The 144,179-nt window shown below is 40.2% G+C and overlaps 1 protein-coding gene across 2 annotated transcripts; it reads left to right on the top strand.

Annotated features, from left to right (window-relative positions):
- Window positions 1-69,073: 69,073 nt before the first annotated feature.
- Window positions 69,074-115,227, top strand: DKK2 (dickkopf WNT signaling pathway inhibitor 2). 2 transcript variants are annotated; one of them, XM_014940482.1, is made up of 5 exons: window positions 69,074-69,168; window positions 70,639-70,847; window positions 111,740-111,890; window positions 112,514-112,663; window positions 113,264-115,227. In XM_014940482.1, the coding sequence occupies exons 1-5, from the start codon at window positions 69,162-69,164 to the stop codon at window positions 113,512-113,514; spliced, it is 768 nt and encodes a 255-aa protein (XP_014795968.1). In that variant the 5' UTR covers window positions 69,074-69,161; the 3' UTR covers window positions 113,515-115,227. The 2 variants fall into 2 exon arrangements, with proteins under 2 accessions (XP_014795968.1, XP_014795959.1); XM_014940473.1 differs by lacking the exon at window positions 69,074-69,168 and having other exon boundaries at window positions 70,103-70,847.
- The last annotated feature ends 28,952 nt before the right edge of the window (window positions 115,228-144,179 follow it).

Below are 144,179 nucleotides of genomic sequence, written 5' to 3'. Positions count from 1 at the left end.
TCCTTTTGGAATCTGTTCCTCAGTATTTTTTGCTTAAAGCATATATAAATGTTCCCCTGTTCTGTACAATGGAGGAAGATGCTGAAAAGGTACAATAGGTCCATTTACCCTAAGTCTTTCAAGAGTTTTGTCAAGAAAAGGGTGGTCCATTTTTTGTAGTAAATAATATGTGCAAATGTTGCCCTTTCTCACTTCACAGTCTGTTTAAGTTTAAGACTTAGATTTTAATGAATTTGTTCCTTGGTTTTGGGGTTTTTTTTTTGAAATTGCTGAGAGAACATTTCATGCAAAAGCTTTTGGCTTGCAAGTTGCTTGCAAATAATTTATTTAAGTTGGCATTCACTGTTCATTATTTATGAATTAGTGTTAATTCATGCCCACATGGATAAAGCTTCCATAAACTTTGGGAGGGAAATCAATGGCATTTCCCAAGGGTGTGCAGGCATTTTGGGGCTGAACTTTCCCACATACGAGTATTTATGATTTTGATAACTTTGCAGAATCTGTGTGTAGCTAGTGTATTCTGGTTGACTTCATGGAGGTATGAGACTTCTTAATTCTTTAAAAATCTCTTTCAAATTTGTTTTTGGTGATGCTGACCAGGGCTTCACCACATTCCTTGCAGATCAGGGATATCTTGTGGAAGTTAGTTGTTAAGATGGAAGTAGCTTATGACAATGGGCTGGGAAAGCCACGGGTTTTTTTCTTCCTATCTGCAGGCAGGAGGTTTGAAGTAGTGGAAAATTAATAAAGGCAGAACAAAGAAGCCAGATGTTGTAAGAGGGACTAGAGGAGATTCAAAAAAGACTTCCAGCAAGAGGAGACAAGATACAGGCATGCTTATATGATGGGAGGTGGTTTTGTTGACCAAGGTCAAAGACAGTCAGCTAAGCTGTGCTGAAACAGCTTTCTCTGAGAGCAAATCCCAGTGTTTTAGACGTTTTCACATCCTCTAGGGACTTTATCAAAAATACTGCAGCACAGTAAGTAAAGACAAATGGAGTTTAAATCCTCTGTGAAGCCAGTTTGTACGTCTGGCATGCAACACCTTCCAAAGTGCTAAATGGCCCAGAGGAAAAGAATTCAGATTCTCCCACAGGCATAGGGTTCTGGAAGGAAGTTCGCTAAAATTATGAGGTTATCTCAAGGACCTTCCTCGGATGAGATCTCAGAAGAGAGTCCATGCCACAGAAATGTTTGTCATTTAATAAGGACTAGAGTTTTGCCTACAGCTTAGTTTTGCCATACTGCTTAACATCACAAATATATTTCTAGATCTTCCACTTGCTCCTACATCTTTCCTAATGCAAATCACTTATGGTGGAGAATGTTACTTTGTATGTGTACTGTGCCCACAGGAGTTAGAGGAAGGCTGCAGTGTGGGAGCCTGTCAAAGCCTAGGTACTCTTGCAGCCTTATTTATTTTTTTTAAGGAATTCAAATATCGGCTTCCATTGTAATTGCTACTGTTCATACATGCAACGTGGTCATATTGAGCTATTTATATTATGACTAAATCGTCATAATTTTGTGAGCCTGTGAGCTTCACATTCCTTAAGATAGGAGAGATTCAGGCTATGATTTTCCCAGAGGTACTGAACTTCCTTTGGCTTTCTGTACTTTTCTTTAACAGTTGTTAATACCTAGTCAAATGATTTATTCAGTTTCTCTGCAGGCAACTTCTGGTCAGCCTCCCTTACTGCATGTCTTTTATGGGCCTTCTTGTAGACTAACGAAAATGTATGTATGACCAATTTTTGACCTGTGTTAGTCTCTTTGGGAGCTGTATGCAACCTGGTGATCTGTCTAACATCATGTAGGTTGTAGCATTGTCAATTCTACATTACTTTTTATAGAAAAAAGCTCACATTCAGAACAGAGATCAGCACAGTATGAATAAGATCTTCCACCTCCAGCCCAAGGTGACAACAGGGCTAGAACTGTGGAAGAGACTGTTTTTAAACTATTATCTGCTTAAGGAGATTTAAACCGATTCATTACTGAACAGAGTATGAATTTTAGATAATTCTTTAGGGATGACAATGTAGTTTTGGAATTGCAACCAGGTAACATCTACTCTAGACCCTGCACATCTTGCAGGGCACTTTACTTGGATGTATTAAACTAATCCTATCAGAGTAACCCACTTTTTACCAGGTGGATAAAATTTGCTTATATAATTAATTTGTGACTGAATAATTTGTTTTTCTAGAAATCTCCAAAATAAGCTAGCTTCAGAAAATTCTGAGATTAACCTAGTAAAAATTTTCAAATGAATAACAGCTGTTAGAATGCTTCTAGAAGACAATATAATGGCATGTCTTTACCATCTCTCAGATGTAATCACTGCTGTATTTTGCAAGTGAATGAATTGGGGCTATATGATCCCCTGTTAAAGCTGTAGTATCCATGGGACTTCTGTGGATTTAAACAGATTGTAATGTGAAAACAATTTTTGCCAGCTGATATTAATGTACTGAACTGTGGGAATTAATGTATTAAACTGTGTGAATGCTCTACTTTTTACATGGGAGAGAATTGGTTTTTAATCAATGAATGATCTTCTTATACACCTTGCAGAAGATGCAAGTGTTTATTCAGGCATTTATTAGGGCTTTGATACGAAAAATAAAAGATACTTTTAAGAACTGTTCACCTTTTTATACCACTTTGGGTATATTTACTGTGTGATACTGTCCAATACATCCTGACACTAATCTTATGTCTTTAACTATTTAATACTCTAACCACGTTAAAAAGGTCTCTGTAACTTAAAATGGAAAAATAATTCAGTTCAGCAATAATATTTTGAAATCTTCTCTTACAAAAGTCTTATTTAGGTGTGGATAAGATTTTCTAGTTTAACTGCTTTGTCCTATTACTTTATTATTTTCTTCAAGTAGTGTTTTTCCCTTTGTGATGTCCTGAGGGTATTGAGGGAACACAAGATACCCCAAGGGCAAATGAGCAGCAGAAACTGACAGTTCAGTTCAGTTCAAGCAGCTGGGAAAACCAGATTTTTTAGAAAAAGAGCAGTTTCTTTCCTCTCTTGTAAGAAAATCTTGAGGAGTTTGGGTGTTTTTAAAGGAGCAAGGGACTATGCACTCTTGAGAAGAGCTCCAAATCAGTATAGTTTTTATGTTTTTTTGATTGCTAGTATGTTTATCAGCCTTCCAGTGACCAGCCCCTCCCTTTTTTGGTCTCATGTCCCTGGAGGTCCCTGGTAACATACTGTCTACTGTGCATTGTATTATGGGGTCAGATGCAGAATGCTTCTGTGACATGCCATAGAAATGTGAATTGTTTAAAATACTAATTGCTAATCTGTGGGGAAAGGGGTGAGGAGAAAACGCAAGGTTAGTACTTTTGTGCTTTTTCAAAATGATTATGAACAAGAAGGCTATAGTTCAAGAGCATTCAGTAGATGTAGAACATAAGCTTGAGATGTTTCAATGCAAAGACTGTTGCTTATTCATACATGCACAATGAAGGTATTCAGCAAAATTGGTTTTGAAAATGTACAGTTATTATCTTGTTTTCTTTCTCTGATGAGTTAGAGAGTGGCTATGAAAATAGAGAATTGAGTCTGTGTTACACAAGGATTTTCTGTGTTTAGAAATTACTGTGGTGCCAGTGAGAGCGAGCCCTGGAAGGTTTCTCTGTAGCATTTAGCGTTTAACAAGCCCCACCTCTTCCAGGCTTCCTCTGGAAACCTCTGCTGTGAGAGGAATACAAATCATTTAGGCTTCAGCTCCTTTCAAATGCTCATCTGCTGACTCTGGAGTTCTCAAATAGCAAAGTTGAAAAAAATACCTGTGAAACTCTCAAGTGAAGGGTAGGGACATCACATTCTTAAAATGATAAGAAGAGAAGCATGAAGCATTTACACAGTCAATAGGAACAGCAGCAATTGTATTAACAAGAGTAAAATATGTGAGGAATTGAATAGTTTTGCTTTATGACAAGGGATAAAGGCAACAAAAATCTGAGCTTATCATTTACCGACATAGCAGTCTTGAGACGTGTCTCCAAACTGCTTGTCCAGCTTGTTGGTTTGGTCTAACATGCTGCTCCTGACTAAGCAGCTGTAAGAATGTGTATTAGTTCGTTTGGTAATTTGTGTATGGAATGTGGTATGAATTTGTTCTCAGCCCATTTTGTGCTAGGTCTTTGAGTCCACCAAGAAAGTCAACCTTCAGATAGCTATTACTCTGAGTAACAAGGTAGGGTTGTTCTGAACTGAGAGGGGTATACACTGAGCACTAGTTAATTCCTGAAGACACTCAATCACTAATATCATAATTAATGAACGAAGCTTTGAAATTATTGCTAATTTTTGGAAGTTAATAGGAGATTGAGTTCCCAACATGTAATTTTAAAGATGAAGAGTGTTAGAGGACTTCTTTTCTGTTAACCTGTTGCCTGCAGTTAACCAAATGACTACTTCTAAACTTGTGGACTAGCATCCTGGCAGTAAAAATCACATCTACCATTCCTGTTGGGCCAATGACAGGTCTACCAGTTTGTGCTTATTAAACAATTCACTACTATGACATGTGTAGTGTTAACAAGCTTATTTTAATATACAATTATTAATCAGTAACATGAGACATAAACCGTCACTAAAACTGTTACCATGTTTTACTGAGGACAACATTAACTTACACAGGAAATAGAGGGGCTTATTAAAATGGTATTTTTTTTTTAATTAAAACTGCTGTATCTTAAATATAGAAAATTTATTTTCTTCTCTCCCATGCCTAAGAATTAATGCCCGTGCTTGGGGCCTTGAATAACTAAATTTGATTTTTTATCTTTCTTGTTAATTCTTGCAGCAACAAAATTATGGGGAAATCACATTCCTTAGTCTTTTCTTAATTGCAAAGGAATAATAATAAAAACTGCAGGACCAGTTTTTAAAATACCTTTATGTGAAATATTCATCTTTTGGTTTGGGATCTGTAGCTGGTAGGTTCTATATTAAACTGGTGGCTTGAACTTATTCTTGCCTAGAAATTTGTGGATAGACACTGACTTAAATTCAGTCAGTGCCCTCAGCTATCATAAAAAATGGTATGAGTTCAGATACAATCTCTACATATTTTGTGTATAAGCATCTTTAAATCATGTTTGAATATGTGATAAAAGAAGGGAAATGAGAGGAGAATATGGAAACAAACCATCACTTCTCTAATTCTCAGGGCCCTTGAGTCTTAGGTAAAAGTGAAAAGGAACAAAGATTCACCGTAGAGAATCTGATTAAAAGGTCTGGTTTAGATTGCTGTGTAAGCAGGAAATGATGAATCTTGGCAGAATCTCAATTGTGAAACAAAGCAGTGAAGAAAGCTGATGGCTTTGGATAGACAGGAGAAAAAGAAGAGCCAGAAAGTAGGAAATTGCAGGCATATTTCATTTTGGCAGAGCCTGAGAAATTGGTTGTCATTACCACCATTGTATGAACAGTTACTTAGTATCCGTTCTGAAGAAAAACAGGAGAGGGTTAATTCTCTAACCAATAGGCTGAAAATAAAACCAGTTACTTGGGGATTGAGTGTTAGCATAAAATATAGTTAGACCGCTTGTCCTCTCTCTGAAGAAACATAGTTTTAAGGGGAAAATCACACACTTATTAGAAGTAAAGGGCTCAGCATGCCCATTGGGGTTACAGTAGACAAGTTTAGCAGTTGATAGGCCTAATCCAAGTTAATCAGCATCCTTACCACTGAAGGGACACTCAGAATGAAATATAAGCTTTTAAATGTATTAATGGTTAATTAATTTATCTCGTTCTCTCTGCTTTTAAGAAAAAATGAGGTGTGTAGGCAGACTGTTCTTTTGATTATTATATAATGTTGCATTGCTGTAGAATAAGGAAATTCTAGAATTTCTCAAAATAAAAGAAGTCAGTGACTCCCCATAACTTCAAGCGAGCTCCTGTGCTTGTCAAGACCAAAGGAAGAACTGCAAATAGTGGGAGATGGCAGAGTTCTAATACTCTAAGAATATTTATTTTCTGTTCTCATATTATGACGTATGAAGATTCAAACTATTTATATTCAAAATCAGCTGATGAGTAATGTTGCAAATCTGGTATTAGAACAACAAGCTCCTTGCGCAAAGACCTGATGCAAAGTGAGGCAAACTTGAAATGTACCTGAAAATATAGCTGTGAAATAGTCATTCTTCATCTTGATGACCATCTTGATGACATTTGCTACTGATAAAAGCTCTACTTCCACATGCTGTGTTTTGGAATGCAATCTTGTCTGAAGTGTTTCTTTTAATCTATACTGGATGAAAGTGGCTTGATTTTATTGGTAATTTCACACCCCTTGTGCAAAAACGCAACAATTTTAGTGCTTGTTTGACAATTTTGAACTAAAATATCCTTACTTTATATAGGAGAGAGTGTTTTCCGTGAAATATCTTATATCCAGGAGCTATGATTTCCTTCCTGCTTGCCAGGGATGATATTTGTTGACATTTGCACTTCGCCAAAACCACAATCTTTCACCTTTCTGTGAAATACTAGGATGAATGGTTCTAGTGCATTATGCAGGAGTGCTGGCTGGGATAAATCTCTGAAATATATGGGGCCTCCTTTTATGTTTTCTTGATGAACTGTATTTGTAGCTTTAGATTAGCACTGTATTAAATAGTTTCTGCAGTCTTGGAAAATGCAATTACAGTTTTTGAAACTGCAGTCAGAGTAGAGCAATTACAGCAAGGTTTTAAAAGAGTGATAAATACAACAAAAATTGGTATTCTTATGAATACTGTGTTGGAATTTTCCTAGTAAATCATAAACATGGCGTGTGTGCGCACTGGAAATTAAACTTAAAATATATGCTGGAAGTTAGAAAGCAGAGGAGTTGGGATTTTTGATGCATGAGAGATAAACACTGAATGAGCCTGAATGGAAAGTCCCATCTTCATCATCAGCCTCTCACATGTTAAATACTCATCCATTACCCTAGATGCAAGTGCTCTTTAGATCTGTAGAGTAGACTTGAACAAACTCCTAACATCCTTTCTGCTTTCCTTTGAGGCAGTGGAAAGAAAATGTATGAAGGAGAAAGTAAGTAGTGTTGTGTCAATGTTTGGTGTCTAAATGTCTAAAGGAGTTGGGACTTCCTGAGCTGAGTCTAAAATGCACTTGGTGTCTGGTCAGCTAACACACCCAGCGCCTACCCCCAAAGCCAAACCAACCCCTGTAATCCTAATGCTGTCTTCCAACCTTGGGCTTGTTTGTAAAAATATTTTGGTCAAATCATCTTTTTGCTAGAAAACCTCTACCTTTCAAAAATGCAGAGGACAAACATGTAAAGCTTTCCACCTAAAGGACATGAGTTTGTGGCTTATCCAGTCAAACCCCAGCTTTCATAGGAAACTGGTGTATTACTGTACTGCCTGGAGCAGTCTTTGGTTGTGTCAGCATGACAAATGATCAAAATATTTTCAGCAAGGGAATTGCCAATCTTTCATTCTTCCTTGTTTATATTTTAGGAGAAATTTCATGCTGAAAACTGAGAAACTTACTGCTTTTGTACCAGCCTTTTCTCCCATCCCTGCACTGGCCAGTGTGACCCCCCTAAAGGGACAAGTTCCCTCTGCCTAGTCCAAAGCTGTCTTTGTGGCTAATCAAAAGCCTTCGTATCTCTCTCTCTCTCCCCACCCAAAGTTCACACACAACAGGAATGTTTCCTGTAGTCACGTGAGTCTGGCAAGCTTTAATGAGGCATTTAACTTTTTTCTTCTTCTGAATTGTTTCTGCCTGTTTCTGTACAGTAACTGTGATTTGCTAAAATGAAGGGAGGTTATAATCCTTGGCAAGTTTTCTCCTCTCATTATTTGAAATCTGTGAATTGGTGTCATTTAATAGGAGTTTTAGAGGGGCGAGCCTTGAACATGGTGATACTTTGGAGCAATTGATCACTGTATTCCCACTATTGTCTTAATGGTGTTGCCTTGAGCTCTGTTACAACAGAATCCAACTGGCTTTTTCAAAAAAAAAAAAAAAAAGTTCTTAAATTCAAATGAAACCATGCCAGCTCTTTACAAGTCTCTCAAGGGTTTTATGGCTTTATGTAGAACCCTTAAACTGTGTCTTTGAGAAGCAGCTGCGTTTACCACACTTAGAAATCATTTCTATAATTTCCCTACCCATGCCAAGCTAAAATAAAACACCTCTGGTGCTCCTTCTGAAACTTTCCACTCCGGATAAGGCCAATAAGTATTTCTGGAAATGTTTCTTAGAAAGGTTGGTATAATTAGGCTTGCTTTCTTTTTTCCCCTCTGTTTATTTGTTTGGCAAAAGACCATTTTTCTACATTGATCTGAAAGGGCAATATTCCATCTGGCCTCGGACTCGGCATTCACCCTTTTCATCAGTCTGGTCTTGAGAAACTGTCTTGTAGTGAATGTGAAAAATGAGCCTAATTCATCTCTCTGCTTATAAATAGCTACTTTCCAAGTACTGAGTTATACTGCATGTACTTGTATAGCAGGTACTTGCTTCAGACATAGATTTATTACCAGCTCTTCTTTTGCAAACTCTTGTTTGCTGGTTATGCTTGGTATTAGGGTAGCTGAGTCTTCCATGTGGTGGCAGGAGCATGGATCTTGATGCAAGTTCAGCTACTGTCAAAGGAGAGTCCTTTTAGTGCCACTTCTGCTCTGGCTGAAGTAAAAAGGGAAAGTGAGTGTGCTCCAGCCAATACAAGAGGGCATATATTAAATCAAGGTTTCCCACAAAGTGACTCTCAGAGCTTGAATCTTCAGAAAGCATAGGATTTGGGTAATGGCAATGAATCCGTGTGTTGCTTGGCAGTAGCCAGGAAACACTGTGACTCAAAAAGTCAAAACCTACCTTCTGGGCTGCTCTTGCTCTGTGATTTCTGTACCTTGGCCAGAACTGACTTTTGTGCAAGCTGTTCTATATCAGAAGATAAAACATGTCATGGTCCTAGCTGGGTTTCCCTAAGGTGATATGGCAGTATTATATATTATTAGTATAAATGGATGATAGCAGATCTTTCTTTCACCCCAAAATCGGGTGAAAAAAATAGACAAACTGGCAACTAGACTTTGCTTAATTCTAGTGACCTGGGTCACATTGGTCTTCTGCATGCCTGGGAAGTTTCTGTATTCTCTACATTTTCATTGAGCACTTGTATTTTGCACTGTTCTATATAAGACTTTTGTTTTCTTCTATGGCCTTCTCAGAATATCTTTTAAAGAGAAAGGATTAAATGAGTGGGATAGCAAGGGAAGTAGTGTTACAGCAACGTTGCTGAAAGGGTAGATTGGTGCCTGCTAGGAGAAGTCAGTGCGTTTCTCCCCTGGCTTGGATTTATCTACTCCAACATTGCTTCTGTTGCCTTTAATTTGGAAATGTGACTGGCTAGCCAATTCTTTCCTCCACACCTAGACAAAGAGATGGAAACAAAGAAAGGAAAAGCTAGTGAGAAAAGTGAAGGCAGAACAGTAGAGGAAATGCCATTGAAATAGTAAAGGGCTTTGCACCAAACTTGAAAGTTGCCTGAACTCAAGTTTCCAGGAAAAAGGTTCTCCTGAAATGGCATTTTGGATAGTAAATGAGAATGACTTGCCTTATTTCAGTTTTTCTGGAAAAATATATGGAAAGAGGTTGTCAGTCATATTTTTGATCCAAGTAACTGCTTTTCCATATACATTTAATTCCAACAATTTGAAATAGTCTCACTTGGTAGGAGCTGCAAAGGAAATTCAGCTTTGATTTCTTCAAGCTGATAGAGGTGTCTAATGTTAGTTGCCCAAGTCTGAATATTTTGGATTAAAGATTTGATCTGTGACATCTGAGATTGAATCCCAGTTTTTTGGCAGACATTAGAAAATTCTCGAACTAAAATACTCAAGTGTATTCTACTTGCCCCAAGCAACGCAGAGCCTCTTAAGCAACCACATCAAACTCACTGATTTTTCTGTCCCTCTCTGTGACTTCAAGAATTCCTCACTGTCATTTCTCCCTCTTGTCATTTGCACCATTTCCTCCTCTCTTCCCTTTCTCCAGTTTCTCAATCATGATCTGCTCGTGTTCACCAGCACGCGTTGCAATGGGTGCAGTGAGCAGGAGATGTGGGATTGACCAGTTGCGCGACACTGGAGAGTGGAAACGACTGGGGGGACTTGATGGTTCAGTTTTCTTGTCTTTGCAGAACTAAGTGATAATATAATGAAGAATGCAAGTCACTCATGTAAGCATTTGGGCTGGCTTTTCTGAAGTCACCCTGCCACTAGTTACCAATAAGTGCTTACAAAGCTGAATTCCAGCTCTAAGAACTAAGTGATAATATAATGAAGAATGCAAGTCACTCATGTAAGCATTTGGGCTGGCTTTTCTGAAGTCACCCTGCCACTAGTTAGCAGTAAGTGCTTACAAAGCTGAATTCCACCTCTGTTTTTCCAGTTCTGTCTGTTTCCCCTGTATAGTAACATGTCCTTCTTATGCATTAGTCTTACCCAGTATATACTGAGAGAGAATTAATAATACCATGACTTACCTGTATTCTTTGAAGTGGCATAATTAAAAAAAAATAAACAAGCAATGGCTCTGATTTTTGTTAGCATCTGTATGGTTGAAGTCACGCTAAAGATTTGATAACACCTATAAATCTTATTGAGCTAAGTCTCTTTGACTTATTTACCTTTGTAGTTGTGGCTTTGTTCTTTTCTTTGGTGAGCTACTTTCTATATCATGCACTCCCTCGTCTTGGCACATGAATCCATTCAAAGAAGATACTCTGTATTATGACTACAGCAGCTGCTCTGCAGATACCTATTTGTCCTGGCCAAAGTGAAATCACCAGTTGTGAGTGAGTAGCATCAAATCTGGTTGTTTTATAGACAACATGAAGCCCTTTCATATTCAGTGGTCATACGAATGATTGATAGACCTCATTATTTTTAAAGAACTATTGCACTGTAATGTTTCCAGATGTTCTCCAATAGAAGCTTGTGTTATTACTATAGTGAAGTATCAATCAGTAAATAACCCATGTCACTCGTTGCCCTTCTATGCAATCACAGTGTTCTGATCTTGCGGTTTGGCTTCATTTACAAAGGAATCGTCAATTCAAATAGATTATTGTTCCGTATGTTACACTGCAGACCAGCAGAGGGACAGTTTGAGTGCATGATATGCAAAAAATGTTTCTAATGCATCAGCAGAGGACATTAGACTATTACTCAGCTTTTGCTCCACAGTCACACCAGAAGGCACTCTGCTGTCAAGGGCTCTTCCTTTCTTGAAGTGACTGTAGCACTTGTAACTAGAGGATGCAAGTTTGTTTGCAGAAGCCTTTATTTACTAAAGCTGACTTCAATACTATGATACTAATTGTAATATGATAGCCAGACAGTTCTAATGTAAATAAGGAAAAAGCATAGATGCGTTGATGCTCAGTATAGAGCATCAGTGGCTTGGAGGGGTTTTGCTGTTTGTGAGCCCTCCCAAACTAATATGGACTTTTAGGTTGCAATTAATTGAAATAAAGTCATCTAAAACTGTTGCTTTGCAAATTTTTGTTAAAGAGCATATAAAAACCTCACAATTCAAGATATGTTGTAGTAAAAATTCAGTCTGTGGTATAAATCAAAATGCCACTTGCATTTTCCAGTTTAAAGCCTAGAAAGAGAAAAATATACTAAATGTGCTATGGTGAAAAATCAGATTCATTTTACTGGTCACATAGTTCAGATGGAACTGGCTCATGAACTTGCAGCCTTTGGAAAATTCTACCTGCAGAAATTGTGTGCAGGAGAGGGATTTGCACGGGTTCACAAAGCTTACCTGTGGAGATGTTTGCAGGCTTCATCTGTGCTGATGGTTCAGTGCCAGTTCCAATAGTTACCATCTTCTACACGGTGCAGTAAGGCACAAATAACCATTGCTGGCAATATTATTATTATCTCTGATAGGATACTTTGAAGTCTTTGTTTACCAAGTCTACAGTCTTGGCTGTGTCTGGGATTTGCTCAGGTTTCAGTTACTCTTGTTACTCTTACAGGGTAACCAAGGAAGTCCATTCAGTGTCTCTGGTGTTATGATGTGAGTAGCAAGTATTGATTTGTCATGAGGCAAAGAATTTTGCCAGAAACTTTGCATTTGTTCTGAATCTGGATTATGGGTTGGGCTGCTTTACCACCACTATTGGATATGGACAACCCCAAGTAAATAGTATTTGACAGCTATTAAGACCTGCTCTAAAGAGATGTTTTGAGTGTATAGATTCTAATGTTACTGTTGACAGTCTCTAAACCAAGGACTCTGTAGCTGCAATTGCTAATCTGGATGAAATTAATGGAAATTTTTGTGTAGAACAACAGCAAAGCCCCTTTTTAAACAACAGGTTTTTTGCATGTTAGTGTTTGGGGTTTTTTTAAGTTGCATATTTTTATTTTCATACTTAATAGGCTTAGCAACTTGGTTTGTGTATATTTTTCTTTAACATTGCTAGTATAACTTTAGTTGCTAGCTGAGTTTCTGACTGGAAACAGCCTTTTTGATAATTTTCCTTTTTAATGCAGTTTTTGTCAAATTTCCAAGTGTCTGAAATGAATACAGGTAATTTCAGTATTTACATGGGCTTTTGGAAGGTCCACTTTCAATATTAATCAGTCTTCCTTTATAATAAATATTTCTGTACTTGGGAGGATGCTGACAAGCAGAATGACATACTCAATCTCGTATCCAGGTGCAGCGGATACGGATTGCAACCGTAATGAATAAACTCGGATGGGTTTCAGTACGAAGGCCAAGGAATATATACCTGTAGTGGAGGATGACATACCCTAAATCCATTTAAAGACTGGGGAAAGGAGAACATTTAGTCTTCCAGAATTGTGGTCTCTACCTTATTTCTCCCAAGACTTATTATTTTTCTATAAAAACAGAGTTACAGTTGACTCTGGGCCATTGATGGTATCAGTTGCAGGTTCCTGTATGTGCTAAGCCTTCTTGACTGATAAGATGTTATCTCGATTCATTCAGTGGACAAAATGACTCTCCTGTCTTATCTGTCCTTCACCAATCTTTATCAGCTTATCATTGCAGTTGGCTATCAAATGTAGCATGTGTTACATGGATTTTTCACAGAGGTATGAGAGTTGTTGTTGCATGTGCTGGAGATGGGGAATTAATGTGGGAGTGCTTGGGTATTTGGACCATGGTAAAGTACGGATGTATGAAATCTGGGTTTTTCTTCATTGCTTTTTACTGTTTCCCTGAAAGGAGCTCAACTTCTTGGGTGTAGGGAGACAACTGGGACAAGAACAACATGCCTTGAAACATTCATAACTGAAATGGTTGAGGTGACCTTACCTACAAAACATCTGTCTGCATCATAAAAACACTACAACATCTGGAGCGCTGCCTGTGCTTTAGGAAAATTGAAAGATGTTACGAAGGCTGAACTCAGTAAGAAGAATTTTCATTAACAATAATCCCTGAACAAATATTTGTATATGAGCACAAACTACATGAAACTCCATATAAACGTTCCTTTTCATTAAACCTTTTCCTTTTTATATTTCCTTTGAAGTTTCTTAATAGGTTTAGAACTTGGTCCCTCTGAGCCAAGTAGGGGCAAATGCTTTCATTTACACTGATTTACTAATATTACTTTGAACAAAACTGATGCATTTGTTTCTTTGCAAGAAGCATTTTCCTATGGTACTTCACTACTTCCAGTATGGCTGGACGCCAAAAATTAAAGATGTGTGTGTGTACACACACACAAACAGCCCAATTAGCTATGCAAACATGTCAGAACCTCACAATACTTTAACTTGACAAAACCACTGTGGGCTCTTTCTAAGAATTAATATCGATTTATAAAGTAATTTTGTTTTACCTAAGTTGATTCATGTTTCTGCAAGGAATCTCTGTTGTAGCATTATCAGCCTTCGTTTGCCTCTTGTGAAGTCTTTCTCTGTTTGTTGAATTTGCTCTGTGGTTGTTTTTCAGAAAGCAAAGAATTTTAACCTTCCTGCTGTTAGAACCTCACTGGTTCTGTCCCTGGTTTTCTTAACTACCTTTCCTTTTCTATATTAGCTTTTGTATTCCCATCTTGTCACAATCTCTTTGGTCCTTGGCAGTGGCAATATCTTTTCTTTCAGGCATGCTGACCTCTCCCATTCCCTTTGAAGCACTTATGATCATATCCAAGAGCTGCATTCCAGCTGTGGCGCCTTCTGAGGTACTGAATATATTAAGATAAAAAGAAATAAGCTCAGCTATATTAATAAGAAGCTTAAATGTTTATGCAGGCATAAGCTTTGAGAAATTAGATACCCAAAAATAAGGCTTTAATAGGAATGATGAGGTAACTAAACTGAAAATCCAAAGAATTATGCTGGTTTTTAGCATGTTCTGGCCCAGTCAGTGGTTGTATAACATTTATTACTACCATAACTATTTTGATATCTATGTGAAGGACACTTTTCTTAGAGAACTTTACAAGAAAATATTGCAGATTCTTTAGAAGTGCTTTGTCTTATTTTTCAAGTTTGGGGAAGTTATTGTAACTGGCATCTATTCTCATACCTCATTTTTGTTATGCTTCGATAGAAAAACCTATGTGGGGGTAACTTTTTGTGTAGTCATAAAATAAATGCAAAGGGAACTCTTTTTTTTTCCCAATATGGGCATTACAAAGACTGTACTCTGCTCAGAATCATATCTGGCTGCAAAATTGAGATAGGTAGGAAGGAGACCAAGGAGTGAAAATGAGGAATCCAATTTTAGTGTGCCCTGTATATAATATATAATTGGTAAGCATTATAGAGGATCAAACTGATCCAGAATAATTTTGCTAGTTGAAGAGTGTTTGGAGAGGGTAACTTTGCCCTGGTGGGTTTCATTTCCAGGCAGAATAGGTGAAATCAAAGATCACAAGTTCTTTGGGCCTGTTATTACTGACTCTGAGTCCTACTTGTGTGTTCAGAGAGAGATGAAGAGTGAGACAGATGGAAAACTGCTTGTGGCCCCATTTTTTCTGCAGCATCCTGCATGGCTAATGGAAGTCTCACAAACACTCTTCTTCCAGCACATGGTAGCACTCTTTCTAAGAGCCACACTCTAAACAGTTATTTCTTTCTACAGCATAGATAAACAGGGTAAACAATGAGGAGCACTTCTGCTCTATGGCTGACTTTATCTTCTTTGGCCAACTGAGAAGATACCATCCTTAAGCACGTTTGCTGTATCTTACTAAATCAAAGAAGGTGTTTTTTTAACTGCCAACAGATGAAAGCTATATATGTCTAAAACTTTAGTTTGGGGATAGTCTTGTTTGAAGCCAACACAATCAACTCATATCCTTAAAGTTATGTAGGTTTAAGTGCCACAGTGAACTGAAAACTTTCACTATTTCTAAAAACATTTAGTTGGAACAGTTTTCAAATTGCTGGTGTTTAATTTCTGTATTTAAAATTGGAACTGTTGTATTTTTATCATGGCAGGAATGAACAAAAACCAGAAATAAAGACACTTCTGAAATTAGTTCAAAGATGAGAACTCTCCCCTGAGAGGGGACCTCATCAATGCTTATAAATATCTAAAAGGCAAGAGGATGGGGTCAGGCTCTTCTCAGTGGTGCATGGGTACAGGACAAGGGGCAACAGACACAAAATGGAACACAGGAAGTTCCATCTCAACTTGAGGAAAAACTTTCCTTTGAGGGTGGCAGAGCACTGGAAGAGGCTGCCCAGAAAGGGTGTGGAGTCTCCTTCTCTGGAGATATTCAAAACCTGCCTGGACACGTTTCTGTCCAGCCTGCTCTGGGTGGACCTTCTTTGGCAGGGGGGTTGGACTAGATGATCTCCAGAGGTCCCTTTCAACGCCTACCATTTTGTGATTCTGTGATATGCAAAGTAGTGGGACTTCCCAACAATGTATTCCAACTCTATTTTACTTGAGGGGAGATGATTTTCACTGTAGATACTCAGAAAAAGAAAACCATATCTGTTCATAGGTACCTAATTAGATTTTATTTTTCCCAAAATGATTTTTCTGGGAGGTCAGGAAGCAAGAGGGTTATTAAGAACACTTGATTCTATAGAAGGACCATAAATATACAAGCAATAGGTGAAGACTCTTTTTGTGTATAGGCCAGTGTATACGTATGTGTCACGTTAGCTTCAGGTAAACCCTGTTTTGAGGATATGAGCAAGGTAAATGGTCTGAACATTTATGTGAATTTTCACATAAATGGAGCACGAACAAACAGATGAGGGAAGTGGAGAACATTAAACTTAATGAGAAATAGGTTTGCATATCACAAAACAAGTTTATATGATTTGTGTCTGAGGGATGTATAAGTAACTTGGGTTTTTATTCTCTTTTGACCACAAAGGATTTTTTTTTAATGTGCTATGCAAGAATGAAGACCTTAGACTTCAGATGTTGCCTTCTTTATTTCATTAATGTTAATACAGGAAATCAAAAAAGATCACAAAAACACTATGTCTCATTATCAGGATGTTTCTTTTGATTCTGAACATGCCAGCAAAGAATGCTTGATCCAGCAACATCAAAAGATGAAACCATTTGTGCTTAGTTGGTTTGCCTTAGATATTTTTTTCTTCAAGACAGAAGGTTTAGCTTTTTTTCTGAAACTCCAAAGTATGAGACTGCAAGTGTACATCTCTTATTGCATCTGTATTTTATGGGAATATCTTACTCGGAGCACAACAGATGGATTCATTTTAACCAAGGCTCAGAATCTTCAAATGTTATAGTATTAATATGTGGATACATAGGCCTATACTTTTATTACTGAGAGGCAGAGGCTGTTGATTTTAGTGCTTCTACACTGAGGAAAAATAGCCAACAGCAGAAGCATTAATTTTTTTATGTTGATTTTTTTTTTAATAGCAAGAATGACTACATAAGAAATAGTTGCTGAATCAATTATTGACTATTTTTACATAGTTACAGCATTACAAATTTTATGCAAGTTACCTTACAGGTCCCTTCAAATTGTTTTGGTGATTCTGGCTGTGCAGAAGTTGTCAAAAATTCCCTGTTGGGTTTCAGCCAATGCGTAGAAGAAAATGTTATAAAACAGAAGAAAATGTTATAAATAACACATTTTAAATTACAGCAATGCCTATGTTTTACTTCAGACCAGAAGCCAATGGCTGTGTTTCAAGTTTTCAGAGAGCAGTCTTGATAGTACTGTAGATGAAATATACTCTTTTTTTGCATAGATGGCATAACAGACATGAGAAGTTCCATTGTACGGATTTAATTGATGGCTTGCAGTGAATTTGTACCTTAGAAATGAGCTGATACAGTTTGGTAAGTTTAACTGTCCACGCTGTATTAAAAGATGCACTGTGGGCTAAGTATGGCAAATACACAGGCAGTAGAGTCTTCCTGCTAAAATCCATGTTTTATCACACTGTAATAATATCTAAACGATTGGAATTTTTGTTTGCGTAGTTTTGACCCTTGATAAAGTTTAAAACTCATCTGACAGGATTAATGGAGCTAATTTCAAGCCAGTGACAGCTAAAAGGTATATGGAGACACCTGAGAGCCAGTTAAGCATGATGAAGTGTTGTGTTGCTTATCTTGCCAGTTTGGAAGGTATATATTTCGCCTCTTGAAAGTTTTCCCATAATATTCCACATCTGATGACAAATCCAAGGTGACAGTTGGAAGGCTCTTTCTATTGTTTCACGATTTCCAGTGTGCTTGGAGTGCATCAAGGTTGTAATGAATTCCAGAAAACCAAGAGAATTTCCATCATGCACAGTATCAAAATGTGGATCTGTACTCAACCAGAAATGCAATAACGGAGTAGTCTATGGGGCTGGAGAGCATGGGGGATTCATAATAGGGTATGGACGCTCTTGTTCACCTTTCAAAATTTAGACCAGGTGAGCAGCAGCTAATAGATTTTCCTGTTAGTCAGCTCCTGGGTGGCCTTTATGAGAAAAGAGTTGCAACGAGCAAACACCCAGGTTGAGGGATGGAGGATTCAGGTGATCTCAGAAACATGCTGCGTGCTCTTCTGTAGGTGGACGGGGGGTCACAGGTGGTTTTGTAGGAACTGGAACTACTGTACTACACTCCTCTCTGCCAGAAGTGGGGGTGTGAGGAAGCAGCCGACCTTCTTGTCTCTCATACAGCAAGTACAGGGCTGGCTCCAGGTGCAGACAAGGCAAGCCAGAGGGATGGCTTCCAGCAACTCCAGTGTGTCTTATTTGCCTATGCCATGCCCATGGGAGCCCTGAGGGTGATGCCAGAGCACGCAGGAGGCAGCTAGAAATAGGGTATGGAGGGAGCAACAGCTCCTTGGTGCAGCAGTTGGGTACAGCTTCCATCTCTCACCTTTCAGTGGAAGCAGGACCTGCTGTCTCAGCTCTCCAAATGGTCTTTCTCCCAAATTCCCCCTGTGTCTCCAATGCCCCTCCCTTTTTTGCTTTTCTCACGGGTGCTTCCTGTACTGATCATTTACTTTACCTCTAAATAAATACCATTTCCAAATATCAAAGTGAAATGCCTCTCAGGCTCTGAAATAATGTTTATGCTGTCTCATGGTTGTTTAGATTTCCTCCTGAGAAGAAGGTAGGCCAGCATTTTAATACAGCAGCACTATAGAGTGAAATTAAAAATATTCTTTAGTCAATTATTTGATAATGTTAAAAATTTGGGCTGCCATTTTTACACATCAGGCATGTGTATTAGTTTTCCCAATTCTTTTGTGAAGTAGATGAAGATTTTTACCTTAGTACATGGTTTATATCCTTTAGGATGTGTACTTGCAGTCTTTCTGTTCAGGCAGTGACAAACGAATGGCTTTCAAGCCATTTTTAATTCCTCTAATGAAAAATATCTACAGAAACTGTGTGAATTACTCTAAGCAAAGTCTGAAATATTAATGCTTTAACATATGCTACAGGCTGAAAACTGAGGTAAATTTGCTACACTGTGAATTTGAAGCATGGGACTGACTCCAGGAGGATCAGTATATAGGGAAATGCTACCAACTAAGTATTTTACTAGGGACTTGGGACTTGAAAGCAATATGGTCTTGTTATCATACTGTGGTGATATGATTTAGTTGTTAATAGAACTTCTTTTTTCTGGGATTGTCCTACTCTGACTTAACTATACTTTTCTGAAATCAGCTCGGTTGCAGGGAATTTGGGAACCTTTGCAAGGAGCTTGCATGTGGACACCCTAAGACAAAAAAAAGCCCCAAAGTTCATGCTTTTTTCAATGATCTTGGATTACTCTGTGATTCTACATGAAACTGTATTAAACTCACATGATTAGGTAGCTTGGACGTTCAACTACACAAGGTCTGATATGTTGGCATTTTGAATTTATCAGGGTTAAACTGTCAATTGAAACTTTTTGAGGGGGCTGAGGGAAGGTGTGTGTATATGTGTGAAGTAATAAAGTCACTTCTGCAAAGAAATGACCAAAGAAAACCTTCGCCTGAGTCTGCAGGCTGTCTTGCACACTTCTGATTACTAGAAGTTGAACAGATCTCAATATAAATTTTAAGATAGATATAGTTACCAATTAGATTTTTTTGTTTATACGCTGTGCTTTTTCTTTTCTTTTTATTTTTTTTCACCTGAAATATCTTGTTAAGAAACAGTAAACATAAGTTGGGGTCACAAACTTGTTATATTTTGGCAGTGGATAGCACTGTGAGAGCAAATTTGAAGGAAAGTGTTAAGCTTTAAAGGTCTGCAGTTTGACAGGCTGTTATCTTTTATCCTTCCAGCACAAATCTTTATGCTGATTTCTCTTGTATCCCTCCATTCCCTGGGGGAACTCGGGTTCATTCACATGTTACTGGACAAGAGACAAAGAAGATCTGTTCAACACATGTAGAGCAGATGCTCAGGGGAGGAGGGGGGAATTTTCCAGTGCAGTTACTGTAATATCCATTGCTGCCGTATTGCTCCCTGCGTAAGCACTGCTGGCCTCTGCGGAGCTAGGCTTGGGGATTTTCCCATCTTGGAGACAGCCCACCCAGAGAGCTGCCCTCGCAGACATTTGCATATCAAAAATACTCTGGTAGGGTGTCACCTGCTTGCACACTGAGAGAGCACTTTTTAAGAAGGAAGGGTGAAATAGATTGAAATGCTGAGTGGCTTGCTTCTCGAAGACACACCATAGCAATGGTGATCAACAAGCAGGCAACCCCTTTTCATGCTGTGTGGTTGAGCAAGTTATGAATAGGAGGAGGTATTATTAGTCATCTACTCATTTGAGGTGTGTAGGTCTATAATACAGAGGTATAGAATGTAGGCAGATAGAGTTAAAAATATAGCTATTAAAGTAATAGAGTAACCTCTTAGGGAAGTACTTGATCCTGGTGAGCATGGAAAGGCACTGTGATTGATGCAGCAACAGAGGAAAGGCAAATGGTCTTTGTGATTTGCCTGGCGGCTTTTGTTCAGATACTTAAAAGACTTTTCTGCCAGAGTGGTCAAACACAGGTTGGATTGGTTGTGGTGGCTTCAGTCCTTGGAATAACAGCAGTGAACAAGCAAGGCATGGAGAAGTTACTCTGAGGCACTAAACATCAGCCAGTTATGCTGCATTTTTATTCTGTTGGTTTCAACAGCATGGGAGCACAGCAAAAAGGGATGCAGGACAGAATTTGCCCATCTTAATTAATATCCATAATGTTAGATTCCAGCCTAGCTAAAGCAGCACATACACATTCTACTACAGCTCACCAGAGGATCAAAAATGAAGTAAAAATGAAAATATAATCTACTGCTATACATCACTGCTCCCCAGGCTCTGCAGTTGCTTGTTCTGTTGATCAGATACAATCATATATTAGTTTTCCCAATTCTTTTGTGAAGTAGATGAAGATTTTTACCTTAGTACATGGTTTATATCCTTTAGGATGTGTACTTGCAGTCTTTCTGTTCAGGCAGTGACAAACGAATGGCTTTCAAGCCATTTTTAATTCCTCTAATGAAAAATATCTACAGAAACTGTGTGAATTACTCTAAGCAAAGTCTGAAATATTAATGCTTTAACATATGCTACAGGCTGAAAACTGAGGTAAATTTGCTACACTGTGAATTTGAAGCATGGGACTGACTCCAGGAGGATCAGTATATAGGGAAATGCTACCAACTAAGTATTTTACTAGGGACTTGGGACTTGAAAGCAATATGGTCTTGTTATCATACTGTGGTGATATGATTTAGTTGTTAATAGAACTTCTTTTTTCTGGGATTGTCCTACTCTGACTTAACTATACTTTTCTGAAATCAGCTCGGTTGCAGGGAATTTGGGAACCTTTGCAAGGAGCTTGCATGTGGACACCCTAAGACAAAAAAAAGCCCCAAAGTTCATGCTTTTTTCAATGATCTTGGATTACTCTGTGATTCTACATGAAACTGTATTAAACTCACATGATTAGGTAGCTTGGACGTTCAACTACACAAGGTCTGATATGTTGGCATTTTGAATTTATCAGGGTTAAACTGTCAATTGAAACTTTTTGAGGGGGCTGAGGGAAGGTGTGTGTATATGTGTGAAGTAATAAAGTCACTTCTGCAAAGAAATGACCAAAGAAAACCTTCGCCTGAGTCTGCAGGCTGTCTTGCACACTTCTGATTACTAGAAGTTGAACAGATCTCAATATAAATTTTAAGATAGATATAGTTACCAATTAGATTTTTTTGTTTATACGCTGTGCTTTTTCTTTTCTTTTTATTTTTTTTCACCTGAAATATCTTGTTAAGAAACAGTAAACATAAGTTGGGGTCACAAACTTGTTATATTTTGGCAGTGGATAGCACTGTGAGAGCAAATTTGAAGGAAAGTGTTAAGCTTTAAAGGTCTGCAGTTTGACAGGCTGTTATCTTTTATCCTTCCAGCACAAATCTTTATGCTGATTTCTCTTGTATCCCTCCATTCCCTGGGGGAACTCGGGTTCATTCACATGTTACTGGACAAGAGACAAAGAAGATCTGTTCAACACATGTAGAGCAGATGCTCAGGGGAGGAGGGGGGAATTTTCCAGTGCAGTTACTGTAATATCCATTGCTGCCGTATTGCTCCCTGCGTAAGCACTGCTGGCCTCGGCGGAGCTAGGCTTGGGGATTTTCCCATCTTGGAGACAGCCCACCCAGAGAGCTGCCCTCGCAGACATTTGCATATCAAAAATACTCTGGTAGGGTGTCACCTGCTTGCACACTGAGAGAGCACTTTTTAAGAAGGAAGGGTGAAATAGATTGAAATGCTGAGTGGCTTGCTTCTCGAAGACACACCATAGCAATGGTGATCAACGAGCAGGCAACCCCTTTTCATGCTGTGTGGTTGAGCAAGTTATGAATAGGAGGAGGTATTATTAGTCATCTACTCATTTGAGGTGTGTAGGTCTATAATACAGAGGTATAGAATGTAGGCAGATAGAGTTAAAAATATAGCTATTAAAGTAATAGAGTAACCTCTTAGGGAAGTACTTGATCCTGGTGAGCATGGAAAGGCGCTGTGATTGATGCAGCAACAGAGGAAAGGCAAATGGTCTTTGTGATTTGCCTGGCGGCTTTTGTTCAGATACTTAAAAGACTTTTCTGCCAGAGTGGGCAAACACAGGTTGGATTGGTTGTGGTGGCTTCAGTCCTTGGAATAACAGCAGTGAACATGCAAGGCATGGACAAGTTACTCTGAGGCACTAAACATCAGCCAGTTATGCTGCATTTTTATTCTGTTGTTTTCAACAGCACGTGGGAGCACAGGAAAAAGGGATGCAGGACAGAATTTGCCCATCTTAATTAATATCCATAATGTTAGATTCCAGCCTAGCTAAAGCAGCACATACACATTCTACTACAGCTCACCAGAGGATCAAAAATGAAGTAAAAATGAAAATATAATCTACTGCTATACATCACTGCTCCCCAGGCTCTGCAGTTGCTTGTTCTGTTGATCAGATACAATCATACTTAAAAACAGCCATACACTAGGCTGCTACAAAGTTGTATGACTACTGAGTGGTTTTATCACAGTGCAATATGGCTTGGTTACTGCTTGCATAAATCAAACTTTGGGACCCTCGATTAGAATGGGTAATTAGGGACTTGGAAAGCACCTTTTCAGGTAGGACAAATATTTAAGGTAGGGAAATATTTACAGACAAAATTCCCAGGACAGAGAGATGTTTCCCCAAACATAGAAAATAAAGAGGGGAAAAAAAAACAAAAACCCTAAACCCCGGAAATGTCATTGTGACATATAGCAACTGGGCAAAACTAGGCAGTATGAAACCTTACCACCCAGCCTGGAAAATGGTCCAACCTGCTTCTCCTCTCTGAGGGAAGCTGTGCAGAGCTTTATTTCCGTATGTGTGCAAATATATATATAATAGGTTAATGAGTCTGTTTTGTGATGGAACGATCTGCTCAGTAGTGTGCTTTGGCTCCCCTGGATCATTTGGGTTCAGGAGTGTTCTGAGACAATTGAGACGTACACTAAGGCAGGTGAAGCATCGCCTTGAGTTTATTAGTTGCAGCATGTGATTTTGTTTAGGTGTTTAAGACTGGAAAAAAATGCATTCAGATTACTTTCCAGGTAGGCAATGTCTTCATACTCAGAGAGAATCTTAGCAATGAAACAATTTCTTGTTTCTCCCTCAGTAGTCTTGCCCTTCTACAGTAGTTTGCTATGCAATGTTGACCAAGGGGAATAAATGACATGTGCTCGATAGTTATAGTCGGATCTCTCTGAGATATCCCAGAAGACAATGTTGGATTCTTGCTCTTTTCTTATTTGGTACCTGGTTCTGTCTTGGTACAAGCAGTTACTACTGAAGGTGATGATTTCTGCAAAGTAGGTACAATCTGGCCATCTCTTTCCAGCAGGCTGGAATGGTATTTGTTGGGATATGCTTTGAGGTGGAATATCATCCCCTTGTGTTGGATTATTTATTGCAGCTTCCTATCTGATGTACTGGAGCACCAAAGTGCTCTCAGTTCAGAATGAAAGTTGAGGATGGGTGTTTTGCAAACACAGCAAGCTGGCAGTGCTGTCAAATTTCAGGTTAAAATTGTAGCTCTAGTATGTACAGTTTTTTTACTTTTATGTGGAAATAAATATAACACGACCTGTAACAAGTGAGGCCATTTGGTGTCATCAATAATAGTGGAAAGTTTTCAAGAAACGGGATATATTCTTTTTTTTTTTGTTCAAGTGACTGAGGGCATTTGAACATGTGATGCTGAATGGAACTTCAAAATATTTTACCTATTTCATACGAAATGTTTTTAAAACTGCTAGGCTCAGGACAGATGAGTTGTAGTTCATTAAGATTTTGTGATGCACCTCATAAATGTGAATTCCCTTTACACAAATACAGTGATCAAACAACAAACCAGAATCTGCTTTGAGTGCTAAGCATCTTTAATAACGTTGGTAATTCTAACTTGCTTTAGGTGAATTTTTTTACCTTCTTTATTACTGAACTTGCCAATAGTTAAATTAGGTTTTTTATGACCTTTCCTAAAAAGTTTACAAAAATGAGATTGTAAATGGAGCTGATAACAAGCAAAAACACCCCCCCAACAGCCCACACCAGGAAAAAAGCTGTAATGTAAATATCGCCTCAAAGTTTAGTAAAATTAAATGGTGGGAAACTCTAATTTTGTAGAACATAAAGGATCTTTATGGCATGGAAATGTGTACATGTCTGAGTTTCGGGTTTTCTGGAACATATTTTCATAAAATCAATAACGTGGTCAAGTTGCTTTACTCTTATGGTTCCCTGGGGCTATTGCAATTTTATAGAGATTAGTCCACTGGACGTCCCAAGTTTCTTATTTTTATTATTCACACTTTACACTGTAGTTTAGACTAAACTACCTCTTGCCAGTTTTAGAAGACATTCACTTTATTATCTTGCTACTTCCTTATGTTATTACTCTACTAGATATCATGGTGAGTTTAATTTTTGAGAACAATAACCTGCAAATACAGGGTTTTCTTTTTATTAGTCTGGCCTCCTGTTTAAGCACATGTTCAGTTGATGCCTTTATTTTTTTTTAAACACGGTGGAATCACAGTGGTTATTAGCTGTACAGTCTGCTTTCAAAATGAAAGTTGCTTTAGATACAGAACCTGCCTTTGAATCCTTGGACTGGCTAGTAAAGCAGTTGCCTAGTTTTAATCACATCAGCTTATTTCAGCCAACTCTCTTGGTGCTTAGAGTTCCTGTGTTTAAGCATCTCGGTTGGGATTCCAGGATCAACTTAATAAGGTCCAGAATGGTCTTGCAATTAAGTACCATCTAGTTTTGGTTAGAAGGGATCATTTGGACCTTCTGCTATGGTGCTCCTAGTTTGTCTAATGCAATGAACATGGGCAAGTCACACAGCTGTGGTTCATATAGAAGGATGCTGCATTGCCAATACTTTTACAGGATGGTTTTTGAACTTCTTGTTAGTCTAAGCCTCTCTCCCTTTTCCTGTGCTCCTGGGGTTGGATATTAATATATATTAAAATTTCGGAATTACTTTAAAAGTTATTTTTGAGTGTGATGGGAATACATATGCCTTAGAGGAAACTTGGTATTCTCATGCCTTTGGTATTACTACTTTGTCTGTCTTGCCTAAAAAAAAAAAAAAAGGAAGGAAAAAAGGTTCATCTGGCCCTGAAATTCCAGATGCCTGAGATTAAAAGAAAGGACTGGGTTATCCCATAATCTGTACTGGCACTATAGCTGCTAAGTAATTTAATGTGAATGCTGTGGAAATGATGATGTATGCCATCAATTGCTGTGAACACAGCTGTGTTTCATCAATCTCTTTTTCCCATAATGAGACAGAGAACTATCAATGACTTTTACACATTTGATGTCAGCATTTGGGTAGGTCTGAGGTTTAATTATTTTATGGAGTTTTGTTTCAGTCATCTTGGGCCCTCTCATTTCTTATTGTTTTTATTCGGTAGCAAGTGAGGCATCGTTATTTTAATAGCTAACAAAGAGAAATCTTAAATGAAAAAAATCTGCTTTGTTCATGGGAACTGAGATAGAAAGCAACAATATCCCACTTTTAGACTGACTTTGCTGGTCTGTCATTTATCAGATGACAGTTAAATCAGCCCCCTTCCTGACTGACAAGATATTCCAAGTCTGGGGTGCTCAGCCACTGCACCCTTCCAGAGGAGTATTTGCTTGGCTGTGGATTGCCACTTCTTTAAGTTTTGTCCTCTCTCTGCTCCTTCTCTTGTCCTAAGAGATATTTCTTTATTTCTGTCTCTTTTTGCCTCACACCATATTAAATTAATTTCCAGTAATAACTTTCTTTTCCCCAATCAAAATTCTCCTAATCCTCACCTCAAGCTGCGGGGAGAAGTTCCCTCAACCTTCAGCTCACTGACAGATAATAGTCCCAGTGGCTGGGCTCTCATGGTGCTGTGTTAGACTGATGGAAAAAACTGAAATGAGGTGGTTCTGGGGTGGCTATATTGTGGGTTTCAAAGTCACAGAGCCAAAAATGGGGTTTGATTTATTGTTACTTAATTTGCTCATGACATGGGGCAAAAAGCCTTGATCCAAATCATTGTAAGGCAGGGGATGCTGTATTACGCTGTTCCCCTGTTACTGCTTTTATGTAAGAGCTGCTGCCAGGTTGTAGTTACATATGCGCTGTGCTATGAAGTCTTCTAGCAGAACTCTTGTTATCTAGATCAGGCAGTGATTTATCTTTCCTGGATGATTTAAAGCATTTTATATACTTGTATATATTGCCTTATTATAGACTATCTCTGTTTATATTGATCAACTTCTCATACATAAGGAAATAAAACTATCACAGGCTTCTCATAACACCTTTGCAATGCATATCATGAATATAACGTAATTTCAGCTCAAGTCAAACATTCCCCTCTTGTGTTTTATTTACATCTACCTATCAGAGGCAATAGTAGGTATGTTCATTTACACTACATCATATTTTGGTTTCATATTAGACTGCATTAAAAATGTGGGGTTTCCACAGATAAGAGAAAAAGCGCAAACTGTGTGCATAAATTTGTTCTCAGTTTAATATTAAAGATCCCTATCTGTAGCTGTCTTTTCAGGGAAAAAATTGTAATACTCAGGCTACATTTAGACATATTTAACAAGTGCAAGTGGAAAAAAAAATAGTTCTGCTATCTTGGTGAGAATTTTTAATGCTAATTCTGCTGCTTACAGCAGAATGACAGTTTCTGCCTCTGTTTTCTTGTCACTTCTACCTTAATCTCTCTCCATCTTAGTCCAGAAGTGCCTAGTTTTGTCCACTACTTAAGAGAAGTGTGCTATTCATGCACATTAGGCCAGATATCAGGCGGTATTGTTTAGTACATCCTAGTGCAAACCTTATGTACAGTACTGGTGGGATGATACAACATGTACAAACAGTTCATTTTTGAATCTAGTCAGGAACTATGTAAGTAAACATCATAATACTTGTGACTGGAAAGCTCATCATGTTTAGCAGTTGTGATAGCACATTGGTGAGGTATGAGGTCAGAGGTGGATTTTTTAGTAATAGCATCACAGTTTGTAGAATGAATTATAGACTTGAAAAAAGGCTAAAAAGGCAATAAACATTAAGTGTCCTAGTATGTTTTTGGTTTAGTACCTTTTTTTTTTTCGGTTGAGTATTGCTGGGCTTCATTCCAAATACTAGGTAGAATTTTACCAAGCTCTTTGTAAATATGTGCCTCAAAAATAATTACTTCTGCTTGTCTTTTGCTAGAGCATAGATATATGTCTCCCCAAGTAAGCCCAGAAAGAGACATAGAAATCTCTGTAATATACTAGGATTTGACTTGCAAGGAGAAGTGAGTTATTAAAAGAAATAGAAGAAAAATGAAAGAAAACCTATGCCTTTAATGAACAGAATAAAGGAGAAAAGAGAACGTTGATTTAATCTATTGATTTGCTGTGAAGTAAAAGAACAGATGTTTTTAGTTAGGTCCCTGGATAAAATTCAGTAGGCGCCACTAATACTTATGGACTGGTGACTTCTGATAAGATTGAAAATTGATGTCTGTTCTATTGTTACCAAATGTATATGGCAGGTCACGCTGCTGTAGGTGACTCATTTCAGAGTACTTTAATACAGAAACTATATCTCGTTTTCCTAGTCTGAGACAAAAACAAGAAATGTTTTGCCAACAATTTTCAGCTCCAAAGACATGTCAGCCATGAAGAGTTTAATGCTTATGGTAGGCAGTGGAACACATAGAGCTCCTTTGTTGTAGATCTGCATCCCTTTGGTTGCCTAGAAAAAGGATAGATTGTCTTTATTTGCCTTATTTCTATTTGTCAGTCATCTCTCGGAATGTCTAATGCAATTATTATCTACAGAGGTGCTCAGGGAGATGTGATTAAACTGTAGAGGTGTTGGAAGCAAGTCATTTCAACATTGGCCCAGTTTGTCTGACTGCCTCTCCTTTGACAGATCCAAACATTAAACAGACCACATTTAATGGAAGTTCAAAGGCTTCCCCAAAAGGTTCAGAAGGCTCTGTGATCAGGAGAGAAAAAAAAAGTTTTTTGCTTGCCGCCTTGGAAAGCATTTGAAGCAACATAATTCTGGAATTCAGATTATCCCTTGGTGCTTTTTGAGAGGCCTGAGCAGAGTTTGCTGAGGTCAGTGTAGGGGCTCCCAGGTGTCTCATCAGCTTTCAGGCAAGCAGAGCAGAAAATCCATGCAAAATGCCCCATGAATGCAAACAAAGCACACACGTGATGCTTGTGTTTATACATGTACACTTGCCTATATATACATGCACATATATATATATATGGCAAAGTATTTAAATTCTTGCTTTGAATGTGAAATCCACCTCAGATGGTGCACTACTAGGCAGACTTTTTCTATGAGGTGACTGGGGTCTTTTCTTCCCACTGTTCTTACAAGGAAGACTAGAAGGCCTTCCTTCTCACCATTCCTGAGATTTTTGGTATGGGGTTTTATGTATTTAAATACGTGCACATACCCACCATATTCACTGTCTTGCCTTCCCACTCTTGCTGTACCTCCTGGAAGGTGCTATAAACTGCATAGGGAAGTATTTAAAATAACAAAAATACAAGTTTCAAAGTGGCGTTTTCTTGATGAAGGAACTTCTAAACTATGCTCTTGCATTTGTTTAGATTTGCAGTAGCTCTTTTTTTTTTGCAGGAGCAGGTCATTTCCTACAGTGTGCACTGTCCTAAAAGGGCAGAGAATTCATTGTGGCACAGAGTCATCATTACAACTGTGGGACTCACCTGCAAGATGTGGGCTATAAAATGTGGTAGTTGGACTCCAGCCTGTGGCAGATTAGTTCCTACTTACGGGTAAAATTTGTGGAGAAACCAGAAAACCTATAAAAGGCTCTAAGGCTCTTAATGAGAGACTTATGCAGCATAAAATGACGTACTCCTTTAAAGACTTGAAGAAAGCAAGAAGGAATTTGAGAAAGAGCATGGCATAGTTCTGATGTGATGTCTTAGGTATGAGCTAGTCAATATTGTTTATAAATCTCCCTTTTCTGATGCATCAGGTCAAAAATTGTATTGACCTCCAGAACATTGCTTACTACTTAAAATGAGTCTCAAATATAACCCAGCTGATGTGTAATAGCCATTACAGACTTGGAATGAAGTCAGAAAAATGGAAACATAATTTAACTTTCCAAGTTTCTTTTACTTTCAAAGTATTTTAAATGTCTGATTATAAGAGATTCTGTAAAGAGTAGTTGACTCTCAGCTGTTAAGCAGATCCAAATCTCTAAAGAGGTTTTCCTGAGAGGAGGGAAAAAAGGTCAGCTAGAACTGGGCAATGTTCTCTATCCTTCTTGAGAACGCTATCGGATTTTTAGCTGCTATATGATCAACTTTACTTAGAGAGACATGTGTAACCTCCTCCAGATTCTAACCATGGTCTTGTGTCAGTATTACACGTAATCCCGTGCTCAAATTTAAGCCGTTCAGTTGTCCTGTTGAAGTCACTGAAATTAGCAAATGGAGAAGGAATTACTGGCATGGTCAATTTGATACCAAGTACTCATAAATTTTGAAGGCCAAAAGTTATTAAAATCATCTAGTCAGGCTCTTTGCACAATTCAGGCTGTAGATCATTAGCATTATGTAGATCATAAACCCACATTTTCTACAGTGCTTCAGGAGCTGTCTGGGACAGCATATATATTTTTGAAGGATATCCAATCTTGAATTAAAGGCTTCAAGTGATGGACAGTCAATGATAGCTGTTTATTGGCTGGTTGAATGGTTAACCTTCCCTCAGAAAAAATACACTTCTGATTTCTAATCTGAATTTTTACAGATTCGGCCACTGGATATTGCATTTTATCTGGTTGGTTTCAATAGCCTTTATCAGTCTCCTCCTTTTCTTTTCAGATAGGCATGTAAGGACATCAGTCTACTCCTTTCTAATCTTCCTTTTGAAGAAAGCAAATGAACTGAATTTCAGTGAGACCTTGAATCATTCTTGCACTTGTTTTGTCTGCCCCTTCCCATTTTGTTACGCTCCAAATGTGTTTGTTCACTCTTCAAAATGGGGAGCAGTGTGCCTTCTCTGGAGACAAAACTTTCTGATGAGCAGCAATGCGTGACACTCAGAAGCATGAGCAGCTTGGTTCAGATAAGGTCATGAAACTCCAGACTCATAAAAAAACCTCATACCAAACTCCTCGTGCTATTTCAAATATGCAGTATCTGTCTAGACGCTGCACAAGAAAAGCTCCCTGATGTTGCAGCAGAGATGCAATAGAAGATACTGAAGCAGACAGCAACATATATGGGAATGACAATAGTTGCACACTCAAACCCTGTACTTCTTTTTAACAAAGAAAGTAGACCCTGTTGTGCAAGGTTTAAGTCCTGTTGACATCTGTGTTCACTGAAAGCATTTGAGGCCACGTAACATCTTGCAAGGCTGGGCCCTATGCTGACAGAAGATTGAAACAGAAATGAAGAGTAGTTTTAAGCGCGAGCTAGGAATTCATTGAAAAGGCTCATACTAATCTGTAACCACTTGTTTACAGCCTAAATCTGTTTACAGCCTAAATAGCTTTATACTGATGGTATGAAGTCAGTCAAATGACTTGGCTTTGGTCTAAAACCAATCTAGGACAAATTGAAGCGTCATCCAAATTCCAGCATCCAGTTTTCCACATGCAGATGCTCCGTGCTTTCTCCTGGAGTTCAGGTCAGCCATTCATATCAGATTTGTGCTAGAAACTTCCTGAACTGACTCACGTTTCCTGCCAGGAATACAAACATTATCATGGGGGGCTTGCAAGGCTGTTGATATAGCTGATGGTCACAGTCAGAGGTTTGATCATGTTTCCACTGGGTATCAATTCATGCAGATGCTACGATAGTTAATGAAATAATTGTATTTATGTTTCCTGCTATACCTCTAGGAAGGCAGAGCTGTGATTCGCCTTGCTGCCACCAGATGCCAGTGTTTACTGTACACAAGTACTGGTGCACCCAGGCCAGCAGTGTGGCAGTAAAACATCCAGGTTCTCACAGGAGCTTCATGATGTTAAAAAGTTGGTTCCTCTTGTTTCGGATGAGGGTTTGGACCTACTGTGGTGTTCAAGCTGAGATCTTCTGATAATACATGGGGTAACACTAGCTTTCCTCTGATGTGTTGAAAGCAGGTAGCATCCTGCTGTCCTTCTGCAGAGTGGAAAAATTTGAGAGCTACACCCTTGTCAAATGAAGTCAGTGAAGGCCACTGGTAACCTTAGGATCCTGGCTGCTTCCCCACTGCAGGAAAAGGTTTAGAGAGAATCAGAGAAGGTGTCTGGCATGCTCATCCCTTGACTGATAGGCCAAAGTAAGGTAATCCAGACCCAATGAGAGACATGCAGGAGCTGTAAGAGAGCTTTGTAGTCCTAGGAGTGCCAAAATTCAAACAAACTCACTGGCTTGAGTTTAGTGGAATGAAGACACTATTTGGGAAATTAAGGGTTAGTGGTAGGTACAGCCTGTAGGTGGCTGGGGCTCTCTAGGTAAAAGTGTTTGCTTTCTTTGAGTGAATTAAAATTGTAAATATGGTGTCCAAATAAGTATTTATATGGGAAAAAAAGGTGTAAAGGTAGCAAATGTCAATTACCTTTAGCCTGTACACTTGAAAGGTGTTGTGTTTTGTCCACAAGGAGTGTATGTGGCTGAGTTTGCACCGTTCTGCTTCCTCACGCCAGTTTGAGAACATGTACATTGAATTTCAACATATGACGTGGAGCCAACAGGTGAAGTTTAGACTTTCACATCTCCTTTACTTTTTCCATTCATACTATTGTTTCAGCAAAATCCTTGCTCTAGGAATCTTTTTAAATAGTAAAATGTAATTTATGATGACTTGTACTTCTAATCAAGAAAGAATGAGCACCAGTACTCAACCATAGAAGTGGTTAACTTCCTGTTTGTTTTAGAAAAATATGTTAATTCCTGTTTTTCATTGTGACCTAGGAAAAATCTATTTGCATTGAAATTCACATTTTAATTGTAGTAACTTGTGGGCATGCATTTTTCTGAAAGGTTTTCATCCATCTTTTTAACCCTTGACCCATTCCTGTATTTTTGGTAGGCAATCACTGTCTTTTTGATTGAGATCATTACTGAAAATAGTATAGATTTAACAAATCAGAGTATAGTTGTATTGTTGCAACACAAAACAGACAAAGAAGGGATTTTCTTCTTTATTCTCCTTGAAGACTAAAAATATGAAATATGCAAAGTCCCAGCTCAGGGTAGGTGCCTCTGCAGCAAGTTACTCGTGTCAGCAGGAAAAAAAAAGGAGACAGTTATGGTGATAAAATATTCATAGAAAGCACACGGGCTATGTGTAGAAGAGCCAGTTTTATTCAATTCCTTTCCCATAAGTAATCCAGGTTGGTATAAAATGCTATATGGTATTTCATGTTGTGATACTTCAAAGCTTTTCATGTAGGAGTGATATAGGATGGAAATCGTAGCTTGGCGCAGTAGCTGTAGCCGAGTGGGGGCATTATCATGGAGGAATTTTATACAGGCAATTTCCTGACACTCACTACCCTTCAGACTAAATGTCCACAGGGCCAAGCTTTCAAAAGCAGCTCAAAATTCTTATTCATTGATTTATAGGTCTGGCTTAAGGGCGTATTGAATATTTGTCTTGCAGTCTTTTTCTGAAAGCAAAGGAGACCTAATTTCAAAACCCAAAGACGCTTTCCAAATATATAGAATTAATTGTAATTAGCCACAAAATCCTATGCAGAGAACATCCTTAAATATGCTTTGTTTGCTAATGTGAACCAGCAGAATGTTTGGTTTAAGCTGCTTCATCCATGTAATGAAAAGTAATGAGTAAAAGGGAGAGCTGACTATTCTGATACATTTCTTGTCATTGATTGTGATGGATTAAAACAGGGAATTACTGGCTCTCCCTGAGTATCACCCTCTCAGGAGCCATTAATTTGCCCTGGTCTTTGAGCTCTTAGTAAACAAGATAATACGTTCCTTTCTAACATGCACTTTAAATTAGTTACAGCTCACACTTGGAAGAGGAATATTTGCAACTGAACTTTTTTGTTTTCTCATTTCTTTTACTGATTTGTGAGGCTTTGATTGAAGACTTCCATCTTTTGCTTTTTTTCTTTAGCAACGGTAATTAACATTTGTACGTGATTAATGCAGTGGTCAATCCAAAGGAGGGTGGTAAGTAGAATAAGTAGATTAATGCCTTTTCACAGAGGCCAGGTATTCCGCAAGAAAAATCACCATATGAACAAGAATTTGAACCGATTTTCATCCTGCAAATTTCTACAGGATGTCTTCTGCAGGCAGTCAGGGCATGGGGAAGGGGCTTTTCATGCAAGGGTGAAGGCCCTTGCTAGGGTCAGTCCGTGTTGATACGCATTGCTAGCAACAGACTCTGTCCTCCTGGGCTGAAGCCACTGATCCAAGTCACTGTTTCTATGCTCTCCTGTTGCTACTGCACAGAGCTTTGAAGTATCACAACTCAAAATACCCCGAAGCTTTTCCGTGCCAGCCCAGATTACTTACGGGAAAGGGATCAAATAAAAAGAATCTAGATACTGCACTTAGCAGCACTGACATCATCACTGGTCCCCTTTCAATTCCTCTGTCAGCTTTGATTCTCCTCCTTTGCTTTATTATTTGGAAATAGTATTAAATGCTGATGAGGCAGCATAGATTTCAAGTCATCAAAGCCCCGTCAGTCACTCGTAGGCAATCAAACCTTTCTTTTTGATACCTGACATGAACTGCTCACGATACGATGCCTGACCCCGGCCTGGAAGTTATTTCCGTACTGCTGCATTCCTGCTCTGTGGAGTTGGCCAAGTTGCAGTATCTTTTATTCCTGTCTCATAATTGGATCGTGAACTGGGTTTTTGCAGCTGTAGGACACTGTGTGTGCCTGAACAGAATCTTACTATTGGCATGTTCTTGTTCAAAGCGAAGGGCGTCATGGCTTTGAGTTTCCAAATTTAAATCTCAGAGAAGCTGAGGTATAAGAGGTTCAGCGATTTGGAACTCCTCCAGGTTCTCACCTGCGATCCGTGCTTTATCAAAGTAGCATTTTTTGCACAGTAGAGGGATATCTGGTGATTACAGGAATTTTAAGAAAAAACATTATGGAAGGCGACAAATATCCTTTGTATCCTTATCCATAATAAGCATGCAGCTGTCTGGTAGAGCAAGTTGTTTGCTAGATCGATTTCCATTCACACAAGTTTGTGATAGGGTTAGTGGGTGGCAACTTGGGTAATATTCGCTGAAAACATTTCACAGAAATTTATTACACTACCTCCCATATATTCCGCTGCCTTCACTTCAAGCATACTTTGAGCTGGACAAGAATATTTTTTAAGACCTGAGATGAAAATTGATGAAAAAAACAACAGGATAAAAAGAAGATGCTCTAGCCCTTTTGTAAAATTTTGATCTAATGGCAGATACCAAGTTAATAAATGATAGGGTTTTAATTGTGAAACTAGGTCTTTGGATTATTGCTGCCCCATTTTCTGAACCAGTAGCACTATTTCTTGGAAATAAACAGTAGGAAAAAATAGTTGTTATGTTTCTTAAATCATGCCACACCTGATTTGCTGATCTGTATGCAGCATTGGAAGAATATAGGAGAGTAATCTAGTCCAGGTACATTCACATTATATCTTCCATTCAATTTAAGATGTCAACATTTTGCTTAGCTTTTCCCTGCTCACCTAATTGTATTTTTGATTGTGAAGCACATTCTTCCTTACATTTATAAAACTGGCTTTGATTAGTGATTTCTTTAATGACTGTTTTACTACCTCCTGTGCCAGTCTCTTAGCAGGAAAGCAAGAAAACCTCAACAAATATGCTATATAAAGCCCTTTATTAAGAAACAAGATGCTTTTATTCAGAAATATCTGTCCCAGGGGAGATTTTAATCAAGACAACAAAAACCATGAAGAGAAATTGATTTTGGGAACTAAGTGCCAATTTTATCTGCAACCAGTTTTGAAAGCTTTGGGAATATGTTGCCTCAGAAATCACCCCATTCCTTCAGTGGGGTCACTGTGTTTGTTACGTATGTCTTAAAAGACCAAAAGCCATTTTGGATGTGGAGCGCAGGAGTGCAGAGATCATCACACCCGTCAGCACCAGGTTCTTGTTTTATGTTACAGCTATGTAATGTTTAAATAAAAATAAATTAAGTGTTAAGTAGAAAGTCTTCCTGCCTTAGTGCAAACAGCAACATACTCCTGGCATGACAATATAGCAGTTGTTTGCTCTGTGCTGGAGATGATCTCATAGTTGGTTTAATCAAAAAGGGACATACTCCTTTAGAGGGCCATAGCTATGGAAATTGAATCTTTTATCGTTTTGCCAAGAACTTTCTTTGTTGTCCTTTGGGTCACATTGCAAAGCTCATTTTGTTGCGCCAGGGGTTTCCAAGTGAGAAATCACAGAAAATTTTGATTGCGGAGCCTCAGAAGGCTTTTCTCATGCAGGCTGGGATACATTAAAGAAATGAGCGGACTAATGTCCTATCATACGTGCCTACTTTCTCTATTGGCTGTCTGTGCCTTTACCCCCTGCCCTTTCTCCACTGTCTTTTAACATTTACTCAAAATTCATAAAATGGAACAAGCAGCAGTGCTGTTTCCTATAGTGTATGTCGGAATATATACTAGGGTATATTTTGATATGGAATATCTCTGGAGTATGTTTTGATGGATGAGATGAATATTGTATTTATGTGCTTTAGATATATTGCCTTTCTTTAAAGAGTTAACAAGCACTCAGTATACTTTATTATTTTTTTTTTAATATTGGTAAACCACCAAGGAATCCTCAAAGTCAAAAGCTTGCTTGTAAAGATCTCTAGTTCCTTTACCCGTGTGCTTGTAACTCGCAAATACTGTGAGTTTTTAGAACAACTCCTGTTAATGAGCAGGCTTTTCCAAGCAGTTATGAATGGAATATTGAAACATGAAAGATACACTGTAGTTGCTTCAATTTTGCATCAGTGCAACATTTTATAATGTTTTTTTATACTGCACTTTTCAAGTCATTTTTTCCTAAGTTTTCTAAGAAACAGATTACATTCTATTAAGAAAAGGCTGTTACTGCCTCTTGTAGATGAAAAGGGAAAGATGCCTGAGGTGTCTGATGTGGGAACCTCTATTATACTGTGTTATCTGGAAATATGAATGCAAAGCCAGTGTGATCCAACAGTTCACTACTAAAGAAACTAGAGAGAGAGGAAAAGAAGAATCCTTCTGACCACTGTCAGATGCAGTCTAGGGACATAACATTTGCAGGAATTAAAAACATCCACAGGTGTTGAAGAAAATCCCCTTATTTGAGTCCAAATCCTATTTGTATTGTGTTCAATAGCAAAACTCCAACAGATTTTGAAGGTACCATATCAGAGCCTTATTTCATAGCTGGTGGGGAGGAATCGTCTTCCTTAAACCAGTTTTTACATGTTTCTGTGTATGACCTCAAACCTTCCTACATGACTTTGTAGAACAGCAAAATACGGCCTTTATTGTGCAAATGGCAATGTAAGGCAACACACTGTAAAAGTAATCTGTATGAAATGTTTTATTTTGCTATGATATGCAGTTCATTTCAGTTTGGTGTTACAAGAGTCACATAGCAATTCAGCAGATTTATGACTTCAGTGAAAACTGCGATGACATACCCTTGCACTACTTAGCTCTCACTGCAACATCTGGGCCTGCGTCCAATGCTTGATAACCAACTCATCCACAAGGTGATACAAAACCCATTTTGATTGACTGCAAGAGCACATTCTTCTGTCAATTAGTATAAGTTAAAGTTCCATAGGTGCTTGATCCAGCCAGACACTTAGGCGTGCTGTTATCTCTGAGTGTGCAGCCTGGACAAGCCCCCACACTCGCTTGCAGTCCCATAGACATCCATGGGATTCAGCACTGGTGCACATCTCTGAAGCTTATTGGTGCTTCCAGGAGGTGTAAATTACAAACAGCCATTCAAACAGACCATGCTCAATTCCAGTTTCATGAGCCACACCTCATCTTTATTCCCTGTGAATATATTTCTTCCTCTGTGTTGCCTGTATCTCGTGATAGCAATGGACCATATTTCACTTTGAGAGAATTGAGAGTATAGTTGCATCTCTTGGGCATACTTTCCCCCCCGAAATACATGCTAGGAATGTATTAATATCTCTTTGATAGGCCAGAGGAATGTGGGATGTTCATACTGACAAGACATTTGGAGCCAAGTGGGGAGGGCAAGTGAGGAGAGAGGCTGGGCAGATGGAAACCCTCTGCCTGCAGGAGGTAGGAGTGGTGGAATTTGCTGTGCCATGCTTCTCTGTTTTGCTAGTAGCATCCCTGCACCATGTTATATCATCTGTTCCAAACCCTTCACCAGCACCACTCTCTTTCTTGTGACCTTGGGGCAATCCTGGGTGAAATGTAACTGGAACTGGATGATACGGTTTCTTCCTGAACTTGCAAAACATAAAAACAAGCAAGCAAGAAAGTGAACACACATATGTTTTATCCCTGTTTTATTCATATTATTTTAGCTATTATTTATGCTTTCACATTTGTGTTTCTCTAATTCTGCTTGAAACCCCATGGGTTGTTGCAAGTTCTTCCTAATCAAAAATATGATATATTTTTCTGGCAATTCTTTTTAGGCTCCTTACATTGGGTGATCTATCTGTGGGTAGACTTTATCAGCTGTGTGTTCTTTCATGTACCTTCTGTTTCTGCTAAATTAGAAAAAAAAAACACATTAATATGCATTTTGTACTCCTTAGTCACAACTCCATGTGGCTGCTGGTTTTTTGGTTTTTTTTTTAAACGTGGATTATTTCTCAATGTTGTCAGTATTGTTATGAAAGATAATTGTTGTCTTCATTGTCTTTGTAGGCCTTTTCCACTTGGAGCATTTATTTAATTCCCTGGATAGTGTTATAATTCAAACCATTATTAAAAATACTGGAAATGCCTCGCCGAGGACAGGCTCCTTGGGAATGTCTGTATATATACACATATGTGTGTGTGTATATATGTATATACACACACACATATATATAATTTGTATTTCCAGTTAGTGAACCATTAATAAGAACTCCTTGAATAAAGTGTTTCATCTAGTCTGTGTCTTCCTTAGTGGCTTATGAAAATGTCAAAGAAGATAGTATTAAAAGACTTGCTCTACTCTTTGAGTGTGACATTTATTACATCTCTACTATCTACTAGGCGTGTATCCTGTTACAGGAGAGCAGACTGGTTTGATGTGACTTGTACTTATCTTTTTGTGTAATTTAATTTATTTCTGTAAAATATTAACCTTTCCATTTGGTAGCATTACACTCTTCCTTTCTCCAGTTCATGTTAAGCCTTCTGCTTAAAACCTCCCATCTCTCAGTATTTGTTTTAGCTCTCAGCGCCTGCTTCTCAGTCTTGTTCAAGTAATAGTCTTTCTATCGTATTTCTGGGTTGTGGGAGATTTTTGTTTGGTTTTTGGTAGGGATTGACTTTGCCTCATATTAATATGTTGAAAGCATTTATTACTTGCAGAGTTATACTAGAATATGAGTTTCAGCTCTTTGTGAGGAGACCTCAATGCACTATGTCTTCATCTTTTCTCTAGACATGTGATATTTGATCTTGATGGAGAGCATCCATGTTATTTTTTAAAGTCTTTATCAGTAATAATAAGTAATAATTCAAAGCCTGAAGTTGTTGCTAACGCAGACAGGATCTCACCAGTGTCCTTGGGAATTTTGCCTTCAAAACTGAACCAGCAATTAATGTCAGGATTTCTGTCTTACGACAGTAGCTGAATGGCCACTTGGGAAGAGTGTTATTCAGGTTGTCAGCCCCAAGTTTCTCTCCCCGCCCAACTCAGAGAGCTGTCTGCAATTACGGCTCCTTAAAGGGCTTGGCCAACTGTGGGATGCTGAACACTCAAAAATCCCATTAATTTGAGAGGGAATTGTCGCTCTTGGCCTTTCTCTGGACTAGGCTGTATATGCTTCTAGCTAGATTGCTCCAGAGACCTGGCAAAGAGTCTGGGGGGCATTTTCCTAGGCTGTTACACAATGTTTTGCTCACAAATATGCAGAATATTCCCAAAGGACTAAATGTTGTTGGTAATATGACACACCCTCCCACCCACCCCCAAAGAATAATGTCTATTAAACCCTTTTAAATTTGTTATGGTATTATAGATCCTGAATAGTGCATATTCACAAAACTGTTGTGAAGCCACTGTCCTATCCCATTTCTCCCTAAGAGGCCTTTGATGCTCTTGGTCCTATTCCGTGGCTCACCAGTGTTATTCAAGTCATTATTTAGGCTTTGCAAAACCTGCCCTCAGGCTCACAACTTCTTTGAACATGCCTCAGCTTTTCCAGTCTTGGAGTCCTTTCTTCATACTCTGTACCATGGAAGACTGTTGTGAAACACATTTTCTGCATTCTTGCCCCTTCAAGGGCTTCCATATTGAAATGTTCTCTAAACAGCTTTGTTTGAGTATAAAGCTCAAAACTTCTGAAAGCTCTGAATTTATAGACTCAAGGGGAAAACCAAGGAGGACCTTAAAGGGGATCATCCTCTACAGAGTTTTTGAAACAGCAGGCTCCTTGGATGGTTTAGCAAAAAAATAGATTTTTCAGTTAAACAGTTGTTTTAAATGAAGTGTATGTCTCTTGTGACAATTGCAGTAATTCATTGAAAAACAGTATGTTTCCAGTGGCTTCTTATTTTAGTATTTAGAGAAATATATTTGAAGATATTTTTGAGGAAAATTGACATTCTGCACAGCTTCTGCTTTTTTGATCAGCCCTAGTATTGAGATCCATGTAAGAGTGAGAAAAGGAGAGTGGCATTTTAGAGATAAAAAAACTAATTGGGGAGCTGAAACTTTTTTTTTCTTTTTTTTTTTCTTTTTTTTTAGTGGGAAAGGAGGTGAGGCAATGGATGGTTAGGAAGAAGAGCTTTCAGTTTGACTTATTTCAGCCACAGAAGGCTGAAACTTGAGGGAGCCGTCTTCAGCTGGAATGCTTGTTAAAAAGACTAGAGTTTAGCTTAATTGCAAGAAAGACTTGAGTACTGCATTAGCTCTTCAGTGGTAAAGTACATTTCCTGTTTATCCTTTGTGTTTATTTTCTCTTCCAAGTTTCCCTCCTTCACAAAACAAAACAAAATACAGTGGGTGAAAGCAGAATTTACCTTTAAAATCTGATTTGATGGAAGGATCTTCTGAATGAAAAATGTTGAGGCTCTGGGTCCCTTTCTCTCTACATATTTAGCGGTACAGGATGCATGAGTATAAATGCTGGGCAGCTGGGAGCTGTTTGTTTTTGGAGAACTGGAAGCTCTTTGAAAACTGCAGGAGTAGATATGTTTCTGAAGTTTTATTTCATTGTTTAGCTTTCTGTCATCCAGAAGTGCAGTGTTTACTTAAACGTTATACAAGCTCAGTGTTGTAAATTAACAAGTACTGTTGTAAATTAGGAGTCTTGGCTTTAAACTGTTGGACTTAATGTTATAATTGAAAACAGCTCTACAAATGCTCAGCTGTCGAGTCCTAACTTTATAGAAATACCTTAGTTTCAGAATGTGATATTCCCAGGCAGTTCTGAGAGCGTGTTGAGCTAAACCTGAGGTGTATATTTGCATTTTTGTGATCAAATGAAACCCGTCACGTAAATCTGAGAAATCCATGCAATCCAGGATTTGATGCTAGCAATGCATGCCCTCTTCTTGGGGTGTAGCTCCTATATAAGGTCTCGTCATTAAACATGTGCAGTCCCAAGAACTAGATTTTAAAATACATGGTATAATTAAGACTGCTTTTTCTTTCTGAAGAAGAATTTGCCCCATTGGCATGCGTATTTCATGTCCTATTTTTCCAGTATGCTGCAAGAAAACACAGTCACAATTAGCCATGGAAGCTCAGAGCAAGATACAGGAAAATGTTGGGAGTAAGGTAGTTCTATGACTGCCCTAAATGAAAGTTAAGCTGTCCCAAAGAGAGGTCTTTTGCAGATGAGATATGATGGAGTAGAAGAAACACAAGCAAGTCAGGACACTAACATTGTTTCAAAGAGTACAATTGCAAGCAGAATCAAATAGGTAAGAAAAGGCAAAACAAACATAAAACTAAAAAAAAAATCTGGGAGGATCTTAATAGGTAGGAGAGACTTCAATGTACACTATTCATATGATGATCTCTGTTCTCACTTCCCTTTACAAAAGGAAGTATACATTTTATCCATATCTGGTGAAGGTATTTATTTAAGAGGGTAGCGGAGCACGCACAATGGGAGTGGAAATGATTGAGCAGATTGACAGACATTTATAATATGGAGCTTCTTACTGCAGAGTAGGCTAGGTGTTTTCTGTAAAAAAAAAAATAAAAGGAGATTTCAAGTAAGAGATATAAGTTAGAGGTTGCTTTAAATAATATTGCCTCAGTGTTGGTTTTCCATGCTGAAGTCATCAACAAAGAAGTAGAAAAAAAATGAACCAGTTAAAAAGGCAAACCCCCTCTCCTAAAAGGTCACTGGAGTAGGTAAAAGGTGTTCAGTGGTGGATGCTGCCAGGAAGAAGGAGCTCCTGTAGACGTTAGATTTGGTGAGGGTTAATAGTCAACAGTTAATAACATTTTAATTCATCACTTCAGTGAATGGAATTCAAGTTTTCCTTTGTCAGTTCTCCAGTCTACAGCTGAGAGTAATCGTCTCATCTCAGGCATTAAGCATGAGGCATCACTCTATACCCAAGATATTTCAAAAAGTAAACAAATGTGTTCCTTGTTTCCCTCCCCATTATGCTACAGTGTTAGATTTTGAGGTTACTGAGTTTGGGGAGGGATGGTAGGAAGGGAACATGCTGTGTGTTTCTTTTTTTGGTTAAAGAGATGGCTCATGCATTTTACCTCCAATTCCTGAAGAGCTCAGTTCCCACAGTTGCGTACATCCTGTCATAAACTGGGGATAAGCTCTGGGTAAAATTGCTATTATTGCCAGTGTTGCAATTTCACAAATCATGAGATATATCTAGCCCTGTACATCTCAGAGAGGTTTGCCATGATTTGGAAGTGAACTGCATTCAAAATCTGGAAGAAGGTAACGAAGGGAGAGCAATGGGAGAAAAGAATGGAAGAAACAACACGGGGATGATAAATTCTTTTTCTCCCCTCTCCCCAGTGTTCTCCAGTCAGTGTCTGGTCCTGCATGGGATTTATCACTATCCTGGAGTACAGAGTTCAGGTGGTATGCTAAATTACACAAGGCTTGGCTGCTGTACCGTGCTGTCTGTCCTGAAATGCAAATATTTTTACTTTTTCAGAATAATGAAGACACGTCCATACTAAGCATTAGTAGATAAGAGAAACCAAGTGACATATATTAGCAAGCTTTGATTTCAAGTTTGGCAAACTAGGAGTGCTTTTGTATGTTGCAAATACGCACAACAATTAATTTTTGGTTTCTTTTATGATATTTGAAATTACAGGGGCAGTTTGGATGCAGGTTTTCTGTTTGTACATTACAACCCAACCGGTTTACCTACATGCATGGTAGAACACGCCATATGGTGTCACTTCTGGTTTTCCTCCTCCCTGTTAGGAAAGATGGCATGTTCCCCAGCTGCCTCCTGCTTTCCTCTCTACAAGAGCACTCAGCTCCCATCGTATACCTTGGAGCAGGACGTGGCTGAGGCCAAAACCACCAAGGGTGATTATGCAGCTTGGAATTTCCCCATGGCTATTGTGTCCCTCTCCTAAGTACAGCAGAAGTGTTTTTCTCTGCAACTGCTGATTTTAAATGGGGAGCTCTGCTGCTGTAAACTCAGCTTTGTGACATTGAAACGATGCACCATGATTTGATTGCTGAGCAACTTCTCACTGCTTTGGCTGTTGCTAAGAGTTTTTAGTGTCACATGTACTCAGGAGACTAAGATGACCTGTGTGAGCTGCTGTACACTATCCTTCAGTTTTCCATGGTAAATGAAGTGCTTGTTAAACCACAAGTGCCTCTGTTAGAATGAAGTTACATGAGCAGTTATGAGGCAGTATTTACGTGACTTCTTAATGTGAATGAATCTGTTGGTGACTTTATTCCGATACCAAATAAAAACCTCTCAAGTGTTAGTCTTCACATAGAAACAGACCTTTTTTCCATTAGTTTGTAGGGCCTTCAGTGTTAGATTCTTGCAAGTAAGAAGGCAAAAGCATTTTAAAGAAGATTAGAAGAAACCTGCACTTTTTCCAGGCTCTGTTTAAGTAGGCTTCTTAATAAGAGAAATGACATAATTCTTGGCCTCATTAGAGGGAAGTCTAGTCAAGTAATTCTATTTTAGTAGCCAAGTATAAAAATAAAGAAGAGGTTAATGATGCTCAGTATTTAAATAAGGTGCTTATTGTTGGTGAAATTGCATCTTTGCTACAGCAGGCTCCAAAATTGTTCATAATGCTAACCTGGCTTCTAACTAGCACTTGGGTATGGTCAGTTCTGGTGCCAGTCTAACACATCTTAAGAAATGCATGTAAACCTTTTTCCTGCCTTGATTTTTTTTTTTCCCTGTAATGGATTAAATGTAGTATTAGTCTATACATGAAGCTGTGACTCAGATCTGATATAGCAAAGCATGTAAATAGGTGTAATCAGAGTTGCTACCAGGGTGAGGATCCATCAGTGACCACAACCTCTTGATGTTAGAGCTGTGAATTTTTTTATCTTTCAACGTATCATGAGTGATTCCTAAGCAGTGCTAAGCATCAGACCTTCACAGCAGTCCCAGCTCTGCTTTCAGTGATATTCATGGGACTTAATTTATCAATGGGAAACAAGTATTAATCTTGCTGAGAGCCCATGACTGCAGACAACCTTCCCTGTGCCATCCATTGCTGGCCCACAGAACTGCCAGTGCTGCTGTCCTGTGGCATGGCAAATGAGATCACTGACCTGCTCTGGGTTAAAATAACTGTTTAGGCTTTCATTTATATAAGATTATTTTTGTAAACCTTCGTCTGTATTTATGTTTGTGCGGGATTAATTCCTTCCTCTGGTTTTCCACACGGTTATGTGGATAGCTGAACCAGCTCAGCTGAGAGGTAGCATGGGAAGAAGGGACCAAAAGGAAAGAGTTGCCTAAGGTGGCCCTTGATGCTAACAAATGTAAGGCTGAAACTGGAGCTTGGGTGTATTCGTCTATAGCATGTTGGCTTTGGTGGCAAATCCCATTTCCTTGTTTCTGCTTTGTCCCACTGCCATTCAGCGACTTTCCCTATCTCATGTGCAATCTGAGCTTATGACATTGCTACTGTACTTGTAGACTTAAAAGTAGAGCACGTAAAACTTATAAAATAGGTCTACATTCTCATGAGTTTTTATATGTAAGTTCCCTGTCTTAGATGAACTCTTCTAAATATTGGAATTCAACAGAAAAAAATACTAGAGCTTCCTGGATATCACGTGTCTACTGGTCGGTCATCTTTCTAGCTCTATTTATTTTACATATCAATGATTTTATGTAAGGAACTAGAAAACAAATGTGTTGTCTGCACTAAGGAGAGCAGCAGAACATACCTGAGCTGTAAGAAGTGGTCTAGCCCTTGCTGTGTGGTGCTCCTCAGGAACTGATTTACCCTGCACTGCCCAAGATATTTGCACTCTTCTTACTACAACCTATGCTTAGCTTGTAGTACAGGACTAAAGATTGACCTTAGCCATTTCCTCTCTTTGTCAGGCCTTGTTTATGGCTCAGAAGCAGCACGTGGAGGCTGGAGGAGCTTACATTTCTTCATGCTTGTATTAGCCGTTGGCTCTAGATCAAGAAATACGTGAGCGACATTTATTAAATATGATAAATTGCAGACCTGTAAGTTCACATTGCTTGCACTGACATTTTTCCATTTAAACTCTTAATTCTCCCTCTTGTGACCTCAAAGTAGCTATTTATCACAATCTGCTCACATTTGAACATTTCTGATATAACAGGCAGAGATTTGTGAATGTTCAGGGCCTAGATGATCTCCAACCAGGTCAGCAGATGCCAGTCTCCCAGATCCTTGAATGTTAACTTTAGGGCCTATTTTTACAAAAGGGACCATTCAGTGAAAGCTGACTCTATTTTCAGGTTACAGCCTGGGATTTGTGCCTTTACTGGGCAGCGTAGCAAGCAGAGGATGTGGAAACTCCCACTGAATAAGCCAGAGTGAAGGACAAGGGAGGGCTCCCCTTCAGCACGCAGGATGCCAATCCAGCACAGTCAGTTCTCTCTCCCGTGTCTATTTTATAATAACCTGAACCGTATTACGCCTGCTGATTTGTTAAATTTGCATTCAAATTTGAGTCAAAACCTGAAACTGTGGCCAGCCTAAAGTCATCTGGATTTTTGCCTTTGACTTCAAAGAGCCACACTTTTTATCCAGGCCTACAATTGCATGAGTGATTTGAAGGAGCACTTTTTCAGCTCCTCTGCGGAGACGGGTCTATTTGATGTACAGCTCTTTGCCATGGCAGCAGAATCTTTTCTCGATGAGATTTCTGTGCTCCTCTTGCTTATTCTTTCTCCTGAAGTCATAAATCTCTGTTTAGGGCACCAAAATCCTCCTCCACAACAGATGGTATTGATGTGATTTGAAGGAGCACTTTTTCAGCTCCTCTGCGGAGACGGGTCTATTTGATGTACAGCTCTTTGCCATGGCAGCAGAATCTTTTCTCGATGAGATTTCTGTGCTCCTCTTGCTTATTCTTTCTCCTGAAGTCATAAATCTCTGTTTAGGGCACCAAAATCCACCTCCACAACAGATGGTATTGATTTTAAAGGTGCTCCAGGTAAAAAAAAAAAGTCAGTGGAAGTAATGTAATTCCTTTTGGCAGGCATTTTCCCCTGCATATTAAAAAAAGAGAAGTGTATCTTTTCTCTCTGTCATGGTTGCTTGTTAGAAGAAAAAGCTTGCAAGAAATCTCACCCTCATCCCCAGAGCTGTGACCAGAGACACTTGCCGTCACCACTCCATCCTGCAGTGCAAAAGCCCCTCTGGGGAATCTAGGAGAGGTAGGAGAACTGCAGGAAAACGTAGCAGGAGAGGGATGCAGGGCTCCCATAAGGAATGATAGGGTAGATCCCTTTTAATATAAGTTTTAAAAGTCACTTGCAGTAACTTTTCGAACAGTGTGAGCTTTCTGCAATCTCTGTAGCTGAGATACCTCACTGTGCAAATAGGCAGGATGTGTAACAACTTTTTTTCTTCCTTCCTCCACTCTCCAAATTGTTCTGGAGGCCCTGGCTGTTCTCTTAGCTCAAATAATGTTTGACAGTTCACTAATAAGACAAAAGACAACCTTCTTTTTTTTGGTCTTTTTTAATCCAGATAATTTAATACAATAAAGAAGCAGAGACATCAAAGCAAAGAAACTATATACATCGTACAAAGTATTGGGAATCTGTTCTCTTTTCAGAATTTTGACATGTGCTATGTAGTGTGGTCACAGCTATTAAGAAAATACAGACATCTTTCCATGCAGTCCTCTTGCTATTTAAAACAATCATGTGAAATCTGTTTTGATGCTGCACAGAGACACATGCTGCTTTATTACTGACTTTCAGTGAAGGTGGGTAGAATATGTTGGCCTTGTACTTCATTAGAACAAAAGCAGGGCAGTTAATTCTGAATGAGTGACATAGATTAGATTTATGACAGAGTGCAAGCTTTGTGTATGTAGACTGCTTTCTTCTTCTGTCTTCAGAGCTCTGCTTAGCTTCTCTTGAAGCATGTTTGATTATCATTTATTGCCTGGGAGGGTGTTTTCAGAGTCTTTCCTTTCCTACACCGTAAGAATTAAGTAGGATTGCTGTTGAGACCTAATATGGACATGCACAGCATCTGCCCTTATGATCTCTCTTATCTAGAGGGCAGCGTGTGAGCCTGTGTCAGCATCATCTCTAAACAGCACAACATTTCCTGAAAGAGTTGATGGAGGAGATAAAGGTTCTAACATTCCTCTTAATTTTTCAGAAAATATCTCTTTTATGGACCAGGTGACGGTCCATAAGATGCTCCAAACCTTCTCTACCTTCAAGCAGGTAGAATACATACAGACTTGACTGCAGGGGGCAACATAGTTTAGCCATCTCAGGAGGAGAGGATGAGCTCTAAGTTATGTCTTCTATTGGGACTCTAAATATAATCATCTTATTGCTCTCCTCCAATGTGTTTATGTCAGAGCTGTGGAAGGACCTTTTTGAAGGCATGGTGAGCTGCAGGGGCTTGGTAGCTCTGAAACCTACATGCACAATTCTTTAAGTTGGGGCATGGACAAAATACCAATGTCATATAGAGAAAAGTATCTAGCCTGGTTGTTTTTGAAAGTTAAGTCCAAGTTATCTTAGTTAACAAGAAGATTATGCTTACTGGGCTCAGATTATTTTGATAATTGTCATCCCTAAAAGTGTTTTAGAATGGTGGGGAGATGGTGCTAGCAGATTACTAAACATTAAATTAACGAGATAGGCTGGGGTACAAGGTTTTGGATGGTGGAGAGATGATTGGTAGTTGCAGTGCTGTTTTATTTAGCAGTTTATAAATGAATTATTTTGCCATATTGTGTTGCCTGATCGCAGGTTTAGGTGAGATTATTGTCCTGAGTATTTTTTGGGAAGAATATTTTCACAAAGAGTTAATAAGCAGAAAGCAACAAATTCCAAAGCTCTACTGCTTGCTTAGGTGGGATGATGAAATAGCAAGACTGATTTTAAAAATAAACACATATTTGTAAAAGGATGTGTGCACATACCAGATCAATGATCTCTTCACAAGATTTCCAAGCACACTGAGTTATCTTAGGATCACGAACTTTCTAGTTTGGTAGGGATATCTGGGAGATGGGGAAATTCAGCAGACCAGTCTCAATACAGAAGAGGTGGTCTTCATTCCTCCCAAGTATAAATGTAGTTGTACCTTCCCTGACACATTCTGATCTCTTTTTCTGGGTGAAAGCTTTGGAAATAAACATTTATCCATTGCGAAGGTTTCTAATGTGAATAGTAAAACTTTGTGGGTATTTTCCTTTGGTTGTGACCCATGATTTGCTACACCAAGAAAGGAAACCATATTTGGTAAGAATCAGGCTTTGTTGCTAACAAGTAGATTTTATTCATATAAATAATGTATTTTATTGCTGTAAATTATTGGCTAAAGAGCCAGGCTAGACATTGGCCAAAGAGATTGGCATCCACCAATGACAAAACTATGAACTAGGCCAAGGGGATAAAAGCAAAGGAATGGGGTTGTTTTCATCTTGAATCTTGAAATGGATTCCTGAGATTGTTTAGTGCTCTTTTAGCCACTGAAGTTCCCACTGGAGTCTGATTTGTCTTGATCTGGTCCAGTCCAGGCATTGTTACTTAATCTTTTACATATTCCAAGATGTCATTTGGATTACTATCCAGAGTCTTTTATGTTATCAGCCATAATTTCCTCTGGAATAACTACTTTGCTGCATCCAGATAACCGTCTTCATATGAAGATCTTTTTTTTTTTTTCTTGCCTAATATGGACAAATTCCAACTACTATTCCAGTTGGGATGATGAGGTTTTCAGACAGCAGCAGTAACTTCTAGGTAAACTCCTACGTAGAGGAGATAAACTTACATTAAAAACCTATTTATAATCTGTAGCTATTCCCTATGGAAAGGGATTTTAGGACTGATATGTCTCTTTAGGTAGGTGAGCCCGTAAAACCAGGCCGAAATATATTTAGGCCACCAGCTAAGTGCACAGCTGAATCTAGCATAGCTGAAGAACAGCATGGAAATGTATGGGTCAAGTTATTGGCTGGAAAATATGCCAAAGCCTAACGAATGGAAAATACATTTGCTATGCTGCTTTTTGGGTTTAAAGCTGATCATATGGCAAAGCAGTGAGTGACAGTCACTTGTACTTGGGTACAACAGTTCCTCATTTGTCACCAAAAAATTCAATTAACACTTCAAAAAGGCACTTGATACTTTTCAGATGAGACTGACAATCCAAATGCAATATTTAATCTGGAAGTCAGCAGCTGATTTTCCTAATGTATTATGTCATTTTCTGAGCATACCTGCAGAAACAGGATGAATACTAAGCTTCTCTCTATTTTTTGTTGTTGTTGTTGCTTTCAGAATAATTATAGTGCAATTTTCATTAATTATGGAGAATGATAATCATTATCATAGAACAGGAATCACGTTCCATGCATCTGTAACTTGTACAAAGTGAATAGGATGCTTCATTATTACCATTGGCAATAGCCACAGCAACTATTATTCTTTTCATATGAACCAGGCTTTGTTAGTATCAGGCCAAATACTATGTATTATGACAGAGTAAGTCTCTTTAAGGATGTGGGTAATCATGAGCAAAAAGAAACTGTGGCAAGTTTTGAGTAATCTTGTGTTTGAATCCAATCCTGTAAAGCTTTAAGCATGTGTTAAATTTTAGTGGTGTGAATGGTGAAGCTGTTGATTGAGACCTGAATTATCTAGCCAGAACGAGAGCGTGGCTTTAAAGCGGGCATAGAAGGCACATATGGCACATATTTGATGAGAGCCTATAACCTATTTGATTTAGCCTGAAGAGGAAGGCTTAATATCCACCAGCCAGGCATTAACATGGTATAAACCTGCTGCAAGGGCCATTTCCTCAGCACTGGCATGGCTCCATTTCCAAATGGCTACTGCCTAAAGCTGGACAGATGATCCAGTCCAAAAAGGTATGATACAGAAGATCCTTGCCCAGGGCCTCGTGCTAGGAGATGTTTGGAGACATACCTCGTTCTGCTTGACTCAGTGAGGTGTAGGTAGGGAGCACTTATTTCCAAAACACAGAAAAGCACATCCAAGCCATAAAGGTGCTGTGTGTTTTGGTACAATTATTACAGCTCCTGAATCAATAACACCCCGTGCATTTATTTCTCAGGTTAGGATTTTTTTTTCCCCACAAGTAATATGAAAACTTTGATGCAAACATTCTTGATACACTGAGCCTTTGATGCTTAGCTGAAGCAACAGGACTTCCTGTAGTTTCAAAATCTAGCTTTGCTTTAAACGTTGCTTGCTGGACTAATTATTTGTGTCCCCTAATCCATTTCATTTTATTTCCTGCCTTAAAAATAGGGACGCACAAAGTACTGCGTGATCCAGAAGGCTTGAGCTCAGAACACGTTGAATACCTATATAACAGAAAAATAGTACGTGGCAGTGTAAAGAAGCATCTCTTAATTGAGATGACGATTCTCCACCTAGCAAGATGTAGTTGCTGTGGAGCTCACTAGAGGGCATGTGACTGTACTTTATAATCCCCAAAATATTCTGATTTAAGGGCTGGGGGGGAAGAAAAGGTATAGATCAGGTATAGCTGCATTGCAGATAGAAAATGCTAGAATTGCAACCAACATATTTCAATTGGTCATTTGAGTACGTTGTTTGGAAACAAAGTTTAGATTAGTCTTGTATTGTGCATATAGTGCCTTTTCTTTACCAGGGCACCGAGGCAGAGGTATACTCTGCAATTTACTCTGAATTCATTTTGTCCACTTCTTTGTTCCTACAGTTTTTTCTTATTGTTTCTCTGGGGGAGGAGAAGGGGGGTGAAGTAGATACCATACTGATCCCTTCTTATGGAAGCTGCCAGAATAAGCAACTCAGATATTCACTATAAATATTTCAGAATATCTAGCATTTCTATTTGTAACCACTTAATCTTGTACACATGTTATAGGAAATCAATTTTTAAAAACAATTATTTTAGATTTAAGTTTTCTGTAGGTAATAGAACCTAGAGGACCTGGTTATTTTTAATATATAAACTATTCCCCTACCTTGGAACTTTAAAATATAGAGGCATTTGGGTCAGTTGTTTTCATCTGCTGTATAAACAACCCCTAAATCTCCTGAATTTCCTAAGTATTTCCAGTTGCTTTCAATTTTGGGGTTAAAAAAAGGCATAATCCAAATAAGTCTAGCAAAACTGCTTTCCTCCTCATTTTTCTGTCGTGTCTCTTATTATGCCTGACTGCAAAGCCATTTATGGTATTTACAAGTGTAACAACTTTGTATTTGCTGAAGGGAGAGGACACAGGTATAGTCCTGATTAGTTAAGAATAGACAATGAATGAAATATAGCAGAAGATGTTGCTTTTGGGAGTCCTGGGCCAAATTCTGGACTTCACTTGGGTTTTGTTTTAGTTCAGACTCTTACTGGTACAAACAGAACTTGGTTGAGCATTAGCCCGTGTTTTTCCAAAGCATCCCTCTTCATCCTCTCCTAGCTCAAAGAGCTACATCTAAAAGAGAGCAAAAAAGAAAAAAAAAAAAAAAAGGCAGAAATTCTCTTGCACTTGGCAGCGAAGAGGCCTGCAGAGGGACTCTGTAACTTCATTGTTTGCTGAGGTTGTTTGTTGCATCTCCCATCCATGGCTAAAGAGGCAAGAAGTGAAATGTTTGTGTGGTCCGTGAGTGGCCGCTGAAATCTGCCAGCTCCTCTCTGGCATGCAACTCAGTTGAAAAGCATCTGCTAGATTTTTCTCCCTGACCATGTCACCAGTCGTGTCCCCTCTCAGTTTTTCATTTGTGTGCTCTGGGTGCCAGTGTCTGGTCAGCATCCAGCCCCACCTGAGATTCCACAGCCCCGTGTTTTTCCAAAGCATCCCTCTTCATCATCTCCTAGCTCAAAGAGCTACATCTAAAGGAGAGCAAAAAAAAAAAAAAAAAAAAAAAGGCAGAAATTCTCTTGCACTTGGCAGCGAAGAGGCCTGCAGAGGGACTCTGTAACTTCATTGTTTGCTGAGGTTGTTTGTTGCATCTCCCATCCATGGCTAAAGAGGCAAGAAGTGAAATGTTTGTGTGGTCCGTGAGTGGCCGCTGAAATCTGCCAGCTCCTCTCTGGCATGCAACTCAGTTGAAAAGCATCTGCTAGATTTTTCTCCCTGACCATGTCACCAGTCGTGTCCCCTCTCAGTTTTTCATTTGTGTGCTCTGGGTGCCAGTGTCTGGTCAGCATCCAGCCCCACCTGAGATTCCACAGCCCTTCACCTCGCCTCCCACCCCTGACGTGTGCACTCTTACTTCTCTGAGCTTGCTCCTCTGTTCAGCTACAGGGTCACCCCGGATCTGCTTTCGCACCACTCACATGGCTTTTCTCTCCTGCACTTTTATAATTCCCTTTGTGAACGGAGAACTATATGTTTTATGGGGCGAAACCCATACTGCATCTGTGCAGAGAATGTTAAAAACAGAGGGGAGATAAAAAGCGGCACTATGGACATGTAATAGCTAAAAATTAGAATAAGTTATCCTCCTTAATGATTCCTTGAAGTTCTCTTTAGCAACAGTGCCTATAAAAAGCCTCTGAAAGATGATATGCCCGAGGCAGAGAGGGGACTAGATAATACAACGGCTTTAATTACAGCGCAAAAAGATGTAAACCATGAGTATATGCAAACTAAACGTCAGTGGCTTATGCTCCTCCCATACCCTTCATAGGTCATTTTGGGCTGGAACCCGTGGAGATGCCTGCACTGCAGGCTGCAGTCCAGTGTGCAGAGATGGCTCTGGAACGGGGAACATGAGGGTCAGGTGGGGCAGCTGGTCAGCCCAGGGCAAACCACAAACCCACTTGAAGAGCAGGGCCGATTAACCTGCTGTCTTCTGTGGCCAGCACCCAGCCAACTGGCTTAAAAATAGCTCTTGTAGCTTGATATGACACTGCTCTGTGTTTGCTTAGCTCCATCCACTGCCCGGAGAAGGGATGTGAAGCCGGCCGCTGCTGCCAGGTGACATGGCAACGGGAAATAAAACTCTGCTCTGGGAGATGGGGACAGTTGTCGCAAGAAATCATTTGTCATGTTACACAAGTCCCTGGGTACATTCTCTCTCATCTGCACTAAGAGGGAAAACAGCTGGGGTTAAGCTGATGCACTTCAAAATTGTATTTTAAGTAAAATTAATGAGGGGCTGATCAGCCATCCCTCTAAATTACCTTACACTTTGACTCAATAAACAAACTCAATTCTGTCCAGCCATAATTAGAAGGAAAAAAAAAACAAAAAACCCGGCAGCTGGCTCTACTGAAGAAAAACAAACTCAATGTATCAAACTAGCAAGAAACATTTTTTTTCAATTTTGTTTCCCTTATTTAAGAAGGGGCTCATTCTGCATCTGCCATGAAGATTTGGATGCTGGGTTGAGATCACACTGAAAGTCAGGGTGGCCTACATCAGAAAAGTTGCATTTCACAGAACATTTGCTATTGATATGTTGGGAAAGTGTCAGACTTGCGGGAGGACTGGAGAGTATTTGCATGATACATTAATAAGAAACAGTTTAGTATACTAGATTACTAAAGCATGGTTAATTTTGAAGCCAAAGCCCACACATTCTTAACTTTGTTTCCCAGCTGAAGAGCCAATATACTCATGTATTGTACAGGAACCGGAGCGTTATTCTTTGAAAGCAAACCCAGCGTTCAGAAAATCCAAAATTGAGCTAACAGCACGGCATATAGGCGTCACACAGGATGTTATTTTAAGCTGTAATGTAGAAATGTCAGTACACTTGATATCTTTATTTGCAGCACGTGTGTTTTGAAGAAAGCAGGTTACATACGTTCTTGTTTTACAAGTTCTGTGAAACCGAGATAGTTTCATTTGTCTTGGGAAGCTCGGTATCTGTCAGGCTGATAGGAGGGCTGTTCAACAATTCTGAGGGGTTTTAAAAGATGCAGGGACATACGCTCTTCTTCAGTTTTGAGAGGGAGCTCCTTTTTTTGAGACTGCTCTCCTCATCCCAGGAGCATTTGAAAAAACAAGTTAATTTCTGAATTGCAGACTTTAACTTGGTTTAGCTCAGTTTGCCGTACAACATCCCTAGCTACTGGGAAATGTATGTTCTCTAGAGCTAATTTTAAACACAGTATTGACAAAGTAGTCCTATTTCCTAAGATCGTATGAAGGATTAGAACCCGAGTAGATTAAGTGTATTCTCTGTTTAATCAATGCAATTAAAAAATAATACAACCTCTAAGTCTAAACCAGGTGTGGCACCCGTGTTGCAGCAGAGCGGAAAAGCTGCTGTAATTGGCTTGTCATCTGTGAATTCAGTGTTTAGGAACTGAGCAGCAATTTTTATAATATTAAAGTCAGAGTGAGAGAGAGTGTGTGTGTGAGTTTTTAATTGTCTTGATCTTTTTTGGGGGGGAGGGAATTTTCTGTCTTTGATAATCAATGCATGGCACAGGCAGTGGCTTTCACTGAGGCAGCAGAGCTCCACCTCCCAGCCACTTGCCTTACAGTTTATTTCATTGTTGCTTCAGTGAGAAACTCTTGAGCTGTAGGTGGTGTTCTCTGAAAAGTGCCCTAGGTTCTCACTCCTCCTTTTTATTTATTTTTTTTTTCTTTGGGTTTTTTTTTCTGTTTTTCTTTCTGAAAAGTACCTAACTGGTAGTGAACATCTGCATTGCTTTGATGATGTAATGGATAATGTAGGTTGTGTGTGGTACTGTGCAATTTGGGGAGGGGTTATTTCCACAAAGATACTCCCTGGTTCTGCCCCCGTGATACCTAGCTGATGATCATCTGTAAACCAGTGTGGACATAGATAAAAGATGTGTAGTTAGACAATATGTATGTTAAACAAAAACAAACCACAAACAAAATCCACGTATTGTAACAGTAAACCCATATTAATTTCCCTTTTCATAGAATGGCTTATGTTGGAAGGGACCTTAAAGATCCATCTAGTTCAATCCTCCTGCCATGGGGGTTGATTACTTATAGAATCCCTGTAAAGAATCTTCCTTCACTCAGAGTTTTAGACAAAATGTTATGGTTTTATCACAATAGTATACTTGCGATGCATGGAGACATGAATGTAAAAGATTTTTTTCAGTAAATTTTTACAGAATTTAAAAATTAATTCCAGAATTGATGCTTTGCTTTAATAAGAAGCCATATGTAGAAGTTAGCACTTCATTTTCCTTTGTTCTTCATTCTCCCCTATTTCAGTATTGCAGACTGTTTACTGTTATTTTGTGAAAAATTCAAGACCATGAAAGATTAAGGTTTGGTATGTATCAGTAACAACTTATTTTCATTTGGTATGTAAAATTGGGAAGATTGCATGGCCCAGACATAAAGTTTGGGGTAGAAGTGAGGCATTCTTTGCACATTGGCAATTAGAGCCAACTCTAGGCCAACAAACAGAAGTAAAAAAATTGAGATTTTAAAATGCAAATTAAATGTCCAAAATTGATCAGACTGGTGAAAGAAAAAAGAGTCAATGGTAGTAAGTTTCAGGTTTGAAACCTTGGGTTAAAACCTATTGAAAAAATAACCATTAAGCATTCTTAGATTATTATCTGATTTACTTCTTCCTGTTGACTCTCTTAGTACTTGTTCCCTTTCCCTATTACTTTTTGCTCCCTTCCTCATAATTTGAATTCCACTGTTTTAATAAATTAATCATTCATTCTCTCACTACTGGTACTTGATATAATTTTGAGGTGGCTGGTAGCACCTTTGGTTGCAGTCAAGTACTTCTGTGGGCAATATGAGTGATTTTAGTAATGTCTATGTGAGGATGCACGTTAATATTTTGGACTACGAACTAATGCTTCAAACCTCCAGGGAAGCCTAAAAGATCTAGTCTGGGCTGAAAGAATCAGAAACATGAAATGAAAATCATTATAAAACCTAACATTTCCATGTTTCCATTAATTCATTATGTTTTGCTTTGAAAAAGCAGGCAATCAAATTCAAAGATCAAAGTCCGCATAGCTTTCTCCACACAAACTAACATTTCATCTAGATTATACATGTAAATAAAGTTGCAGCTTGTTCCTAAGACATAAAAAGCAAAGGTCAGATGATGGAAATAAAGGGAAAAACATGTAAGTCTGTCTGTTCTGCATTTCTTGGCAGTCAATACATTCAGTATTCTGGTACTTGTTATGCAGAAAAATAGAGCTGCCTATTGTGGATAACAGCAAAAAAGGGCAAAGGACCAGTTCTGTTCCTCTTGTAACTCCATCCGTGTCAATGGACTTAAACCAGGAATTAATTTGGTAGGGGTCTTCAAGTCATCACTTGAGGTTGAAGTGCTAACTTCTTCACAGAAAAGTTATGCTGAGTGAGGCTGGCAAAAAGATCCAATTAACTCTTTCAGCTGGAAAAATTTGGGATAGAGCACCAGCCCTGGAGGATGGTGCTAGGAAGAGCCAAGCTTTGGGAAGGAAGCTTAGGCTGAGGTTTACGTAGTTATTGTCTTTGAATTACCAAAGGCCACAGTGGGGCTGAGCTGCTAAACACCAGAATGGGAGTAAATTTAGATGCTCCCTGGAGTATTTGTGTTTTGAGCAGTGAAGCAGGCTCCCTTCTCTCTATCACACTGGCTGCACACCAAAGAGAAGAGGCTCCTCTTCCTTCCCCTTCTGATCATTTTTGTCGTCTTCTCATGCTGAGAGAAAAATGGGGAAACGACTACAACCAGGGAACGGAGTGTAAATATACGTGCACAAGAGGAAAAATTCTTTTTACATTCTTTTTACCTGTAAGTTTTGAACTTCACAGTTGCTCTCCATCACCTGTGCCACTATCCAGGAATGCAGCCTGCGTAGTTCCTTAAATGGCAATCCAAATTTTACTCACCTCCAAGATTTTAGGGGGGAAAAAGTCCCATAATGCTGGATTTTGTTGCTAGTCTATTTAGCAGCCATATAGGCAGTGTCTTTAGGACAATATGGATTGAACCTCTTTTTCTCTGTCCACTTTCAACAACAGCTGGAGCAAAGAGATTGGGGTATCTTTGGCTCTGGCTTGAGGTTCTTTTTCTCTGCAATGTAAGAGTGGGATACTAGTTTGTTCTTTTCTCACTTTTGTGAAAACTGTATGTGGAATGTTATTTTTCTTCTTTCCCAAAAAACATCATGTCCCCTGCAAAGCATACCTTTGTAGGTGGTCAGGAAGCAGTCATGAAGTTGACATTTCAATGGAAAAACCATTTTAATTTAAATGAATCAGAATTTAAAAAAAAATCCTGGAAATGCAATCCATTTGGAAACAAAATGTTCCTTTTTTTTTTTTTTCCAAAATTGCTTTTTATTTAGACATTGACTTTATTTATATATTGCCAATTAGTGCAAGCATATTGGAATCAAAGAACCAAGTAGATCAGAAATTACATTTAAAACGTTATTTCATCAAGAAGAAAAGTGGGATGTCCCTTATTTAGGGCAATTATTTATAAAGTCTACGGTTTTTTTCTTAAGAACACAACCCAACTGGAGAGGCAGATCATAAGTGATCAATACCAGATTCTTATTTTATCAAATGAAGTTCTATTAGCCTATTAGTAGGACAGATTTTAACTCTGTTTACTGAATTAACCATTCAGCATAAATTCTTATCATGGATAAAGAATTTTTGCTGTGTCATATTATCTCCTGGTTCTATAGAAATATACTTGTGCTAAAAAACCCTGCATGTGGGTTTACAATCTAGAGGACTTATATCTTTATCTTTTGGTTGTTTTCTTAAACAGAGATGGGGAGTGAAATTGAGCAATCACAGAGAAAGAAGAAACCTCCCTAATGCCCTTTTTTGCCAAGCAGAGACCCGACTCTTTCTCTGAGGTAGGTTTAAAAGGCAAAGCAAATGATTGAAAATATTTTTATGTTTTCTGTTTTATACGGTCTTCAGATGTAACTGCATTTATCAGAAAACACAAGATAGATGTAATAAACAGCAATCAGCTTTTTCAGTACTTATTATAGCTAAGGTTGCACAATGGTTTCCATTCTAACTCCCTTTTCAGCCTCATAATTTTCTGCTGCTTTCATTCCTGAGAAGGGAATTTTCCTTACGGTTATTTTTCTTTGGAAAGTTTGAGTAACTTGGCTCCGATATTGCCAAGAATATTGCAAAGAAAATGGGTGTATGTAGACTCGCTAATTATAAGTATTTTTATTGTTTAAACAACTCTTCAACATATGCAGCTGGGGGAGGGAGGCTGAAATTTCAGCTATTTCCCATATCAAGTCAGACGTCTTTCTGGGCTGCCGCGAGTTGGTGTTTGGGTTTTGTGTGTTGTGATCTTCTGGAAAACCACGTGCTGAGCACCCACAGCGTAGCTCATGGACCTCTTCCTTGTGGTGCTTCGTGCTGGGGAGCACCCTGGTGGGGCCAGAGGAGGAGGAGGAGAAAATACTGCTCCTCTCACTCTGTGGCTTGCTCCCATCAGGGGGGACCAGAGGGTTTACCTTGTGGCCTCCTGGGCGTAAGACCTGCACCTTTGCTGTGTTCTGCTGAAACTTTTCCTTTGGGAAAGCACTTTTGTCTCCAAATGCTGAAATGTGTACTGCTTTGGGAGCGTGCGGTCAGGCTAAACTTGGTTCAGTGGCACAGTGAAGATGTGTTGGAGAAAATAATGACTACTTTAAATTGACTGGTTATTATCTTTGTCTTTCGAAGCAATGTTTGTTGACGGTTATTAATTTTGGTGGGCTGGGAGTGTTTCCCTTTGCTTTCGTTATCTTCCTAAAAAATCAGTGATTCCCACTCCAAAGGGTTAATGGTTGTCGGAGGGGCTGCTTCAAATCCTGAACTGTGAGCAACCAAACCAGTCGAAGCACGCTGTGTTGTTAATTAACTGTGACACCATCCTGGACTGTTTTAATCGGGGAAAAATGAGTTATTTATGAGGAATAACAGTAACATCCAGTACTCATCTCTTTGGAAAGGAAAAAAAAAAAGATCAGCAGGAGAAAAAATCATAAATATGGATTTCAAAACAGTTTTATTGCATCATTTGCTTTCCTGCTCATGAGGAGCGTGGCATTAGGAATTAGACCCAAAAAATACAGAAATCAAAGGATATGATATTTCTTCCCTTGTTTCCGTGAGCGGGGCCGCACGCTGGGAGCCTGCCTCTCCCCGGGCTGTGGTTGTGCCTCCTGCTCTGGCTGCAGCCAGGGCTGCCCGTGGCAGCTCAGCCAGGCCAGGCAGCAATCACAGCGGTGGCTGACAGTTTTGGGGAGAGAGGGTAACCTTCAGAAGGAGAGGTGAGCTGGGGCCTCTTGATGTGGGCACGACATCCGCACGGGGATGCTCTGCAGCCGGCGTCAAAGCCCTGCCAGGGGTTGTTTGTGGTGGCAGCCCAGCGGGCGCTGGCTTGGTGGAGCTGCTGGGCATGCCAGCAGTCCTCAGGAGCAATGCCAAGCCATTGCTGCCAGCACCTCACTGCGCCATCCCCACACTGCCCTGGCGGCATGTCCCATGGCACAGAGCAGTGAGGGGTGAAGGCTGAGGAGGAGGAAGAGCTTTACCCATGTCAGCCCATCCTGGTGGCCACAGGTGGGCCTCCCTGGCACTTTTAGGTCACAGTGGTAGGGCTGTGGCTTTCACAATGTTCTCTGTCAAGAAAGAAAGAAGAGGAGGAGCAGGCCAGTTTTTGGTGCAGTGGTCACACCTGTGGATGTCAATGCTGGTAGAAATACAACATTCTCTCTAATAAGCGGTTCCCCTGATGTTAATATAGAAATATTACCCGTGGAGAAGAGTTTTGTGGTGGCCATAGACTGCGTTAGTGTGGATTTCTGGAGCTGACACACTCCTGATATGCTTTTGGGTATCACACGGCCCAACTTGTCCTCTGGGTGCTTTGCCGGGGCAACAATCCCAGGACATGGAGCATTTGGTGGAAATGCTGGAGCGAGTGGATTCCCTTGTCCTTTGTCTCCATCCTACACCCAGTGCCTGCACTCTCTTGCCCTCATACTGCCATGTAAGGCCTTCTCTGTGGTGGAGGTGGAAATTGGTTGAGGAGATTTGTGTTGTAAGCTAAATACAAAAATGGTGAAAAAGAAAAGAAACAAACCCAAAATGCATCCCCCTAGAGAGCTAGAGGACAGAGGGGAGGAAGGAACTCCTTAAATGTGCATTTTTAAAAGAGAATGTTGTATTGCTGAGCTGCAGCCATAGCAAAACTAGATATTGCTTGATGGTCCTGATTAAATTTTTTAGTCAGAAATTAAATAAAAGACAGAGTAGGCCCCAGGGGCAGTGCTAGGGGAGATTTGGCCATATTCGGGTTGTGAGAGTTGCTGTAAGGGGCAATGGAAATTCAATGCAGCTGGTGAACTTAAAAAATAATAACAAAAAACAATATACCTCTGTGTTACGGAATATATTTCATACAACAAGTATCCCAAAATGCTTTATATAGAATTAAAAACAGATATAATTTGAAGAACAGGTAATTTTGTTTATTTAAGGGAAAGAAAAACATAGGACATTAGACCGGACTAAAGGTGGTATAAATCAAAATCAGTTCAACTGAAGTCAAGTGGCTTAAAATATCGATGGTGTAAAATACACAGGATTATAATCTGGCCCATAATATTTTGCATTTACAGTATGTAATTTTGGCCCTTTGGAGGAGGTCAGGTAAAGGATCTCTCCATTTTCATTGTACTTCCTTTTTGTCCTTAAATTGAATGTATTAATTCTTTGTTTTCCTTTATATCTTGCTTTTGTCTTGATTTCTGCTAGACTCTGGCTTTTCCAAACATGTTATCTTTTAAAAAGTATCAGAGACAAAAGGGGGAAAAAAGCCAGAGGGAAAAAAAGAAAAAAGGTTATTCTTCCATGCCTTTCTTGTCCCCATAAAATCCCCTCTGCCCAAGAAAAATTAAAAAAAGGGCTACAATGAATCTAGTGGAACTTCTTGCCAAAGAATATAGTGGGGGAGTTCATACAGAAGAGCAGAGACAGTAGAAAAGCAATTAAAATGTTGATATTTTTGAATGAAAATACTAACAAATTGAAATTTTTTTGAGCCACTTTTTATTTTGGCAAGGATAAGTAGTGAAACTGGAAAAATTCTACAAAAACCTTTGTTTGTTTAACGCCACTCATTTTTTTTCATTAAAGTTATGAACAAGCATAATTAAAAGAAACACCAAAGCACTTGTAAAACAGAAATATGTGTTTGGAACATTTAAACCTCCAACATTTATTCAGGACGTGAATAACTGATTTAGAAATAAATGCAAGCTTTACTCTGTTGTGTGTCTTCTCTTTATGAGTGCAAATAAGGCAAAAGAAAAACCTACTTTTCTTACACAAAGCACGCTAATTTAAACCCCCAAAGATATAAATGCATGTTTCTGTTTTGAAAGTTATATTTTTCAAACATTAAATGAGAATCGGGTACTTGCAGCTCCCTGATGTAGTTCCCAGTGTTGCAGCTGGAGGTCTCACTGGTGTTTGAGGAACATTTGCCCTCTTGACTCTTGAGCTTTGTGTTTGGGGAGATCGTAACCAGCACAGCCTCTCCTTCCACCTACTGGAAATCTGCAGGAGGGATTAGAGGTTAAAGCTGGGCATGGGGGTCTTCAAACAGCCTGCTTCCCGTGTTAGAGCATAATGCCACCTCCAGAAGGTCTTGGGAAGGTTTGTGGTTATGGACGTGATGGTCAGGAGCAGGTTTTGGTCTCTGCAACAGGATACTTGATGAGGGATTCCTGGTGACCGTTCTGTGCGTTACTGCAACTGCCTGTGGTTTTCAAGGTAATGCTTCTTCCATTATTCTCTATGGTTAGCTGGAAAGAGTCATTTTGGGCAAAAGGCTGCGTGGCTCTGAAATGTTTGACTAATCACAGACACAAAGTATGTGGGGCCTTAGCTTCTCCAAACTGGGCACCCAAACTTAGTGGTGAACTTAGTGTCAACTCTCTTTCTGCCTGTTCTTCAGCGGTGTGACAGCCTCGGCTTAGTGCGCTTCATGTGCTTCACCACCACTGGTTTTTGTAGCTGGTTCCTCAGTTGGGTCCCCCGTGACACCAAAGTGTTTTACAAGTCCTCGGTGTCTCTTAAAAATCTAGGTTGTGGTGGCACAGTCATAAATGCAAAAACCAGAGATGCTTCTTGGTATTTTTGCGTCTTATTTGAGTAGATACTGGGAAGTAAATCTGTGTCTTTAAAAGACATAAGAGTTGCTGCAGTGAGGAGCATAGGAAATCTGCACCTACGTCTGGAAGTCTATATTTGATCAGTTTGAGGTACACAAGGTGTGCACTGAATGCCAGTTAGAAGTGAAAAAAAACCCCAAATACCAAATAGGCTGTTTCTCTACAAGTACATCTATATATCATGCTTTCATTTAAGGGGGGGGAAGCTCCTCCCCACCACATGTTTAGTGTTCTGTCCATCTACTTCTGATTTCTTTGGTCTTGACCAGCACGTTGGTCTGGCAGCTGTTGTCCTGCAGTGAAGTGGGTTGTTGCTCCCTCTACAGGGATCCATCTGTCAGGGTAGCAAAGCAAAACCCATTTCCATTTCCTCGGAGATGCTGCAAGCTGTCTTCCTCTCAGAGCAGTCAGTAAATTTAATTCAATGTCTGGAAATTTAGTTGAATCCAGCTGAATGATGAGCTTCATACTTTGCTGAATTTGGACTGACTTGAAAAAATGAGTTTAGGCACCTATTCTTAAATATCTGAAAAACTTTGAGCATTCCTCCCTAGTTTTCTTAAAACTTCTAGACCTTATGAATATATGGGGACTTTGTTATTTACATCAGAAGACTTGGAATGGGGCTTGCTTTTTGCATTTATTAATTTAATTAATAAACTTACTAATATATTCATAGACATATTTTTAAGTAATTTAGACAGTCTACTTACAGTCTGGTCCTTTAGGTCCTGTGTGGCTCTCTTCAATACCACACATGTTCATTTATTTCAAGAAGAGCTGAATGATACTCGCATGAGGTCATCATATTGTGTTTCTTATTGTCATGGATTTTCTTTGCGTGTCTCATCAGTTTATTTTGTTCTCTTTGTAATCCTCCCTTATTCAAAGCAACTCTGGTGGGGAATGCTCCACCAATGACTTAGAAATTTCTGTTCCTTCCTGTGCAAGCGAAACACCAGTGGATATTTTGTGTGTGTGTGTGGTTTTTTTTTTTAAAAAAAGAGTCTCTGTCACAGCTAAATATTAACACAGTATGGCATCTTATAGCCCTCAGTGAAGCAAAAGACAAGTGGGCGGGTGTATTTCTTGAGTGCACACAAGAGATAACATCCAAAAAAGTTATAATTTGGGGATGGTTGCTACTGTTGTCACCAAAGTAAGTAAAGGAGTCAATTAACAGATTCAGAGCCATGAATTCTGAATTGTATAAAGCGTTTTGGAGAAGGGGGCTGTTTGATGTGTGAATTAACACAGCCTCTCATATATTTTGATCAATAGCCCAGACCCACCTATAATTTTATCAAATGTCTTAGGGGTGAGGAAAATTACGTTTTGCTTGTCCAGTTTTGCAAAGCCTGCTGGCTTGATATTCTTATAGCCCTCAGTGAAGCAAAAGACAAGTGGGCGGGTGTATTTCTTGAGTGCACACAAGAGATAACATCCAAAAAAGTTATAATTTGGGGATGGTTGCTACTGTTGTCACCAAAGTAAGTAAAGGAGTCAATTAACAGATTCAGAGCCATGAATTCTGAATTGTATAAAGCGTTTTGGAGAAGGGGGCTGTTTGATGTGTGAATTAACACAGCCTCTCATATATTTTGATCAATAGCCCAGACCCACCTATAATTTTATCAAATGTCTTAGGGGTGAGGAAAATTACGTTTTGCTTGTCCAGTTTTGCAAAGCCTGCTGGCTTGATATTTTTAAAAATTTGGTACCATCCATGAAACGTGACAGGTCAGGGCTAAGGCTCCATGGAAGAGGGATGTGAATTTTAACTTAAGCGTTCTTTGCACTGTATTTATCCCCAGCAAGAAAACAAAACGTAACTAGGGCAGCCCATGGTAACAGGCAGAGGAAATGCAGGATTGCCTTGTTATTAGAGATCAGGGAGCTGTTACCAGCGTGTGTTTATCCATCTCAGGGTGATCCTGTGTGGGTGGGTGGACACCGGGGCTCCTGCGTTTGCGCGTGAGGCTGCCTGTGCACATGTGGGTACACGCTGCGTGTGTACGTCTGAGCAGATTGTGTGTTTCTCTGTGGCTGTGTGTTTTGCGTGTGGTATTTATATGGCGCTCTGCCAACCTGCTATGAAATTATCTGTTAGAGCTTTTCCTGCGGCCCTGATAGCTGCTTGCTTTTGGGCTTGGGAGGGGTGAAACACCAGGAGGGCTGTGTGTCCAAAACAGTCAAAAAAGGACTGGTTTTTGTCAGTTTCGTGTGAAATTGCAGATTGCTTTCTGATCTTTTAGAAACATTTCCTTACAAATGTCTTCAGGAATTGTCAGGGATGAAGGACTTCATTTAAAGCTGCATAAAGATGGAAAAAGGAAATGCTGTGTGGAAGGCAAACATCAGGCTGTTTGATGTGTGAATTAACACAGCCTCTCATATATTTTGATCAATAGCCCAGACCCACCTATAATTTTATCAAATGTCTTAGGGGTGAGGAAAATTACGTTTTGCTTGTCCAGTTTTGCAAAGCCTGCTGGCTTGATATTTTTAAAAATTTGGTACCATCCATGAAACATGACAGGTCAGGGCGAAGGCTCCGTGGTGGAATACATGGAGAACATCAGGAAGAGGGATGTGAATTTTAACTTAAGCGTTCTTTGCGCTGTATTTATCCCCAGCAAGAAAACAAAATGTAACTAGGGCAGCCCATGGTGATAGGCAGAGGAAATGCAGGATTGCCTTGTTATTAGAAATCAGGGAGCTGTTACCAGCGTGTGTTTATCCATCTCAGGGTGATCCTGCGTTGGTGGGTGGACACCGGGGCTCCTGCGTTTGCGCGTGAGGCTGCCTGTGCACATGTGGGTACACGCTGCGTGTGTACGTCTGAGCAGATTGTGTGTTTCTCTGTGGCTGTGTGTTTTGTGTGTGGTATTTATATGGCGCTCTGCCAACCTGCTATGAAATTATCTGTTAGAGCTTTTCCTGCGGCCCTGATAGCTGCTTGCTTTTGGGCTTGGGAGGGGTGAAACACCAGGAGGGCTGTGTGTCCAAAACAGTCAAAAAAGGACTGGTTTTTGTCAGTTTCGTGTGAAATTGCAGATTGCTTTCTGATCTTTTGGAAACATTTCCTTACAAATGTCTTCAGGAATTGTCAGGGATGAAGGACTTCATTTAAAGCTGCATAAAGATGGAAAAAGGAAATGCTGTGTAGAAGGAAACATCGCTTTTTTGGTTTTGGGTTTTTTTTTATTTTGTTGGGGTTTGGGTTTTTTTTTTCTTTTTTTTTTTTTTTCTTAACCTAATTTTCTGAAATCAAGTGCTAATAAAACTGCTTCCAACTTCAAAACCAGTAAACATGAGCTTCTCTGAAGCCCGGGTCAGAGCAAATGCTGTGCTCTGTAAAACGGTTTAAAATCCAATCTTGGGGGTTTCTATGTCATTTCAGGTGTTAATTTAAAAAAAACAACCAACCTTCCATGTGAGATGGGATTAAATCCTCCCAAACAGTTCTAAGGTTTGAGCTACAGAAAAAGACTTAAGTCATGATAGGCAGAGGAAATGCAGGATTGCCTTGTTATTAGAAATCAGGGAGCTGTTACCAGCGTGTGTTTATCCATCTCAGGGTGATCCTGCGTTGGTGGGTGGACACCGGGGCTCCTGCGTTTGCGCGTGAGGCTGCCTGTGCACATGTGGGTACACGCTGCGTGTGTACGTCTGAGCAGATTGTGTGTTTCTCTGTGGCTGTGTGTTTTGTGTGTGGTATTTATATGGCGCTCTGCCAACCTGCTATGAAATTATCTGTTAGAGCTTTTCCTGCGGCCCTGATAGCTGCTTGCTTTTGGGCTTGGGAGGGGTGAAACACCAGGAGGGCTGTGTGTCCAAAACAGTCAAAAAAGGACTGGTTTTTGTCAGTTTCGTGTGAAATTGCAGATTGCTTTCTGATCTTTTGGAAACATTTCCTTACAAATGTCTTCAGGAATTGTCAGGGATGAAGGACTTCATTTAAAGCTGCATAAAGATGGAAAAAGGAAATGCTGTGTAGAAGGAAACATCGCTTTTTTGGTTTTGGGTTTTTTTTTATTTTGTTGGGGTTTGGGTTTTTTTTTTCTTTTTTTTTTTTTTTCTTAACCTAATTTTCTGAAATCAAGTGCTAATAAAACTGCTTCCAACTTCAAAACCAGTAAACATGAGCTTCTCTGAAGCCCGGGTCAGAGCAAATGCTGTGCTCTGTAAAACGGTTTAAAATCCAATCTTGGGGGTTTCTATGTCATTTCAGGTGTTAATTTAAAAAAAACAACCAACCTTCCATGTGAGATGGGATTAAATCCTCCCAAACAGTTCTAAGGTTTGAGCTGTGGAAAAAGTCTTAAGTTAATCTACTCTTTACAAGATGCTGTGTTTTAACACAATACAAGCCCTAGCACTAGGACGCACTGCTAGCAGTCACGTGTTGATAGACAATATTTAAAAAATTTATTCAAAGTGCTGTGGCTTATGGACCTCTCACCTCCAGAGAGCTCCTATGCCCCAGGAGGGCTTCTGCTCGCTGGGGGCAGGAGCATCGGGGGCCAAAAGAGGGTCCCACTCCTCCCTGGTATTTCTTGCTAGCAACCTCCTTTTGTACAGCTGTTAATTGAGAATAAATGAAGTTTCAGGTGTGCATTTCATCTTCACCCCTTCCGCCATGTAAAGAGGTAGAGTAACTGGAAAGGATTGACAGGTTAGAGGAGGGGATCCCTCAGGAGAGGAGAAAACATGAAAATTCTGTACTGTTCCCAGTCAAGCTTGTGTTCATACATGAACATGTGGGAGAGCAAGACGGCGGTTCCTGTCAAACCAGTAAACATGAGCTTCTCTGAAGCCCAAGTCAGAGCAAATGCTGTGCGCTGTAGAACGGTTTAAAATCCAATCTTGGGGGTTTATATGTCATTTCAGGTGTTAATTTAAAAAAAACAACCAACCTTCCATGTGAGATGGGATTAAATCCTCCCAAACAGTTCTAAGGTTTGAGCTACAGAAAAAGACTTAAGTCAATCTACTCTTTACAAGATGCTGTGTTTTAATACAATACAAGCCCTAGCACTAGGACACGCTGCTAGCAGTCACATGTTGATAGATAGACAATACTTAAAAAATTTATCCAAAGTGCTGGGGCTCATGGAGCTCTCACCTCCAGAGAGCTCCTATGCCCCAGGAGGGCTTTTGCTCACTGGGGGCAGGAGCATCGGGGGCCAAAAGAGGGTCCCACTCCTCCCTGGTATTTCTTGCTAGCAACCTCCTTTTGTACAGCTGTTAATTGAGAATAAATGAAGTTTCAGGTGTGCATTTCATCTTCACCCCTTCCGCCATGTAAAGAGGTAGAGTAACTGGAAAGGATTGACAGGTTAGAGGAGGGGATCCCTCAGGAGAGGGAAGAACATGAAAATTCTGTACTGTTCCCAGTCCAGCTTGTTTTCATACATGAACGTGTGGGACAGCAAGAATCTACTCTTTACAAGATGCTGTGTTTTAATACAATACAAGCCCTAGCACTAGGACACGCTGCTAGCAGTCACATGTTGATAGATAGACAATACTTAAAAAATTTATCCAAAGTGCTGGGGCTCATGGAGCCCTTAACCTAATTTTCTGAAATCAAGTGCTAATAAAACTGCTTCCAACTTCAAAACCAGTAAACATGAGCTTCTCTGAAGCCCGGGTCAGAGCAAATGCTGTGCTCTGTAAAACGGTTTAAAATCCAATCTTGGGGGTTTCTATGTCATTTCAGGTGTTAATTTAAAAAAAACAACCAACCTTCCATGTGAGATGGGATTAAATCCTCCCAAACAGTTCTAAGGTTTGAGCTGTGGAAAAAGTCTTAAGTTAATCTACTCTTTACAAGATGCTGTGTTTTAACACAATACAAGCCCTAGCACTAGGACGCACTGCTAGCAGTCACGTGTTGATAGACAATATTTAAAAAATTTATTCAAAGTGCTGTGGCTTATGGACCTCTCACCTCCAGAGAGCTCCTATGCCCCAGGAGGGCTTCTGCTCGCTGGGGGCAGGAGCATCGGGGGCCAAAAGAGGGTCCCACTCCTCCCTGGTATTTCTTGCTAGCAACCTCCTTTTGTACAGCTGTTAATTGAGAATAAATGAAGTTTCAGGTGTGCATTTCATCTTCACCCCTTCCGCCATGTAAAGAGGTAGAGTAACTGGAAAGGATTGACAGGTTAGAGGAGGGGATCCCTCAGGAGAGGGAAGAACATGAAAATTCTGTACTGTTCCCAGTCCAGCTTGTTTTCATACATGAACGTGTGGGACAGCAAGACCCTCCTTGGTTCCCTCCACCCCACTTTCATTTGTCCAAGGGTAAGACAAAGGCTTGTAGCTGCTCCACTGCAGTACACAAGGGCCCCATGGCGATCTCTGCACTAAATCTTTTGCAGGTAACAGGGGAAAGAGAAGAGCTGGGTTTACCCCAGTTCTCCTAATTTTGTGTTCTGTGCCCCTGTTTACCTTCCTTTTCCTGAAACAGCGGTTTGGTGCTGCAGCAGGGAGGTGCAAGGGCCGTGGAGCGTGTGCGTGGAGTTAGTAGCACCTGGATGATCCACAGCAGTTGGTTGTGTGCTTGTGCCAAGGAAATGGAAAAGATGAATGCAAAGTAAGTCTCTTGGGGTGCTAGTGGCACTGAGGAGTGTCGTGTTTAGGAGTAGTGCAGTGCAGTATTAGTGGCTGGATGTGTTCTGTACCAAGACTTTGCAGGCTCGGGCATAACATTTGGCAGGGTTTGTGTGCCAGCCCCGCGCTTTCGCAGCACTGCAGGACTAATGTGCTTTGCACTTCTATGTGTTTCAGGGAGCTGGAGCACCTTGACACATACTTCAGTGTGGCAGTGCATTTTGGGGAGCCTGTGCGGGAGAGCCTTTGGTGCAACTTAACCTCCACCTTCAGGCTGGGCACTGAGGTGGCAGTAAGGTTCAGCCAAGAGCTTGGCACTCGAAACCAGTAAACATGAGCTTCTCTGAAGCCCGGGTCAGAGCAAATGCTGTGCTCTGTAAAACGGTTTAAAATCCAATCTTGGGGGTTTCTATGTCCTGGGCTGTGTGTGGCCGTGAGCCCTGAGCAGACCCCGGCTGGAGAGAGGGGGAACTGGCCAAACTGGAGAGAGGGTGGCCTCCTGGGAGGTGGGAGCTGGGTTTGGGGGATGGAGGGGGTGAGAGTCGCTGCGCTGGGCTCGGGGGCGGAGGGAAGGGACCCGCTGCCGGCAGCTGTAATAGGGACGGGGGTAGCGAGAGGCTGCCGGAGACCCCCGAGTGTGAAGGGGAGCCGCACAGAGAGCCTGCTGGGGGGTCTGTCCCTCTGTGTCCCGGGGCTCCCCCTGCCCCACCGCTGGGTGCCCAGAGCCCCGCACGGGAGGGCTGGAAGAGGAGGAGGAGGAGGAGGAAACCGGGCGCTTTCACTCCTGCTGGCTGCAGAGGCTGAGGCGAAAGACAGAAAAAGGAGGAGGGGAATAAAAAGTAAAGAGAGGGGGAGAGAGAGAGAGTGAAAGAAAACTAAGCCCAGCTTTTGCCGGTGCTGCTTGGATTGGATCTGGTTTGAGTTTCCTCTCTGCTGGCTTGTGCAGCGAGAGAGGAGGAGTGGGGGGAAGTAACTCGCTCACTCTTCCTCTGAAGCTTAAGCAAACGTGCTGGTGACTGCACTGGTGGGGAGCTGCCCTGGGTGCAGTTGCCTTGTAGCTCTCGGTCACTAAAGAATTGCCTGGACTTCTCAAGGACCTGGAGGAAAAAGCCGTCGCTTTACAGACCCGATAGTTGCTCAGTGCCTATAGACTTGACACGTTTTTTTTTTTTTTACCTAGGGGATTCTTTTTTTAAATTATTTTTCTCCCGTGTCTCTCAGAACAGCAGTTCCTTGAGTGTGTGGCATTGAAATCCATTGCTTTGTTATCAACTTCGGGAGATATTTTTAAAAACTTTTTTTTCCCCCCTCTTTTTTTTTTTCCTTTCCCTTAAAAAAAAAAAAAAAGAAAGAAAAAAGAAAAAAAAGAAAGAAAAAAAGATAATCCTTTTGGGGGGAGGGGAGATGATCGTGCTGATGTGGAATAAGTGCTCCTGCTGTCTCCTCTTACTAGCCGCGGTCCTGATCGTGGAGAGCTCCCAGCTAGACAGCTCCAGCTCCAAGGTGAACTCCATCAAGTCCACCCTGATGGGGGAGGCTCCAACTCAGACAACCAACAGATCTGCAGGCATCCACCAGGGACTGATGCTTGCTAGCAGTAAGAAGGGCAAAATGCTAGAGCAGATGGGAAAACCTCCCAAGCATTATCACCGGCAAGGAGAGGTAGGACATCGCTTCGTTGCTTGAGTGTCTGTCTGTCTGTGTGCTATATGCAAATAATTACTTGTTCTCCCCTCACATTCTTTTCAAAGCTTTACTGTGTTTAATTAATTTGCTTCATTGGGGTTGTCTGGGACAGTATCATCTCGCAATTGGCGTTAACAACTGTTCAAGTGGGCGTTGGAAGGTTTTAAACCTTTCATTTTTCTCTGTAGGATTAATAACTGACAGAAGAAGGAGTAATCTAAAAAAATGTCCTCTTCAGCATTTCTTTGTTTGACTCCTTCAAAGGGCTGCTAGAAGCAAAGGAAGAAATTTCTTTTTAAGTCTCAGACACCAAATGAATTGAATTTAAATAGGTGAGGAAAATTTGAGCATGAAGTGAAAACTGTGTTTACAGCGGTGAAACATACTTGGTTTAAAAATTACAACTAGCAAGTTGATTTCTAATATCTTTCTCATGAGAATAGAAAAGCATGCTGTCCCAGTGGTATAGTTTAGGGCACATTCATTTGCTCAATATGACAGAAAATAAATTCTAGGTTTCTTGTCCAGATTGCACTCCAGTGGTTGTGGAAATTTTGTTTGGTCATGTCCAGTTGAGATAAGCGCGGAGTAACTGCCCTGAATATGAAGTTTGAGTGTAAGGAAAAGAGAAAAGGTTATAGAAAATTTATGAAAAAAATAGCCTGACTTGCTAATGCAGTCTTCTTTCCTCTCTGCCCTGCTTGGAAACTTGGAAGTCTGATAGAAAATTATCTTCATTCAGCTATCTTTGTGGTAAACTATAAAGCAGCATTTTAAGCCATCACTCCTCTACTTCCCTATCAAGTCTCATGAATGTTGCGTATTCTGGTGTTGAAGGAGGTAGACTTCAGAAATATAGATGTTATACTATTGGGTATTACTAGTACCTCCAAATGTAGCTGCTTTTCATAAGCAACAAACAGTGTAGCAACAAGGGAGCTGCCAACATTCAGCACTCAAGAGGCAAAATACTCAATGCCTGAAGGATTTGTCTTTTGCCTACATTTTCCTTAAAGCAGCAGAGAAGCTTCAAATTCAAGCAATCCACTGAATTTGCTGAAGTGTTTCGCATCAGCTTCCTGATAATTGAATGTTATCATTTGGGTTTGTGTGCAGGCATAATAACAGTAGTGGTAGTTTTGGTTTTTGTGTGCAGGCATTATAACAGTAGTGGTAGTTTTGGTTTTTGTGTGCAGGCATTATAACAGTAGTGGTAGTTTTGGTTTTTGCGTGTGAGAAATTTGTTTTTAAACTCTGCCAAGCTTTCTTTCCTAGCCACTCAATTGTTTTATAATTTACCCAGTTTGCCTCTCCTTACCTCTGAGCAAAGTTTAGTAACAGATGCTGTGCTGAAGTTTTATATTACTGAAGTGCTGTGCTCTTTCCTCGTGCACGTTGTAATAATTACTATGTTAAATCACCTTGAGGAAATACAGGAGCATGATATGCTTTCTTATGTGTTCTCCTTGGGTTTTCTTTTGTTTTCTGCGTATTCAGAAAAAGTCAGTATGTAGGATCTATTTTCCCACCAAATGTTATCTCAGTCTTGTGAGTTTCGGTGCGAGTACTTGTGGGGCTGCCCTGGACAGCCCCAAACGCAATGTATAATTTTTGCCTTTTGGGAAAGTCGTGACACCTTTCCCTGTGTACAACATCTTTAGCACTTCAGTGTGTAATTCAGCGCAATGTTGAGAATGATTGATTGTAATTCACCCGGTTCCTGGAAAACAAGTTGAACTGCCCACCAGCTGGTGTTTGCAAGACTTGGCCCTTACTTGCCAACCTGGATTGTTTGCTGGGGACTTCTAGTTACTGGCATGAACTCGCAAGGTACACTTCCAGTCATAGACAACACTTTAATATGGGGTACGGTAGAAGAGGTTAAGATGTCCTGTTTGTAGCACAAGCAAAGACCCTTGGAGAATCAGTGACTTTAGCTCCCAGGGAGCAAAGCCTGACCTCCTGTCAAGGGCTGTCGGTGCTGGTTTTACCCTCTCTCCCTGCGACTCCGTCCTCGGCTCCTGCACGGTCTCACACTGATGTAGTCCATGAAAATGACTCAGGTTTGCTACCAATAATTGTAGATGTTACATTCAGCCATCTGCAGGAAACAACACAATTAACACAGAATTGCAGTCAGGAGAAGAAAAGAAAAAAGGAAAAAAAAAAAAAAAGTTGTTACTTTTGTGACAATGCTTTATCTTTGGCGTTACTTCCAGTTGCAGGGTTGGTAGGCCACTGCGTTTTTTAACAGTGGTGTCACACATCTCAACCAATTAAGACATGAGATTTTCATAATTTTTTTTTAAGTACTCTCTCATTAGATTAATAACCGATTTCTTTAGATTATGGGACTTTGTGCTGAAGTTTTGCATGCCGTTTACTGAAAGAACAGGCCTACGCTTTTCTTTCTAAAACAATCTGTTGCATTAGTGGAGTTTATAATGTGTCCAAAGTAGGAGTATCTTTTCTCTCTTGGTAATATTAAATGGTGAGTTGAGTGTCTTGTTTACAACTAGGAAATGGTTTTTGTAAGGACCAATGATATACAGCTTAAAGGAAAACTAATAGAATTTTGCTGTTGCAGTTGTGACAGCTCTAAGCTGTGTATTCAACTCTCTGCAGATACACACAGTGGAAATCAGAGAACTCTTCCCTAAACTGATGAAAGGACCATCAGCCAGCAACCTATTTATTTATTCAGCTTGGTAGACTAATGCACTTTCAGAACATTTCTTTAATATGTTAATGTAACATTTTCAATTATGTTAATTCTCAGGACTAGGAGCAACTTGGGAGTCTTTAATCAGCAGTAAATCAACGGATACAATAGTTCATGGCTTATCTGGAGTGTTGATGTATTTCAGCTGGTAGTTAGTGCTTCTGCCCAGAAAGGGAAGATCCAACGCTCGTTTGTCAGGCAATGTTCCAGTTCAAATTAATGAAAATGCTCACATGAGCAAAGCAAGCTGATCCGGCTTGCTGGAGGGACTGGTGGGGCAAATGTGGATTTTAGTAAGACTTACATTTTTATGTCTTTCTGAGGAATATTATTTATTTTCTGTTCTTATTCCCTTTACTGCCTTGGATCAGCAGAGAATGAAAAGCACTGACGTGCTAAATCGGTGAGATTTCATTGTCTTCACTGGTCTTCACTGTCACTCCTCTCTTCCCCTTTCTGCAAACTGTTAATGTTTTCCAATTTCACAGAGAATCAGAAAGTACCTACAGCATTAGCACAAGGGAAAAACATGCTCTGAAAGAGGGATGGACAGTGCACGTTGGACTAAGTTACTTTTTTGGGGGTCAGTACTACGTACTGTCTGCTGTCAATTTCCTTTCAAAACTTGATTTAGAGAAATGACTTCTAGAAACAGTAGCCTCTCTAGGAAATTGTTTTGTATGTGTCATCTCTCTAAATAAATAGAATACAGTGAATAGAGTCCTAAATGAAAACGGCCAAATTAGCTACAATGGTGGATTAATTTTTCTGCATGCTAGATACAGCTTCCAGTGCGTTAGGGCAAGCTTTCCTGTGTGACTGCTCTCGCTCAGCTGTAGGGATGAAACCTGAAAGGGGCAATCCCACGTATCGTAGCTGTGATTGAAAGGTATAGCTGTTCTCTAGGTTCTTGGATGATGGTACTGTAGCCTCGTTAATTCACTTTTTGCCTCCTTGCCTCGCCCCTCTCTTCTACAGCTCGTCCCCTACATCAAGTGCTGGGGTTTGCACTCCTTTGCACTTAACTGCCTTTAATGATCTGGTTGGCTGAGACCTACAAACTTTATTTCCAGCCACTTTCCTTCTTTAATCTGTGGGTGCTATTATCTTCTGCCCTTGCCAAGTCCTGGCCACAAGCCATTGTTCTGGCACTTTCCCCAGCACGTTGTGTCTCTCGTTCCCTTTTCTGCTGTGTAGCTGGTTGGGTTTGTGCTCCCCACTGGGACTGTCCCTCCCACTTCCCCCACGCACACCATGGGAGCAGCAGCAATGAGGGGAAGGACTGGGACAGCCAAGAGCAGACCAGCACAACTGTGGGGCTGAACATGAGATAACGGGGGCTGGAGGAGGGAGAGAGGAGTGAAAAGCTGGGAGAAGTTTATACACTGTGGAAGCACGATAGACAGATAATCAACTAAGCTTTTGTATTCCAAATGTGCTCAGGTTGATGTTAAAAATGTATTTTTTTAAAACGCTATCACAGTTTGAGCTAAGAGGCTCGAGACCACGGAAGCGAAACCAAAGGGTCATTAATCCAAATGGCTCAGTTGACGCTTAGCTCATACCTACCTGCACATGGACATACATGTGTTTATTGACCAGGACACAGTTACCCACAAGGACTTGCTGGAAAATGCTTGGATGATGCTGTGTAGCAAGTAAAACAGCATGAGATGTAGTAATTGGCTGCAGTGCCCTGAGAATGTTACAATAAAATGTACCAAAGACACAAAAAATGTAACCACAATATCTCAAATAGCTAGCAACCAAGACAGTATAAATTATTTCTACATGGGATTAAAAATAAATTAATTGCAATACCTAGAAATTACATCCAGCAACAGCTTTTTTTTTTTTTTTTTTTAATAAAAAAATAAATACAGAATTGCTAAATCTGCAGAGGTCACCAGAGAACATGTTCTTTGCTGTTGCTGTTAGGAATCTGGGAGGCATACTGGTTTACGGGCAGCAGTCTTGCTACATAGCTGAATGGCTTGTCTCTTGATCTCTTGATTGCAAAAATAGGATGCAGAGTATTATCCCTTCCTGGGTCATGCTTGGTGTCCCCTTCAATTTGTTATTATTATTATTTGACTTCTTAATACTCCTATAAGTGGCTTTACTACAACTATTTCCTATTAATGTTGCAACAATGCCTAGAAAATTTTCAGGATGCCGACATGCTATCGGGTGTGCAGATACTTAGGAAGAGTTAGTTTGTGTCTGGAAAATCAGTCAGAGTCTAAGGACAACACAAAAGATGATGAAGCATGATTACATTTTGGTCTCAGAAAAATGAGCCTGATTAACTCATTATGTTTGATTAACTGATGCTTTGCAGATGCAAATAGAGCGCAAGCTTAATTTTGATTTTAATTATCTCAACACCGGATGTATCTTGCGAGCACTTCATATCTCATGGTTTGTCAGTTGAGCCTTTGGCCCTTTTACAGTTGTGCTGACAAATGCCTCACCCTGGAAATGTCATTCAGGAGGAATTTGCTCCGCAAAGGAGGAGTCCCCCAAAGCTCCTGCTTCTGTTTGCTCTTCAAGCATCGCTTTCCTCTTCGGGTTTTGTGTACCAGAGAATTTTTTTGAAGTGTATCCAAAGAAGTGTTATATACATGTAAAAACGTTAACTGGGGGAACACCTTCAAATCAGAGACCTTAACCTTCTTAATTGACCTTGCAAAAGCTCGTGCTGCCCCCACAGGTCATGGCTGGCCAGAGTCAGGGTGCAATGAGCCAGACTGGGAGCCAGCAGTCTCCACTTGGCCCATTGCTGGCAGATGGCTTGTCACCACCTCCTGCCACAGCGCTGGGGAGCTTTGTGTCGATGTCAGCACTGAGGTCGTTAGACATTTATGACAAATCCGAGGACTTGAAGTTTGTATGGCACTACAGAAAGGAGGACGAAAACCAGAAGCCACCTCTCTGCTTTTCCTGCATTGGTAAAGCTCTGAGTGTATTTAGATTTTAATTTTTAAAATTGTTTCTATTTACTTCTTTTTTTTGGTAGAGAACTGAAGATAATTCTTTGGAAATCTCTGTCTTTCAGTGTTATGTCCTTGTCTGTGTCTCTGCTGCCTTTAGGTTGAAACCAGGTTCTATAAGCTTCATATCCATGGATGTGAAAGGCCCATGCAAAAGCCAAGAAAATCAGAAGCATTTTTACTTTATTTAAATTATTTTTGCCTGCAAAAATCTTTATTGTCATTAGAGAACATGAACATTCATCTCTTCTTTTTTGATCCAGTATAGGATGTGCAATGACTGTATGTGTCCCCAAACCCATCACTTCCTCAGTATAATTTTTCCCTTTTTGATTGAAGGGCAGATTTATTTTAATGGAAAATTTCATGAGCAAAAGGCAGTTTTCAGATTGCAATGAAATGTGAAAATAGGTGAATTTGTGATACTCATTGCAGAATCCTTTGCTCTAGAATGAGCTATAGGAAGTAGTGTTAGAGAGATGGCGTAAAAGGATACATATGGTCATACTAAATGACCAGAGCACAGCAATTCTCAAATACAATAATGAGTTTTGTTCATCTTAGTTACAGTTTTCTTGGGATAGTCCCTGAATCCGTCTATGATTTATACATTTGTGTTCACACAAACAGAACTTGAGTTATGAAAATGAATGGTTATAAACACACAGTGGGAACTTGCAGTTCACTCATTTAGCAGCTATTTTGTTCTTACTAAAGGAAAGACCGGGGCAATGCTACAAACAGCTATTTTGTTCTTACTAAAGGAAAGACCAGGGCAATGCTACAAAAAAAAAGAAAGAAGAGTTTAAGAGTTGTTTTTTTTTTCCCCCCTCAAAGCGCATAAGCACACAGTTCAGCCCCTTGGGACTTTCTTAAAGCTAGGCTTTGATATGAATGAATTTTCATATGCACAGTAATGAATCTTGGAGACATGCATGTTGCACATGTGTAGTGCAAATGGCACTGGTTTAGCATTTTTAGCAGCGAGGGAAGGTGGACTGTTGTGCACATGCTTGGGAATGAGGTGTTGCTTCACTCTGCAAGCCCTCGGCCTCATTCTCCGTGCATCATGTAAGTGTGAACCAGGCTGTGCATGCTTTTAAAAGCATACTTATCGGTCCGCTCAACGAGAGGACAGAGTTCAGTTCTACGTGTTTTGGCAGCTTGTGTTGGGTGAAGCAGTGACTTGCTGTCAGTGAGATCTCTTCCCTGCAAGCCTAAAATGCGTGGAGATCTCTTAAAAAGCATCGCAAACAGAATATGTTTACATTGCAGCAGGAAACTTTTATTGTTGGAATCTCATTCTTAACTAGAATGATACCAGGGAAAGTAACTCATCTGATGGGGGAAAAGATCCTCTGCTTTTCCTTTTGCACAGAGCAGGGCGATTTCCAGAATTGTTTCTTTTTCTATATGTTCGTACAGAAAATGGTGCACCTATTCTTGATAGCCTGCAAAGATTCTAAAGCTGGGCATTTTGCTGTAAAACCAGGTTCTCTGCAAGCTGGGGAGAGAACTGCATGTAAAACCACTAACAGAAATTCAAAACGCTAAGCTTTAAGCTCAGTTAATCTAGTTGGCATTAACTTAGTTCAATTCATTTTCAGAAGTATCAGAAAGATTTAGATTGTGTCCAAAAAAAAAAAAAAGATACTGACGGATGTGCTACCATCTTGTATTTAACCTTTTTGCTTTCATATGACTTTCTCCCCTCCTTTTAGTATTTTTTAAATTTTTTTTCAGCAAAACTCTAGTATTTCATGAAGTACAGCCACGGTGCTCTGGATGGCCAGAGTCAAGTATTCATGTCAACTCAAAAGAAGCCATAGAAATCTAGGTCTTGTGTTTAACCGGGGCTTAGGTCTCATCTCAAATAGCTGAGGTTGCTACTGAAGATAGACCTTGGCTTGTCCAGGACACAGAGACTGAGCTGTGAGTCTCCTGCTTCTTATCTTTGGTAGGCGAAGTGCTGGGTGGATCCTTACTTTCTTTTTCAAACATCATCTCCTCTGTCATTACTCAGGTGGGAGGAAAGAAGAGATGAGATGTGAAATGGCCATTTCCTCTTTCAGAGGTAGGCAGGACAAGGCTATTCCTTACCAAAGAAAGAGTTACCAGTTGTGATTAAATAGTTAACATAGAGCTTTCACATAAAGAGAGACCATATGGTGAGTAACATGAAGGGATAATAATAATGGAAGAAGCAGAAGGGAAGAAAAAGCTGGCTACTATTCTGTGTTTGCATCAGGGAAGAGGGTGGCTGTTTGGCAGGCTAGAGAAGGTGGCATGGCTGGTGTGTTACCTGATGAGAAATTCATGAGTGTTTACAGAGATAAACACCCTGGAATCACTACTCATCTCTTTGTAGGGGGATTATCTTGTTAACTCCCTAGGGTGATGGGACCCACCATCTAAACGTAAAGACTGTTTCGTGTATTTAGCGTAGTCTGAAAGTTTTACCAGATGTGTCATTCTTAAATTTCAGTTTGTCATCCATTCAGGTAGTAATAATGATACCATCTGACCCACCTAACCAACCACATCCTATAATATGTGAGCTAATATGTTGGTGCTTTCCAGTGACACTGGAAGTCTTTCTTCCAGACCCTCTCAGTTGCTGTTACTCCCAAAATAGCTAATTTTGTAAGGTATATTATTATTATTACTACTACTAAATCTATATTATTTAAACCAACTCCTGCAATGGGGGGAGAGAGTGGGTGTGGGTCAGAACTGAAGAATGGAAATCCTGGGAGCTGTGGTAGGACCACGAAATCAGGAGGTTGCCTTCCTCTCTCCACACCTTCTCCAGGGTGGAGCCAAGTGTTGATGTTGTCTCGTGTCAACTTAGGAGCAATGAGGAAAACTGCCTATCAAAAGTTAGGCTTAAAAGTCTACTTTATATTTTGGTGGAGGGCCTAAACTGCTTAGTTGTATAAAATGGTTTTGTAATTGTTTAAATAAATACAGGGTTTAAAAAATGCTCTTCAGGAATGCTTGTAAACTTCTGTGCTTGGTTTTGTCCCTGTTGCTATCTTCCAGACATCCCACTCCTCGCCAAGGAAATGGCTTTTTAACAAGAAGAATCCTCTGGAAATTACTTTCCGAGGGGGTCCTTGCCACAGCAGCTGCAACAAATTGCAACTGAACTTCGGTCCCAATTGGTTTTTATTGCTAAAAGGATAAGTGACCAAGTGAATACTTGCATTATACAATTTATTAAGTATCAAATTGTAGTGTGTGGTGTTGTCTAACCAGAAGATTAAGGTTTCCTCTGTGGAGGGACATTTCTCTTGGGCTTTGTACCAGCGTTTTAAGCCGAAAGAAGCTGGGAGAGATTTTTGCCAATCCCAAACTGTCCTCTGGTTAGGCTGACTTGGGGTTTTCCTTCCGCTGAGACCTCGGGGCCTGGCCAGTGATGTCAGTGCAAGCAGAGTATAACCAGCACAAGAAAAGAGAAGTCACGGCACGGCAGCCTAATGCGTGCTGATCCGCTCCCCGCTGTGTAAACAAGTCTCCGGGGGGCATTTTTCTGAGCAAGTTGTTTTTGAGTAGCAGCATAGCTTTAGCATAGCTCAGATTATGCTAACTGTGAAGCATTTTTGGCATGGTTTCCCAAATGAGCAACATGGAGTTCCAGGGAGGTCAAGGAAGGAGCAAAACCTTGAGATGGTACAGGCTGCTCCTGTGTGTCTTTGAGCGGGGTTTGCCAGCTGGAAAGGAGTCACAGGTCTCCTTGCCTTCCCCTCAGCCTCTCTCCTCCAACCTCAGGGCCAGCAGGGAAGATAAGGAAGACCCTGTCCCTTCATTTCCCTAGAGAAATGACTAAAATGGGAAAGAAGATGCACCTTTTATTACATGCAAAATAGAAGGTGCCAAGTTTGGGTATTGCACAAATATATAAAATCTGCTAGATCGTGCAAAGTTTTTTAAGGATTTCAGAGGTAGGAGCTCAGGCTTTCTTAGACTATGTGTTTGTCTATATGCATATGAATATCTTGGTTTAAGTATTAGCTAAACCGCAGTGACAGACAGAGAGAAATCATAAATTAAAATCCATTATTTTTGTTATTATTATTGAAAATGCAAGAGCTTTTTTTATTCTTTGGATTTCACTGGAAATGTGGAAGAAACAACCGTCTAGAGCACTGAAGTGGGATGATTATTAGGTGGTTGGAAGAATGAGTTTGAAAGTAAAAGTTTCGTGTTTAGCTTTTCCCTGCTTGCTTTCCTGGTTTGCCAAACTAGGAAGCATATATTTGGCCCTGTGCTTGAGAGGGATTTTGGATGGCTTTGTTAAAAAACATTTTAAAAATGTTTAAAGACCTTCATGCACGGAGATGCCTGATGGGGAGAAGATGTTCATTTGAAATGCAATGTCTGCTACTCATGCACTTCAATTAACTCAGGTAATGGAGGGTTTAATTACTGGACAGTGAAACTAGAGACACTCCCCAGTCCCTGGGAAAGCAGATTTCTACTGAACTTTGTGGGTTAGGTTCCCTCCTTCCCCAGGCACTCTGGCCTCACTGTCACTGCTGTAGGTTTTGGCTTTGGGTTTGGTTTTGTTTGTTACAGTCGCAAGGATGGTGCCTTTTCTTAAACGCTGTCCTCTTAAGTGATCAATGAAGGATAGATAAGAGAGTCTTTATTACAGGCACACATGTGCACTGCAGGTGTGAAGGGAACTTTTAAACTGTTTATGGGTGCACAAAGCCCCACGAACAAAGAGGGCAGAAAAGAATGTTGTCATTTTAAGGAAAAATATGTTTTAAGGCCCTGTTAAAAATAAAGCCAAAAAGGGATAGCAAATGGGCTGCAGATTTTTGGTGTAACAGGGATTAGCACTGTGAAAATCTTTCATTTTTCTGAGCAGGCCACAGCCAGGCCTGGCTCACTGAGATACCCTCCAACGCTGGAGGGGGTGTCCGCTTTTAGGCTCTTGTCTCAGTGAGTTACCCACAAAATCCCCCTCCAATAGGAACAAACAGATGAAGAGTAGAAAAGCACTGTCTGAACTGTTTTAAATGAATAGAAGCCAGTACATACATTGTACAAACAGCCATGATAGTGACTTAAGAGTTCTAGGTCTGGCGTGCAGTTGTCACTCTTGAATTTGGTGGGACTATTTTACAGCTAAAGGGTCAGAATTGAAGGGTAAAGAATGGGAAAAATGAGAGAAAACTCATGATCTCCTAGAACAGCCATGTGATGATATCTTCACTTGTTCAGGAGCAACTGTCAGGTCCACCAAGGAATACGTCCGTAATGGTGGTGACAACTCAGTACCCAAAGAAGTGATGTAACTCACTCCCCTCCAGCACTGTTTCCCAGCAGATGTACCAAAAAAATGTGGCCACAGAGGCAAGTTCATGCTGCCCAGAAATGCCACACTTTGGCTCCTTACTCTGCAAAATGTGCTGCCTTGTTGCCTGTCTTACCCAAGAGATGCCAAATACTTTTGCAGAGAAAGCCATCTCAAAGGTTGGGCCCTGTTTATAGATAGGATGAATTTGAAGGATATTTATGTACCTGATTCCCTGAAAGTTTTTAGTGGGAATTAGGTTTTGCATGCCTTTAGGGAGCAGAATCACGGCCTTTTCCATGCAGGAGAGAAATTCAACTCAGAGGAAATCATCCAGCTGAGACTCCCTTGCTGGAAAGCAAGCTCAGGGAGAAGCAGCTCACTTGTCTTTCATCACCTATGGAAGAGAGTCTGAAATTTGTTATAATAATTTGTTATAATTATTTGTTATAATTATTATTACAGAAAGAGTTAAATCAGAATAATTTATGCTGTCTCCTCAACAATGAAATAATGGTATGAAAGATAGATTGGTGATGGATTTGTTATAATTATTATTACAGAAAGAGTTAAATCAGAATAATTTATGCTGTCCCCTCAACAATGAAATAATGGTATGAAAGATAGATTGGTCATGTATTTGTTATAATTATTATTACAGAAAGAGTTAAATCAGAATAATTTATGCTGTCTCCTCAACAATGAAATAATGGTATGAAAGATAGATTGGTGACGGATCCGTATCTAATGAACCAGACACAGTTCCTCTGGCCCTTCTCTATGGATTTCAGTCTCCATCCAGAGTAACCCTTTTCTTAAAGCAGGGTAATTTTTTTTCAGTGTAAAACTGGACTAGGATGGAGAGATGTTGCAAGCAGAGCCTAGCGTTTCTCTTTAATGAGCCTCTTCCTGACCCACCCTATGTAAGGCAGTTGACACATCATGTGTTGTGCAGCTGGGATGGCTACCCTGGCACATGTATCTGACACATGAATAGATTGACTTCGGCCTTTTGGAAGCACCGGACCCATGCTGTTCTCCAGAGATGTGTCTAAGTCATTTCCCAGATACCGTGGATACAGCGGTGTTAGGAGCAAAAGCTGAAGTGGAATTCACTAATTCCCATTTAGCTGATTCTGTCAAAACTTATTGCACAACAGAAGCTGACACCCAGTTCCTGGATTTGATTTTCTCTCTTTCTCAGGTTTGACCTCCAGTGCTCTTTCTGTCTGTTGGTCAGTATTTCAGTCTAAAGTTGTAGAGTTTGTGTGTGTGTGAGGTTTTTTTGTTTCAGGTTTTTGAGGGGTTATTGGGGTTTTTTTGGGGGGAAGGGGGGCTGGGTTGCTTTTTTGTTGTTATTGGTTTTTGTTTTATTTTTTGAAATGCAAGATTTTTGAGATGCAGCAGTTTAATTTTGAGTTTTACACCTTGACTGAAGGGCAGACCGATTTCTGGAGGGCTTGAAGGGCTGCTCAGGTGGTGCAGGGCTGAACTTCAGGCAGGGTGCCCCATGCTGCTGAAACACCATGAGCAGGCCAGGCCAGCCATGAACACGGTGCGTGTGCTGTTGGTAGCACAACACGTGTCTCTGTTACCGCAGGACGGGGAGCTCTGGTGCTAGTGGAAATCTTTGTGCTCTTCTGCTGGGAAAACTGTGACCACTTGTTAGTAAAATTTCACACTGCTTTTACTTTTGATCCCCTTCTGTCCTAAATGACCCTATTGGCAGGAAATTAATTTAACCAGTAGCTACTAGAAAACATTTTGTGAACACTTGCTTCTTCTCAAGTTTATTTTCACAGTATGTTTCACCTGAATATTTTCCAGAACAAAAACCTCAAAATGTTCTGCTGTCCTGATAACACGTGCGAGGCTGAGGCTTCCCTCTTCCTCCCAGCCTGCCTCGCAAAACACTCTCTTAATACTCAGCCTTAATCATATTTGTATAGATAATAGTAAGGTTAATGTTTCAAAAGAGCACTCTCTTACCAGGCTAATGACAGATCAAAATCAAATGACACCATTTCTGGCAAGTAATTTATCAGTGCTCTTCAAACACTTGTGGGAACGGAGCTATAGCTCAAGTACAAAAACTTTAAAGAAAATTAATTGCCAAGGGATAACCCATTTCATAAGTGATTAGAATAACCAAGAACTGATCAGTAGACAGGAAAAAATAAGCAGGAGTAAATGGCCAGCTTTCACAACACAGGGGGACTATAAGCAAAGTTTTACACAGATCTTTTAGAGACTGATGCTGTTGAAGTTATTGGTAAATTGTCTGGGAAATGGAGGATTAGTGAGGCACAGAAGTTTTTATTGAAATGTATTCTGAAGGGTAAAAACTTAAATGAACCCAAAGAGTTGCAGTGAATTTCAGTATGCTGAGCATCCACAGAAGTTTTTATTGAAATGTATTCTGAAAGGTAAAAACTTAAATAGACCACAAAGAGTTGTAGCAAATTTCAGTATACTGAGCATTCGAGAAACAAAACCCACAGGTAAAATTCCATTTCTATAGGTATAACGCAATGTGACAATGACATAATGTGACAGCAGTGATAACTCCTAAATTAGAGTCACTTTAGCTGTCAGTTAATGCTGAAGCAACAGCAGAGAGAAGGGAAAAAAAAAATATTGGGAATTGAGAGCAAAACAGAGGGCACCTCTACACTCCTACTAAGTTCATGGTGCTCCTCATCCTGAATAACTGTTAAAATGATATAGAAGCACTCAGGATTGGGTGGACCAAGAGGAGAGCAGGGATGATCAGAGCAGCAGAACTGCTTTAACACAGGAGAAATTCAATAGGACACAAAGCCCCAGTTTGGAAAACGGAGAAGAGACATAAAATAATGAAGGGTGAGGAAAAGGTGAGTGGGGAGCAATCACTCAGTATTTGCCCTAGAAGAAGAGCCAAGAGCAGACAGTGTGAAATTATCAGACAGCCAGGAACTAGTTTTTCATATTGTATAGCTCATTGCCACATGATGCGGTGGGAGCCATATGGAACTGCTCAAACGGAGATGAGACAGACGCAGAGATGAGAGATTGCACTGGTAGGTACTAAACAGTGGTAAAACTTCCAGCTTCACATGTGTCTGAGCTGCTGTTTGCTGAAGCAGGGAGAATGTGTCTGGGAGAAATGAGAAATCCTTCTGTACTTGCCTGTTTTCTTACTCCTTGGGGTATTCACAACTAGCAGGACACTGGCCTGATCTCTTTGCTCTGATGCGTTATGGCAACTTTTATCCACATATGTAGTTTATCAATAATTTATTATTTTTATCAACATAATAAATCAGTATCAATTTATATTTTATCAGTATCACAAGTAACGCAGCTTGTTACCTCAATATATCAGGAAACTTAAGCATATGTGGTAAGCATTTGTATTGTCTTGTTTGCATTAGTTAGAAAATATAGCATATATAAATACTACTCATCCAAATATTTAAATGTTTTGCTGGACTCAATTTTTGTGTCTATGACAGTGGGCACTGATTTTCATGTCCTCTCTAATGCGTGTTGAAATCAACGTGAATACTCCCAGGAGCTTCAGTGTGGGTCTGTTATCCAGTGCGACTTCTAAGCAAAATGGTAAATATTCCAAAGAGATTGGCTGGGGCAAATGGAAAACATGACTATAATGAAAAGGAAATGGAAAAACGAAGAAATAGACAAAGAGGCTTAGGACAGATTTACAAAGTATGTAGCACGCACAAGTCAGGGGAGACTTTTCAAAGAATTTTGCTACCATTTAGTCAGCTACAAAAGTAAATTCTTTCAAAAAAGGGTCAGATTTTCAAGTCATTCATCAGTCAGAATGAAGGGGTTTGGTGTTGGGGTGTCTTTTTTACTTTCCTTTGTTATTTCATCAATCGTTTTTTGCTTCTGAGTAAATTATTCTCTCCTAAATTATCATTATACATAGGTCTGAGTATCTTCATACTTCATAGAAACTTCATAAATACATCTGGTGTTTTTGTAATGAGCTTCTACAGTACACTCTGTATAACTCAGTGAATTGACTTTAAGTTTACCTTCAGAATTCACTTTCTTGTTTTCTGCTCAGACCTCTCAGCCCTTCTGTATGCACAGCTATCTTTGAAGGCAGAGTTTGCCATAGACAAGGTCAGCAAACTTGGACCCAACAGCAAAGTAAGTGTCGCTTCCTCACGAGCTCGTAGCAGAAGCGGTCAAGAGTCCCTCCTGCCTCTTGGTGAGGTATGTTCTCAGCTGGTGAAAATATGCAACTCTGGAAGACAAAAAGTGAGGGTTTTCTCCTTTAAATATACTCTGTATTTCAGTGATGCATTAATAGAACACTTTACTAGGTTGAATTGTATTTATCACTTCTGCCGTTAGAACAACCTTACAGCTTTTTGAAAAGTCTAATATTTCCAAAGTTTTGATGGAAACCACTCTCACAGCAGGGAAGTGCTGGGTTGGTTAGTCCCATCTACAAATATATACAGACAACTGAGAACAAAGAGCAACTCAGGATTACAGTCAAACAACCCAAGAATCTCCTAATTTGTCTTTCAGACCTACTTGGCCAGAGATTTTAGGGAGCCTGAATAGAAGTCAGAGTGTTACAAGTGCTGGGGAGGTGTCTTTCCTCAGATCTCCCTCCGCATCAGGCAAAAGCAGGAATTTGCAGTGTCTAAAAATTGTGTGTTCCCTCTGCTGCTCCCCCTACCTGCAGCCTCTCGTTACCATTTCTGATTTAATGAATATCGTTAATATTAAAAATGTTTAAACCCCCTCCTTTAATTTCCTCTCCTAGCTGCAAGCTCCCAACCAGTTAAGAGCCATGGTTAACAGGTATGTTTAAAATACTTTGACATTCAAACCTGGATTCCAACCACCCAGGCTCAGTAAAGAGCCTGGCAGAGCTGCTGCCTCTCCACTGCACTTGAGAGCGAGATGTGACTTCTTGTGACTAGTTGATTGACGTGATGAGTCTTGTATATATTTTTTGGGTCCAGAATTTCTACAAACATCAGATCTTAGTGAGTGCTTTTAGTGCTTAAGAAGAAAACAGCAAAAAAACTGTAATGGAAACTGCAAGATTTCACTGGGACTGCTCCATTTTCCCATAAAAATTCTTGGAATAAAAAGCTGCTTTTTTCTTTTTAATCCTTCAATGAAAAAAAAAATGTGCTGTGTTCACAATTTGTACAGATTCTAAGTGGGAAAATGTCACAATTTATTGCAGATAGGAAAAGTATTTGCTTGGGGAACCTGCATTTGCTCTTGAATGGGCAGGTTACTGTTGCATTTATATTCCATCCTTCTAGGCTTTCACACTCACTCATTCATCTCTTTGTGATATTACATTGTTCAGTTTAGTAAACTCTTAGTGTATAGAAAACTAAGTTCCCAGGACTCTGAATTAGACTGGAACTCAATTCATCTCACAGACTTTTGAAACTGGGGCTGTAATTCCCAGTTTGTTTAGATACTTAATGATCATTTAACCTCCTGTCTGTACTTGCTGACTCGTTGCTTTTTAGGCAGTAGAAGTCAGTCAACCTTCAGATCTGAAGCATGTGGTGCCCCTCCAGCAGACAAACATTTTCCACCAACATTTTGAAGAGAATAAAAATCTAAATAAATAACCCCCAAGGTTGAAAAGAGCCTATTCACCAAACATTAGTAAAGTAATTCCACAGGAAAAATAAATGTTCAGCAAAGTGATCTTTCATTTGAAAATTGGATCCAGATTTTACAAACTGAGAAGGGTGAACAACTGTGTCAAATGCAGGGGAATGTAGTTTGCCTACAAAGTGTGTTGCTGCCACGAGATACTAATATTGTGCTTACGGAGAAGTGCAATTTGGGCAAAAAGTAAACACTTTGTTTATCAGCAAACTGTTGAAATCATGGTAATGTGAACACCATCCCTCACGTAATACGTACAATTCATGTGTGTGTACTGTCTCCCAGCTGGGTCAGAATGGTGCAATTCAGGACAGATTCATCTGGCAACACATCATTTTGAAAATGAAGCTTTCCGTTCTTTGAAGAAAGATGGTAAAATCATTATGTCCAGAAGGCAACAACAGTTAGAGCACAAAATGAGACTTTTGGGAAAATCAAGCATTCTCTTCCCTGCTTATCTTTTGTTCCAACATGCTTGTTCCATGGTTAAATCTGCCATTATTGCCTTTATGTTCTCCTTTATGAGGAAAAGAATTCATTTCTACCATGGAGCTAAATTTGATAGTAGTAGTAGTAATAGCAGTACGTTATCCATGCATGGAGAAAAGGAGTGTAGGGACTTAATGGCCACTTACCCTGCTGGAATGCAGTATTATAACTCCTACTTGAAATCCAAGGTTCTTTTTCTGAAAAGAAGAATCACTCTGAGCTCATTCTCCCTGAGTTGCACTGATTTTGTTCCACCTGTGCAAGTCCTCTGAATTGAAAGGAAATTTCAGCAATACAATAGTTAAGCCTGTGATATTTGTAAGAGCTAAATCCAAAATCTTTAGGCTCTTTGCTAAGGTGAATTTGTGCTGCAGTTGACTTAGTAAGTCATCAGTCAGGCTGTGAAAAAATAATTTCAGATGGTTACTAAAGCATTTCTACCTTCAAAATCCTTTCAGGATTTTAGCCAAGGACATAATTTTAGGGATGGTATAGTAGGAAGGTCTGAGGCTTTCTCACTATAATAGCATACCCTAATTTGAACCTGTGTATTATTTTTTACATTATATCTGATTTATATGTCTGCACGCGCATGCAGATATATATACTAAGACTATTTATGGTATGTGGATTAAGCAGGAAAGTTATAATTTATTTTCTGTTTTTTACCAATATTCTGACATTATTAGAACTGTGCTTGCAATATCTAGTACCAGGAAAAGGGAAAATGTCATAAAAGAACATTTTCTTCAGGAGTTTTGATAGACACAAAACCTTCAGTTCTTGTTAGGATGAAAAACCTAGAAATCAGGTTTCTTCAAAACTAAATTATTCAGAATTCTAGATTTCACTATTCAGTCTTATTCAGTACTCAAAGCACAGCAAATTTCCTTTTCTAAATATCTTTTAAAAATAAGTTTGAAGTTTGGAATCAAAGTAAAACTGTTGTGAAACAGGTTTCTTTAAAAATGGCATAGTGCCCTGCCGTGTGTATTGTTTTCCATTGTTTAAATTTGGTCAGTTCACCAACAGGATGAGGATGATTTTGTCTGTTGTAGATTAAACCTTTCCTGGGATGAGGCTGTGTCCTTTTTCTGGTTCACTCATCACCAGTAATAATAATTCTGTGTTTGTCTTTTGGTGAAGAATTTTGCTGGTGATGGACACGCTAGAAGAGCTTTCAGTTATTTAGCTGGATCCAGGTAAGCAGGAGTGATAAATGGGGGGAAACATTTATTGTATTAAGAAAATTCATAAACCAGTGGATTCTAGAGGGATCTGATGGGACAATTTAGCACAATCCCTTACTTCAGCAACCTGATCTCAACTGGAAAGACTAATTAAGACTTAGAATTTTGTAGTGAAAAACTAGGGTTTCTTAGGTTAAAACAGTTTCTTAGGTGACAACAGTTGCGTTTTTCATCTTGGAAAACAAAGTTTAAAGAGAAACATTTTGTTGTTAGCACAATGCCAAAAAAAATACATAGATTTGCCATCCTCTTTCCCCTAATACTTTTGTCTTTTGACATGTCTCCCACTTTTGTGGGCTTGTCTTGTCTTGCCTCTCTAAGGTGGAGTTCCTTCTGTAGCATCTTCAAAGCAATGGTTGCCTCTCTAAGGTGGAGTTCCTTCTGTAGTATCTTCAAAGCAAACACCTTTTAATGTCCTTCTGTCATAGCTGCAGCGCTTCGAGTACAGAGACACTCGGGACTCGTTGGAGAACAGGGCATTCTCTCTGTATTAAGACTTTGAGGAAAACCAGAAGCAGTAAAAGAATTTCCTGAGCTCTGTTGAATCAGAATATGATTTCTATATAATTGCAGCTCATCACACTGCCTCCTATTTTAGAGGAAAGCTAACACAGGTGAGACTGAAGATGGCTAAAATATATATATATATATATATATATATATATATATACTCTGCCTCAAAGCCTGTTGAAGTTAGCCTAGTGTCAACCAATTTCAGCTTGCAGGGACCGCTTTGACTAAGGTATCCCAACAGAAATAACCACAGTAATAATAAATGTAACATTGATGTCATATAGCTATGTAAGAAATCTGGAATATGAAGTAGAATCTCACTACTTTGTGCAATTTGACGTATTCCTGCGGAAATCAGTGGGAGATTGCCAATTTCCACCAACGGAAAATCTGGCCCTGCAAATAACTGTATCTTCTTTTAATTCCCATGGCTCCCAAACTACAATGCCCTGAAACAAACCTGCATTGACTATTTCCTCCTGAAAGCCTGTGTCTTGGCATATCTGACACAGAACAGTAGTTAGGGCCTTCCAGCTCTGGTTTTGTCAGTTGAAATTGCCGTGCAAATATGTGTTGTCTTTGTCCTGTTCTTCAGCTCCGGAGCCAAGTTTCAAAACATGGCTATAATGCTTGTTTGCTTGTATAGGTCTGTTAGCTGGTGGTGTTTCCCTCTCACATTCATCATGAGAACGCATCGGGAAACAGGGTTGTCAGCTACATAGAAATATTTCTAAGCATCTTCCTCCTTGGTAAGGTAAGGATGGGATTGATAAAGAAATGTCTGTTTGACACACGGTGCTGTGACTCACTGGGTAAAGCTTTTTGTGCGGTGTGACATCAGGGGGTTTTCAGACTACATCAAGGAAATACTTATTGGCACTGCTGGCTTTGTGGCACTGAGAAAAGAATAAATAAGTGTAAAGGAATGGCTTTTTAAAGTTCTTCTAGGAGAATTTAAATCCCGTAGTTTCCAACAACATGAATTGCGGCTGCATTTGAACGCTAAACCAGAAAGGTTTATAGTGCATATGGTACCTATTTGAATTTTTTAAATGTCTAATTTCTGCTGTGGAAATGGAGGCCAGCTTGAGTTATTTATTGTGGGATGCAGAAGGAAATCACGACCCTTTGCAGGGACACGTTAGAATCCCTGCACCGTTCAGCCAGTTTTCTCCTGTCACACCTACTTAAATTTTCAAAAAGACGCTTTAATGTATTGAGTGTGCTCTGGATCATGCTAGTTCCTGAGCGCTTATGACAGCTTTCAGAGATTGCTGGTGGCTCCCAGTAGATTGTAATTCTAGAAACAGGAGCCTGATGCTAAGCATCACCACCTGTTCCCCATTATTTTCCTTCAGAAGAAAACAATGCAGGGATAAGATTACATACTAATGGAACCCATTTTCACTAAATAGGTACATTTGGTCACATGTAATTTGGTGGCCCATAAAAGAAAAAAAAGAAAATAGTAAGCTGTTTTCAAAAGGGAGAAGCAAATAAAATTTAAATGAAGAGTTTCCTAACTACGTTAACTAAACCCAATTGCTACATGGCAGGTATACCAATGTGCAGTATGTAAGTACATACAGATCCCTGTTTGGAATAGCTGTGTTTTCAATTTGATTTGTTGACATATCCTAAAAGACTTTGGACCTCATTCATGTCTTTGTAAATCCACTACAGAGCTAGATTTGAACCCTTCTGGCATTTACACTGGAATTCCTATTTCTCCTTTGCTTAGAACAATGTGGATATTGTCTGTAACTGAGGTTCCTCTGCTTCCTCTCAGTAAAAAAAAATAGATACGTAACATTGTAATAACAATACTTGCAAATGATGTAGTTGTTGTTATGTTCTGTTATCATTTGCCATACGCCAGCATGGTCCCATGGTGTGTCTGTGCTATACATTCATGTGACATACAACCAGATAAGCGAAGGAATTTTAAAAATAAAACCATCAATGCATCTCTCTATAGGTTTTAGCATGTGCACGTGGTATAGGTGGGCAGTACATTTTTCAAGCATAAAGGTATACCTGTGTCTCCTCCTCTTGAAGTCCTGAACGTGATGGAATCATACAGAATCTGTGGTAGCCTGGCTCATGGTAGTCACTAGTCCTGGTTACAGATGCAGACCAGTCTCTAAACAGTACCCGAATTTTCCATAGCACTTTTTGTTGCGGCTTTTCCTTTTGCCAAAATGTTGTTCCCAAGGCTGTTATAAACAAGCACTTTTTTTTATATAAAAAAAAAGTTTTTTCCTGTTTGCGCTGCTTGGTGATTCTCCTCTGAGACTTCACATCTGACTGTTGGTAGCTTTTCAGTAGTGCTGCTTCTTGCAAACCCAAGGCCAGGCTGGATGGGGCTTGGAGCAACCTGGTCTGGTGGGAGGTGTCCCTGCCCAGGGCAGGGGGGTTGGAACTAGGTGATCTTTAAGGTCCCTTCCAACCCAAACCATTCTATGATTCTATAAATTCTTTGGTAAAAAGTGATGCGTTTTTTCGAAATCATGTTTGTTTTCTGAAGTGTGTTTGTTCCTGAGTTTTGAAAATGAGATTCAGCAGTTAATTGAAGGGCAGGAAAAGAAGGGTCACTGTACTTTACCCACAGCTGTGCACTTCTGGGGAGATGAGATGTTGTTAGCAGTGTTTTTTTCTGCATTCATGCTTGGGAGGTGCCACCCGCCAGTGCCATGTCTGTAGCCTTGTGCCCTGCCACCCTGCTCTGGAGCATCTCCAGAGCTCCCTTGGTGGCAGGCATCCTGCTGGGGGACAAGAATAGGTTTAACTCCTCCTAAACAATGGTAAAAGTCCTACCAGTCATTTTAGGCCCCCCCCCCCCCCCTTTTTTTTTTTTGACAAAAATTAGGTAGAATCTGGAGAACTAAAAGGTTTGCAGTCCAGACTTCCTGTGTGATCCCTGGGAAGAGGAGCAACATCACGCACTCAACTTAGAGCTGACAGTAAAGGGTAGAGACCCACCACCCTCCTCAGCTGGGGCTTGACTAGAAACCTGCAGGTCTTTTCTGTTTCACCACAAACAGCTTGATATTCAAAGTACAGAGCTCCTGTACTCCCTCATTTAGGGCAAGACCTTCAATCAGTAGCCTCATCAGAATCGATGGGGCCGTGCATGTACTGGGCACTTTGTAGGTATTTAGGTTGTTTCCTAGAGTAGGTTTGGTGGTGTATGAAGCAGCCGAAATGTCAGTGCTGTCTTAGCCATAATTACCAATGGAGAAAGGCTTAGGATCAAAAAGTAATCTGGTTTATTCCCTCAGATGTGTTTGTTCTGTAGCTTAGGTCATTTTCTAGAGTAGGTTTGGTGGCTGTATGAAGCAGCCTAAATGTCAGTGCTGTCTTAGCCATAATTACCAATGGAGAAAGGCTCCAAAGGATCAAAAAGTAATCTGTTTTATTCCCTCAGATGTGTTTATTCTGTAGTATTGAACAGTCTTGACTCTGAAATTGGAACAGGTTTTGCTCAGAGGAAGCAGAAAAAGTAGATTTATGGAGTGTTCTACAACTGCTTTTTCTGAATGCAGTAATGGTTTTTAAAGTATTTTTAGATTTTCAAATGTGTCTAATGACTTAAATATTTATAGACTTGGTTAGTCTACAAAAGCAGATTATTTAAGCTTTGAAAGAGTTTCATTTCAGATTTTTGAGGACATTGTCAGACCATGACAGTACTCTGTGTGTAGATCAGTGGATGTGGTGTTTCAGAAAAATTGACACACAGTCTTAGCTTTTCTGTGAGCAAGCCAGAGTGTTTGTATGCCTCTTTTAAAGCCTTTGTCCAAGTTGCTCTAAAATATCTTAAAGTGAATGCTTCCAGCAAACACGTAATTTACATTGCATAATATTTTTATGCTGTCAAGTATTGATGACCTGCTCTTCAAATCTTGACTCATGTGCTAAGTCTTTAATGAGTAAATCCATTGTGAAGCCCAGCAAAACTATGGGATTAGATGTCATAGGGAGGAATACTCACACTAGGAAGACCTTACAAGATCATGCCTTTTTAACCTTTTGATTTCCTAAATACATTAAAACCTTTGTTCTGATTTTGGCTGGGAAAGCCTCTTTGTTGGCCAGCCACAAAATTTCCATTCATTTGCATCAGGTTTTTTTTTTTTTTCTTTTTCTCCTTTTTCTCACCGAGCAGATAGGAGCATGGCTGGATTGGACATCTAAAAGACAGCACTCTGGCAGAGAGGGAGCCTGCACCCGAGCAGCGAGCGCTGTACAAATAGCTTTGCTGTTATTCATGTAGCTTGCTAATGAAAACAATGATCTGGGAGAGTCATGAGCAGAGTTCTGCCTAATGGAGTCTCATTAAAACAACAGTTTGCCGCTTTCCTTTTGAACTTTCCCAAAGTCTTTCTTGACTTACACTCGATAGGGATGATAAGGGTACTACCGCACGTTCCTCGGCAAATCTGTAACACACAGTTTTTCCAGTCACGTGTGTGTGTGTGTGTGTGTATTTACATGAGAGACGGGCCTAAGACACTCTCATTTCCAAACCAGATGTACTTTGACTTGAAGACTGTAAGATAATTAACTTGAATTTTTTGGTATATGGTAAACAACTGTGTCTTAGCCGTGAGTAAAAAGAAGCTGACACTGAAAAGAAATGAGGAAAGGAGGTCGTCAAAGGTTTGTATAAATAGCTGGGAGAGGTGCTGGGGAGGATCCAGGCATTTTTATTTTGCTCCTAGCAGGCAGTCCCTACTGGCCATCACTCCACAAACAGCTGGGTTTTCTTGGTGTGACAGATCGTAGCGCTGCTGCTAATGCTGACATTTGTCAGTGCCTTCAATTTCCCTTCACTGGGTTTTTAAAACAAGGACTTAAAAATACAGGAAAGAAATAGCAAGGTCAGTGATTGCGAAGGGATGTACATAGACTGACTTTGTCCTCTGCTTAAAGAAAAATGGGCTAACTGCATTAGCATGTACTACTTTATATTTCCAGATCTCATGATCAAGAACACACTGGGTTTTTAAAACAAGGACTTAAAAATACAGGAAAGAAATAGGAAGGTCAGTGATTGCGAAGGGGTGTACGTAGACAGACTTTGTCCTCTGCTTAAAGAAAAATGGGCTGTGTTAGCATGTGCTTCTTTATTTTTCCAGATCTCATGGTCAAGAACGGAAAATCTTGTTAGTGCAAGGTGAGGAAAAATGAAAGAAGATTTGGAGGGGGATGTTTTGGAGAAGAGTGATTGTGTTCTCTCAGAATGTGCTAGAAAAATGCCAAAATAGCAATGTAGATGTATTTGCACGTTCAGTTAATGCTCTGAAGTTTACAGAAGCCTTACTGATGAGCAGTACTTTTATGCTACAGCTTACTGAAGGACTTCTCTCAGTATCAAAAGTGATATCGGTGATCCCAATGCTCTTTTGCACGTTCAACCTGTAGGCTTCAGCCTGATTGCATTGCTTTAATTGAGAAAACAAATCTCTTCTATTGACTAAACCTGGATAAAGGTACTTAAATTAGATTAAATCTTTGTAAGTACACTATGTGCTGTCTAAAACTTAAGCTAAGTATTAAAGGTAATTCATATGCCCTATTTTTGCAGCTCAAAATAGCCTGACACCTTCAAACCAAAAATTTTGACTGATCATTTTAATTATACTGTTTTTCCTTTAGTGACAGATCTTCCCTCTTCACAGTATATACCCTATTGCTAACCCTTTAAGGTAGAGCACTGTCTTGCCTTTGGACCAAGTCCTGAAGTGTCATATTTAAAGGAAGTTCTGATTAAAAAGCAAACAGTGCACCAAGTGACCCTTCCTATGCATGTAGGAAAGCCAGCAAGAGACTGGCTTATGAAATGATGGCCAACCTGACGTTTAGCCCATCTCCACTGTATTCCAGTCACCATTTTGAATGACTCCCAGGAAGATAAATTCCTGAATTAATCAGGCAGCGAGCAGCTGGAAGGCTGTGCCCAAGGGCCCTCAGTTTCGAGAGGTCCTCTTGGTAGGCAAAGTGCCGTTTCACTGTATTCCAGTCACCATTTTGAATGACTCCCAGGAAGATAAATTCCTGAATTAATCAGGCAGCGAGCAGCTGGAAGGCTGTGCCCAAGGGCCCTCAGTTTCGAGAGGTCCTCTTGGTAGGCAAAGTGCCGTTTGCTCCTATCCCATATGATCCTATGAATTGGTTTCGAGGAAATGCACCTAATTTAACTAATTCTAACATATTAAAAGTGATGTTTCATTACATTACGCATTCATTTTCCTACTTGGGAGAAACTTCTGAAGCCATTGGCAATTGTGCTTGTTTAGGGATTCTGTGGTCTGTGGGAAAGGGCGCGTTTTCTGCCTTTTTTTTTCTTTTTTCTGTGTGTTTTCACAAAATATGCATACACTTTGGTGAATTTAGACACTGGGATACGCAGAGAGCTTTGTAGTGGTTTTCACAGCTCTTTCAATGGAGTAGGTGTGTAACCACCACTGACGTCACTGGTGGCTCACTGCAGGCGGAGAGAATTCCTCAAGTCTGAGTGCTCTTCAGAGCACAGTGTTAAAGGCGTGGTGCTAAGGGCACCTTCCTGGGGACTTGTGTTGCCTCCCTTGTTTTGAATGCAAAGGATCCTGTACACTCCTGTCCCCTGGGGGATTTGAAGGGCTGGAAAATTAAAAGAAATTGGTTGACTTGGGGAAATATCCTTCTCATGACTGAGGAAAGCCATCTAGTGTTACTTCGTTACTTTTCTGGGGTTAAGTACTTTTCATTCATGTCAGTCTAGTCTGCTTTTCTGCCTCCTTGCAATGTGACTGGGAAAATAATCTGTTGCCTAAGAGGTGAATCATGTTTTGTGTACCGTAAACTATTACAAATATGCTTATGTTCTCACAAGCATGAATATAAAAATAACATCAAGGATTTGAACAATTCCACTGCTGCTAGTTGGACTACCCAAGACTTAGTTAAAAATATTTTCGATCTGCTAAATCAAAACTTTCTTTTTCCTATTTTTTTTTTTTTTTTTTCTGGAGTGGCGTGTCAACTACAGGGGAAACAATAAATCACCTCTCCTTTACATCTTCCAGCAAACACTCTAGTAAAAAGGTAAGGAAGGACATTTTCCTTTGCTGTAGTCACACAGCCATCTTCAGTGGTTGGTTTCAGCATGGAGTTTAAGGAGAGCTCTGCACACATCCACGCTCTAACAATTGTTTAGCAGTTGTTAAATAGGCTGAGTAAGTTCATCTCTAAAATATGCTTTAGGCAATCAATTTATTTTTGTAAAATATGCTTCCATGGGTATGACTAGAAAGTGGGACTGCACTTTTTCATACTTGGCTGATAATTGTGGCCAGCTTGATTTGTCTTTGCATCCCTGTATAGAGGACATAATTATTAAAGATGCATTCGCTTATATTTAGCACATCTGAAAGGAAGGGTACAAGGTCAGAAAAAGGAAAGCATCATACAATTAAATGGGTGAGGGTTGAAGACAACTACTTGTGTACTGTGAACTTCTTACATGGCCTTGGCATAGTCAAGCTATATAATCTCCACTACGTTGGGTCCAATTGTTTACAAGAAAAAAGAAAGAAGGGAGAAATTAAATTAAAAAAAAATAAAAAATAAAAGGCGAACAAAACCAACCTACCAAAACCCTTAAAATCTTTTCTACCCTCGTTTGGTCTTGCTTATACATAAGCTATATGTAGGCTATCTAGCAGTTAAACGACTGATCATGCAGAATTATAAGAAAGCATAGGATCTAGACACTGCCTCTGGGCACGGTTATAATGCAAATAATACCAACAAGAGGAGTTCAGATATGGGTTGACTCTGTGTTTGCACTCTGGGGCATCTAAATGTGAAAAATACTTGCTAATGAAGCATGCGGTACCCTGGAGAATCCAACTCATGCAGAATAAAAGTTGTCAAGAAGGTGGTGCAATATTACCATGGTTCCTGTTTCTTTGGCTTTCTTAACAAGTATCAGATATACACGGAAGTTTTCATTACAATAAAGTTGCGTGAACTAAAAAGTAGTATCAGGTTGCTGCATCTGGCTTAGCTTTAGAAGTGGAAATATAGTAATGGGATAAACGAAAGGGCCACCCACTATAAAGTGTGGGTGACCAGTATAAGGAAAAAAAATAAAAATCTTTAATGGATATTTATTCCAAAGGCTGTTACAAAGAAACTGCTCTCAGACTGATGTAGTGCCAAACATAGAGGATTAAAGTTTTTAATGACCTTTTGTTGATCAACATCCAAGACATCTAGGAACAAAGAAGAGATTCCGTAACTCCACATAAAGAATATTATTTTCAGACAAGAAGAGAGTGCTTGAAAACATAAGTGCAGAAGATATGTTAAAACATAGCAGGGAAGCGGATAAATACAAGTCTCAGCTGCAGAACAGCTTATTTTGAGGGTGGAGAACAGATTTATAGTTAATTCAATGTTAAATGCCAGAATCCTAGGTAACTGCATGCTGACAAAGACTAGAATAGGACAATGTCCATTTTGGCTTGATTCAGAAATTGCATCGGATTCTTCCTATTTCTTTGGACTTTTTTTTTTTTTGGTACCTTTGTCAAGAAATATGTCCCCTGTAGGTAGTGGACCTGAGTGTGGATTTTTTTTTTTTTAGCTCTCTTTTTTTTCTCTCTTTTCTATGACACTAGTTATTTTGTCTACGAATTGGATTTTTGGGGGAAATCCTGTTGTCCTGTCTCTTCTGTATTACGGTCCCTAGCACTGATGGAAGTCTTCCTTGAAAATGGAAAGGGGCCCATAAGTTTGAGAAGAGGGTGTAGTCGGAGTACAACGTCTGGAATGAAAGATGGTCCCTCAGTGGCTATTGCAGGCTGAAACTAAGAGCAGTCCCTATTAACTCAGGGGCTGCAGACATAAATGTAGTCTGAAGCCACCCTGTTCTTGCCTCCTGGACTGCATGTGCTCAGCTCCCTCTTCTGAGAATTGGGGCCTGGGTTTGTTTGAATTAATAGTGAAGTCATTACACTATGTAAATATGTTAGTGTTCATCTGGTTTTACTCACAAGTTATTCTTGCCTTACTGTGTTGTTCCTGTTTTCTTGTTTGTGCAAAATTAACAAGGAGCGTTTTAAAAGAAAAGGGGGAAAAAAGGGTAAGTAGTGTTGAAACCATGATTGCTATGTTATTTACCACAGGTTGGAGTTGGGTAGGCAACTCTCATTTAATCATATAACAAGAGTACAATGATTTTTTTTAATGATACTGTTAGGGGTCCTTTCCTTTTCTGCCATCTTTGGCCTCCTTTGAGTAAAGTGTGATAATTTGCCATAATAGCCTAGTATTATGTTTTTTCCTTTTACTGAGGAGTCAGCTGAACAACGGTGTAAGTATAACCCCTTCGCAGAGGTTGCCTGTGCCCTCAGGGGGCTGTGATGAAGCCCTTTCCCAGGACAGCTGCTTTTTGCAGGTACTCACAGCTCATGAGCCCTGCTGTCTCCTCCTACAAGCACTTCTGCTCCTGGAATGAAGCAGGGTGAGGAGCTCTGCTCTCGTATTGCGGTTCTTCCTGTTGTTATGAAGGGGAAAGCCCTAAGTTACATTATTGGCTTGCCCTGTTTCTCAGTCTCACTCATACAGAACAAACGTAAGAACTGAAGACATATCAGCCTTGGTTTGGTTTGGTTTTTTGTTCTTTTCCTGTCCTTAAAACTCGTGAACTCCTGTGGCCACATCTCTGAATTCTGTGGCGTGTGAGACTGGAGAGTGGGCGCTGGTGTAGGTGCCCTGGCATCATTTGTTTGTTCTGATATTAGAGCTGAGCTGACTGATTTTTAATATCTGATTTGACTTCTCTCTTGGTGCTTTGGAGTTCAAAGGACTTGGTCCCTCTTGGTTGCCCTTGCAATGGATCAGTCACAGCCATCATGTTGCAGAGGGGCTCATGTCAAGCAGGAAAAGAGGGAAGGTGTTTTGAATATCAGATGACAGTGGTGGTTCCTAATGCGTAGAGAAACAACAGGGGATTGAAAGAGGTGTATGAGCCAGGTGTTCTCACATAAGTGGCCATCGGGGAGACAAACAATAATGCTGACATTCAGAACAATGTTAGATTGCAGTCTGCTGAGGTGGAGACTGTGGTTCATCCTTCTCAGACATAGAGCATCTGGTTGTCTCTAGAGCTGACACGAACTCATGTTTTCAGGGCTGTCCTTTGAAACGTGAGGGCCAGAGAAACTGCTCTTTGAAAACGAGTGTCTTAAATGCTTTGCATTCTGCGATGCAAAACGTATTCTGCAAGGAATACTTAAAAGTAGTTTCTAGAGTAAGGACTGCAGACGCTGCACAAATGTTTGTAACGTGGGAGCATTCTCTCTTCAGGCACTGTAGTAAAGGCAGTTTTTGCGCTGACCTCAATAAGACAGGGTTTCCCTCTTTTTCTACATTTTCTGAATATTTAAAAGCAAAGGAACTTTACTTCTTAGCAGCTATACTACAGAAGGTAAAGCTGTCCTCTCCTTTTTCTTGCTGTGATTCCATGCTTGCAGAGGTGGTTCCCAATAAAAGCTCCACCTTGAAAGTGCATCACGATCTGGGCATCATGGTTTGGATCCAGGCGTTAGAACAGTAACTTACTGCCAGTTCCCTGCAGTGTCCCTCTACTCCCAACCACAGCATGTGAGTATCTACCTGTGGTTTAATGCTTGGTGCTTTGTGAGCCATAGGATCTGCTGGCTGTTTCCATCTGGATAGTATTCTTAGATTAATAAAAAACTCCATACTTCTAGAGTTAATAGATCCAGAGAGAAAACTGTTTTTGGCAACCCACTGTTCATCCATCGCAGTAAACATGTTGATCAAAAAGCCAGAAGAATCTTACTCTGGAACAGATGATAAATAGCCAATTAGAGACAAAACTAAAAAGCAAAGCCATCAGAAAAGGGGTGGGGAAAAGGCAGAGATAAAAGGGCAAGAAGAGTCTGCTGAAAATGCTGGACATGGAACAAAGTGTGTGTTAACAAACCTTTATTCTTCGAGCAGTCTTTGCTGATGCATTCAAAAATGACATAAAATCAAGACCTAGAGGCTTCCTGTCACATTGATTTAATGCTACATTGTTGACTTCAAAGATTACCTAATGTTGTTTTGGTGCTCTCTGTTGTAATGCTGCTGCTGGTAGTTCACCAGACAATATGAATCATACGCATTGAGACAAAGTCCATAAAATTTGGGGTCAAAACTGACTGCTCCCCAAACTTTTGAACCTTCTTTAATCATGTCTTCTGTAATGTACCGGTTCTATGGAGCAGAAAAAATTAAGCCTTCAAAATCAAGCAGCTTAGGAGGCTCATGGTCTGGCCAAATGTTGAGGACACACTGTTATGTGATCCCATGGTTATGATAGACGGTAGGGAGGGAAAACTCAAGCACGTGGTTCTGCAGGGTGCTTGGAGGGCAGGAGCCATGGTGTGCTTCCTTTGAAATGCAGGATTCAGCAGTGACACCAACGTGGACCTAACAATAATTATTTGCCTTACGTATGTTACCTGTACGTCCTCCTGAAACCAAGGTCAGCTTTAAACAGACACTACCTCCTCCCAGCAGGACACAAAATGTATGTAGCTCTGTAAGAAAAGGTGTTGAATTGTAAGCTGATGAGTAAGAGGTTGTGCTGTAGACCTAAAAGGCTTGTTGAAGTCTACCATGTGGGCCAGGAGATCACATAGGGTCACGGTATGAGTGAGACTTCATATGGTGAAAGTCTTCTGGAAGTACCTCTGCTGGAAGAGGTACCACTCTTGCTGGCTAGCTCTGTGTGCAACGGGGCAAAACAGCTCCTGTGTTTATTTTAAGGTGTTTGTTTGACTCTTTTTCCACCAGGTGCAGCTACGTGTTCTCCCTAAGCACAGCCCCCCTCACAACTGTCTGTATTTGCAGAACGGGAAGTTGTTTTGTATGACATTTGTGTTGGGATGAGGAAAGCCTGAGTCAGGACCCACATGAATCAAAGGACTTGGTCCCTCTTGGTTGCCCTCGCAATGGATCAGTCACAGCCATCATGTTGCAGAGGGGCTCATGTCAAGCAGGAAAAGAGGGAAGGTGTTTTGAATATCAGATGACAGTGGTGGTTCCTAATGCGTAGAGAAACAACAGGGGAATGAAAGAGGTGTATGAGCCAGGTGTTCTCACATAAGTGGCCATCGGGGAGACAAACAATAATGCTGACATTCAGAACAATGTTAGATTGCAGTCTGCTGAGGTGGAGACTGTGGTTCATCCTTCTCAGACATAGAGCATCTGGTTGTCTCTAGAGCTGACACGAACTCATGTTTTCAGGGCTGTCCTTTGAAACGTGAGGGCCAGAGAAACTGCTCTTTGAAAACGAGTGTCTTAAATGCTTTGCATTCTGCGATGCAAAACGTATTCTGCAAGGAATACTTAAAAGTAGTTTCTAGAGTGAGGACTGCAGACGCTGCACAAATGTTTGTAACGTGGGAGCATTCTCTCTTCAGGCACTGTAGTAAAGGCAGTTTTTGCGCTGACCTCAATAAGACAGGGTTTCCCTCTTTTTCTACATTTTCTGAATATTTAAAAGCAAAGGAACTTTACTTCTTAGCAGCTATACTACAGAAGGTAAAGCTGTCCTCTCCTTTTTCTTGCTGTGATTCCATGCTTGCAGAGGTGGTTCCCAATAAAAGCTCCACCTTGAAAGTGCATCATGATCTGGGCATCATGGTTTGGATCCAGGCGTTAGAACAGTAACTTACTGCCAGTTCCCTGCAGTGTCCCTCTACTCCCAACCACAGCATGTGAGTATCTACCTGTGGTTTAATGCTTGGTGCTTTGTGAGCCATAGGATCTGCTGGCTGTTTCCATCTGGATAGTATTCTTAGATTAATAAAAAACTCCATACTTCTAGAGTTAATAGATCCAGAGAGAAAACTGTTTTTGGCAACCCACTGTTCATCCATCGCAGTAAACATGTTGATCAAAAAGCCAGAAGAATCTTACTCTGGAACAGATGATAAATAGCCAATTAGAGACAAAACTAAAAAGCAAAGCCATCAGAAAAGGGGTGGGGAAAAGGCAGAGATAAAAGGGCAAGAAGAGTCTGCTGAAAATGCTGGACATGGAACAAAGTGTGTGTTAACAAACCTTTATTCTTCGAGCAGTCTTTGCTGATGCATTCAAAAATGACATAAAATCAAGACCTAGAGGCTTCCTGTCACATTGATTTAATGCTACATTGTTGACTTCAAAGATTACCTAATGTTGTTTTGGTGCTCTCTGTTGTAATGCTGCTGCTGGTAGTTCACCAGACAATATGAATCATACGCATTGAGACAAAGTCCATAAAATTTGGGGTCAAAACTGACTGCTCCCCAAACTTTTGAACCTTCTTTAATCATGTCTTCTGTAAGGTACCGGTTCTATGGAGCAGAAAAAATTAAGCCTTCAAAATCAAGCAGCTTAGGAGGCTCATGGTCTGGCCAAATGTTGAGGACACACTGTTATGTGATCCCATGGTTATGATAGACGGTAGGGAGGGAAAACTCAAGCACGTGGTTCTGCAGGGTGCTTGGAGGGCAGGAGCCATGGTGTGCTTCCTTTGAAATGCAGGATTCAGCAGTGACACCAACGTGGACCTAACAATAATTATTTGCCTTACGTATGTTACCTGTACGTCCGCAGGAGCCATGGTGTGCTTCCTTTGAAATGGCAGGATTCAGCAGTGATGCCAATGTGGACCTAAGGATAATTATTTGCCTTACATAGGTTACCTATACATCTTCCTGAAACCAAGGTCAGCTTTAAACAGACACTATCTCCTCCCAGTAGGACACAAAATATATGTAGCTCTGTAAGAAAAGGTGTTGAATTGTAAGCTGATGAGTAAGAGGTTGTGCTGTAGACCTAAAATGCTTGTTGAAGGTCTACCATGTGGGCCAGGAGATCACATAGGGTCACGGTATGAGTGAGACTTCATATGGTGAAAGTCTTCTGGAAGTACCTCTGCTGGAAGAGGTACCACTCTTGCTGGCTAGCTCTGTGTGCAACGGGGCAAAACAGCTCCTGTGTTTATTTTAAGGTGTTTGTTTGACTCTTTTTCCACCAGGTGCAGCTACGTGTTCTCCCTAAGCACAGCCCCCCTCACAACTGTCTGTATTTGCAGAGTGGGAAGTTGTTTTGTATGACATTTGTGTTGGGATGAGGAAGGCCTGAGTCAGGACCCACATGAGTCCTGCAGCCTTGTCCCTTCAGAGGGACCTCAGTGAGGTTTGTTTTTTGGTTGTTAAGATCTGAGTTTTCTTTGGCTCTAGCAAATCATGAGAGCTGGACTACTGCATGTTTTAGAAATGTTCTTCCCCTGGTGGTCTAGCAGTGGATTGAGTATTACTTTGAAATATGAATATTTATTGTCTTAATAATGCAGGCTTCTGGGGCCATTAGCCACACAGTTTGAAGGAATAATCTTTGGAGGCTGCAGTGTACATAGCCACCATTTAGCATTCTGTGAATCAGACCTCGTGAACAGCAGTGTCGTTTTAAGTTGAAGAGTTAAAAAGAAGTTATTGCTAAAAGAAAGTGCCTGTGCTTAATCTAGAGGCGGAAGATGGTGATTTTCTCTCTGGGTCTGGCAGAGAAGTGGGTCAGAGATGTATTATTTTAACAAGAAGGAGGCTCGGTGAGAAAAATGGAATAATTAAGCTTGTCATGGCAACTGAACAGAATAAATCTGTTTCATTGCAACTACTGTGAGTTTTGCTTTCAGGAATGGTCTGTGCCACAGCAGTCACTGAGAGTTGAGAGTTTCTGGTGAGATCAGTCTGAGACAGGATCCCTGTCTGGAGCTGTCTGAGAGCACAGCGTGACTTCCTCCATGGGATAAATTAACCATGGCTTTCTGCTTGTGCACAGTGAGATCCCTCGCTATCATCTACGCTTGTGTGGAGCTAAGAATAGAAAAAGCAACATCAGCAGTGCTGTGGGAAAACTGCATTGCTCCAGATGGCTGCTGATAAATTCTTTTCTCATTTGGGATTAAAAACAAAATAGTAGTAAATGACGGTCGTTTCCCATCCACATCTTAATTTACATGTTTGCTTAGCAGCTAGGAGAAAGCTAGGCTGAAGTTTGTCAGTTAGACGTGGATTTGTCTGAATATACTTGATAAGCTATCAGAAAGTAGAAATTTTTCCCTTGCAGGGAAAAAAACAACCCAAAAAGAGTTCAGAGTTGGTTTGTTTAAAAGCTTTAACTTCTTCCCTTCCCCAATTCCTCCCTTCCCCGCTCCAGTTTGCTTTATCACATTTATGTTGTTCTGAATGAAGAGCTCTTACTTCCATTGGTACAAAGGTTTGTAAGATCATGTTAGGTCTTCTCCTAAACTTTCATAGAGAAGGTCTTCATTCTATCTCCAAAGAGATGAATGGGACAAATCCCACGGGTGGTGTATATTCATCTAGCTCTACAGGCCACATGTTGCCAGCAACTGTCCCACCAATGCTGATCTGCGAAAAGCCAAAACAAATTTGAGATCCTAACTCAGAATCGGGCCCAACCAAGGAGCCAAACAATGACTTGCATTCTTTGTAATTCGTCTTGACAGCAGGCTATTTGGGTAAAGCATAGGCTTGCGTTTCCTAATTTATTGGTGTGCTTTTACTTTGGATGAACTAGTGCTTCAGAGAGAGGGAGAAAAGCAAAAGCAGACTTGGCACCCCTGTGGCTACTTCATATGTTTGCTCTATGGGGACCGAGCCCTTGCTCAGAAGGATAGCTCTGTCCTGTCCAAAGCAGGACAGGAAGGAGAGGCTCTCACCATGATTGAGTCGGTTGCTTCATCGTGCCTGGTGGCTGTGGAACATTAAGCAATATGTGCAGTCCCGAGGCTAAAGGGCAAACGAGCTCTATTGTTCATTGATTGTGTGGAGGGTAGAAGCTCTGTCCTCTTGCCTGCAGTTCAGGTCAGTTTTGGTCATCTAGTTAGCACAGTGGCTGTGGAAAGGTCAGCTGCCACCTACTTTTACAGTAATTATTTTAAAATGTATCAAAGTGAAATAGAGAAAAATAACCTTTTTTCCTTAAGTAACAAGTGAGTAACAGACTGAGTTGCAGTACCAATTCCTTTGTGGTAAGCTGTCCCACAGGCGTGGTGTGAGTACAAAAGATGATACAGGTGTGATATAAGAGAGAAGTCTTTTGACAGCAGAAAAAGACCTATCTGCTGGATGTGATAGCATAACCTAGTGACAGGTATTTGCAGAGGGTATTAAATAACTAGGAATTCTGTATGTACAAGACTGTGAGTAGTAGCCTGAATTTGATTTCTACCACATCTAGGAAGCATGACCACTCCTGGGGTAATGTATGTGTCCATTTTCTTGAGCCACTTGTCTCACCTTTGCAATAGCCACTGCCCCTTTGCCAGGTGAGGGAGTGATGAAGGATTGGCTTGGGTAGCTCTACAGTGCTCTGACTTCCCAGCTGTGGCTTTTCTCCTGTTCTTCAGCTCAGTTCCCAGTACCACCACAGAACGATTGTATGAGACAGAAGCTGGCCACGTGTCCAGTAGAGTCACCGCAGTGATATTGTCATTTATGTGGTACATGAGACTTGAGTTCTCTTCTTGAGTGCTGCTCAGCATCCACAGTGAAAAGGTAATGAATAACCTCCATGCTGTTTCTTCTGCTGGGAGTGGTAGTAGCCATGATCTCCTGCCAGCACCGACTCTGCACTTGGACTTTATGATGTGTTTAAAAAAAAAAAAACCCAACGTGAACTGCTTCTGGGGGAGTCACTACCGATATCAGTTCCACCAAACCACTTATTTAGGCACAGCTTCTCTCAGTGTTGAAGGTGGGTCCAAAGCCAGCAGTGTCTAGGGCTGCTTGTGCTGGATAAGTGATGACACAGCCTAGGTCAAATATGCCAGTGGCTCTTCCAGCCCTTCTCTGACATGGTTAGCTAGTGCAGCGTGGAGTAGCTTCAGCATAAAAACAAACGCGACATCATAATGCGAGCAAATGAGAGCCTGGTGACTAAGGCACTGGCTGGGAATATTGTCTTCAAATATTTGCTGGAGGCCAGGCTGAAATTCAAGCCCTTATCTCCCAAAGCTCAATAAAGTGTGTCTGCCATCAGTTTACTCACCGCGTTATAGCATCTGTCTTTCTTACTCTCCCCTGGAGTGCTTCTCCGTTACGTTTTATAGTGCCAGACAGAGCCTTGGACTGACTGATTCCATAACACAACTTAGCATTTCTCCAGCTCGTGGTGAAACTCTGTGGTTCAGGATGACCATATAAAATATGTGGGATTGTAAATGACTCCGGCAAAAATATCAAGAAAGCATCATTGCATTGAGAAAAGGCGCAAAGTTAGATCTCCTCTGCCAAAAAGGGAAGACAAAGGTAGGAATAAACCTCACTCCTGCACATTCCTCCAATCAAGGGAATGGCATTAGACACTTGGGCACAAAAGTTTGATAGTCAGTCCCTTCCTCAGCCTCGCTGGGAAGTTAATATGAAAGGAAGAGCCACATTAGAACTCCTGGAAGGACTTGTTCCACTATAAACCCCTCCAACTTTTCTTTTTCTGCATCATTTTCCTTGAATATCTCTATCATACACTCTTGGCATTCTGAATATAAATTCAGGAAACACAGGAATGGAGATTCATATTCTCTGTCTCAAACAGAAAAGTTTAACATTTGGTTGTTGCTATGACCTGGCTGGCAAAGGTTAGTCTTGGTGGACTTATGCAGGGGACATCCTGACACAGGGGACATCCTGACACAGGGGACATCCTGACACAGGGGACATCCTGACACAGGGGACATCCTGACACAGGGGACATCCTGACACAGGGGACATCCTGACACAGGGGACATCCTGACACAGGGGACATCCTGACACAGGGGACATCCTGACACAGGGGACATCCTGACACAGGGGACATCCTGAACTGCAGCCACTTAAATATCTATCCTGAGTTCTCCTCCATTGCAAAACATCCCGTACATCTTTGCTGTGCGTTTTTGGACACGCATTCTACAAGGGTACAAAAGTAATTGGAATGACTGAGGAGCAAACATCTCAGCAAGCAATGCTCTTAATCAGACAACACATTCTGAAAATGCAACTCATTATCACAGGCAAATCTAGTTTATGTCATGCTATGGGTGACTTGATTGCCTGTAATCTGGGCTAAAAAAAAATAAATAAGATTGTTTAAATGCAGCTTCAGGGAGTGCTACATATTTTATCTCGGTTTCATCTGGTTTCCCATAATATCAAAGCTGTGTTTAGTGGATAGAGATTTACGACCAGAAAATGATATGTATAGCTGAAGAATGTGAAGGGATGATGTGCCTTGTAGAATTAGTTATCATTGCTGGGGAAGCAGAGCTGGTTTACAGCTTGCGTTTTCCCCCTCCATCTGGGACTGATTTGTGTCTTTGTGTTGTATATAGGAAATGTTCTCTGCGATTCCCTGAACATAAAGCCTGTGTTTCAGGCACTGGGGTGTAGGAGATTTGGAAAACCTTGACTCATGCATAGACAGTTATTAGCATGTACGTTTTTACAAGTATGTTTTCTTTATCTTGTATTTTTTAAAAAAATATACATATTTATACATAGATTGGCTCAGCTACTGCCAACAATGGGACAATTATGAACACATTTCCCCTCCTGTTAGCCAAGGCAACATACACACTACATCGTGTTGTTTTTGTTCTGTATTTTAATACTGGATGCTGCGCAGCAATAGAAATGTCTTTGTTGAGAGCAGGAGTTATTCCAGTGAATGTCTAGTGACTAGGAGACAGACACAAGGCTACGGAGGCATTTCTGTTTCCAGCTTTCTGTGATTGATAGCTGGGATATCAAATGGATGGTGGTTTTGGAAGAAAGATCAAGGCAACCGATGGCATCAGGCATTCGCAAGAGGGTTTTTCGTATAGCTGGCTGGCAGCTGCTCTTTTGGGGTTTTAAATGGACTTGCCAGTTGTTGTCTGAGCTACATGTAACAAAAAAGTTATTTTTTTGATGTGCTGCTGTCATTTGCCTTAGGTAAGTGAATGTTTTGGCTTATTTTTCAGTTTCAAAAATTTCATCTTTATTTAGGATGGGGCTCTAGAGTGGGATCAAAGGCTGAGTTCTGTCACTTTTGTTGGCAATCTTTAATGTCAGATTTGTCTTTTATTACGTTTTATTACTTTTACCGTTCTTAAAAACAGAGTTGCAAGTTTGCAATTAGATGTATATCTTAAAGCATCTTTTACATGACACTCAGCCTAAAAGCCAAAAGTAAAACATACACTAGATATGGTATGTGGGAGCACTCATTAGCACCATTCAGGATCAGGGAACTCTTTCTTTTTTTAAAAAAAAAAAAGCTATTTGAGGAACTGAAAGAAAACTGCAAGTAGGCTTCTTGCTGACAAGTTGCAGGTGTATACCACATGCCCATGTTGGAAAAAAGATGCGGTTATGAAGGTCTTGATGACAGACAAGGGTCTAAAATGCCTTTATCTCCAGGTTTTGGCTAGTTCATGTGGTTTTTATTTGCATTTCCCCCAGCTAGCTTTGTTAGTATTTTCCAAACTCCATATATAACCATGCGCAGGTCTATATGAAATCATTTCTTATTTTATAGAAGAGGAGGCTGAGGGGAGACCTTATCGCGCTCTATAACTACCTGAAGGGGGGTGTAGAGAGGTGGGGGTCGGTCTCGTCTCCCAAGTCACAGGAGACAGAACAAGGGGAAATGGCCTCAAGTTGCACCAGGGGAGGTTTAGATTGGATATTAGGAAACATTTCTTCATGGAAAGGGTTATCCAGCATTGGAATTGGCTGCCCAGGGAAGTGGTTGAGGCACCATCCCTGGAGGTGTTCAAAAGGGTTAACATGGTCCTCAGGAATATGGTTTAGTGATTTTTTTATTGCTTATTTTTTATTTATCTTTTTGTCAGGGTTAGGTTGATGGTTGGACTAGATGATCTTTAAGGTCCCTTCCAACCCAGACGATTCTCTAATTCTATGATTCTATGATTTGTCTGCACTGTAAGATCCTTAGTGTAGTAAGGTCTCGTTTAAGTCAGGGAAGCCTTACTTTTATGGTAACTATATCATAAATTGTAAATCAGTGTTCGTGTTTCTTGCTGGAAAAATGAGGGAAAAGTGGGAAATAAGGGACAGCACTTTAGTTCTGCTTTGCTAGAATAGGCAGAATCCACTTGTGCCTTAAGAGTACCAAACAGGTAAGTGCTTACTACTCCTAGCTAAAAGATGTGGCTGCCTTTGATGTTCATCCTCTCAAGGATGAACTCAAGAGGAAATGTTTATTCTTAAAGGAGACAGACTTACACGTATGTCAGGTTACTCCAAATAGCTGCACTCTGGAATAATTCTTCAAAGATGCATTTTCAGAGGGCAGAAGTAATGGGGCAGCAGCCCTTGGGAAATAGCCAGCCAGCATTTTTGGTACTGTGAAGTAAATTTTGACACAGAAACCAACTAATGAAATCACATGGGGTCCCCCTCCCACTAAGGGCACTAGAGAAACTTGCTTTATTATCAGACCTCTTGTTTCTTCTGCGATTCTCAACAGAATTGAACAAAGAGAAACAAGAAGTTCTCCATCTAAAAGAAATAACAATTTTCAGAGCAATTTCTCAACTGTCTCCAAGTCTTTTCTTTTCTGAGAACAGTATAATCAAGCCTTGATTTAAAACATTATTAGAAAAGTAATCAGCCTACATTGAAAATTAGTCAGTTGAGCTTTTTGTTTGTGGTGATTAGTTAATTGCAAGAGTAATTTCGAAAACAGTAAAAGCAATACTTCAATTGACTTAAAATGCCTGGAGAAAATTAGTTGAGGAAGTGTAAACATTGTTTTCCAGAAAGTCCCCAAAATTTATTTGCATCTTTTTATCTAAACAAATTCCTCAAGTATAATTGTGAAGAATGGAAAAAATTTATGATTAATTTAATAGGCAGTAAAATTAGACGCATAGTTGTAGCTGTGTGGGAGTCAACAGAAAAGATCCTGGAATGTGGCAGTGTGTGTTGTTATGTCTCCTTAAAGCCTCATGTCTTTTCCTTTTGTAGGAATAAACTTTTCTGTCTCGCTCTTTATGGGAGAATACAGTGCTTTCTCACCTTTTTTTTTTTAAGTCTGTTTTCCTGTGAGATAACAGTGGTTTTGATGAATATAGGAGAACTGTATGTGCTGTTTGCAAAGAATTATAGGTGCATGACATTTTGTGCTGTATAATATATGCCATGCTGCATGCCATAGGGTGTTGTTTAGCAGGGGGTAAGTCTAAGGTATATACTAAGCCCATAAGTGAAGTAAAGGGTTATGGAAGTGAAACGTGACCAGTGATGTTTGTTCCCTTCCAAGAAGTCCAACTGGTGTGGGCCGGTGGGGAGTGGTGTTGTACCAATGTGGTGTAGATGTTCACAGTGAACTTATCCATCGACGTGTTTGACAGCTGTCAAAGGAAAACGACTCCTTGGAGTTTTAATTAACATGTTACCTATTGCAGGGTGTGTTTCAGGGCTTTTATTGACTGTTTTATGGCTCTGTTTATTCTTCACTGTGGAGTTTTAAGCTCTTGCCTTTGAATCAGAGGCCTGAACCCACAAAATTATGACTTCTCTTGTGCCAACAGATGTTTGAGGCAAGAAAAGATGAAAACACCAGGGAGCTGGTTGTATCTCCCTGATTCTTTAGGCAGATACATCTTCAACAGCAGCATGAGCTTAAAAATTGCTGTATTGCTGTAGTGAAGCATCTCTAACCGCATCTCCTAGCCCCATGGAATGGTATCTCAAGTGTTGGTTTCTTTGTTTGGGGGGTTTGGTGGTGGTGTTTGGGGTTGGTTTGTTTTTTTTTTTAATATATATTATTTTTTTTTCACTGTAACTTTTACGCCCCAGGCCTATCCTTGTACCAACGATAAGGAGTGCGAGGTGGGGCGATACTGCCACAGCCCTCACCAGGCAGCGTCTGGGTGCATGATGTGCCGCAGGAAGAAGAAGCGTTGCCACAGAGACGGCATGTGCTGCCCCGGGAACCGCTGCAACAATGGTATTCACTCATTTCTTGGTTTTCCTCCATAAAATCAGCATTTTGATAACATCTGTTTCTCTCTGTGTTCCAGCAGCAGTATTTTTTTCCTGGGTGACTGTACTTCTTTTTCTATACCGAGAAAACTTCGTTTTCTACTTCATTTCACTCTACTTAATTTTCTTTAATAGCATTTCTGTGTTTAAGGCTTGTGCACCTCCAGGTTTTTTCCTCTTTTGGGGTGGGGAAACCCAAAAATGCTGCTGTTGCTGCCTGGAATCACAGCACTACATTCAAAATGGTTTGATTCACTGGAAAGCTGCACAGAACTTGTATTTTTAAGGAAGCAAGAGACTTAATGAATCCTTGAATCTTATAACTGTCGTGTTTGTATTCCCATACTCTCCTCTGGAGTCTGGAGAGAGATGTCCACGGGGCAGTCTCCTGGTACTCAGACCATAAAACCAGAGCAACAGTCTGAGTGAAGCAGAGCAGGGATTATGGACAGAGGTGTGATTAGAGCTGAGCATCATTGAGGCCAAGCCCCAACACTTTCCTGGTCCTGGTCCTGGTCCTGGTCCTGGTCTCTGTGTGTCTCTTGGCTGCTTTTCCTTTTCATTCAGCTCTTTGTATTGTCTTTTCAGGCATTTGCATACCCGTAACTGAGAGCATCCTCACTCCTCACATCCCTGCTCTGGAAGGGCCGCGCAACAAGAAGAACGGTCATTACGCCAGCAAGGATTTGGGGTGGCAGAACATCGGGAGGCCACGCTCCAAGCTGTCACACATAAAAGGTAAGGTCACAGCTGCGTCACGATGCTTTGCTCCTGCAGGTTATGGATCGTGGTATGTGCTGTTCAGGTCCAGCACTGCAAACCAGAAACAGCTTTGCTCCTGCAGGTTATGGATCGTGGTACGTGCTGTTCAGGTCCAGCAGTGCACACCAGAAACAGCCAGTCATTTCACAGGCAGTGAATGTCTTATGGTGAGAATTCACAGCGTGACTCAAACAGGGATGTGACATTAACCAACAGCTCCTGGGATTGAAATAGCATCTGCTTTATTCTCTGTATCACAGGTGGACTGACAATCTATTTTTCAGTTGTACAAGATTGCATATATCCTCCCTTTTTAAGGGTCATGTAATTAAGCACTTGCAATTCTGCTTACAATCCTGTAGCTGAATTTCTCCTTACTGACTCTTATGGCAGGTCTCATTAATTACCCCCTTGAACCTCTCTAATTCATATATTCCCTTGTGTTTACATCCTTCTAATAGCCGCAGATGGAAATATCATCTCTCCTTATTTCTGAGCTTCATTTGCAACAGTCTGCACTGACTCTGTACTGTCACCTTTTCCCGTGAGGTAAAACAGTTTGGTTGCTCTTTTTAGGACACGAAGGTGATCCCTGCCTACGGTCCTCAGACTGTATTGAGGGACACTGCTGTGCTCGCCATTTCTGGACCAAAATTTGCAAGCCCGTGTTGCACCAGGGGGAGGTGTGCACCAAACAGCGCAAGAAAGGCTCCCACGGACTGGAGATTTTCCAACGCTGTGACTGTGCCAAGGGGCTGTCCTGCAAAGTATGGAAAGATGCGACCTCCTCTTCTAAGTCAAGACTTCACGTGTGCCAGAAAATCTGAACGAGGGTTGGCAAGACAGTGACACGTGACTGTGGCTTTCTGTATTTAATGCGTTATGGCATGGAAACGAGGACTGCAAACGACAGCAGAATGGCTAAACTAACAGTTAGGGTAGGAGTAGAAGTCGCACCAAACGCCTTTCTTTTTGAGCTGGTGGTAAACACAAGTGCAGCTGGGTTATTCCTACTGTGCAGCTCTTCTGTAAATAACTTCTACAGTCTGCAGGAAATGCTAGTATGCAAACAAGTACAGTGGAAATTAATGTCACTTACCTTGCTGTGTTGTCCCATGATGTTTCAGGGTTCAGTGGTAGGGCTGCAGCGGGTTTCCAGCATGGTAATGACTGCTAATTAAATTGTATACGTTGTACTCCTATAGGAAGCGCCGCATGCCAGGAAGACTCATCTGTCAACACTTTATTGGTCACATTGCAGGTGTGAGAAATGAAAAGATAGTTACTGTGAATGTCCACACGCCCCTGTGATGCAGGGCTGACACTCCAGCAGAGGAAGCACTCCTGCAGGACAAGAGTGCTGTGTTTCGCAGGCCCTCGTGAAGGAGGTGAAAACTTACCATCTCACAATCTCAAAAGAGCAGCAGTTTCTCTAAGAGGAGGCATTTAAAGAGGGTTTTGTTTCCAATACATAGGTAAATTGACATACTTTATGTAGTTCAACATCATAGTACGGCACTTAATCGCTTGTATTTGCCTCAGTTTACTGCTAGTGTATGTTGGGTTGAACAGATGAAGCAAATATGTGCATGCTGAATCCAGAATTATATACAGGCAGTTGCTCATTAGTCCTAAATATACTTTCTTTGCCTAAGTATACTTGCATTATAGACATTTCCAGAAGAAACAGCAGAGTGTTGAAGTGCCTAACGTGAGGAGCGATGAAGTTGCATCGCTGTTGCTGTTATGACAGGTGATGTAGACATTTGTTGAGGTGTTAGAGCACACTGCTACAAACTCAAACTTTGACATTCTATTCGTAGCAACGGGCTAGTGATGGCACTCTGCAGAAGTAGAACAGATTTGTTTCTTAGAGGCAGCAAAGAAAAAAGGAGTTGGCTCTTGTGAGCGCCTCCTCCTGCAGAAAAGGATGTCAGAAGATGGTACGACTGCAAACAACTTGTTAAACATCATGGGATGTCCCAGCACACCAGCCTCCAGCATGTATTCAGCCTGAACTTGATGTCCTCTCAGTCTGGACTGTTCTACCAGGAATGATGGAAGTACATGGACTGTGGAAGCAGCTGACAACTCTACGTTGTTTGTGTGCTGGTTAAAACAAAGGACAGTCTCTCTATCCCTTGACTTGTCTCCCTGGGCTTTTCAAACTTTTTTCATTTTATTTGCAAGTATTCCTTTGTATAAACATTGGTAAAGAGACTGATATTTCTTTAAAGAAGTCTGATTCTATAATTGACCTACTGCTAAGTTGTAATTACCCATTCATAATTACCTGTTTTTGTGTTTTGTAATACAAGGGACTTTCCTGTTTAATCAGTTCTGAACAACTTGGGTAGACCAGTATGCAGTTTAACTTTGAAGACCATGTCACCCAGACTTAAGACACGGCTTAGCTACACCACCTGACTCAGACTTTCTAATTAGAATGCAGACCTTAACGACGTTGCCTTTATCTTTCATAAGAGTCTAACTAAGAAGAGCATTTCACACACCTCTCTCCCTACGACAGTTAGTTTTTATTGACCACCTTAACGACGTTGCCTTTATCTTTCATAACTGTCTAAATAAGAAGAGCATTTCACACACCTTTCCCCCTACTGCAGTTAGTTTTTATTGACCTTAGAGGGACTGCTCAGAGACAGGGTCTTCTGTTTTTTTAACAATCTATCTCAGTGGAGTTTTATCTTGCAGTCCTATCATTACAACTCTGCTTATTTCAGAGTTTTTCCACTGAAACTGAAACAGGAATTAGGCTCAGAAATAGCATATTTCAAGACATTAAAAAAGTACAGGAACCAATTTTGCAAGTGTTATTATTTACACTGACACCACACGCACCCAGCAGAGAAACTCTATGGCTCTCATTGCAGCTACAGATAGGAGAAAATGATACCCAGCATTTTCTAGCTCTTCTTATCATTGGTCTACCCCTTTTTCCTCTTACAAAACATAGTTATTTGGGATAATTTATTTACAGGAAATGTTTAAGGAGATGTATTTTCTTATAGAGATATTTCTTACACAAAGCTTTGTAGCAGAATATGTTTGCAGCCTGTTGACTTTAATGTAGAAAAATGTATAATAAGATTAAATATATTAAATGTTCTTTCCCATTCCTCCCCAAGTATTTCACCTATATTCTTTTCCTTACTTCTTTCCCATTCCTCCCCAAGTATTTCACCCATATTTTTTTCCTTACCTGCTGCTTATGAAGAGTAGTTCTTTCTGGAAAGATATGCAAATCTATTGAAAAAAAAAAAACATATGTTTTAGCTGTGCAAGAAAAAGCATCTGATTGTACTTGTGTCTCAAAGCACTATGTAGGCTGAGTTTTGGTAAAACATCTTAAAATCCCCACATGTCATTTCTACAAAATTGGGTGAAGTGGCGACTGAAGTGTGTTTCTGTTGGGACATCTTACACCGAAACATTCAAGAGTAAGTTTTGAAAATAATGTTCCTGGATGCACAATTTTCAATCAACCAGGTTAAACAGGAAAGGTGCGCAGGCACGTCCCCTGGGCGGTGATACATCCCAGAGAGGCTCAGGGTGGGTGCAGCTGGTGTTCAAGTGACCCAGCATTTTGCTGTAGGTTACAGCGTGCAAATGCACTCGTGCAAGATCTAGAACTAGCAATTCTAAAACAGCCAGATAAGAGCATTCAGCTCCAGTCAAATGAGACACTCCATATCCCACAACTGAAAATATTGCTACTAAACCCAGCCAAGTTCTGATCCCGGGACCCCCCCCCTACCCTGAGCTCAATAAATATTGCAAAATAATGGCTGTGGTTATTGAGCAATGGTCTCAACATCCTTCTTACTTGTCTCTGGTAACCCTTTGCTCAAACAGATGTACATCTGGAGGACGGAACGGTCTCCAAGTCGCACTAGTGTTTGTACAAAACGAAAAGGTTTTGCTACTGTTCTTTGCAATATTTGGTGGGTGGGCCTTTGAAAAAAAAAATTCTAATACTTTTAACACCGCCGTAATAAAAAGTTGTGAGCATCTTCAGAGCCCAGTGACTTCAACAGAGCTTGGGACTGCCCCGGCCTTCAGAGATTTAATCTGGGAACAGAAACAATAGGCGCAGGCGGTTTGTCGCACACCACAAATAGCGAGCAGCATCGCTGAACTGAACAGCATGCGAGCAGTTTCGCAAGAGCAAAGTCTGATTGTTTAGAAGCCATTCAGTTAATATTTTGGGGAAATATACATCAGCTGGAGAATGAAAGGACAGCTATATTTGGGGATAATTGCTCTCACTCACTGTCACTCGTCACGAAAATTAGGAGTGACTTTGGCTCAGTAACATCACAGAAATCTGCTGCCATGACACAAATACTGAAGAGATTATTGCTGAACAATTCGAATACTCTTCCTATTAGCCTAGAATAGCCTCAGCAACGGAACATCTCTTTGGAAATACTCATTAACTTTCCTAAAAAATAATGGATTTCTTCTCTGTAACAGCGTATATTTGATTTACAGTATAAATGTGGGTATGTATCTATTACTGTACTACGTGCTTTGTCTTATGTTGTTTGCCACCTATAGTATTTATGATTTTAAACATTTTTTAATGAAATCAATTAAAATAGTTTTATGCACTTACTCGTATAACAACACTTTCAACCGCATACATACAGCACCTGACACCTAAACCACAACTACCAGAATTCCAGCCACTGTCTGCGTATCCTGACTTTACCGCTCATTGTCTTGACAACAGCCAAAAAACCCTCCCAAACACCCTGAGCTGTTTTGGGCAGAGGCTGAGAAGAGACATTTCCTAAACTATTCCTTGTCACCAGCCTGCCAGCTGCTTCAGAGCATCATCACCTTCCATAGGAAAGGTAAATGCTAGCAAAGAAAATTTGCATTTTTTCATCTTTAGTTTGCTTTCACAGAATCACAGCATCATCTAGGCTGGAAGAGACCCTCAGGATCATCGAGTCCGACCATCTACCCTACTCTAAAGTTCTCCCCTACACCATATCCCCCAACACCACATCTAAATGGTTCTTAAACACAGCCAGGGATGGTGACTCCACTTCCCTGTGCAGCCTGTTCCAATGCCCGACCACTCTCTCTGTGAAGAATTGTTTCCTAATGTCCAGTCTAAGGAAATAGAGTTTAGGAAATCCATTTACAAAAAGGCATCCTGAAGGTCAAAGCCAGCAGAACCTCATCTAGGAGACAGATACTCTCAGCCAAGGCTTTTAGGAGTCTTGAGCTATTGGCTCTTTCCAAAACTTCATTGCTAAGAGATTTACACAGACAGTAAAACCGCATTTACCAAAAAACTGAAGAAAGCTAACTCTTTGGATTGACAGTCGAGTGGTCTGAAATGTAACTGTCCACGCTGGGGGGAAAAATGACAACACACAACAGACAAAAACAACAGCCCCAAAAACACCCTCACCTGTAGTCCCTGACAAAGGGAATGCTGTTAATTTTTTGCCCCAGGCACAGTTTCAGTCCACGCAAAACCATCATTAATTTTTGTTTATAAAATCACACTAATAATAGAGTTATGCTTTCTTACCTCATCACCCTGAGGTATGGCATCTTTCCCGGGCAGCATCAGGCAGCAGTGATGGAACAGCGTTGGTCCAGAGGTCTCAGCTCCTGCATTTAGATCCTAATGTGTCACTGAGAAGAAGAGAAACTTTCTGCTCAGGTGCTTTACAATCCAGTATGATTTTTTTTTTTTTAACATGCCCACTGCTAGCAATGATTGCTCACAGTTCAACCACACCCTACGCCCTTTCTTACCTCATGTTTTATCTTGGACCGTTCCCAGGTGCTAAAAACGTGGCAGATGTCTGCTGTGGCCCTCTCTGCCAGCTTTTTACAGACCCACCTAAGGCAGAGATGCAGGAGCTGAGGAGAAAGCACAGAGAGCGATAGGGTGGACTGGAGGGAGCCAGCCAGAAGCTTGAAATGGCTGGGAGAGGGGGAAATAGTCCTCAAAATATCCATAGAATCATAGAATGGTTAGAGTTGGAAGGGACCTTAAAGATCATGGAGTTCCAACCCCCCTGCCCTGGGCAGGGACACCTCCCACCAGACCAAGTTGCTCCAAGCCCCATCCAGCCTGGCCTTGAACACCTCCAGGGATGGGGCAGCCACAGCTTCTCTGGGCAACCTTATTGTTAGAAGCTGTTGCCAACAGCCATGAACGTTGATCGTATCCCACCCAGTTACCAAGGATGGAGGACAGGAGAACGTGCCCTGTGTGTCACGGAGCCGCATCCCCACAGCGCTGACCCAAAGAGGGGAGGCCTGACTGAGTGATTGGGGTTCCTCAAAAGCTGAAGTGTTGAGCCTGCATCCCCCCCCACCCCAGCAGCAGCACGCCTCTCACCTTGATCCTCTTGAGTATCCCTATCCCAGGAATTCCACCGGCTTTGGATTTGTCACCGACCCTCAGAGGCATCATTCAGACAGCATTGGTGGAGCTCGCAGCCTGGTCCTGCCCGGGGATCCCGCTGGAAGGCTGCGGGGATGGAAGGAAGGAAGGAAGGAAAGGAAGGAAAGGAAGGAAGAGACAAAAGCAGGAGACCAGCTGCTGCGTTGCAGAACTCCAGCTGGTCCCCGAGTTATTATTTTGACCACCACTGATGGGCCTGACCCCGATGGATATACAGCATTGAATGGAGCTCATTGAAAACTTGTTTATTCTGGCAGCTCCCTGTTTTTGTTGGAATTGCTTATTGTTATAGTATGAGTGTCAATTACTTATTTACAAATGTCTGGTACCAATAAACTCTTTGTTTCTTACAGTACCGGCTTGCAGCTTGATTTAGAAGTGGTTTGCTGCATGCCAACTTCCTGAAGCAGAGGAAATAATCTTTTAGTGGAAATTAACGTTTTAAGAAGCACAAGGTGGTTTGGTTTTGGGTTGGTGGTTTTTTTTTTTTTTTTTTTAAGGAAAAACCTATTTAGAAAAAGAGGAGGAAAAATACATAATTAACGCAAAAAGATTTCCTGACACAAATCTTAGTCTTTGAGTCCTCAGCAAAACTCATATTTTAATTCTCCACTGCTGGTATCAAAGCTTGCCAAAGAATAGCCAACAAATCAGAAAAGTATTCCTGTATGGCTGCTACAGCATGTATATTCCTGTTTTCTATTCCTTATAAGCTCTTTGTTATTTCTGAGAGTATGCTATTCATCAATATTCACTCAATAGGCTTACAAACTGTTTTTTAAAAAAATCAACTATTAATCAAAAATTCAATAATTCAGTACAATTGTAAGCACAGGGCTCAGAGATATTGTTTCTTAATGACAGTAATTTTTAATGGAGCCATCAAGGTACATACAAAGTAATGAATACATGGTTCTGGAAGAAATTTGCCAGAAATTTTAGAATGCATCACATTAATGAATCAAATGACCACCCAAAGCTTTAGAAAAATCCACCTCAAAATTATTTGGGCAATGTCTTTTCCTCACTATCTGAGCAGTTATGGATATCGTAGCAACACTTCTTTAGGAGAGCAGATAACAAAAGGAAATCTTCATGTATGTGCTCTCAAAGAATAGTTAACTTTTCTGTTTCAAATAACATTTAACCCTTCTATTGATTTAAGTTCAGAAGAGGGTGACACTGCCTTTCCCAAGGCAGCACACTGTTGACTGGCAATATTGTGTTAATTTTGGAGAACTACCAGATTAAATTAATAAAACTTTTTAATTATTTGAAAGCTAGTGCTCTTTATCCTGCAGCTTTCTTCTAACCTGTGTAGTGAGGCCCCACCTTGAGTACTGGGTCCAGTTTTGGGCCTCTCACTACAGGAAAGACATTGAGATGCTGGAGCGGGTCCAGATGAGGACAATGGAGCTGGTGAGGGGTCTGGAGAACAAGTCTGGTGAGGAGAGGCTGAGGGAGCTGGGGGTGTTCAGCCTGGAGAAAAGGAGGCTGAGGGGAAACCTCCTCACTCTCTACAACTCCCTGACAGGAGGGTGTAGCCAGGGGGGGTCGGTCTCTTCTCCCAAGTCCCAGGGGATGGGACAACATGAAATGGCCTCAAGTTGCACCAGGGGAGGTTCAAGTTGGATATTAGGAAAAATGTTTATACTGAAAGAGTTATTAAGCATTGGAATGGGCTGCCCAGGGAAGGGGTTGAGATGCCATTTCTGGCAGTATTTAAAAGCCAGGTAGACATAGCGCTTAGAGTTATAGGTTAGTGATGGCTGTTGTCAGTGCTAGGTTGATGGTTGGACTAGATGATCTGAAAGGTCCCTCACAACCTAGGCAATTCTATGAGATCAATGTTGATGGGAGGAACAGTCTGCAAGTCATAAATGACCTCCATTAGAAATTAATCAGGATGACTGTAAATAACTGTAAAGCAAGAGGCCTTCCGTCTGCTACCATGGCATCCAGTGAAACCTCAAAATGGATCAAAACCTATGAATTTATCAGATTAATTTTCATTTCTCTGCACCTCTGGATTTTTAGTTCTGGCATAGTCAGATGTGGAAATGCCAAAATACAGTTCTCATAGTATCTCCAGCCTGACAACAATTAGAATCTTACAATAACAATTTCCATTGCGGAGCCTGTTTTCAGGACATCTGCAGCTCAAAACATCTATTCAAAAAGTTCAGAAGCTTTAAAGCAGAATCCAGAATTCATTATGTTATTTAAGTACCAACTTTGAAACAGTTTGAGATTCATTTATGAAAAGCTGGTGTAAAAATGTATGGTTAGACAATTGCAATCTACATACCATATTGTGCGATGCACAGAATAAGTACATCTTCAAAATGCAGAAGAAATCAAACAAAGTTTAGTGCTGAAGGCTAAAAGTCACCCAGGACAGAGTGCGACCGTTTAGCACTTGTACAGGGACTTAATGATCTTAATGATTCAAACTAGAAATAACCAAAGTGCTTTAGTCAGCACACCTGACACCAAGGGTCACTAGGGTACACCTCGCAGTGCTGTGCACTTTTCAGCGTCTACAGCAATAGGATTTCACCCTGGGGCCGTTGTGATAATTACTTATTGAAAATAAGCGGATATAAACAGGCAATTCCCATCATGGTGCCATAAACCTGGCCGTGTAATTTATGTACGGATGGTCGTTATCACCGTTGGTGACACAGCCTCTCTGAATAAGGAGAGAGGAAGACAGTCATATGAAGAGATCTTGCTTTGCATGCAAACATTTTTTAAAAAGATGAAGTTACTTAAATTGCATCTTACCTTTCATGAAGTCAGCTTCCCTAATGTTGTCTTCCTCATCTGAACAAAGAGGTTCATTTGTGCGTGATCACACGTGTATTTAATAAGCTCCTCAGATGTGTTATCAGAGTAATTTTACATGTCCTAGAAACAACACAGGAAATTAGTTTTCATCCCAGATTTTTTTTTTTAATTTTAATTAATTTTTTCTTTTATTAATTCACATTTCTGTCTTTAAAAAAATAGACTGTTAGAATTTGCAGACTCTTTCGGGAATATCTGCCCAATTGCAGAAATTAAATCAAAGTAATTGCATGAAATGTAGAAGAAAGCAGAACCAAAGAGTTGTTTCTAGTATCTACTGAGCACTAACAAATCGAGTAGACAAACTGGCAAGGAAACGTGAGATGAACTTCCAAACAGCTTGAAATAAATGATAAAATTTTCCTAAAAGTATTTTCTAAAATAAATCTCTGAAACATAAATGCTTTGAGTATATAGAAGCTCATTTACCAGTGATCCAATAGGCATAAAGTCCTACAGAAGTCACCAGCAGCAGCCGAGGTGCAGCACCTCAGGAATGTCTTCAAATGTCCTTGTGTCTCCACGTGGCACGGGTCACCTGTAATGAAAAAACAAAGCAAAATCAGAAAAAACTCAGAGCAGAACTGAAAAGAGTTCAGAAATCAGCAGTAACGATATTGCAGAAGTGTAAAACAATTGCAGGAAAAGATTCTCAGAGGAGAATAAGGAGGATTGGTTCAGAGTTCAAGTGTTTGTTGACTATTTTAGAAAGAAAAGGTTCCACATTAAAATACATCTCACCCACCCCCTTTTGTTGTATCTGGATTATTTTTTTTTCTGCTGGATGGAGGAGACATCTAGTAACTACTAATTTCTCCCCATCAAGCTGCTTTGACACCGAAATCCACTCTTTATCTCTTTATCAGCCTTTGTGCCATGGTGTTTTTTGCTGAAAGCACCACAGAATAGTCAAAGAGAGGTAGGAGGAGGTTTTTTGACAGCTGCACTGGGGACGTATGAGCCTTCTGCATCTAGGGAAACTGGTGAAACTGTTTGGGATTTTGGGACAAGCAGGGTAACTGCTAAAGTGATCAGCAGTTAAATGCACATATCGGCTTTGTTGACATTTAAATTAGTACCGGTGGAGACACTCAAATAAATGTTGCATTTTAAAGCTCATCAGAACTAGAGCTGGCGGAAAAACCTGTGGAAAAGATTTTTTTGTTAGTTTCTTTTACTATGTCCATTTGGGGGTAGAAAACATGTTTGATGATGGATTTTTATGTTTGGTCAGCTCTAGGTAAAAACATATTTTACACTAATAAATCGTTCACTATCAGTGCTGCATCTTTTCTTTTCTAAACATAATACTGCAACCTTGATGTTTAGAAAATTTCTTCAAGTCATAGCAAGAACTGTAGACTCCAGTTCTCCCCGTCTCAGCATCCATTACAGAAATAGCTTCCAGTTCTAAGGGGGGTAACATTGGCAATGGGAAATAAAGTCTAACTTTCCTTCTGTTCTGTACAAGGGTCAGAAAACACATTATCTCTAGAAAGAGCAGCATATGGACAGCAGAAAGAGAAGAGCGGGTCAAACACTGCCTCAGATCATTATTTGAAGATCTATCACTACCCATAATTTAAGCTTTCCATAGATAACCCTGGAGTGGTGCAGTTTTTTGTACCCCTCTAATCAACGCTTCACACGCTGCCTCTCATTTCATCTGGTTCTCGTTCTCTGTTCTTCATACCTCTGAAAGAGTTGTCTCTATTTAGACTCTTTAAAATTAGAGTCTAAAAAAGCTGTCTTGGCCCCTGAGGGACACCTCTCGTGCCCTCCTGAGCACCTCTCCCTCCCTCTGGCTCCAGCGCCCAGTCTGATGATGCCTCCCTCATTGACTGCTCATTAAATTTTCAACTCTCATTAACCCTTTGTTTCTGGAAGAGACTCCCTGTAAACATCCAGGACACCCACGAACATCTCTGACAGCATCTGAACCACCAGCATGGCCCTATTTTGCTTTATTTTACCCATCACTCCATCCCGGTCTGCAGCCAAAATGTACTTCAAGCCTGGACTTGAAGTTTAAACTCTTTGGAGCTGGGACTGACTTGTTGTTCTGTATTCATACAGCACGTAGCACAAGAACATCCTAGTCCACAGTTAAAAGTCTATTATCTTTATTATTTCTACTACCATAAATAATTGGAAACACAAACATCAGACAGGACTGTTCTGCTAACGATTCCTAAAGCAAAATGAAAACTCAACGCTGTCCCGCCTCACACCACAACAGTTTTCAACTTCTGCTCCATGAAATCCCTGTGTTCAGAGAGCTTAAACGAGAAAGCACACCTGTTGTCAGTAAGTTCACAGAATCACAGAATCTTCTAGGTTGGAAGGGACCTTAAAGATCATCTTGTCCAACCGTCAACCTAACTGACAAAAAAAGACACCCACACAACAAACAAGGAGCATCCTCACTAAACCATACCTCCCAGCACTACATCAACCCGTCTTTTGAACACCTCCAGGGATGGTGCCTCAACCACCTCCCTGGGCAGCCCATTCCAAGGGCTGAGAACCCTTTCAGTGAAAAAATTTTTCCTAATATCCAGCCTGAACCTCCCCTGGCGCAACTTGAGGCCATTTCCTCTCATCCTGTCGCCTGTGACTTGAGAAAAGAGACCGACCCCCATCTCTCTACACCCTCCTTTCAGGCAGTTGTAGAGAGCAATAAGGTCTCCCCTCAGCCTCCTAAGTTGTAAAAAAGTTAGGAATTTGCAAATCAAAAAGGGGCCAGAAAAAGACTATACTATACCAAGAGCGAAACCCCTCATACTCTGTATGGGCTCTGGGAAGTTATTCGTGAATCAAGCTGCAAAAGCAAGCGAGCTGATGGCAGTATTTCAGTGTCTTCTCCTGGACAGGTAGAATTGCTGTTTCTGTGTCTGCACGTTTCCATCTACGACAACAATACTTTAAAGCATTATTTGCCATCACACTCGATATCGTGCTAACTGCAGAAACTCTTATTATCTGCTGTTTCCATCCCATGAAAAACATATGACTTCGCTACATTGGGATTACAAAACTGCTCCTAAAGCGATGCTGTAATTTAAATTCCATTTCCCAGGTGGGCAGGGCAAACAAGCAGTAGATGGACCTTCAAGTTAGCCTGTTTTTTGGCGTTTTGTTTTTTTTTTTTTAATAAATGATGCGTGACAGTCATATGCTAAACTCATTTGTCAATCTTATTTTTTTATCTATTGCCTGGAAAATGCAGCAACCTAACCCTGGAGTGATGGAAGGGAAACTTTGGGGCTGTGAATTAAAACCAGCATGCTATGGGGAGCGAGGACAGGTGCAGGCTTTGGCCAGCTAAGGAGGTGGAAGAGTTGATTGTGAGGAGGGTCTAGACAGGACCATTAATTAGGAAGGAGGGGAAGGACAGGGCACTTTGTCAAGTCAATTTTAAAACCCATGACTTTTCACCTGAAGCACCCTGGTCCAAGTCCAACATGACCAAAGGGACTCCAGCTTGTCGTGATGATGTGATGGTAAAATGCTCTGCACACGTGGTGGCTGGTGGTCCTGGACCTATTCCCGGAGAAGCAGAGTTCACAGCTTGGCTCAGCTTTGGTCCAACTGGCGATCCTTGTTCTGTCATAATGAGGCCCAAGGTGGAAATAAAATGGAGAGGCACATTCTTTTTTTCCTCCTGACAGGTGCCTCTCTGAGGAGCTCTTCACATACTGGCGTGGCCACATGAGTTGGGCCATAGACATCAACTCGAGGCACAGCACGCTGAGCAAGGTGACACAGCCCGGCCATCGCATGACCCATGAGGAGGCGCCTCCTCGGGAAAGGAGGAGGCCATGTGCACCTGTGGTTTCACAAAAAACCCCAACCAGGCCCCCAAGGAGCATGGTGCATCCCATGTGGAAAGGCGGAGTGATTTCATTCATAGCCAACACAAGGCAGCCTTCAAGGAGACATGATTGATAAGCTGAGTGGTGCAGTCCAGTAGAGCTTTTCATTTCTCCTGGGGAAAGAAGAGCAAGCACCTGCCACATTTAGAAGAGGTTATGGACGTGTCTCTCTCTGCTCAGACAAAGGGACATCCATATGGGTGGGATTCTGCATGAGCCCATGGAGGCCTGGCACATTGGGCTCTGTTGACCGATGCCATGACACCCATTTGGTGCCTTGCATGGCAGGCTGATTCATGTGGTTATTAAAAGCCATTAATCTACCAACTCAGGAAAAGGAAAGAAGTCAAAATAAGCTTTGTCATACAGGAACTCATTACATTATATGAAATACAATGAGATCTAAAGGAAACCAATGCTCACCACCCACCATTAAGTGATATACTCTCTGGTGCTTTTAGGATTGTTTTGAAGATGGTGAAGGTAATAGACATACAGCTTGGCTGCAGAGAATAAAGGGTGCTTCCAGATAAACTCTCTTATGAGTCCCTGACCTGGCATTCCTCTGATAGATAGAATTCTGCTAAGTGCCCTTAAAAGGGGAAAATTTTGTAAACTCAGGAATAGGTAAAGGATAATATGTAAAAGCTCAGTCCCCTGTTACTGCTCAAGCATCGCTGGGTCCAGGGGTTGTCCCAGAGCTCCAGATTCGGTCAGTAAATACCAGCAAGCAAAAGCTGGTGGGCAGATGCAGTCTGGGAAACCTAAGAGTTCATTTCAAATCCTAAGGTAATTCACCCAGTTCTCAAGATAAAAATATCATGTCCGAAATAACCTTTTTTTTTAAGCAGATGTATCATCATATGTCTGTTTATATCAATCTTTCCACTGAAAAACATAAAAACCACTTTCCCTTTTTTATCTATTCTGTTAAAAAGCCCATTTCCCTCAAAAAAGTGCTCTTAGGAACCATGCTTCTATGTAATTTAAACAATTTTCAACTGCTTTTGAAAATTTTCCAACATTGAAATCGTATTTCTAACAAAAAAGTATAGTTCTACTTGTATTAGTTTTTCCCCCTTTCATTGTTTTACAAATGCATCTAATCTAGGAACACCAAGAACAAATTTCAAATTTAGTGACACAAATTATGAAACAGTATTTTGGAATTGTTTTTCATTAGTTAAGGGAGTGAAGGGAAAGACAGCCACTTTAACATAATATATAAAATATATTTAAAAGTTTTTGGAATATACTAGACAATGCACAGGATGAAGATAAATCTTTAGGCTACTCTGCCATTCTCAAGCAAGGCATGTTCTTCACCAGAATCTAAAAATACAGATCCAACCATCTAATATCCATATTTTGAACTTAATAAAAAAATCTTGAGCATTTAAATGAATTTAACCTTATATACCGAATGTCAAGGGCTAGATTTCTACTGATTTTTTTTACCCTGTATATGCAGTAAGTTGAACTAATCCTCTTGCCTCTGAATGAGATCACATTAAAATGGCTATAATGATTTAACTGAATTTACAATGCTAGGAAAAGAAACAATCTTCCCAATTTTCTTTTTTACGTGCTAAGTGCTTGGCAGAGACAAAACACTTGATTTAGGAATATGTATTCAGAAGCCCTAAGCTGCCAGTTTGGAATTGGGGGGCACTTTTGATTTGTCAATTGACTGAGACGTCTAATGAGGAAAAGTCAAGTGAGGTTTTCAGAGACGTTGACTTCTTAGCAATTTTCCTGGCTTTTGAGTTGAACTTTTCAACAATTTTCATTAAATAAATTCTCCTTACGAGTGCTGTAATTGTAACGTTGTGGCCACACTTGCACCTGTCATCTCGTTAGCAGACATGCTTTCAGAATTGCAATTTGAATTTAAATCCTAGCCATACACTTCTAATACAGAGGTTATAAAAAGAGTCCATGCTTTTTACTCAAGTGCAAGATACTTTCTGCACACTTAAGAGCAGCAAGCTTTCTCACTCTCACATGGCAGAGACAAAACACTTGATTTAGGAATATGTATTCAGAAGCCCTAAGCTGCCAGTTTGGAATTGGGGGGCACTTTTGATTTGTCATTCGACTGAGATGTCTAATGAGGAAAAGTCAAGTGAGGTTTTCAGAGACGTTGACTTCTTAGCAATTTTCCTGGCTTTTGAGTTGAACTTTTCAACAATTTTCATTAAATAAATTCTCCTTACGAGTGCTGTAATTGTAACGTTGTGGCCACACTTGCACCTGTCATCTCGTTAGCAGACATGCTTTCAGAATTGCAATTTGAATTTAAATCCTAGCCATACACTTCTAATACACAGGTTATAAAAAGAGTCCATTTACTTTTGTAACGCTTATAAACCCCACATGCCTTGCCATGCTTTTTACTCACGTGCAAGATAACTTGCTGCTCTTAAGTGTACAGAAAGTTTCTCACTCTCGCTGTGAGAAGAGCTTCTGGAGGTTCAGCCTGGAGGACAGGAGAGGATGGGAGTCCCACCTGCCACAGCCTGTGCCCCTGCCCCGCAGCGGGTCATGCCAGGGGCTTGGACATCCCACCGTCAAAGGCAACGTGTCCTCCACAGAGGTGGCCACCTCGGACCCAAGCCAGGCAAGCTTTGCAAAAGAAACTGCAAGGAGGCAACAACCAGGCACGGAAGCCGACAGAGCTGCTGTAGAAAAAGCTAAAGCAGGGGCTGCTGATGCCAAAAAATGTTTTCTCAATTCTGACTGGACTTAAACTGCTCTTGACAACTGACTGCTTGATCCGAGCTTGTTCCGCTCTCATCTCAGTCCCCTCACCTCTGCTGTGCTTTTGTCTTCCTCTCCTTCCCTATTGTTTCCCCACAAATCTCCTCTTGTCCTTGTCTTTCTAATCCCCGAATAATATTTCCTCGCCAAGAGGGGAGAATGAACATGTCATTTATCACCACAGCATTGATAGCTGTGTACTAACCCCCCTCTCTTCCCTTCCTAATTTATCTGTTTATAGACTGTGGCTCCAAGGCAGGTTGACTGTCTCATGCCCTACCATTCGTACAGCACCCAGCAACCTGCGCCTGGCTTTGACTGGTTTCTCATAAATAACAAAATCAGGGAAACCTCCACAAGAAGAAAAGCAAGGAAACTTCTTCTCCAAGGGCTTTTGACAGGGATGGGGTATTTTCTTAAGCTGAACTCTGACAGAATGTACCACGGTCTCACTATGTACAAAATTCACACCATTAGCCATTTGCCTTAAACAGGAGAGCTGCCAGTACTCCTAGCACAGGTTATAATTCTCCACTCATGGCCTAATAAAATGCTTCCATTTCTGTTTACTACCTTTTCTTTTTAAATTCCTTCTTACTACTCAGATAATACAGCTATAATACTCAGTTTCTTACAAACCTAAAAAATACAACCCAGACTTCCATTTGCCCCAAACTCCTGCACGTTGTTGCTCAACGGTGTTTTTAAACTGAATAATTACACCAAGATCCAGATAATCTTTGTAATGTAATTCTAGCAACACTTCAGATGATCTCAGCTGTGACAGGGATATGCTCATCAGCATATAATTCTACTACAGAAACTTAAAAATAACTTACTTTTTAAGACAGGTGGGGTAAAGTCAACGATCACTAGAATGCTACAGAGTTTTTGCCCCAAAGTCACCAGAGTTTGCCAGGTTGTTGAACAAACCTCTGGTTTGTGTCCAGTTTATAAGCTGAAGAAAGAAAGAACCATAGTGGAAAAATTAGACAGTATGAGAAGAACAGAGCATTCCAGAAGCCTGGGAAGCTTCCTTCCATAAAGCTATAAAACAAACTCCCAGCAGTGTTTGCCAGGATTTGTAATGTTCTTACCCATTAGCTTTTGAATAGGCTCTTATGGCTTTTCAGGGCTTCCGTTTGCACCGACCATCTTTCTTCTGCGTGGTCCTACGCAGCGACGGCCGCGGTGCCTGTATGGGCCAGTCTGAGTGCAGATCCATTGCTCGGTCACCGCGCCTCCCCTAAGCCATGACCGCAACGTGCAGCAGACCTCCTCATGCCAGACCCCTCTACTTCCCTCCTCAGACTTCTGGTTTCTTGACTTGCCCTCCCCTGAACCCTCTCTTTTACCCTCCTATGGACACCGTCCCTTTGCTATTATCTGCAATAGCCACAAGCCCTGTAGGTTTTATGCTCTTGGCCAGGTTTCAAGTTTCAGCGCTTCCCTTGCTTTTCACCCTCCATGCACTAATCATGGGTTCCCTGGTGGGATCCAGGATCTAGATGCCTGTTTAACTTCTGTCCTCAACATTTCAAAACCATTAGTCAGGGCCTGGACTGTGGCCATCAGAATACGAGTATTGTAAGGTAAACAGTAACTCCCATATTTTCTTCACCCCCTGCATCTGGAAGACAAATAATGAGTCCCACAGCGTCTTGTTTATTCTCATTCCATATTAATTCTAGTTACAACGATAAGCTAATAGCTACTTCCTGGCTACAAGGTGGAGCACAGTGAGATACCACAAAGCATGAAGATGCGTACCCTGAGATGGGAGGATGGCAGACCTATGCCTTCAAGCACTTTACCATATTCTGAACTTTCTCTCCAATTAGCAAGCCTGGTCATTATCACTCTAATGAGTTACCCATGACAATCTGTGTTACCTGCAAGACAAATACTTCATCCAGACCAACCTATTGTCTGTGCAAACTTCTAAGAGTAAAAACCTGTTTAACTCCCAGGTGATCGTGCCTCTAGCTGCAATGCTATAAATACACATCTACTCTGCTAAGTAGCCCAACTGCTAAACTCATCTGCAAGTACCGTGCCTTCAGCTCATCACTGTTAATTCATTCAGGCTCCCCTCTTCTTCATTTTAGATGATCTCAGGTTGCTTCTCCCTTGAGGGAGATAATACCTCGTTTACTAACTCCCAGCTTGTGGGAAGGACAGAAGACAACAAGAGCCAGTAGAAGACAGAGACAGCCAGAGAAAACCTGAAGACAATCTACAGCTCTCCTGTCAGTCTCAGGCTTGAGACACTGGGGCCATTGGTTTGCATAAATTTTCTTTTGGCAGCAGCAGTTTCCTAAGGTGTCCTTCGTATTCTTGGATCATTGATGGTATCACTTCACTTCTATCTGTGTGAATCGTAACGTTTTCCTTCATTTTAACTTGTCCCTTCACTTGCCACCATAAAATTTCATTGCAGCTCCATTTTTTGCTTTGTATTGTGCTCACATTTAGCACATATAGATGTAAATTCCATAAAAAATGCTATAGTTTAACAAATAAACTATAGACTATTCAAAGTAGACAAATTTTAATAAATATCCAACAAAGTTTTAGGCTCTCTTGTATTCATATCTGTTTAACTAGCAAACTTATCCACCTTCTCTATCATAACAACAAAACCTGGTCTTCAACAAGTGCCAGTGAGACTTAGGTGCCTGTAAACTGGTTGCATTCCATCAGCATAATACCTAACCAAGTTCTGGTGGACATTAATTGTGATCTTCATTATAAAAAAAAAACCCAACAAAACACTCAAATCAGTGAACATGTGAAAATAAAAATAAATGCTTTTCTAATAACTGAAATTGAGAAGACCAATTTACAGACTAGAAATACTTGTTTGCATGATCAACAATGACGTAACAGATCATGTATCTTCACAGAATCACAAAATCTTCATGGTTGGAAGAGACGTTTGACATCATCAAGTCCAATCATACACACACCAAAAAAAACCCCAACAAAAAAAAAAACCAAAACCCACAACACCAAACACAAAACAAAACACCCCACGCAACAATCTTGGGCACTAGAGCATGCCCTGAAGTGCCACATCTACACGTTAAATACCTTCAGGGATGGTGACTCCACCACCTCCCTGGACAGGCCGTTCCAGGGCCTGATCACTCTTTCAGTAAAGTAATTCTTCCCAAGATCTAATCTAAACCTCCCCTGCCCCAACTTCAGACCATTTCCTCTGCTCCTGTCATTATTCCCTTGGGAGAAGAGGCCAAGCCTCACCTCTCTACACCCTCCTGTCAGGGAGTTGTAGAGGGCAATGAGGCCTCCCCTCAGCCTCCTCTTCTCCAAACTAAACATGCCCAGTTCCCTCTGGGAAGTTCATCTTCTGCCATGTTACAAAAAAATGCCTCCTATTTTGCTTTGTGATAAAGGAAAAGGCTGTAACCCAAATGGGTTGAGGAAAGACTAGTGAAGGAATTATGCAGAAGCAGGAGAGAGAAGGTATCACAATACAAAGAGAAAACTATGAAGGGAGAGCACGATGACAGTAATTTCATGAGAAAAGAAAGACAAGACAGAAGAAATCCTGCCAGAAGGAACTTCTGTAAGGCAAAAAGAGGCGTGCCTGCATAGTCTTCCTATACACATACATTACATTGTCTGGCTCAGGAGTGGACTTTTGGAATTTTTCTGTAAGGCAGTTTATCCAATATGTTTCTTTTTTTAGCTTTGCTTTCTTTTTCTTGTTTACACTTTTCTGTGCTGTATCACCTCAAAATCTATAGGTTATAGGCATATCATCCTTTCATCATCACTGAATCCTTATGTATTTTAATCTCACATCATTATCAGGGACTAAATTTCTTTCTCCTTCCACTCATGCTTTTGGGTTCTTTGCTCTTGAGCCTGTTTTGGATGGTCAATTTTTTTTTTAACCTGTGAAGTGTCTCAAAAAAGAACACAATGTGAAGAGAGCTGTCATATGTAGGATTAGGCCCTATCAAAACAAACAGTATTTTTGACACCACCTATGACTATTACAAAGATTATAAATCATGAAAAACCTTGGATCTTGATTTTTTTTTCCCATACACCATACTAAAGATTTCCTTTGATTGCAATGGAAATCAATCCTTTCTTAGGAAGATATTTCTTTATAGACTAGGTGTTCATTTTCATCATGATTCAATACTGGCAGTTGCTTCTATGGAAAATCAAAGAAACAAGGAATAAAAGGAGTAGAGAAATGTAACTATATGTAGTATTTCACCAAGATGCAAGATAAAGACATGGTTCAAGACACTAAAATCTAAATTACTGTCACATCTTACTCACAAGGTAAGTATGCAAAAGTCCAAAGAGGTAGGAGCGTCACACCACAGATGAAAACAGTCTTCCTGGGGGAGTTTTGCACAGAAGAAAGTCATTTCAAGGAGTGGCTTGAGTGACACAAAAAGAGGTCCTTGGTGCTTGATAAACTGAAACTGCTAGGTATCAATCCTGTGGGACAGCACAGTAAAGATGTTAAGCTATGAAATAGAGAAAACAAATTGGAAACAAGTTACTGAGGAAGATCAGGAGGGACGAGCAAATAAATACTCCCTAGGGATGTGTTTCCCCACACCCTTTGAAGTTAACAGGAGATTAAATTAATCTCTGTGTAACCAAAGGATAGGCTGAAGGCCAATAGTTTTGCCCTTAACTTCAGTGCTGTGAGGATTTCTGCTCATGTCGATGAATCATAAGCCCAACAATAAATTTAACCTTGGTGGTAAACTGCTCAGTCCACACTAGGAAAAGTCATCCAGAATCAAACCTGATACTGACTCATGCTGATTTATGACAGATATAGATCCACCAGTTCAGACGCAATATCAGAAGAATGCATGCTTCCTACAAAGCATCTAAACCAAGTGCTTACAGTAGAAAGCTGGGCTCCTGACAGTCCTGGGGGGGGAAGCAAAGCCCTTAACTATAGAATCACATCTTCATGGTCGGAAGGGACCTTTGAGATCATCGAGTCCAACCACACACATGCAAAAAAACCCCACCCAATCCAGCAATCTCGGGCACTAGAACACGCCGTGAAGTGCCACCTCTACACGTTTCTTAAATCCCTCCAGGAATGGTGACTCCACCACCTCCCTGGGCAGGCCCTTCCAGGGCCTGACCACCCTCTCAGGAAAGTCATTCTTCCCAAGATCTAATCTAAACCTCCCCTGCCCCAACTTCAGGCCATTTCCTCTGCTCCTGTCATTATTCCCTTGGGAGAAGAGGCCAACCCCCACCTCTCTACACCCTCTTTTCAGGGAGTTGCAGAGGGCAATGAGGCCTCCCCTCAGCTGCCTCTTCTCCAAACTAAATATGCCCAGTTCCCTCAGCCTCTCCTTAATTCAGGTGGTCTGAATCATGCCCTGGCAGGTCCCCCTGCTCTCCAGGAAGCGTGGCAGCCCCTCCACCATGTCCTCAGAATGCCCTTTGCACAGTCACAGAGGTAGCAGAGCATCACACGGATCCTCAGGTTTTACTGAATGCCTTTGCTTTTCCTCGGAAGATTACCTTCTCACTCTCACACCATAAAATTAAAATGTATTATTGAAGAAACCTATATAAATTATTTTAATATGGAAGAGAACTGCAGTCAGCTCTCAATTATACGGTTCAAGTGTTACGTAGCTTGTGCACCGAGCACAGAGCAACTCTGGCACAAGTGTTTCATTGGATTTCCTCCCCCAAGGAGCAGATTCACTCTTTCTCTACTCCCCCCAAACGGATGTAGTAATGAAATAAACTATCCCAGGCCAGAAAATGCAGATGTGCTGCTCTGCGTGCTATTGACACCCAACCCTGCATCCACTGAAAATGAAGCCAGAAATGTCCACCACACCCAAGCCATCTCTGAAGAATTAGACAACTATGCCCTTCCTCCATCAGATAAAGAATTACAGGTTTTGTTCACTGCTTTCTCTGTTTTCTTCTTTCCTCCCTATAAGCCTGTTTACCTGAATGAAGGCCCCACCAAACATTGTTTCTAATGAAAAATACTTCTCAGAGACACTGAACATTTTTTCAAGGATTAAACTTGGGCTACTGCATAGTCTATCTTCTCTTTTGCACACAGCTCATCTTAGTGTGAGCAAGAAACAGCAATGGTCGTGGAGAAAGGAATGCTAGAACAATAAGATGGGAAGAAGTGACTTCCAGAAAGAAAAAGAAATTATTTCTTGAAGTACAAGTTTAGCTGCCTCTCTTTCCTCCCTCCCCCTTCCTGCCTGCTTCTATCTCTCTCTCACACACACACACACTGTGCTTTGGGTAAACTGCAAAGCTTTGCACAGAGTGAAGAGCAGTTATTCTTACTGACAATGCTGTATGGAGCCAGTAACTGGGAGTAACTGGGGTCAGGCCCTTCGGGAAAAAGGCCAGCAGGATTCCAGGGTATTTCTTCTTTCAGCACTAAGCAATCTATAGGGAGTCAAAATTTATCATTATACTGGACTCACGCTTGAACCTATCAACTTTTTCTTTCAGGAACACTGGTCCATAGATAAATATAGACTAAAGATATTCTTACATCCTGAAATGCTTGGCTTTTGGTTTTGCCACAGGCATTCAAATACGGTCATAAGAGAATGAACATGAGAAAGTATATATGGACATAGGAGCAAGGGAGTATAAGACACAAATCTATGGTCTAAGTAAAGAAATTTTTTTCTAACCACGTGTAACAGAGCATGAACCTGATTTTACTGAGAAGTTATATCTACACATTAGACACTTGCATGCAGTATTAGAAAATTAATCTAAGTTTCTTCATAAAATAAAGCTAACTATTCAGCCACAGGATTCTGTTAAAAAAGATTTTATGGAGACGCAGGGGACAAAAATCAAAGTTCTATCTGTAACTGTGCACACGATCAAAAAACTGAAAATTACATACAAGGCTTCACTGATAATACAATAACATAGTAATAATGTTAGCCTGTTTTTTAACCCCACAAACACACAACGTTCCCATAGTATAAGGCATCCAATTCCCTAGCGTACAACTGCCCCGCGTACAACTAACTTCACTCTCTTTTTTCTCCCAAATGATAAAACTTTCCTTCACAACTGAAATACTGGGAACATGGAAACGTATAGATAGCTAATACATCCTCTCCCATTTTAAAACCAAAATCAATAGCCGCAAACTTTCTCAACTTCTCAAATGCTTGTTCTGAACCACAGGCTGGTCTCGTGCTTTGAGTTCGGCATCGGTCCAGCAAAGCACTTATGCGAGTAGTTAACTTTAAACACATGAGCAGTCCCCTCGATTTCAGTGGGACTTCTCACAGGTTTGATGTTAAGCAAGGGCAAAAGTGACTTGCTGGACCGGTGCCACAGACCGAAAAGCCTTTACCGCAGAGACTGAATATTTTCATGCATGTACTGTCTGTCCCATTTTGTGTGAGTGGATACTTAAAGATAATGATAATAATCACAAGAACCTCTGCTATTTCAGGTACGGCAGGGAGTGGGAGATTTCGATGGACAGAAGAGAAAACAATCATCCATCCCAACTGGTATGACAGCCACTATCAGGTGTTGTTTCTGTGTTTCCTAGGACAACCAAAATAACATTATTGTGTTTCCACAGCAACACAAATGTATTATGTCATGATGCAAAATACATTCACGGTATTCAAAGGGAAAAAAAAAAAAGCCTTATAAATAGTAACGTAACAGATGAAAGATCCCTTTCCAACTCGAGTACAGTTTTTCCTCCCAGTAACCTGCACAATATAAAATCGACCTAGAATTTATGAGTCTCTGTTCCTGCACTGTGGACTGTCACAGATCTACTTCACATCAATGAAGCAACCAGCAGTTTGTTGGGTTTTGAACATCTGTTCTTTGCATTGCAAGGTTAATCATGGGTATCAGCCAGAAACTTTCTCCCTCTACTTACACAGGTAGCTTGGAAATGCTTTTCTGACCCATTCATTACTGGTTATTTGATAAATGTGTAGTACTACAGAAAGGACAAAAACCACCCTGCAGGACCATTTACATGTACAAAGGCTGTGCCGTGCGTACGCAACCCTTACATCCATCAGATACACAAAGGCTGTTGGCATGTCCTACCTACCACCAGCACCCTCATTTCTCTTCCGTCTACAACTGAAATATAAAATGATTATACATCACAGACCAAAAAACACAACCAAAACTATCGCTCAATCCTTAGCAGAGGTGCCAGTAACTGAACGGGCTAGAGCTGGGAGAACTGATTTTCCCTAAAAAAACACAGTGATGACTCCTGGAGTTGGGCCAGCCACTGTTACTCTAAAATCTGTGAAGACCCAGTGCTACCAAGTCCACCTGTGCTCCAACAGGATTTGATCAAGAGCGAGTAGCATGTAACTGAACCAAATTTATCTCTGCTTTCATAAAGCCATAGCCAGCTTCTTGCTGGCAGGAGTCAGTTCTTCATATCTGTGTTCTTGATTTTACTATAAAATGTCAGCTTTAGGTTACAGCAAAACTGAATGAGAACTGGTGGGACGACGTAGGAAAGGTTGGCTGGCTGACCCGTTTGTGAAATATAATTATTTCATTTTTGATGAGAAAAGAGAGATCAGGGTCACAGATACAAGTATTTACAAGTGCAAGCTATTATCTTAAGAACTCTAGGATTTAGCTAGGGAAAAATACATTTACTGGAATGAACACTGACAAGTAAAATATTTAATCCCCAAAGTTTTATTTCCCCCAAACATAAAATAACATTACTTTGAATGGTCCATAAATAACATTAATGGAGAGATTTTGAATGGGAAATCTCTAATGATATACGAGAGAGGACTTAAATAGATTTAACTGGGCTCCTTCTCAAACTTGGCAATTGCATTACAAATGGTTTTGAGTTTTTTAAGCAACATTATAATTTGTTATCTGTTTGGATCAAATCCTAAAGAAGCTTTTTGTTCCAAATTTGCAAACGCCTCCAAGGCAGAAGCGACTATGGGAAAAATATTTTTTACTGCCCTACCACGTTTAGAGAAAAGATTATTTTCATGCTCTGTGCTGTGATGTGAGCTCCCTCGCTATGCCAGTGGATGATTATGCAAATCCTCATTTGTGCTTCAACATAATGTACACAAAGGAAGGCTCATTACAAAGTCCTGCCTCCAGAGCTGCTATCCGAGTCTACATCCAGAGGCCAAATGGATTAAATGCTGTATTTTTTAAATTGATGTTCTAATTCAGTGCTCTTTGAAAAAAGTTTGAAATAGGTAAGTGCTATCGATCACATCTTTGCAAGCTAAATAAGAGGAGCAGAAAGATGGACAAGCTATTTGTCCAAATTAGCATAGGAATGTCTTTCCCCTGCAATTGAGGCCTTTCTAGTCCACAGGCTTTTGCCTCAAGCGAAAGCAGCAATACTGGGACATAAACCACAGGTCAAAATTTAAGCTCGTGCAAATTGACAATATTCCCCCAACATGATAATTTTAAGCAGAATAAAAATTCCATCGATGATGAGTCATCAACAGAGGCTCAGTTTAGGATTAGAAACAGGAAGAAAATTGTTGCCGAAGTGGGAAAAGAGACTGAAACACCGTCTTAAAAAGCGCACAATGGATTTGTGTGATAAAGACTTCAATTGCTCACATTCACAGTAAAATTGTGCATTCATCTCCCATTCTCTAGTCTGCATGCTAAACAATTTTTAACCCAATAAAATAACTGTTAACTTTACTGAATTGATAATATATGTATTCCATGGCTTACCCCATTAAAAATATAAAACTGCATCTAACATAATCTAGACAAACACAGGAAAAGCATGTAGAGCATAAGCAACAAATCTAAATCTCCCTAACTAGCAAACATTGATGCATATGCAAGTAGAGAATTGGTCAAGAGTAGAATTACAGGGGAATTTTTTCATTATGTATAACAAAAAATATTAAAATAAACCAAATCATTTAGATTTGTATTTAGCATGTATTCTCTTAGTTAAAATACTTTATGCAGGATTTTACTAAGTCTATGTTAAGATGCCTTAATTTCAGCAATAGTAAGAAACACTATTTAAAAAAAGTTCAGTGAGATTACTACTTTGCAATAAAATTTCTCAGTTACCTGGATTTTATGCTTGATAAATAAAATATTTCAATGCTTTGAATACAAATTAAGAAAAAAATACACAAGCAGCAATTTCTCTGCTCCCCCTTCCTATAACTTACACTTCCAGAGCAACTAACTTTAATATCTAGCAAATTTTGTACCCATTTTTTTTTTTCCAAAAGGACCTTTATTTTTTGCATGGCTTAGACAGTATGACTCCCCAAATTGTGCATCATTCTCTTTGTACGAATGTGTGTGTTTGTAGGAGGTTTTACAAATAAAAACCAAAAATATATTAACAGTTCTAATATCCATGGAAAACATGCAGTAAGGAAGATGTTGATTTAAGAATGCCTGAAAATACAAACCTATCCATATTTACTCAAAAAAGCAAGCAATAAAAATCTCTATAAAAATAATGCTACATTTTGTGTTTGTATTTAATGTGTTTTGCAGCCAAAGATTTCTTAACTAATGAGATTTTGCCTAAGATTTGTGAGGCCTGAAATTTTTATATTTTAATTACCATTATTGTGAAATAAATACAAAATGGTTATTGTGTGGATTTATAAACATAAAATCTCTACAGTCACGACAATGAGCATCTTTACAGACTGGACTGCTTGTTCTCTGTTATTTTTATCAGTTTTCATAACAGCATGTTTAGGGTGGTAAGTAACTGTTGCAACATAATGAACTTACAGAAACTACATATGTAAACTGGTTAAAATCTTTTCCAAAAAAACACGTTTTCAGTGAGATACTGAAATAAAGGATTTTTGAGTAATATTTCTGACTGCTCAAAATTACAGTCAACTGCAGTACTTTAGCACAACTAAGCATGGGCATTACATTAAGCACATAATTACTCCTTACAAAATACCAGGAACGAGGTATAATTTTAGAATTTAATTACCAATTTGCACAATCAGGAAAATACGGAATTTTCTACACAAATCAAACTCCTGTGCAAGGTATTCTGTAACAATAACCATAATAGTCAGCTCAAATGAGATCAACTTTGTACTTTTACTGTCTAGATGTTTTCTCTCCTCCAACTAGCAGTATTTATTCTCTTTCTATTTGAGTGTAATTAATGATTTAAATAAGCTAAACTCTGTCACCAACGAAACCAGTTCTAGGGGAGCTGAAATATTATTCAAAGGATCTGTTTCTCCAAATGCTTAGTCACAAAAAATAAAATTATCTGGGTACACAATCAGCATGAAAAAACAATCCAAAACCAGTGTCTGAACAGACTTTTTGCAAACAGGCTATCATTGCCATTGATATTTTGCATACCATGAAATGAAATTTGCAAGGTTCATTGTTCTCTAACATCCACGACAAAACAGAGTGCCTTCAGTGTTATTTTTTTTTTCTTTTTACATTTAACAGCAGAATGGAAGTGAAAAAAAAAAAAACAACAACTGAGCTTTAATTAAAACTTAGCCATCATATAATTTCATATTCATATATGATCTTCTAATTTCATCAGGTGCTGAGCTTCATATAATAAGGACAGTAAAAGAGTCTTAATACCCCTCCCAAACCCAAAAATACCTCTCAGAAGCTGGATTTCAGATATTGGAAGTAATGTGTACTACAAATCCCCTATTAAAAAGAAAGAACTTCTATGTAAGTTTTAAATATTCTTATAACTTCTCAATCTACTTTTCACTTATCACAAAGTTTTCTATTTTCTTCACTTTCACCAGAGCTCTTCCATTGCCCTGGCTGTGAGTAATGATTGCTTTGCTTTCAGATAAGGAAAAGCATGAAGTTTTTCAGAAAGTTTATGTTTCTAAACCAAAAATGTGAGTGCATGTCCCACCCCTCCGAAAAAGGTATCTGCAAAGCTACTCAGGTACACGGATTTAGAGGGGCAGTTACATATAGTGATGTTGAATAGAGTATTTGAGAAGGCATTAAAGAGAATGAGATTATGCATCTTTTGAACAGGGTATGAAGAATACGTACAGAAGAAGAGAGCTGGCAGCACACTATGTTGAATGAAAGAGCCGCAGAACTAAGGTAACAAGTCACCTGCCATATTTTGCCTTCAACTGATGAAACTATGCACCCTATATTTTCTTTAGATCACCGATGTTGCTTCAGAAGTCAATCTACTATATGAATATACTCTCCTGTTTAGAAGTTGTAACTCCTCCTATTTTTTTACTAACTCTAAAGAAATGAAGTTTCTAAAATTAATGTGTCCTAGTATAGCGTGCTCACATTCTGAAATTTTCATTCTCAGTCCCTTTGATGGAAAATACTGACTGTTTAATCATCTATTTGAGGCAGTGACCTTCCAGCTAAGTACAATACACTTCTTTTTGTAACCATTTCAATGCAAATACTTAAACAGAAAGAAACTATGAAAAAATAGCTATACTCAAATGCTACCACTCAGGCCTTTTTGAACCACACCAAAATATTACCCCACAAGTCCCACGAATGATATTTCCCTGCAATAATATGTGATATGATTAAAGCAGCCTCAAATCATTTTGTAGAACAATAGAAGTCTAGGTTGTAACTCTGAAAAAACCCCAAACCTTTGTTTTATATGTACATTTGGATCAAATTTATGAGACATTGTTATAATCCTGATGTTAATAACTTGCGTTATGGAAAATCCCATTAAAGTTACTTTTCGTGGAGTAAAGAAAACTGTTCTGCCTGAGGAAAGATATCAGCATATAGCTCTTATTTTTCACCCAGTTCAAAGCCACTGTGAAGTGTTTGCTGAAGGTTCAATTTTGCAACACCTTGAGCCTGATTCAATTGAAGCTCTATTCAACACAATTGTATTCCTTCCTTCAGTTAAGTGTTGGATCGTATCCCGTCACGAGACAAATTATTCACCATGATTAACACTAGGGAAACAGAGCTTGCTCAGTGCCACAAAAAAAAATAATGTATAAAGGATTGAAATACTTTCAAGATGTAAGAAGTAAAAAAAAAATGAAGCTTCAAACAGGAAAAAGATGCTGTTGACCAAGAATATTGAACAGATAAAGCCTTATTTTTATGTATTTGTTTTGATTAATCAGAAATACTGAACTGGTGTCCCAGAAGGTTAAAGTTTCCTTGCGTCTAACAATGGCAATAAATCATCCATATTTTTAACACAGAAATGGTTTTAAAAAGTGTTGAGTTCCCTGTGCCTCGGTCACAGAAGTTCAGAATTTTCCTGCATTTAAATTAAGATCTCTGTCATTTCCAGCTTTCTTCAGGAATCTTTTCTCATAGGTCAGATTAAGATGTTTCTAGTGTGCCAGAATCATCATCTTTTTGTTTGTTTGTTTAAATGAGCATTCCTGTAGGAATTCTGTAAAATGTCAGAGTGTAAAAAAAGGTTATTTCTGTCCTTTGACTGGAGCAAGGCAGCTTGAAAATTCCTAAATTCAACCACAACTAGCAATTCTCTTCCTGCAGGGATTCCTGCAGTTCCCATATTCCTTGACTTCATTTTTAAGTTGTTACAGAAACCGTTTTATGAACTGATGTATGTTCACAAATATTTTGCATCCATTTTGTGCTTCAGAATATTTTGCAGATCGAATGCAGATCTTTCACTCAGGCTTACAATTTAACCACATCTTCTTGCCTATCTATTTGTTTAGCTTCCCAAATATACTTTTGAACTATTTAACTGGAAAAAATCCACAAACACCAAATGGACTATAGCATGACCTAATTCACACCGTATAAATAATGGATAATGATACCAAAGTTACTGCAGTGAAACCAATATAAATTCAGTTAAATAAAAATGGACTCTCTTCTTATACTTTGATTGAGTTACTCAGCTTGCTTTTTTAAGGCTTGCCTGTTAGCTGATGGTTCAAATCATATTTGTCTTTCAAGAAATCAGCCTACCTTCTTGACTTGATTTTATTGTGCATTTTCTCTCCTCTGTCAGCCTATTAAGCACATTAGTATCTTTGAAGGGTACTTTCAGTGGTCAGTAATGATGTACTGATGAAGCAGAGCCTGGAGCCCACCCTGAGGGCACGAATGGCAGAAGGAGGGTGGTAATCCCAACTGAGGGAGCCTCATTCAATGGCAGTGGTTTTTGGTACCGGTCACAAAGCTACAACATAACTGGTGTGCTTACTGCAAATGTGAAATATTTCTCCCTGCTCAAAACCAAAGGCTTCAAATGTGGTCTGAAACAGCCAGCCCACTAAGAGGTGCTAGTCATAAAGAAGAAAAATAAAAAAAGAAAAAGAGAAAAAGGGGTGGGGAGGGGGACCAAAAAGAAAAACAGGAAGAAAAGGAAAAAAAAAAAAGGAAAAAACAGAGGTGCTCACAGCATCCAGCTTTATAGCCAGTCCGAAGCAGCTCTGGGTTTGGGGTCTGGGTCACAGTTGCTGTGGCAGTGCTCCTCTCTCTGCCTATTCACCATGCCTCAGGGGGTGAATATCCCTTAGCAAAGCAATAGATATCTTTCCAACGATGCCAACATGCACTAGATCAGCCCCATAATGAGGAAAACTACTAGAATTGCTACAAACAACCTAATTTCTATCTCTAAATGAAAGCACTCTCAATAAAGGTACATTTTCTGCCTCGCAAAGGACTTGCTTAAACTTGTGTAAATCAGCACAGTCCTTGGCTCACACTATTTTAATAAGACCCATGTGTATTAAACCAGATTATATGACACATGTTAAGGTTCATGTTTGATATCAAATTAAGTATTCAGATGATTTATGGAAAAGAGTTCACCTCCCTTTCCCCCACGTGAGGTTTAAGACTAATCTTCAACCAGATCTTCCAACACTTTCTGCATTTAGGCCTTCCCCACTTGAAACCTTCAATGTTGTTTTTATGACCACAAGAGACCGATACCCAGCCTCGCATCTGTTATTATTCCCTTGCCTTCTCTCCCTGGGAGAACGTATAGAACGTAGCATATATCACTGCGATTACTGGATGCTGCTAAATTCCTAGAAAAAAAGAAGCGTTGCTTTCCTCTGCCTTGTAGAAGGATTTGATTGCACTATTACTCTATGCACTAATGTGCTGCTTGGCTATAAAGGGAATTGTTGAGTAGTTTCTTTAAAAAAAAAAACATAGCAATAAAACCCCCACAAGTTCCATAAAGTAAACGAACACCCACCATTAGCTCTTACCCACAAGGATCAGCGTGACAGCTGTATTGATAATGACAGGCATTTGGCTGGAATCACTTTGGGAGGCAAAAGTGTGAGTTACACCTCCCTCTCTCCACCAAGATGCTGTGCATTAGCATTTGTTACTGAGAGCAAAGGCAGGTGATGCTATAGGTCATTCACCCCATCTTCTCATTTCCACTGATGGAGAAGCTTCACAGGCCACCAGAGATATCATCAGAAATGATCTCCTTGGGCCGAAACAGGAATTCAGTACTTCACCAGATAAACCTCAGCCTGTTTTACCATGTAGTCAGTGCCAT

This window comes from Calidris pugnax, unplaced genomic scaffold, assembly GCF_001431845.1.
Source record: "Calidris pugnax isolate Ruff unplaced genomic scaffold, ASM143184v1 scaffold34, whole genome shotgun sequence".
NCBI lineage: Eukaryota > Metazoa > Chordata > Aves > Charadriiformes > Scolopacidae > Calidris > Calidris pugnax.
This window is presented reverse-complemented; position numbering and strand designations above follow the sequence as displayed.

Coding starts and splice junctions, on each gene's coding strand:
- DKK2 (XM_014940473.1), top strand. CDS start 70,590: ATGATCGTGCTGATGTGGAATAAGTGCTCCTGCTGTCTCCTCTTACTA. Junction 70,848..111,739: donor ATTATCACCGGCAAGGAGAG/GTAGGACATCGC, acceptor TTTACGCCCCAG/GCCTATCCTTGTACCAACGA. Junction 111,891..112,513: donor CGGGAACCGCTGCAACAATG/GTATTCACTCAT, acceptor TTGTCTTTTCAG/GCATTTGCATACCCGTAACT.